The sequence below is a fragment of the Cuculus canorus genome, chromosome 12 (genome assembly GCF_017976375.1).
Source record: "Cuculus canorus isolate bCucCan1 chromosome 12, bCucCan1.pri, whole genome shotgun sequence".
Taxonomy (NCBI): domain Eukaryota; kingdom Metazoa; phylum Chordata; class Aves; order Cuculiformes; family Cuculidae; genus Cuculus; species Cuculus canorus.
In genome coordinates, this window is record NC_071412.1 from 17637232 (window position 1) to 17757016 (window position 119785).

The 119785-nt window shown below is 53.7% G+C and overlaps 5 protein-coding genes across 7 annotated transcripts; 1 reads left to right on the plus strand and 4 right to left on the minus strand.

Moving 5' to 3' along the window:
* Positions 1-2199: 2199 nt before the first annotated feature.
* On the minus strand, positions 2200-39342 carry SIN3A (SIN3 transcription regulator family member A). The gene is made up of 21 exons (XM_054077608.1): positions 39120-39342; positions 30624-30844; positions 28485-28661; positions 26979-27085; positions 26215-26497; positions 23706-23957; positions 23038-23190; positions 22559-22717; positions 21187-21276; positions 19400-19518; positions 16778-16988; positions 14591-14707; positions 13657-13895; positions 12279-12462; positions 11527-12100; positions 10626-10795; positions 9379-9552; positions 8465-8557; positions 8035-8129; positions 7421-7628; positions 2200-4694 (listed from the first exon to the last, which is right to left on the minus strand). Exons 2-21 carry the CDS (start codon positions 30810-30812, stop codon positions 4464-4466), a joined length of 3825 nt encoding a protein of 1274 aa, XP_053933583.1. The 5' UTR covers positions 30813-30844; positions 39120-39342; the 3' UTR covers positions 2200-4463.
* Positions 39343-43821: 4479 nt separating this feature from the next.
* Positions 43822-55996, minus strand: PTPN9 (protein tyrosine phosphatase non-receptor type 9). Of its 2 annotated transcripts, none has more exons than XM_009568880.2 (13): positions 55703-55996; positions 50896-51039; positions 50340-50429; positions 50110-50234; positions 49134-49239; positions 48397-48507; positions 46784-47112; positions 46311-46404; positions 46134-46203; positions 45497-45575; positions 45120-45270; positions 44803-45010; positions 43822-44529 (listed from the first exon to the last, which is right to left on the minus strand). In XM_009568880.2, the coding sequence occupies exons 1-13, from the start codon at positions 55733-55735 to the stop codon at positions 44303-44305; spliced, it is 1767 nt and encodes a 588-aa protein (XP_009567175.1). In that variant the 5' UTR covers positions 55736-55996; the 3' UTR covers positions 43822-44302. The 2 variants fall into 2 exon arrangements, with proteins under 2 accessions (XP_009567175.1, XP_053933375.1); XM_054077400.1 differs by lacking the exon at positions 55703-55996 and adding an exon at positions 53238-53378.
* A 3107-nt stretch (positions 55997-59103) lies between these two features.
* Positions 59104-70198, minus strand: SNUPN (snurportin 1). Of its 2 annotated transcripts, XR_008451825.1 has the most exons (9): positions 69993-70198; positions 69712-69859; positions 68651-68755; positions 68433-68529; positions 67782-67879; positions 66805-66882; positions 64774-64854; positions 60523-60940; positions 59104-59250 (listed from the first exon to the last, which is right to left on the minus strand). XR_008451825.1 is itself a non-coding variant. In XM_054077401.1 (8 exons), exons 1-8 carry the CDS (start codon positions 70142-70144, stop codon positions 60611-60613), a joined length of 1089 nt encoding a protein of 362 aa, XP_053933376.1. In that variant the 5' UTR covers positions 70145-70197; the 3' UTR covers positions 59321-60610. The 2 variants fall into 2 exon arrangements, 1 of the variants encoding a protein (XP_053933376.1); XM_054077401.1 differs by lacking the exon at positions 59104-59250 and having other exon boundaries at positions 59321-60940; positions 69993-70197.
* A 496-nt stretch (positions 70199-70694) lies between these two features.
* Positions 70695-76013, plus strand: SNX33 (sorting nexin 33). The gene is made up of 2 exons (XM_054078146.1): positions 70695-73190; positions 75121-76013. The coding sequence occupies exons 1-2, from the start codon at positions 71750-71752 to the stop codon at positions 75372-75374; spliced, it is 1695 nt and encodes a 564-aa protein (XP_053934121.1). The 5' UTR covers positions 70695-71749; the 3' UTR covers positions 75375-76013.
* A 7819-nt stretch (positions 76014-83832) lies between these two features.
* CSPG4 (chondroitin sulfate proteoglycan 4) lies at positions 83833-114579 on the minus strand. Its single transcript, XM_054077586.1, has 10 exons — positions 114419-114579; positions 99725-99888; positions 94992-98573; positions 94214-94693; positions 93609-93785; positions 88721-88919; positions 88388-88522; positions 88086-88240; positions 86914-87097; positions 83833-86564 (listed from the first exon to the last, which is right to left on the minus strand). The coding sequence occupies exons 1-10, from the start codon at positions 114513-114515 to the stop codon at positions 84625-84627; spliced, it is 7113 nt and encodes a 2370-aa protein (XP_053933561.1). The 5' UTR covers positions 114516-114579; the 3' UTR covers positions 83833-84624.
* Positions 114580-119785: the final 5206 nt, after the last annotated feature.

Below are 119785 nucleotides of genomic sequence, written 5' to 3' on the forward strand. Positions count from 1 at the left end.
GAGAAGAGGAGGCTCTGGGGGGACCTTAGAGCAGCCTCCCAGTATTGGAAAGCTGGGGATGGGCTCTTGATCAGGGAGTGCAGGGATAGGACGAGAGGAAATGGTTTTCAGCTGAGAGATTGGAGATTTGACATGAAATCTTAGGGAGAAATGTTTTGCTGTGAGGGTAGGGAGGCCTGATCAACCTGATCCAGTGGGAGGTGTCCCTGCCCATGGCATGGGGTTGGAACTATATGGGCTTTAAGGTCCCTTCCAACCCAAACCATTCTATGATTCTAAAGCACACTACCAAAAGCCTGTGAGGAGTCACACACATGAGTAACTCTGAGACAAGAGCTCCATCCCCATGGCACTCATGGCACCACCAGAGCTGGTACTCACGTGGGCCCGAAGGAATCTCCCACTTTAGCTGGTCTGAACTCCTGCCTGATGGCCTCATCGTAGGGAATGCGCCGCGGGGTCTGGAAGCAGGAGAGTGATGCCAGCGGGCAGTGATCTCCAAAGAGCCTGTGGTCAGAGATGGCTAGGACACGATTAACAAGCCAAGAGCAGCAGAAACCAGCCTGGCACTGGGGGACAGAGATCACCCTGCTACCACTTAACACTCTCACATCAACTGACATAGAGGAGGTTGGAGCTGGAGGAGGATGGGGACCTCGCATGGAGACCCTGGTGTTGGAGGACAGGAACCCCACATGGAGACCCTGGTGTCTGAGGACAGGAACCCCGCATGGAGACCCTGGTGTCGGAGGACAGGAACTCCACATGGAGACCCCGGTGTCTGAGGACAGGGACCCTGTATGGAGACCCCCGTGTTGGAGGACAGGAATCCCACATGGAGACCCCGGTGTTGGAGGACAGGAACCCCGCATGGAGACCCTGGTGTTGGAGGACAGGAACCCCGCATGGAGACCCTGGTGTTGGAGGACAGGGACCCTGCATGGAGACCCTGGTGTTGGAGTACAGGAACCCCACATGGAGCCCCCGGTGTCTGAGGGCAGGGACGGCACACGGAAACCCCAGTGTCCCAAAGGCAGGAACCCCTCAGGGAGACCCCGGAGTGGGAGGACAGGGACCCCGCACCGAGCCCCCGGTGCCCGAGGACAGGGACCCCGCAGGGAGCCGCCCCACCTGCCACGCAGGTTGCAGTCGGTGAAGTAGAGCTCGGAGAGGAACTTCTCGACCCTCTCGGCCGCCGAGCGGCGGTGCCCGGGCGCTGCCATGGGGCGGGAGAGGCCTCCGCGCAGCCTCAGTGCGAGCGGGACGGGCCCCGCCCTACCGGCGGCCCTGGGCAGAGGGCGGGAAACGCGGGGGGGGGGGGGGGTGCTTCGTGTGGGAAAGGGGGAGATTTAGATGAGAGATTAAGAAGAAATGTTTTGGTTTTGAGCTGAAAAAGGGGAGATGGAGATGAGATCTTAGGGAGAAATGTCTTCCTGTGAGGGTGGGGAGGCGCAGGTTGCCCAGAGCGGAGGTGTCTGCCTCATCCCTGGAGGTGTGGGGCTCAGAGCCCCTGATCCAGTTGGAGGTGTCCCTGCCCATGGCAGAGGGGTGAAACTGGATGGGTTTTAAGATCCCTTCCAACCCAAATCATTCCATGATTCTACAATTCTAAAGCACACAAGAGCCTGTGAGGAATCACACACACACAAGTAACTGAGACGCAAGCTCCAGCCCCACCATCCTCATGGCACCACCAAATCTGGTATCCGCATGGGCCGGAAGGAATCTCCCGCTTTAGCAGGTCTGAACTCCTGCCTGATGGCCTCATCTAAGGAATGCAACCTTTGAGCACCCTGATCTAATGGGAGGTGTCCCTGCCCATGGCAGGGCTTGGAACTGGATGGGCTTTAAGGTCCCTTCCAGCCCAAATCACTCCCTGATTCTACAAAACCCAAGCTGTCGCTCGTGTCTACATCTCAATCCTCTAGCCAAAGTGACTCCATGCCCACCTCTCATCCTCCCTGACCCTTTTTTTTCCCTCAGGAACACCCCAAACTTTCACTGCGTACAGTCAGGAAGGAAGAAGAATGCATAAGGCAAGACTTAGCCCTGATATTTTAATGGAAATACTGCACTACAGTCAAGTTTACAACATTCGGATAGAAATCACATGGGTTGTGGGCCAGGATCACATTACAGAATACAAAAAGCAAGTTCAAATAAAAAGAAAAAAAAACAAAAACCCAAACCCTCTGCTATTGTACAGGCGGGGAGTGGAGCTGGGATGGCAGAGGCCAAAGTCTCCGTGGCGTATCCCGGGATCGGCACCAGCCCCCGTGCGCTCAGTGACATGCAGGCACAGCTCCTGGGACAAGACACCCACCAAGCAGCAGCAGCTACTTTCAAGCTGGTCAAAAAGTCTAAATCACCCCAGATTTTTACTTCCAGATCACCTTGAGAATACAACAGGAAAAATAAAGGAGGGAAACAGAGAGCGGAGGAGCAGACGTGAGACCTATGAAGCGAAAGAGGACACGCAGCTCCCCGTCCTGCCTGATTACAGCAAAGGAGGAAAGGAGACGGGTGACTTATTGCTGGCAAACTGTGAGTATTCCCCACTGGGCTCTGCCCTCCCTTTCCCTCTCTCCATAGGAGGCTCCTGTTCAAGATCTGACTGCCAAGGAGTGCGAACTTCCACCCTGGCTCTCCTGGCTGCAGAAGGACCAGCGAGGTGCATATCCCTTTCCGAGCCCACTCCCAGCTCCCTGCCTGCAGAAGGGAGGGGAGCTCTGGTGCCAGGAGAGAACCTGCTGTCTTGGAAAAATAATAAATCCCTGGGAAAGGTTTAAGGAGCAGGAAAGCTCCCCTGCCAAGGACGACGGAAGCTGTTTTAGGTACTTAGGACTGGCAGCATGGGTTTGTGCAAGGAAAGCTGCCTCCTTTGAGGAGGAGAGACAGTGCAGTTGTGGCTGTCGTGGCTTATGAAGTCTGTGCTGACTTCTTTATTTTTAAAATCGGAAATTTCCCCTGTGTTTTAAATATCTGCCAGCGCTAAACTTCTCTACTTAAAAAAATATATATCCCATATGTGGATTTCACAAGTGAAATGCGCCGAGACCCGCCCCCACCCCTCGCCCTCTTCTCTCGCACGCACGCACCGCACACAAACACACACGCAGAGCAGCTCTGTCCAACACTGGTTTGGTAACTTCCGATGATGTTTTCTCCAATACTGAGAGGGAAAAAAAAGAAGACATCAGCACAATCAACCCCAGCTAAGTAGCTCAGCAACACTTCCCAAAAGCGAAGGTCCTTGGAGCTGGAAGACAAGGTGGATAAAAATTACCCACCAGGAAAAACAAAAATTAACAATTATATACTATATATTTATATATCTTAACTTGCTGCTTGTACCTCGGTCGCATCAACTGCAAAACACACACACGCTGCCTCCGCTTTTTCCTCTCAGATTGTGAAGCCAATCCTAAAAATGGTCGGATGCGCCCTGGCTCCCTCCCCAAAACTGCATGCTACACGGTGCCTTTCAGACCAGGAACAAGGCTGTGGGTGAGCAAGTGTCTTCCTCCAGTTAAGAACAAAGACATTGGTTTTTATTTACAAAAAAGGAGAAAAAAAGCTTCCACACAAAAGCACTACAATGATAACTCCCTTTGGTAAAAAGTGTAATAAATGTCTCCGTCGGTCTGTCTGTCGGTACTAATTCTCAAGCCACCTGGTACTATGGTACACAAGAAGCTAGTACAGTTATGCTAGCACATCAAGCATACTTCCTTTAATAAAAAACCCAAACAAAACAGGAAAAAGAAAAAAAAAACAAAAAAAAATTGACAATTTGTACATTTATTTACAAAAAAAGGAGGGGAACATGTTAAAATCGTGTTGTTCTGTTGTGTGTGTGTACGTACATGTGTGTGAAGAGCTGGTGCATGGCACTAGGAGAGACTAGTAAACAAGCAGGTACAAAAAAAAAAATGAAATCAACAGTTCCACTGGCACTAGAAAGGACAGACCGATCCGCACAGGGCAAGTCCAGCTTGGAAGGGAGGAGAGAGGAGCCCAGGGTCCGCTCCGTCAGCTGGCCACGGGCTGCCCCACCGCCCCACACAGCAGCCTGGTGAGGGAGGAGAATCCGGTCGCGACAGGCACCTGGGGATTTCAGGACACATCCAAGTGGTCCGGTGATCCTGCGGTTCTCTTCCCTTGCTGCTCAGGGCCTCAACACTGCTGGTGTGTACAAGCTCGTTGTGTTTCTCTGGGATGGCTCAGTTCAGAGAACGGTCCTTCCCACCCTCCGGGGACACGTGCCGATGTCAAAGGGCTGGCGGCGATCCGCGTCCCTGCAGGGAATCCCGCTGGTGACAGGCTGTACCAGCCACGCACTAGTCAAGTGGCCATGTTACAGCAATACACGGTGAGGGGAGAAAGGCGTCCTCCTCCTCCTCTCCTTGATGCGCGCACACACACACACATCGCCTGGGCTCTTCCCTCGCTCTGGGGCAGTTCTACGGCGTCTTGAATATCGTGCCATATTTGACGCGGTACTTGTTAATGCTGACAAAGTGCAGGGTCTCTGTGTCACAGGTGGTGGTGCAGGGCACCAAGCCCTCCAACCCTTCACCCATCAGCCACTTGGTTGTCTCAGCTGCCATTTCGCGGGGTACGTGCTCCTTGGTCCATTTGTCCACCCAAGCCTGGAACCGCTGGTGCAGCCGCTTGCTCACTCTTTCGTGGGACTACAGAAATAGAAAGAGGTGTTAGAAAAAAGTCAGCTTGGCCCACAAACTGCAGCATTACACAAAGTTGGCTGCTGGTCAACACGACTGAGGAGGTCAACAGCCAGAGGCGATTTGGAGGGCAGACACCGGCTCTTGCCGGTGATAAAGGACTGAGGGTCGTTTGGTTGGAAAATACCTTTGAGATGGAGTCCAACCATACCTGTCCACCATCGAACCATATCTCTGAGCACCTCATCTGCCCATTGTTTAAATGCCTCCATGGATGGTGACTCCACCACTGCCCTGGGCAGCCTCTGCCAGTGCCCGAGAACCCTTTCTGTGAGGAAATTTTTCCTCACATTCAATCTAAACCTCCCCTGGCACAACTTGAGGCCATTTTCTCATATTCCATCACTTGTTACCTGGGAGAAGAGACCAGCACCCACCTCACTGCAACCTCCTTTCAGGGAGCTGCAGAGAGCGATGAGGTCTCCCCTCAGCCTCCTCTTCTCCAGCAAAGGCAGCCCCCAGCTCACGCAAGCCTTGCCCTCCCCAGCCCTTGGGGTCTGCCTCCAGCCCACAATGGTGAGGCATGGTCCCAGGAGAAAGCAAGCTTCACACTCGTTACACATACCAGGAAAACACAGAACATCCATATGGAAAACAAAGAACTGGGTCAGGTCTAAAAGGTCTAAGAACTGCTGGCTTAACAGAAGCATCAGGAGAGGAAAAACCATGCATGTCCTGAGTGAGAGCATCTGCTTAAGGAATGCAAAATCCAGCGCAGATGGTTTAAAGCCACAGCTACAGCCATAATTGAAAACAGCAAATATAATTCAGCCTCCAGATGAAAACTTATGTATTTTATTATTTGTTTTGTTCTCCCGGCGACTGCTGCTCAGCATTCACTGTTAAATCCAATGGATCTGACATTCAGCGTGGCTTCTGCAGCTCTGTCAGTGTCTGCAGTTACTGAGGGGCTGTACTGCACGCTACGTACTTAATGGTTCAGGAATTTGACTCATGTTTGGGTTCTCTGTGATAAACTCTGGCACAGAGCATCCTGTCCAAGATAACTTTTCCTTGAGTGTTGTGCCAGCTGAATGGGATAGATGGAATTCAATCAGAATCCTCGGTACTGGCATTTCAGAGTCATCACTGAAATAAACCACTCCTCTGATGCGAATGAGAGTTTAACAACATTGAGTGCTAATGAAGGAAACCCATTAATTATATTTCATCAACAAGGCAGACGTGTTAAAGAGCTGGTTTATAAGTTCAACTACATGACCACAACAGAGCTGTAAGGATGATGTCCTAGGCAGGAAGCAGCGTGCACCTCTCCCATCCCCTCACAGAAGCATTAAACGGTTTGGGTTGGAAGGGACCTTAAAGCCCATCCAGTTCCAACCCCCAGGGAATTTTCTCAGTGGTCAGTAGCATCCTCAGAAAAGGAAGTCATTTCATACACTGGAAACAATCTCCGCAGCTGCAGAAAAGGATTCTGCTGACAGAGCCTCTCAGAACCTCTCTTCCAGTTGCTGAAGTCAGGAACTTTTGGCTGAATCTGGCAGGTTTCACTTTCTTTTGCATTCTGAACGATGGCATTCTGCTTAATGGTGTGTTTTAAATAGATTATACTTAAATTATAGTGAAGTATTTCAAGTCTCAAGCCTAAACAGCTGGACTAGAACTGGAGTTTGCTGTTAAAGCTCCCTGTTTTTTTCCTATTGGATTAGAAAAGTCACAAAGTGTCAGAGTGTCCAGAAGACCAAATCAGCTTTCTCCAACTGAATTCTCCTGCATTTGGCCCATCTCGGAGTCACAGGCTGTTTTCATCTTGAATAAAGCCCAACCTTTGCAGCTCAAGCACAGCTGGAGAACCAACACTTCCCTTCCTGTATCTCTGCCTCCCCACCTACCACCTATCCTCCTTCTTTCATCCCAGCAGTTACTTTTGGCACAGAGAAGCAAAAGCAAATTTGAGTAACTTCAAAAAGTCAAATTCCAATTTAAACTAGCACTCACAAGCACTGACTGCTAGATGCGAGGTGTCACAGACCCCTGCGTCCTGGACTCTCAAGCCCTGGAAAACCACTCATGGGGATTTTTCTGTGTGTCTGACCTCACTGCTCCCATCCTTGCCACAAAAATAGATTTTCCAGAGCTGCTGCTGCTGCATGTTAGCTGGGCTCTGCCATGTAGGAGTGACCTGACGACTTCCACTCTCTGCGACCATGGGGACAGGAGAGGAGGGGATGGCACCCAGAGGGATCCACAGGGACAGAAGGCATTTGATGCTCTGCAGTCTGAATGATTCCTCTTTGGGGAAGCCCTGGAAGAACAGGCACTCTCACATGCAACCACAAGAATAGGCAGAAAACAGATCTTCCCTAAAACGGGAGGACCACTGCCCGCAGGAAGCACTTCCTGAAGAAATGGAAGCACTTGCAGTCAAACGCACTGTCCTAGCATAATAAAACCCTCTGGAGAGACCAGAGGGGAGGCGAGAAGACAATTAGAGGTGGAAGAAAAAAATATCACACCTTCAGAACACTCAGGAGATCTTTAGTGCCTTGGGAAGAGGAAACAGCCCACCATCCTCCTGGCAACACAATAGCCACAAAGTGTTACCCGACAGGATCCCCAAAGTTGTTTCAGCTGACTCTCCCCAGCTGACCCGAGGGAACAAAGGGGCTCGGGAAACACCAGCTGCCCACCCCAGTCCTTCTGCTTGCTCCTACCTGCTGAGCTCGCAGCAGAGCAGTCCTTCTGTACATGTAATCCTCCGATTTGATCACGTACACCATCTTATAGGAGTTGAGTTTGAATTTACACTCCAGCTTGTCCAAGCTCTCCACGTTCTCCATGGACTTCTTACTGTTTCCCTCCTTCCCTTCCTTCTCCTGCTGCTCCCGACCACGTTGACACTTACGGATCCGCCTCAGATTCCTGCAAACCAGAGAACCCCTCTTGGAATTAGTGCTCACCCTCCGGCACTACCCAGCGGAATGTAGCTGGTGGATCTGTGCCGGCCCCTGGCAAACAGCTTGGAGCTCAGCTGCCTGTCAGAATTTTCAGGCTCAGACCCCTACAACAAGTCACTGGGTTTAGCTTATTTCTGAAATTACACCTATTGGGCAATCAACTTCCTGCTCAGAAAAAGCCTCAACATGTTGCTCACTGTTTCTTTACTGTCAGCCAAGGTGGGACTGGCAGACTTAAAACACAGAACAAGGCAGCATGAAAATACAGACGAGACTGACTGCCCAGCACAGTCACAGAGCGCAGATGCTCTGCTCCCTATGGCCAAATCCAGCCCATCGGGAAGGGTTCATGGCACAGCACAGCCACTCACCTTGGCAGGAAGACCGGTTTCTGGGCCAGGTGTTCCCGGAGCTCAGGGGAGGTAGAATCGGAGTTGACGTACCGCTCCACATAGTCCGACCAGCGCTGGAAATGAGCACAGAGCACAGATCAGCCCCTACCTTCCCACCAAACAAGAGGGGATGGTTACAGAAGCAAAGCTGGAAGTTATATGGATGAACACAAGGTCATTTTTGAAGGCTCCACACATCTTATCTCCAAAAAGGCAGGTACAGCATTTCTCTACATAGTTTTGAGGGTCTTCTAACACAAAACATACCAAGAAGGACTTGCCTGCTCACAGCACTGAAAGCTTTGCGGTGTATCCTTGATGTTTCTTTGGTGGGGCTAACAGATCACAACAGCAGTCAGCTGAACACCCTCAACCATCACATTCAGCTCTCTGGACAAGCTGCTCTTACCTCTGCTTCTACAGGGTCATCAGAGTTCTCTTCTTCAGTGTCCAGCAGTTCAATGGTTAACTGAACCTGACCTCTGCTCTGAATGAACATCAGCTACAAAGAAGAGGCAGAAGGGACTAGTAAGAGCTTGCAAACAGAAAAAACAACCTTCATTTCTCACTGGGACAAAGGAAGCAAGTTGTCATAGTCGTAAGGGAAAACACCACTTCCCACATGCCTGACAGCAGAGAGAAAACTCTACTCAATCTGCACAAACTGTGAGCAACAGAGAAATTGCAAAGCTTTTCTGAAATCTTTTTTGTTTTTGTTTTTGGAGCCACACGGGTCCTTCTTGAGCCCCCAGAGTAAGTTTGAGGGCAAGGGAATAGAGATCATACATGCAGGCTTTTATCCAAAGCACTACTCGCTCAGAAAGGGCCACTTCCTGCACCTTCAGCAAATGAAGCATGGATTTGATTAGCACAGTGCACCAGGTTTATTTAGCAACGCATGCAGTCGACAATGATTTAATGGCCAGTCAGTATTAGCAGATGTCCCCACAGTCAACAGAGGCTGAGGCACGAGAGAAATCCGGGAGTTTGAGCCATCGAATTAAAACTGGTGACAGCAAAGCAGTCAATGTGATACAACCCAAAGACACTGTAAAGCACAAGCAATATTTATCACTGCTGTTCCACAAAACGTATTTCTCCTTCATATCTCATTTTCAAGAGGCCCTTACAGAAGGGTCTATGTTGGCCTACGTGCCAAAAGCTGCCACCAAAACTTTCAAGTTTCAGAGCTACAGAAAGTCCGCAGGACTCTCTGGTGCCTAAACAAGGCTCCTTTTATAAAGAACTGGCGTCTCTCCCTTCTTACAAGGCAGCCCCCTTGCTGCCTGCTGCTCTTCCAGCACGGTTCACAGCCCAGTTTACCTTGAAACAGTTTTCATCTGACATGAGCTGCTCAGCTTTGCGCTGGTAGGCGGCCTCCAGGAGAGCACGAGATGACTGGGAAGCCAGAAGCCCTCCAGTTGCTCCGTTGTTGTTCTCTGACAGATAGAGGTCCGTTACCTGCACACAGATCTCGTCACTCACGATGTGCTGGAGCTGCAAAAAGGAGAATGCAGGGAAAGTGTTTGTCAGGGAGTCTGCTGCAGGCCCTTCAGCACAGAACAAAGAAACTAAGATGTAACCATGGGTTTAAGACCAAGCAAAAAAAAAAATACCAACAAAAAACCAAAGCATAAGTTTATGAAAAAGCATAAGTTTAAGGCCTTTTGAGTAACTTCCTTCCATTTGCTGCTCCGTATCTTTAAAATAATTAATAGGTGGCAAAGTACAGCTACTCAGAGAAAAAACAGGGCTAGGGAACATCCTGATCAGGAATAGGGAAGGAAGGGCTGGAGCACTGTGGCACAGTGTATCCCCTCCATGGCAAGTGTCTGCTGCTGCATCTGAGGAGAGGAGTGGGACAGTTGGTATCAAATCCTTGTTTTGAACAATTTTAAACATTGAAAGTACTCAGTTGACTTTTATATTCACTTAATCTGTGGACTGAAACACAGGGCTTCAGAAAAGCAGCTCAACCCTTCTGAAAGGGGAAAAGGTTTTTCAAGCCACTCCACTTCCAGCCACCCTTGTCTGATTTTGTTATTTAGGCTACAAAAAGGTGCAGGAAGAATTTTTCCCTTGGTCACACAGTCTTCCTACCAGTCCAATAGAAGGACTGGAGTTTAAAAGCCAAAGTGAGCTGCTCCAATAGCCAGAAAAGAGCAAAGCTCTTCCAAAAAGGCATGTGACACCAGCGAGAAAGAAATAATTTAAATGACATTCAATTCATTTTATAAACTTAAAGAAAGATTAGCTCTGGAGATGCTTTGAAATCGAATATTTATAACCTAGAACTTCAGGAAAACAAAGGGAGAACTCTATATGCAAAGCGATTTTGCACATATTATGAATAATTTAAATACACCAGAAATTATCTTTTATCAAGTGTCCTTACATCAGTTGTAAAGCTGGGTTAAAAACGCCCAGAATCAACCTGCTCACCCCTGAAATTTCCCATTTAGGCACACAACACACCCCCTCCAAATTGGGCTGGGGCTCTCACTGTAGCAAACACCCCAGCTACTTTCTCTACCCCGGAGCATCTACCCTCCAGTGTTGCCAGCAGTCACCTGTCGAACAATGCTCTGGATCAGCTTATCCATGGTAAAGGCAATATAGGCGTGAATGGTGAACATTTCGCGCAAGGAGTCCTCGTACTGCGACGAGTCCATGTTCCCATCCAGGAGGTTGCGCACCATGTCCAGGAAGGCCGGGTAATAATCTTCAACGTCGATGTCCACTGCAACAAGAGAGAATGGGAGAGATGAACACACCACTCTCAGGAGGGGTTGCTCTGAGGTTTGGCCCTCAGACCACCCGGTCAGGCTACAGAGCTCCTGAAACAGAGTTAAGTTTGTCTGTTATAGACTTTTAAGGACTAATCCCTTGTTTTCCAGTTTGAGCCTCCTCCATGAGGCCTTTATTTCAGAAAACTTTTTATAAGTAAAAGGCTTTTAGTTAGGGAACTCAAGGATACTTTAGATATGCAAGTATAAAACGGAAGCTCTTATGAAATAACTGCTATAATCCAAGCTATTCAAGCCCCATGTACCCCACACCTTTTCACCTCTTCTCTCAACCCACTGCTGCCCAGTGATAATCATAGAATTCTGGAATGGTTTGGGTTGGAAGAGACTTCAAAGCCCATCCAGTTCCAACCCCCTGCCCTGTCATGGGCAGGGACACCTCCCACTGGATCAGGTTGCTTCAAGCCCTATCCAACCTGGCCTTGGAAACTTCCAGGGGTGGGGCAGCCACAGCTTCTCTGGACAACCTGGGCCCTCACAGGAAAACATTTCTTTCTAAGATCTCATGTCAATCTCCCCTCTTGGAGCTGAAAATCACTCCCCCTCGTCCTATACTAGAGATTCCAGTTTTAAAGGGTCACCACTGTAACACAAACTAAGCCTCATCCACACACTACGAATAGAAGCATATTTCTTCCCCACCCTCCCACTCAAAGTCACTCACTAGGCTCCTTCAGCCGCAGCTGGATGGCAGGACTGTCGCTCTTGTCTCGCTTTATGCCCAGCACTTCCCTCTCCCACTCCCTTTCCCGCGTTTCCTCTTCGATCTGCCGCTCAGCTTGGGTGCAGATTCGCAGCAGCCGCAAGCACAGGATCTGGTGCAGCCGCATGAATATGTACCAGTTGCTGTTCACGTAGAAGAGATTGTAGACTTCATCCATGCCCCGCAGCTTCTGGGCCGTCGTGTTGTTGAACATCAGCTTGGTTTTGGGAGGACTGCCCCCAACGCCATTGTGCTTTTTTGCAGCCCCAGTAGCTTCGTCCACATCCATTTCCTCTTCTTCCTCCTCTTCCACATCCGAGAGTTCACCTCGCTGAGCAAACAGCAGGTCTGGAATGAAGTGATACATGATCTGCTTGATTTTGTACTTGTCCTCTTTCTGGATTCCCGTCTGACGCTTCACATGGTGGATGATGAGAGAGGCAGCATCTTCCAGGATCTGCTTGTCTTCGTAGGCTAGTGATAGGTGTGGGCCTGTGGGGACCCCAGCGTTGTCTTCTGAAGCCTGCTCTTGCCTCTACAAATGAGAAACACAGCACAAAAGTCAGTCCTGAACAACTCCACGCAAGAAAGCTTTCAGAAAGCTCTGCCAGTGGTGCAGACTCCTTCTCTTATTGAACAGTGAGGAACAGGAACCGAAACTGCATTTGAAGTACATGAACTCAAGGGAAGACAACTGTCGGTGACAGTCTTACCTCATCATAGATGCTTTCAATCTCATTGAGGAGACTCTTTGACCTCAGCACCTTGGTATCATTCTGCTTGAAGTTGATGCCCTGGTGGTCCAAGGATTTCAGGTAATACTTCTCATTCTGCTCTCGCCAGACTTTATTAAATCCTCTCTGCGCTTCTCGCCACTCTTCCTCTTTCATCTTTAACCTTGGATCAATAAAACAAGGGTGAGCTAAGAGACATAAGGGTCTCACTCTGAGCATGTAAGGAAAACTTAGGCCTGTGGTTCCTGGCCAGTGCTGAGAAGAGCCAAATACTTTATGAGACAGGTATAAACACCACCCCACAGAACGAAGCTTTACTGGAGGAGCACCTTGCACATGCCCTTCTGAATAACAACTCCCCCGTCCCAAGACTTCTCTCATGTCTAAGTTACATGGCTCAGGCACAGAGTAGCTTGGAGGTTTGTGCTTCTCCCTGCAGCATGCCAGGACAGCTAGTGGGTTTAGCACCATTCCAGCCCTGCTGTCCGCAGCAGGGAGAGGGGCTGACAGGCCAGGAGAGCCACAAGAGGTGGCCCAGCGCACTCAGAAAACTCCAGAATCTTGTGTAGCTCCAGCTGCTGAAACGAAGTAGCTTAGTCTGGATGATTAACAAGGTTATCACCTTGCAGCAACCTGAGCTTCCTGGGAATAGACTCCTAAACCTCAACTTGGTGTCTTAAGCAAAACACCCGATGCAGCTCGAGACCTGGCTCACAGGAAGAGGCATCTGGGTGGAGAAGTTATGACTTTGCAGGTATCCTGGGTGAAGCTGTTACCTCTGCTGGCAGAGCCCCGAGACACAGGAGTGACAGTCCCACAGCGATGGGAAGTGTTGGGGAAGAACATCTCCTGCTTACACATCTCTATGAGCTTCCCTCATGAGCTGCAGCACCCACTCCCTTTTCTTGACCAAGGAAGGGGAGGTTGACAACAGAAACTGGATTGGGAATCTGAGGGTAGCACAGCCACCACGATCCAAAGTCACAGTCACGTAGAGCTGTGAGATTTGGAAAGGGATCAAATTTAGCCCTGGATCAATGCACACACTACAGTTTCCTCATCTTACGCACGATGCTGACATCATGGAAGAAAAAAGGTTTGAGAGGAAACAAGAAAAGCTCTACCTTACTCCAGCTGAGTGTAAAGGTTTTGTTTCGGGGGGTAACTCCCTCTTTCTAGGTGATTATTGCGAAACACAGCAACTGATTGGAACATAAAATGCACTTCTTGAATTACAACCTTGTGGTGGTCACACCTTCCAGGGGCAGAAACGAGCTACTTTCACATAGATCTGGATGAGGAATGGTGCGTTATCCTTTGATAGAGCCCCCAGGACTGGTGCTAGAGCAGTCGGTACCTTTTCAGAACAATGGGAACAGCCACGGATGGGTTCTTCCGAAGTCCATCGATGATGTCGGCTGCTTTGTCTGCATATATCCTCTGGAGAGCCTTGCGGTGGATCACCTCCGAAGTGCCACCCAGAGTGTTGTCCAGCCGGAATTTAGCCTGCTCCTCAGCAGACAAGCGCGAGAGTTTCTTTTGGATTGCCTCGAGGACGCGGATCGTTGCCAGGTTGGTCTCCAAGACAACATCCAGCTGAAGCAAACGGAGCATTAGCCATCGTTGAATAGATAAAACATGATACTTCAGAGAGGCTAACATTTAAGTGACATGAAACAAGAAGCCGTGCATGTTTAACAAAGTGTTCCTCAGCAGCGGTTTCCATGTTCAGCTGCTCTCAAGTACTCCAATTATGTTTTATCTGCTACCTAGATGATACTGCATAAGAATTTAAAGGCTACAAGAATTATACTGTTAGGAAATTACGTTTTCCACCTAGGAACAGAACACACCGGACAGTTTCTCTACAAAAGGACACACTGAATCTGTGCATATGCAGGTAACTGTCAAGCTAACTTCCATTTCAAGTCACAATGTCAATTGTTAAACATCCTGAATGTATTCCTTTTCAGATTATTATGCATGTTCTCATGTGCTACGTAGGCAGTAAGGACAAAAGACACATCCGATTATATGCCGGTCACTGAACAATTCCATCTGGAGTGGTGTGAACAAAAAGTGAGGGGCAGGGATGGCAGCTTGGAGTAAGACGTGGTTATGCAGCTGCTGCTTCTTGCATTAAGAGAATGCAAACTTTTATGCAAAAGAACAGGTGACAGACACAATAAAAAAGTTTCTAAGAAGCGGCATTAAATGTGTAATTACATCAAGATCATTAACTGTTCACAAAACCCCAAGTTTTGAGACACGAATCAAGGAAAGCAATTTACCTCGAAACGCTCATCCTCACACCTGTAGATGTGCTCCTCATACTGTGTTTTCTTGGAGCTCACAAACGTGGAGTCTTCGGACCAGGACGGGAAGGAGACCCAGGTGTCATTCAAAACCTTTGAGGGGGAAAGGGAGGGACAAGCGTCAGAGCCAGCCTTCAAAGAGGGGATGCTTGGCTGCCTCCGAGCCCAGTCTTCCAACATGAGGATACAATTCCCCAGTTGTGTGTAGCCCTTCCAAAGCCTGGCATTCAGGAGACAACCCCAAACAACATTCAGGAGACAACCCCAAATTGAAAGATCCAGGCAGTCAGAAATTAATTCACTGGAGCAGTGAGAAAAAACTTGCAAGGAAAGAGAAAAATAAAGGCACAAGGAGCTTTTCCATTATTTTGGATTGAACTGCAACCAGTGGGTTCATGGTGTGCATGATTCACCATTGGCAATGCTGGGTGGTCAACATATCAGACACGACTGATGGTGTGTGCCTTCTGCCTCCAAATAAAGCTGATTGTGAGATTTGGAAAGGGATTAAATTTAGCCCTGGATCAATGCACATACTACAGTTTCTTCATCTTACACACGATGCTGACACCATGGAAGAGAAAAGATTTAAGAGGAGACAACAAAAGCTCTACATCCCTCCACCTGAGTGTAAAGGTTTTAGAGCAGCTCCTTTCCTGACATAGGAGCCGAGCATCTGTCGCTCTCAGGTTAGGCCTGGTTTTCACAAACCTGCAGCCTGAACAACTGAGTCCTTAGATTCTCTCATGAAGAAAAAGTCTGTAACAGGATCACACAACACACTTTTCAGAGACATGTCAGGACTTCAGACTAATAAACCTGCACTTGTCTCTGGCCCAGAATGTTTCCACTCTCCTGCCATCGCTTCAGCTGACACCTATCCCCTCTGCTAACTGCAGGACTCTGTCATCAACATTATTCCCCTTCATCTCTCACAAGAGCGTAAGGACACAAACCCCATCACATTTTCTAATGGCAATCTCGCTGTTTGCTGTGGGTGCCACTGCTGCTGGCAGTCACAAAGAAGCGGTTGCTGGGGCTCTTCCCTCCTCCTTCAGCAAGAGTCACCTCCAAAACAACACCAGTGAAGGAACAGGATTGGTCAGTACCGTTCCCACTTTGATCCAAGGGTCACTGTGACACATTAAAGGACTCAACGAGTACATCTGATCCTGCAGGATTTTGTTGGGAGACCAGCTTTCACTGCTGACCAGGAGGGCTGGTTCCCTGTAGGGAGCCCACTTCCGAAAGCAACGCACCATTTCTCAAGACAAGAGGTCTTAGCACTTCAGGTAGGAAGAAAGAAGCATGTGAAGGATATATGGGAGAATCTGTCCACAAAACACACTGTTTCCTTTAAAGGTTGGCTTAGAGAGGACTGACAGCGGAGTAGGTGGAAATTTGGGTAAAAAGGTAGCAATAAACTTGAATTACATACTGTTTTGTAAAAGATCCCTGAGGTCACATTATGCAGGAAACTCGTTCTGCCATTTCCTACTCAGAGTTTTTAAGTTTGTAATCATCTTTTCACAGGTTAGGCTATGTAGAACATTGTATGTATCTGATGCCCCTACATTTTATTTAAGTAGTTAAACTTCACAACTGTTTAGTGGGTTTTTTTCCAGCTGCTCCACAATGCTTCATGCAACCCTTTCACCAGCACCACTCGAGAAGAGCTCATGCCAAAGCCACACGGGGATCACATCTCCTAGTCAGCTTCCAGCATAACTCATTCCTAGACTGGTGCCTCGCCCTGTGGAACAGCTTCTGGACATGACCCAGATGTATGCAGGAGTGCCACGTGCTCACTCGCCACTAGGAACACCTCAGGGTGCACTCACCTTGGGCTCCAACACGTACCATGGTGATCCTGTGCCAGCATGGGATGCCCACACATGTGTGGGTGCAGGAGCAAAACAGATCAGTCTAAGCAGGCAGCTGCTTGGCCCCAGCTCCATGGCCAGCACCAGTTCCACGTTACAGACAGCTGCACAACTCAGCTGTAAACGTGCCCTGACATCCCCAGGAACCTTTTCAGCATAGCACAAGGATACCAAATAAATCCCCGATCCTGTTCCATTCCTCTTGTCCTTGCTCCATCCCTCCAAGAAGGCTGGGGGTAGCCTTCCTCTGTCACACAATTCCTATTCGAGAGCATCTTACCTCTTTACACAGCGGAGTCCGCCCCGTGCACTTGGGTTGCTGGTAGCTCTTGGGTAAGGCTCGGTAGCTGGAGCCCAGTCTTTTACAGGAGGCATAGTCTATCTCCATGGCGATCCCCTCAGTGGCCCGTTCCTTCGGATATGTCTCCATGTGAACAGATTCTTTGTATCCCAGGAAGTTTTTAAACCAAGTGAACAACTCTGGGAACTTCCTAAAAATAAAATGGAGGGGAAAACTGGGTAAGCAGAACTCAAACAGCACTGAGCTGCGATGCTGACTGCTACAGACAGGCAGCGCCCAAGAAGACCCTCTGAATCTCACGTGGTGACAGAGGACCCTCTCCACTCTGTCCTGCTTCCATGGAACCTAATTGAACGGGAAGCGAGTGCCTGTGTGTTATCAGGTGGTAGACTGTTCTCTGGGTGCATTAACGAGCTCTACTGTGATCCCCCTCATATCACCAAGGACAAACAGACAAGCACCGATGCATCTTCCATGTGCCCTGTGGCTACCGTCCTGTCCCCACGAGACAAGTGGCAAGGAAAAGCAGCCAGAGCTTCCACTGCAGGGTCACACCCACACCTCCCAAACCACCCTGGCAGCAAATTCAGCCCAGACTCCTAGTTGTTTGCCAGCGTCTTTATCCTTCAGCCAGACCCTTCCTTTCAAAAAGCAGCAAGACAAAACTGAGAAGCAACTCCTTAACTACACACTTCAAGCGGTGCTGTCTCCCCAGCACATATTGTGAAGAAGCTCTCATCTGCAAGGCCCAAGTTTGCCTGCTCACAGAGATGTCTTCTGAAGACTTTATTTAGGCTAAAATACTGCATCTGTTCCGCTCCTCTTATCTCAGGCGAAACACCAGCAATACAAGGAATCAAACCTGTTACTGAGGCTAATTAAATTACTGCCGATTTATTGCTTTTTTATTACATAACAGAAGATAAAGCCCAACTCCGGAATAAGACCTTTCCCAGTACCGATATTCACCGTTCTAGCTAGGAGCACAGATGGTAGATGGGAGCACTCCAAATTCTTTTGGCGAATACTTCACCTTTCCCAGCTACAGCTAGGATCCTGCTGACACCTGACTAATTCTGGTGGAGCTATGGAAGGAGAGTAAGCTCCTTGGGGCAGTTTCTTCGCACAGCAGCAGGTGTAATGGGGTCCTGAACCCAATTTCTGTTGCTATTGCCTTCTCCCTTGGAAGCAGGAACTCAATTCACAGGAAGAAGGAACATTAATCTTCCTGCCCAAAGTTGGTTTGAGCCGATTGATACGGAGTTGCTCTCTACACAACTGACAATTACAAAAGTTACAATTCCTATTTAAACTATAATATTCCTTATAATTTTTGGCTTCAGGACAGAATTCAGCTGCTTTTTGCTCTTTTGAAATTCTAGTGAGTTTGTATCAGCACTCTTTTTCAGGGGACATTTCCTACGTAATTAGTCAATCTTTTCTCAAGTGAAATAATCCACAATTTCACAGCAAGAGACCGCAATAACAGGTTGCTACATAATGACATTTGCTCTCCTGAAAAAGGAAGAAACACTGCAAACAGGACCGAAGCCACTCTCAAACACTGTTTGCCAGCCAACACATAACCAAGAATCACTCTCTCACCTCCTCTCAGACAAGGAATGGAAAAAGGCAGTGCAGGAAAGTATGCAATTGGAAAGAAAACTGAAGGAGGGGACTTACCGTCCTAGTTCAATAATCACAGAATGGTTTGGGATGGAAGGGACCTCTAAGTCCATTCAGTTCCAATCCCCTTGTCCAGTCAGGGACTCCTTCCACTGGATCAGGTTGCTCAAAGCCCCACCCAGCCTGGCCTTGAACGACTTCAGGGATGGGGCAGCCACAAGTCCTCTAGGAAACCTGGGCCAGGGCCTCTCCACCCTCATGAAGAATTTCTTTGTACCATCTAAATCTTCCTCCTTCCAATTTAAAGCCGTTTCCCCTCATCCTATCAGACTATGCCTTTGTAAAAAGTTCCTCTCCAGCTTTCCTGGAGCCCCTGTCAGTAATGTAAGGCTGCTCCAAGGTATCCCTGGAGCTTTCTCTTCTCCAGGCTGAACAAACCCAACTCTCTCAGCCTGTCCTTGTATGGGAGGTGCTCCAGGCATCCGATTACCTTCATAGTCCCCTCTGGACTCGCTCCAACAGATTCACATCCTTCCTGTGCTAAGAAGAAGTCTGAATGTCTAAAGCACATAGCACCTGCACAGTGTTGGCCACTAAAGGGCTTTCAAGAGCTAACAGTGTCTTCTTGCCCATACAGCAGCACCTGGCACCTTACCATGTACATTGCTGATACTCAAGCTGAGCTGGAAGGCATAGGAGATGTCAGAGGATGCATTGCCATAGAAGCAACTAACGCAACCGTTTACTGGACAGACAATTAAGCAATGGTGGCCTACCCAGATAAAAGCTGAGCCAACCAGCAGCAGAGGAAGTGGGCATTGCAGGGGGACTCCATCTCAGCCGTACTTTGTGGCCCAAGAAACCACCACCCAGCTCCCAGAGCAGTGTTCCTCCTGCTCTGGCCACTCAGCCACACATGATGTGAGTGAGTGGATTAGATGTCTCGCATTGTGTAAGGACACAGGCACCACTTACCCCAGGAACGGAGAAACGAGCTGCACGAGCTCAGCCCGAGAGATCACCTCCTGGTTGAAAATAACCAAACAGCGAAGGAAGTTTTCGTATGCTTCCGTGCTACGCAGAGCTTTGCGGACCTTAAGGAAAAGAGGAAAAGAGAAACCATTGCTGTCAGGTGAGATCTAGCTGCTTATGCTGTCACTGTCAGAGAGACCTGGACCTAACAGTGTGTTTCCCACAGATGCATGGAGATTATACATGGAATGAGAGTGTAAACCTTTGAATTGGACAGGGGTTAACTTGTCCCGTACACAGGGCCAGACGAACAGATACATATGTGAGCCGTCTCCGTGCTGGGTATGCCCTGCAACACCAGAACTCAGTGCATTACTGTGAAAAAGGAGTGGAAAGTGAATGAAATCCCTCAAAGAGCTCCTTAACAGCTAGAATACAAAATGCTGGAGAACGTCAGTTGTAGCTGCAGCACCACAAACTCATCCAGGTTGCCTTTAAACACCGGAGAATATTGCAAGTAGGGAGAAGAGGGACCTATGCCCTGGGTAATGCCACTCCAGTCTGTGCCTGTGTCACAGCTTGGGTTATCACGGATAAGCCAGCTTCTGTAACCCTTATCTTTAGAGTACAAGGAAACTGAACACTTAATCCCAACCTTTCCCACAAGAACAGTTAGCATCTCTGCATCAGACAGAGATCTAACATCATTAAGACATTCGTCGTTATGGTTATAATTCTACAGCAGGGATTTCTCGGTTTACTCATGTTAACACCTACGCATCCTCCGAGCAATAGATTGGTTCCCATTAGCTGGTCTATAGCGTGCTGCAAAATGCACCACATCATCAGGGAGCAACCAGGACTGCCATCCACACATGAATATTACTTAAAAGCCTTGTTTACATTCCATATATACTCCCCTCTGAGCCATAAGGGACTGTATAGAAAAAGAGGTAATGTTTTGAAGCTGAAAGGGGGGAGATTGAGATGAGATCTTAGGAAGAAATGTTTTCCTGTGAGGGTGGTTAGGCCCTGGCCCAGGTTGCCCAGAGCAGTGGTGGCTGCCCCATCCCTGGAGGTGTTTAAGGCCAGGTTGGATGGGGCTTGGAGCAACCTGATCCAGCGGGAGGTGTCCCTGCTCATGGCAGGGGGTTGGAACTGGATGGGCTTTAAGATCCCTTCCAATCCAAACCATTTTATGACCTTAGTGAAGACACCAAGGTACCACTTGGAAACATCCCATATATCCTTCATTTGTTCTGTGTGGTAAATCAGCACCAGCTAACAATGGTGCAATTAATTAGATTCATCTCTCAGAGGAAAAAAAAACAACAATGCTGACATGAATCAGCTGCTCTGTAAACTGAGCTCCCACGCTATGGGCAGCTGGTTGTGGATGTGTATGGCAACTGTGCCAACACAGCGCCACACGCCACACACATCAGCAGCTGTCCAGGGATTGCAGATAGGTGAAAAGAGATTTGGAGTGTGTGCTAATGGGAAAAAAATTCCCATTCCTGCAAATAAACTGCAGCAACAGTGGGTGAAAAGCTGGAGGATGACCTTTGGGGAAAAGACACAAACATCCATCTGAAAAAAAGGTCACCGGGCTTTTAAAAAATTCAATGGCTCTGACTTGGAGGTCATAGGGCACCACCTGAGGTCAGGCTCACAAAGGTTATCAGGGTGGCAGACACATCACAGACTTCTCTGTAATAAAAATCCAGAAGTATCCACGCTAAGAATAAACCAATGACAGGAGACAGCGCGGTCTGGATCTCGCTTCTCACCTTCTCAAAGAAGAGAGATTCTGTCCCCACACCATGTTTGCTGGCTTCTGCCAAAGACTGGTCTTTTAACCCCAGCAGCTTCGGTTTCTTCTGTTAACAACAGAAAAAGGAGAGGAAAAAAGAAAGGGCTGTTCAGTGGAGCAGGTTGCCATATTTTGATTATCTATCAAGAGTTTCAGTTCCCTGACCCCACCCCTTTGTTTTCAAACCAAAGAGAGGTGGCTTTACGGGAAGGAAGCTGGCATAGAAGTGTGTGCTACAAGTTAATCTATTGAAGGTTAATCAGTAGCATAGAACTCCATAGATTTCTAATACACTGTTGCAACCTTTGCTGTTACTGGTGGACTGAAACACTTGGTGTAGGCATCTCACTTGTCCAACTAGTCTGCAAAATTACCAAAATCAATCTGCTTTTTTCCTATCATTCTCCCAGTTCTTTAAGTCTCACACCTTTGTAAAATGAGTGTATTTAAATTTTCTCTCTTGCATTACACTGTAAGAGACTATTTTCCCCACATTACTGCACTCCACACCCTCAGAAGGGCTGAAAGCTGCCTCCAAGACATGTTTTATTTTGCCGTCCTTTATTTGAAGGGGAGGAGCAAGGGCAGAAGGGGAAGCAAATCCCTAGATTTGAACAACAGTTACATGTACTAATGCTTTTCATCACAGAGCAAGAGACGCCACCTTCAAATCAAACAGGCAAAGTTGTCCCTAATGCAATGCTGAACCACCTGGCCACGAGACCATTTTTGTTACTACAAAGCCTCATGCTCTCAAAACGTGTGTCATTTGAAAAGGGCAAACTCTGCTAAGAGAATAATAATCCACTGTAGTATAATAAGGTTTATGATAGTAAGAATGAGCAAACGCGATTCCACTGCGTCTCCTCCAAGTTCTACCACAAGGAGGCTTTTGGGCACACCTTTCTCCTTCCCTCACCTTATCTCACCCCTCGCCTTAGAAACACTGCTACAAGTTTTTGACACATTTACTTTGCGACTTTACTAAGACTTTTGTCTCCACACCACGCATCTCCCCCTCATCACCAAATACTTCTTTATTCGCCCATAAAACTAACCCCAGCATCCTAATAAAGTGGGAAAAGATCCATTTTCCCCAAGCTTGTGAAGTTAACTATTACCACCCTCAGCAATAGATAACCCCACCAGTTTGGGAATATTAGTGACAAAGCCTTCTGCTTAGGAACAAGGACTTCAGAAAGTTTCCTTTAACAGCAAGCCTTAAGTTTCTCTGTTCTCAAGCTGCAGCCTGTGCTGCAAAAATCACACAGCCTCCTAAAACGCATCCCACCGCCACAAGGTCCTGGGAAAAACAGGGCTTCAGTTAAATGAGCAGCACATGTTCTTACCTTCACTGGAGGGGTTGCTCCGGTTCCCGAGTGCCGTCGGATTTGACAGCCATTCTGGTTGGGTCTTTGCTGTTTGTTGTTGAGCTGTGGCTTCTTCACTGTGCCACCGTGATCATTTCTTACCGATTCCACTTTCTCTGCAGTTGTCTTACTCAACAGCTTATGTAGAGACAAACCCATAAGACCATTAGAGCAGAGTTCCACGCACCCAGGCAAAAAAAAGTCTGCTTCTCTAGATGACCAATGCATTTTACACAGTTACTGCAGTCTTAGAACACCACTTTTAGGCAAAGGGATTCTATTTATGACCAGAAAACACAGTCTATCACCCTGACCCCATTCCCACACTCAATAAAACACCACTCCAAAAAAAATCTCAAGAAACAAACAGTGAAAGCATGTTTTTCTGAACTCTGGCTACACACGGGACGGTTTCCCACTGGGTATTTCAGTTCCAGCCTATCTCCAAGAAGACTCACCACAGAGCTGTTGGCATCAGGCAGGAACTGCCCAAACTCTGAGAGCAGATCCTCCTGGTTCTTGAAGAGGCGAGCCACCTGCGCGTACACCTCCTGCTCCGTCAGAGCCGGCGTGTAGTTGCCTCCTGCCTCCTTGGCGTTACGCTGCTCCTTCTGCCATAGGAAAGAGAAGTGTCAGAAGAAAGGATGTGCTAACTATTTAAGTGACAGAGAAAAAGATCAGCTCCCCGGTGATATAAAAAGACTGAAATAGCAAAGGTTTCAGCATCTCACGCAAAGAATAATATGATATTAATAACATGGCTCTTATATGTACACTAAATATACTTATATATACTATAAACACAGACTAAATGTCCTGCTGGCCCTGGACGAGCAGGACACTGATCAAGGACGTGGTTTCCTTACTTTTAACATAGTTCTACGGCCATGTTGTCTATTCCTGAAGTGAAAAAATACCAAACATGATTCTAAAAGGCATTTCAGACACTTGCAAACACAGATGATGGACTGAAATCTACTATTTCATGCTGCTAATTATCCACTTTGCAAGAACTCTGCTTAGCTTGCTGGCCAATGCTAATCCCGAAGACCCAAATGCAAGTCTTGGACTTGCTCCCCCTGGCAAAGGAGAAAAAAACATACACGTACTCATTGTTATTGCTCACCTGATATGTGTGGAGGATCTCCAGGAAGGCTTTGTAGATATCTGGCTGTCCCTGGAAGCGATTCTTGATCTTGTTGACATAGTTGATGGCATGATTAAACTCAACGGGCTGATTGTTCTGCAGGGACGGTGTGGTTCCCAGAGAGATTGTCACGGGCGTATGAGGTTGGACCGGTGGTGAGCGTGGTGATGCATATGGTGGAATTGGGGGAGTTTGCTGGCTGGCAGGATTGTGTGCCTGCAACTGCGATGGCTGAGAAGAAAAGCAGCCATGTTAGACATTAACAGATTCCTTTATGTTTGGAATAAAGGCATTTCTATGCCACATATGGACCATATCCAGAGGAAAGAACCCGGCACATAACTGTATCTGATGCCAACTGGAACAATATGCGTTGAGCAGAGATACCTCTGAGCTGGAATAGCAGAGGACACAGCAGCTGGATGAAATCTCTTATTACCACATGCAAACAACCCCTTCCCAAATATTGGCCCTCAGTGACTTTTGCTGCACGTCCTTAGAAAAGTCTTTTTAAACCGCTACTAAACAGTTATTCCCTTCACAGGTCTAGAGAATTTTGACAATATGTTTCATAAACTGAAAACTTCCCTGTCTAAGCAGAAGCCGCTATTATGAGTCCAAATTAAGAAGCACCATTCCATTGTCAGAGTTTGGTTTTAAAGATTAGCAGAAGCACAAATACAGGTAGACTAAGGAGAAGAAAACTCTTACCCAAAGTCAGTAAATATTTAGTGGGCCAGCAGACTACGTTTCACCAGAAGGCAAAAAGTTCAGACCATTCAAGTTGTTAACAGTTGTTTTCCTTTGTACATAATCCCTCAAATCTTTAACAGGCATAGGCATGGCCTGCTCCAATCCAGCAACTTATTTTGCCCCTAGTGAAGAATTCTGGGGCGCATAAAGACAACAGCAAGGTAAACCTGGAACTTCTTTCAATATTGAGACAAAGAACAGACAGATAAGGTTCTCAGGGTAACTATTCCGAATACTGATAATAGACATCTAACAGCTACAGGAAAATTAAAGAGCAGTTTTGAAGTGGTTGCATCAGAAGAAACACGGCCTGCAGGGCAAGGGAGGCCATTCTACCCCTTTACTCCACTCTTGTGAGACACCTGGAGTCCTGTGACCAGTTCTGAGGCCCAACCATAAGAAGGATATGACTGTTGGAACAGGTCCAGAGGAGGCCACCAAGATGATCCAAGGGCTGGTACAAGGACAGGCTGAGGGAGTTGAGCTTGGTCAGCCTTGAGAAAAGAAGGCAGTCTCCCAGTACTGACAGGGGCTCCAGGAAAGCTGGGGAGAGACTTTTTACAAGGGCGTGGAGTGATAGGATGCGAAGGAATGGCTTTAAATTGGAAGGGGGAAGATTTAGATTAGACATTAGGAAGAAATTCTTTATGAGGGTGGTGTGCACTGGCACAGGTTGCCCCGAGAAGTTGTGGCTGCCCAAACCCTGGAGGTATTCAAGTCCACGTTGGATGGGGCTTTGAGCAATCTGATCCAGTGGAAGGACAGAGTAGATAACTGTCAAAGGACGTCCAGAAACATCCTAGTACGAGATCCTGCCTTGCTTACCTACAGCTCCACCTCCTTCATAAATCTCTCCTCAATACGCAGCATGGCCTCAGGTTCATTTTAAAGTTCCAGCAAGAATAGAGCAATGCTTTGCAGGATGCTGACACAGGGAGAAAGCCCACAGGGATGAGAAAGAGACTGCTACCTCCTCACTAACAGCACATACTGCTTCTTTGGAGAACAGCCTTGCAGTCTGGCACAGGTGAGTTAATTCCGCAATGCCTTAGCTTTGCAGTGTTCAGACTTGTAAACCTTTCAGCACATTTTGCTTTGCCATTTCTGAACAGGAGGTTGCAAATCCTGCCAATATTTGTCTAGAGATCATCTTATTGCTACATCTTAAGTCCTGCTGCTCTCTAACTGCATATTCCTTCCCCCCCGCCTTTTCCAGCCAGTTGTGGGCTAATTGTACAGTTTAGAGATTAACCCCTGAAACGTTGGGGTTTCTTTCCCTCCCTAAGGCTCTTGGATCTTTCCACATTCTGAGCCTGAAATACATAAATGTTTCATCTGGAGTAAGCTCTCTGAATGCCTCTGACATTATCTCACTCTGTTTTCAATCACATAAAATATATCTGTTGGATGGTAGCATCTGGATTATATCTAAAGCAAGGAGTCAAATTCCCTTTAATATTGAAAGAAATATTGAAATCTCAGTTCCAGGCACACAAACTGATACCTAAAGGCAGCATAATGGTCGTCTTGCCTGAACTCTTGCACTTTAGATCATGCCAACAACTCCTTTGCCCATCCAGTGGCTGAAATAGACTGCTGTATACAACAGATATCCAATATGGAAAGAAGACTTCAAGTGATGCAGAATCTAGCACATCACTAAGCAAGCTCTTCTAAGGTCCAGCTCCAGCTGGAGGCAGCAGGATCCCCATGAAAGTCATTCCGAGGCTCTTACCTTACTGAGTTTGGCAGGAGGTGGCTGCGGCGCCGGCTGTGCTGGTGTTGGGGTTGATTGAGCTGAAGGCTGTGACGGATGCTGCTGCTGGGGCTGCGGCTGGGGCTGCAAGCCGTGAGTAGGGATCTGGTGAACCTGCCCCGGTGTTGTCACATTCACCATGTCATTCGTCTGCACCTCAATCTTGTAACCAGGTGGCAGGAAGGTGTTGAAACCCATGATCAAGTCTGGGTGGCCCTTGAAGAGCTGTGATACGCGGCTGATCACTCCTGGAGTGTCAATACTGAAGGAGGAGCAAGATAAAAGCATTAGGATCCTCACAGGCCCTTTCCATGATAATCAAGGTCTCCACACAAGAATTTCCCTACAGATTTTTTACCTAATTGCCTCTAACCTATGAAACAACATAAAACTGATCCTATAAATCCACTGTTGAACTTAAGAACAACATTACAACTGTTGTATTAGTCCAGACAGCATTTTATATCTGAGATCCAGTCCCAAGTCTGACCATTATCAATGGGCAGACAACCAGACAGTCAGGTGAATCAGCTGGCAAGGCTGAACTTGTGAACTCCCACTCTAAGCAGAGATTTAGCATGAAAGGATGCATCTAACTTTCAGAAAATATAGCACACAACTGCTTTTACACTAGTGCTAGAGGTGTGCTGCACACAGACAGAATTCAGGTCCTGCCCTGTGCTCCTGTGTCCACCTGTGCTCTTTCTAACTTGGAAGGAAGAAGAAAAAAGCAGCATTGTTACCTTTGAGATTTAAATTCCTTCATAATATCCAAGAAGTCATTGTAGACCTGGGGCTGGCTACCGAACTGCAGCTTCACCTGGTCAAGATAAGACAATGCATCCTCCACCTGGGGACACAACAGACAGGTTATATCAGCAGAGAAGGTTTTATTTCACCTCCCATTGTTCTATAAAACACGCATTATTTCAAAACACAGCTGTTAGCCCTGAGCCTGGGCAGGGAATTAAAGAGCAAAAGATGATGAGCCTGGTTAGTTACTGTCAGCACCATTTGAAAGAGCGATACTCACTCCCCATTCCTGGCTCACAAGACAAAACTGTACCAAAAAGAAACAAAAAAGGAAAAAAAGCAACATAGATCAGCAGAATTACTCAGAAATAAAACCACACTCCAAATTTACCATCCCTGAAGTGACTGCTAGAATAAACAGCACTAGGCCGAGTATTTTTCCTGCATTCATATATGGAAATTATTATGGAAGTCTAAGAATAAGCAGAAAGTGGAAATGACATATTCAGTGTAGTAGATGTCTGCCAGGTACACGCACTTTTTTCTCCAAGCCAGACATTTCGATTCGACATAGAAGGATTTTGAAATGGCAGCTGTGGGCGGTAAATTGTTTTACATCTCAAACAGCAAGAAGTTTATGAACCATTCGTGTACCAACACCCAGCTTTCAGAGGTACCCTCTGACAGCCAGGCCGCATGCGGATCAGCTGCAGGAGTTAGAGATTAAGGACCTCTCTTCTGTCTGAAATTAAATGACAGCAAAGGAAGAAAGACTATTGTGTGTACAGCCCCAGTCTTGCATTAGTGAAGGATATGCCATCAATTTCAAAAGGAGAATGAATCACACATTTTGAAACCATTTTCAGAGCTCTCTAGAAATGAAGTGTCCTACGTTCCACAAAAGGCAAGGGCCTCTCACCCAACAGGGCAGTGGGTTCCTCAAAGCTGAGAGAGATTTGCAGTGTATTTGGAAGAGACTAAGAAATAGGGATCAATCTGTATGTATGTGCCTTCTCACTAGAGCCAAACCAAGTGTAGCTGCTTAAAGGGGCTATTTGTGGTGGAGTTTTCTCTTTATTTAATGATTTCACAGCACATAATCTGAGAATAGAGCCCTCCTTACTCCCAAATTACTCCCACAGAAACACCCACATATGCCATGTGTTCAGAAAAGCAACAAATGTTTTGGTAATTTAACCCATTCACAGGAATACTCTCAGCAGTACTTCTTCCTTTTCCTTCCTGCTCACTATCTTTTCCTAGCAAGTCCACTTTTTATGACTGTATTTGAAACAACAGGGTTTCAGCATGCAGAAAAGTCTCTTTCTGCACTCCATAGTCTTCCAAGCATCTAAGCTTTGTCAGAAAAGCTTTTAGGAGGTCACTGACTGGCTTTGCAGGGAGGCAACCCCTACACACCGCACAGATAAAGGCCCCCATTTCCTCAGGATTTAGGGAGCAGTTGGTTTACTCAATGTAGCGGTGCTCCACGTTACCTTGAGCCTCTGGAACTGCTGCTGGCCCTGCACGGGCACAGCTGGTGGGGTGGGGTGCGCGTGGCCTGGCACCACCTGGCTCCCATGGGGCTGCACCGGCGCGCCGTGGTGGTGGCCACTGTGGACGGCTGCGAGGGCCGGCCCGTGGCTGCCCGAACTCTGTGGCACCGCCGACACCTGGAAAGGCAAAGAGGACGTCACCTACGGCTTCGCAGGTCAGTCCTCCCAGACCCAGATAACTCAAATTTCAGGGAAGCAGAATGCAGTCTGTGTGACTTTTAACCATGGCTGCTAACAACGTTACTCAAAAAGTTCTCTTTTGTTTTCTTCAACAACAACCCAGAGAGACCTAAAACCGAAACAACACAACTCTCATACTACACTCCAAATCCAGGAGAGCCCTTCCCGCAAACAGGTTACAAGCGCAGGTTCTCTCCTGCCCACAAACTCAGCAGCTGTCTGGTCACTCACAAAGACCTGCAGAAGGGGCGTTACATGAGATTTTTACTCTTTGAAGGTTCTCTCTTTTTTTTAAAACGCACTTTATGTCATAACCAATAACTTGAGTGAATGAATCTTGAAGTGCTTCCACATTCTTGCTGTTCAGTTTGGGTACTGGAAGTCAAACTGTTGCTCTCTGGCCCCAGATGACTCAGAGGAAAACTCAAGCTTGGTATCTCCCCTAGAAAACTAGGGAAAGGGACAGCAGGCACACGCTTTTCAGGTCTCCTTCATACACTGAACCAGAAAAGTTTCAATTTGGACAATATAATAAAAGAGCCCTTAAAAAATAAAATATCAATAACTTTTCATTTTACACAAACACTGTTTTCTAGCCAAGCCTCTTTTAGATGGGATACACTTGTTTTAATCTTTCTCATGAATGAGAAGCGATTCGCATGCTGGCCCATCCAAGTTCTTTTCAGGAAGGACTGCCAGCATAAACACATCTCCTTCCAGTCCCTGCAAGTGCCTGCCTGCAGGCTCTTCAGCTCCGTGGCTGCTGCTATCAGCGTGAACATCCTTCTGCAGAAGGAAGAAAGAAGCTGTGTGTAAAATCAGGCACTAGATGGGGAGGGCAGCTCCCAAGCAACACAAGCGTGGAAGACACAACATGCCAGAAACACGGCAGACAGCAGTAAGACAGGAATATACTTTCCCTGGTCTTTCATGGGGAGGTCTCTCCAGTGCATCCTTAAAGTGCAGTTTTCCTCTCCCTAGCTGACAGCTCCTTGCCACATAATGACCCTGGAGTAACATTTCACTTTCCCTGAAAGTCTCTGATCTAAATGCTGATCCAGCCTGTTTGGCTTACAGTCACCCAAAACATCATACATCTGTGATGGAGCAACCATAAGAACAAACCTTTCCCTGGTGAGAAAAAGCCCTGCACACACTTGCCTCTCGGATTGAGAGAACATGATCTCAGAGAGTCATTAAAAGAATCATGTTCAAAAAGGCAAAGTCACACCGTGTTTGTTCAGGTGGCTCTGACTAGGAATGAAGCCGACAGTCTTAAATGAAGAGCTTAAAATGAGATGTATGATAAGCATATTGTCCAATCTTGGCTTTTCTTCAGGAAAACCTGTTTACCAAAATAAAACTTTTTTTTCAAATACGGAATTCTACTGTGAAACGACATGTTGCTGGCTGGTGATGCAACAGGACCATGAAGATGATCCAAGGGCTGAGAGAGTTGGGCTTGTTCAGCCTGGAGAAGAGAAGGCTCCGGGGAGAGCTTAGAGCAGCCTTTCAATACTGAAAGGGGCTACAGGAAAGCTGATCAGGGGCTCTTCATCAGGGAGTGCAGGGACACGATGAGGGGGAATGGTTTTGAGCTGAAAGAGGGGAGATTGAGATGAGATGTTAGGAAGAAATGTGTTCATATGCAGGTGGTGAGGGCCTGGCCCAGGTCACCCAGAGCAGTGGTGGCTGCCCCATCCCTGGAGGTGTTCAAGACCAGGTTGGATGGGACTTGGAGCAACCTGATGCAGTGGGAGGTGTCTGTGCCGTAGACAGGGGGTTGGAATTGGATGGGCCTTCAGGTCCCTTCCAACCCAAACCATTCTGTAACTCTATCCTATGATTGCAGGACTGCAGCTGATCCCCCCGTGAAGCAGTGACGGGCCAAGCACGCACCTGGTAGCTGGGGGTTACCGAGTACTGGATGCCTGTGGCAGACTGCATGGTCTCCGAAACTGCCTCATAGACCGGCGGGGCTGGGGCAAGCACGCGGTGCTGGTGCTGGAAAGCTTCTGTGCTGCTGGTGATACGTCTCTGCTGCGACGCATACACGGGTGACTCCTGCTCATCCAATCGCCGCTTCATTCTGAACTCATGCTCAGGAAGCACTACAAAACCTGTTGGAAACAGACTGATTAACCAATGCAATCGATTCATCACTCCCTGCCACCACTGTGGATGTTAGGATCACCCAGAGCAGGTAGGGCGAGTTTCTGCCTATTCATTTAGGTTACTGATATCTCGAGATAGGAAAAGGGAATTAAGATTCAGCTTTATGCATCAAATACACGTTCTACCACAAAAAACACAGCCTTGTTGGCAATAAAATATTCTGCTTACGAGTCAGTGATTTCTCCAGTCTTGCTTAGAGAACAGAACATTGGGCATCTGAAGCACATGCAGACCCTAAGCAACACAGAACTCACTGAAGGCAGTCCTGAAACTCAACAGACTCTGGGAAGGCACGTTACCTGCATACATACTCAACCAAGCTGCCTGCACTGAAAGCAGAAAACAACCCCTCCTGGACAGTCCAGGTGGGATGACAGCCATCTGTGAGAAATGCTTTAAAAATGTGGGTGGTAGGTCAAAGGAGGAGGCAAAAAGCAGGATGCATAGCCAGATACTGAAACCCCTTACGAAGTCCTGAAGGAATGTATTCTCCATTTAATACACATCACTTGCAGAACCTCAGTCAAACCCACAGCCCCCATACCACAGACTGAGCCAAGATCCTCCCAGCACCCTGGTCCCACTCACCAGCACCCAGCCAGAGAGCACAAAGCAGAGCAGTGCCAGCAGGCACAGCGGCTGGCATCCCGCATGCCTGCCAGGGATGCCAGCCAGCACAGAGCAGCAGCTCTCTGGTATTCTTCTCCAACACGCAGGCACATTCCTGCCCTACTCCAAGTTGTCTTTATGCACCTTCCTTCCACTTCAGGTGATGGATCATTTTGCCACTGTCTCGCTTCAAGAAGTGCCATGAACTCTTTGCTCTGACTGAACTGCTCACCAGCTTCTTTCTGCAAGTAATTCTAGTGTTGTTCCTATGCATCCTTGATACGTTATCTGCTGTTAGTCAGACCACTTGGTGTTCAAAAGCAGCTGATAAAGGCATTTGATGGCTGGATGAGGCTTTGAGCAACCTGATGCAGTGGGAGGTGTCCCTACCCCATGGCAGGGGGCTGGGAACTGGATGGGCTTTAAGGTGCCTTTGAATCCAAACCATTCTATGGTCAGAGAACAGAGGGAAATACACCCTCTTTATGCCTCTAATTCAGCAAGACTTCTCCAAAGCAACTCCTTTTCAGTTCCAGCACAGTCAAACACACACATTGCCAACATGGACACATAGATAGACAAGAGGGAATGAAGGATCCATCAGAATAATGGTACAACGGCCAACTAAGCCAGTCCTCATCTACCAAGTCAGGACAGCTCTTCACAGCCTAAATTCACCACCACCCAAGTAACACAAGGGTATCTACCAATATCTCAGTGCACAACAAGTATGTAAATAGGATTGGGCAGGATAGAGGTTCAGAACAGATTAAGGTGGGCTGCAAAATCCAGGTTCTGTGCAACATAGTCTCTTCTCCACTAGTCTCTCTTTTCACTTGGAGGGGGTAGGACAAGAAGAAAGATTACTTCATTTCTTTTTGAAGTTGCTCTTCAAGTTTAACCTCTCGGAACAGGCCCTTATCAGGTCCCCAAAGCACCTGGCAGGTGGGAGGCAACTGGCAGAGGCAGAAGAGGACTCCGCACCCCAAACAGAGGGGAAAGCTTGCTAACTGGATCTTATTTACAAGGCACAAATCCTAAGCAGGTCTGACCTCCAAAGCACACTCAGAGAGCGGGGAAGCACGCTCCAGGAGCTCCTTTTGCTAACGGTGCCTGCGTTGGTTGTCTCTTCATCCAGCTGAGCTCTGATGGCAAATAAAGAGGTTAACAGGGAGGTACTTCCCTCAAGCACAGCCTGCATTCAGCTTTCTAAAAACTTACAGGTTTATGCTAATAGAGCTGGGACTAAATTGAGCAAGGCCTGCAGATCTGGCTGCACATCACCATCCCGGAGCAGAGCCAGCCAGGATTTTGCATGACAATAGCTGACTGCACGAGTAAAGTCTGGGCAAAGCTTTGGTGGCATCTATTTATAACCCAATCACCACCGTGGATACCCTTCTGCTTTGGACACTAGCAACCCAGCCAGTCCTTCCGCTTTCTTCTCACCTCCCGTTTTGCCCCTTACTCTCTCAAGCTTTCCTTCCCTACAGAAGCAACCCAAACATGCTGGGTTGCAGACACGTCCCTGCAACGTCCCCAAAGCAGGAATGTGCTCAAAAAACATTCATGTGTGATTTGCTATAAAAGAGTGAAATGGTTCTAGCAGGCTTAACACACTGTCTGCGATGCAGGATGCATGTCTATAGATGTATGTATAGAGATAGAAAGACCATAAACCCACTGAAGGTGGTGGGGCGGCTGTTCAGCATCTCAGCCTTGTGTCTCACTTCCCAGAGCAACACGCCACGCTTGTCGCTTTGGATGGACTAATCAACCTTTAAAGCAGAGGCTGTTTGAGGACAGGAGATGCCTGGAAGATTCGTGTGCCCTTATGAGGATTAAAATGCCACCTTAGGCTGACAGAGAAGCCTTTTCCCCATGGAGCCAGCAAACATCTCAGCCCTGTGAGGTTGTGGGAATTGCGGTAGCACCGAGGATACATTATCATTTACACACCAGCGGCATGAACATCGGTTTTGGAAGTTTCTAATTCTTACAGACTAAGTGAGTAATCTTCCACAAACCCAGCTTGCTGTAAGGTTGACACTAAAGCCTCTGTTTGATGAAAATTCAAGCTGCTGCTGGTTTTTTTTTTCCCCTCAGAATTCTCCTCAGAGCTTGGACCCTGCTTCTGTCCAAGCCCTGTCCCTGTCTCAACTTTAAAATTTCATATCATATTCTATATATATATATAGAGAGAGAGAGCCAATAGCATTAGAAAACTTCCTAGATAACACCTTGCTAAATTCCTACTCAGGGTCTGCACTCTCTGCACAAGAGTGGCTCGCAGCGGACCACCACTTAACGAAGATTACTAATTCAGATGCTGTTTTAATCCTAGCAGAGAGATGCTCTCCTACCTGGGCGAAGACTGGTGACATTAAGCCTGTGCATCCACCACCATCAAAACTCTACAGAGAGTTGAAAGCACCAAAGGGCAAGCAAATCGTCACCAGTGCAGAAACTGGTCTGCACCTTGCAGAAGAAAATGGGATGCATTCATTTCCTCACTGAGGATCTGGCATGTCCAAAGGATCTCCTCCATCCAGAAGCTAAAGAGATCTGTTGTGCAGCAGGCCCCAGCCCTCCTAGCCTAAGCAGGGTAGGCTGTGGTGAAACCCAAGACCAGACGTGCCATATTTAACTGATCTAACTGAAGCCTGCTGTTCGAAGGGGCAGTTCCACCTGCTCCAGCCCCACTGACCCCTGATTTCTCTCAGCATCTTTGCTGATGGCAAAGCCCAGCTAATGTGAAAAGGTGTTTGAATATACAACCAGTAGTGTCAAAGACTTGTATCAGCCAGCCACCCTTCAGCACCAGCCACCGAGGTGCCCCTAAAAACATCTTATTTTGTCTTCTTAGACACGCAGCAGACATCTCTGGTATCCCCTTATGGACTTTGACTCTAGGACTTAGAAGTTGGAACCGATTCATCTGTAATCTTAACCTGTGGGTGGAAAAAAAAGCAACCCCAAAAATACTGAAAAAAACTGAAAGCAAGTCATGCACTTCAGGTACTTTATTTTGTTAAAAGCATTAACCTGAGGCACACAGGAGAGCTCAGCAATCCCGGAAGAGACCAAGTCCTACTCTCTGCAGTTCACAAAGAATCGCATCCCCTTCCTCCAGAATCGTTTCTACCCAAATTACCTTTTAGCTTCAGAGCACACTACATTCTGACTATAGGAGGATGAAAACTGTTTTATTTTTTCCTTTTCTGCGGTTTTTAGTGCTCCCTTTTGCAAGGAAAGGACATCACATAGGAACACACCTCAATCTCCCCACCTGTGAGACCTTCCAGCTCTCCAGCTTTGCTTAGTGCTACAGGTAGGGTGATCAAGCAGACAAACCGCAAACACAAACGGGATCTCTGGCTGACAAAGCAAGAACAAAACTTTTAAAAAGGCACATCTCATCTCGGTAACACTGGAATTATGGAATTCTAGCCCGTCAATCTCCTCAGAGAGTTTCCCTATCCATCTGCCTCATGTAAGCCAGTGGGACCGATAAGTGTAAGTGAAGCGCATCCCTTCAGCAGTGCCGACACAAAAAAGAGAAGGAACAAAGTGGGGACAGGGCTGGAAGGCTGAATTCAGCAGGTGGAGCACCACACAGCTCCCTTCTCCCTGATCGCTCCTCCGTGGGAGTGACAGAAGTGAGAGCCTGGACACCCTCCTCATTCCTCTCAAAACTCCCTCTCCTGTGGCAGCTCCACTTTCCAGCTTTTACCAAATAACATCTCAAAAATCTGCTTTTTTTATTTCAGGTATTCTGATGAGATAAGCAGGGTCCTCTGAAATCCACTGGGAAATAGGTGCCAGAATCAAAAGAAAAGGCAAATAGAGAATACGAACTAAATCAAGATGGTTTGTCCGCAGCCTCGGCACCTGTTGGAACCACAATGCACCTGGGGCTGAACACCATCTTCACCTACAGGCTGTGAAAGCGCACTGGAGAGGACCGTGGTCCCAGCAGCCCAGGGACCCTGAAGACAAAGGGCAGGGAAATCTCACGGCTGCAGATGACGGCTTTAACATGCATGGGGGCTTTTTAAAAGGTTCCCTTTCCAGTGAGGAAGTACTCAGGACTCAGAAGCAGCAAACGTAAATCTCTGCTACAGTTCCATACTTTGGAGGAGCAGCTCCGACCCTGGAGGCGTTGCAGATGTCCTGTGGGACAAGTTCCCGACCGGATTTTGACGCTGTATATCACGGCACCTGCTAGAAAGCAGCCGGCTCAGGTTCCGGCAGCACTGATGTCTGTGCTGCACGACATCCAGAACATGACCCAGCTTGTTCAGCACTTGCCAGTATATTTTTTGCACAGTGCCACACAGCCCGGACTCTGTCGCCTGTAAAATGGAAATAAGCCCCTGGTCCTGCTGCAGCAGGATGGGCAGATCCATCACTGGAGAGGCCTCGGCACTGCACAGTGAAATGAGAAGTATCCAGAATAAAAAAGACACCAGAAAAGCTTTCGTTATGAGTTTTTTCTGCAAGGTGACACGGTGCCAGCCTGCCAGCACCCACCATGAGGCAGACGAGACACAAATAAACCCACTTGTCTCCATCCAGAAGGATAACAAGTCAGAATGGCACTGATCCATGCTTTGCCAAAGCAGCAAACCGCCTGGGCATTAAACTCCACCTCAAAGAGACGATCCACACAGAGCTTTACACCCCATGCAGCAGCCAGTGTCATTCCGCCCAGTATCCCGAGCAGAGGGATTTATGAGAATAGTATTATTTACTTATTTATTAATAAAAGAGACAAGACCCCTAAGGGAGTTGGAAAAAAAGCAGCTCCCCCCCTACAAGCGCACCCCCTGCTGAAGTGACAGCTCTTACAGGACTGCCATTTCTGCTCCAGCTTCAAGGGCCCTAAAAGCTTTCCAGCACTGGAGAAGACCAGACCAGCAATCTGGACAGAAAACCGATTCATAAATCCTGGAAACATAAATGATCCGCCTGCCAATTCCGACACGATGCTCCCGGTTCCAAGACCCACATGTGCCAGGAGCCTGTGCAGAGGGCTCCCCCGGCAATCCAGGCTCAGAACGGGGAAGGACAGCATCCCGCTTCCCACTCTGCCTCCAAAAGCAGTCTAAATCACCTGGATTTGCCCAAACGTTACCAAATTACTCTCTGTTTATAAGGAGAACAACCACATTGAAGCTTTTTAAACAAATTCACATACTTTAACCAGAAAGGGAGGGATGAAGATGAGACTTTGAGGAGAGAAAGTGTGGCTGCCTTTTGTAAAGAGCCTGAAAAAAACACTAACTTCACCCAGGCAGGGAAGAAAAGACCCTAAAAAGCGGTTTTCTGTTTCTGGCGCTGCAGCACGAGCTGATACAAGGCTGCCAAGGCACTTTAATGTGAGAAAGGAATTTTACAGGTGCCTTAAAATTACTAAATTAAGGCAAGGTGCCATTTTATTACGTGGTATTAGCAACGCAACACTTTTGAGAGACATGTACCTCTCTGAAACTGTGTTTCTGCGTTTCTTAAATAAAATTCCAGGTTCGGAGCAGAAGACTTAAGTGCAGACAGAGCAATACGGAAATAAGTCAGGCATTTCCCGCTTGTTTACTGACCCCACACCCTTTAGCACAACCGATGGGTATAAAAGCAACAAGTTTGAAAAGAAACCCAAGGCATTAGGGCACAAAAGAGTGCACGAACCAGGTTTTGATTCCCCTGGACAGCGTGAGAGATTAAAAAACCCGGCACAACTTGTGGTGCCTTTGGTCCCTTGTTCCAGTGCTATTTTAGACAGGTTATTTGTGTCATTTTAGTGGTGCAAATAAATGGGATGGACCCACTGAATAGGCGTCATTTGCACTATAAAAACTCATTGTGGAGAAAATGCAGGAAAAGGAAGATTGAGCTACAGAGCCAGCAAGCACACTTGTATTTTTAAACCCATTTGAAGCTCACGGCCGGCCTCCCACAATCCCAGGCAAGCACTGAATGCCATGCTGATGGACAGGGAGTGATCCGGAGAATTAAAAACTAGAGCTGAGGTCTCAAGTGTGAGACTCTGGGAAGTTCAAGGCATGAAAAAAAGGATGGCAGCTTGCTATTAAAAGAAAAAAAATAACGCGTGGGAGAGGAGCTCCGTGGTTTCCATAGATCCATATATTAATCCAACAGGTCGTCGTGGATGGATGCAGAGTCGGGGTGAAAAACTGCAGCAAGGGCTGGGAGAGGGGACTCCTGGGAAAGACGGAGGGGGCTTCACCGGGCAGTTGAAAATGCTTTTAACGGCAACACCTCCGGTGAGTTGGGATGAGCGGCAGAGGCTGAGGAGGGGGACAGGAGACTGGGGCCGCGATCCTCCCCATCCTCATGGGGCGGGAAGTGGGGGACAGGGAACCCTCATCCCGGCGGGCAGGAAGGACACATCCTCCCCATGTCGTGCGGAGGCAGAAAAGGAGGATAGGGGACTGGGACCCCCCACCGCCGCGGGGAAGTGGGACAGGAGACCGGGGCCAAGACTCCCCCATCCCCATGGAGGGGAGCAGCAGAGGTGTAGGAAGGGGAATGGGGACAGGGGATCGGAGCTGGCCCCCCCCCTCCTTGCATCCATGGTGAGGCAGAGAGGTGGGATGGGGCACCAGGGCAGGGATCCCCTCATCCCCTTGGGGCAGGAGACAGGGATACCCCCATCCCGTAGGGGCGAGGTGAGAGGCAGGGAAGCCGGACAGGGGACCAGGACTCCCCTAATCCCTTCTGAGGTGGTGAAAGGGAACGAGGGACCGCAGCTGAGCCCCCCATATCTCCTTGGAGGGGCGGTGAGGGGGAAAAAGGGGTCGCGACTGAGGCACCCCCATCCCTCTGGGGGGTGGTGAGGGGGTAAAAGGGACCGCGGCTGGAATTCCCTGGAGGGTCGAGGAGGGGGAACATGGAACCCGGATCCCCAATGCCCCTGGGGGGCGGTGAGGGTGAGCAAGGAACGGCAGCTGAGACCCCCACCTATTCCGTGGGAGGATTGAGGAGGGGGGACATGGAACTGGGACCCCCCCAACCCCTTGAGGGGCGGTGAGGGACAGCAAGGGACCGCGGCTGAGCCCCCCCCATCCCCTTGGAAGATGCTGAGGGGGACCCCCCCCGTGCCCTCACGGGGCGGCGAGTGCGCACGAAGGACCGGAGCGGGGTCCCCCCCGATTCCGTCGGGGTCATACGGCTCCGGGCCGCCCCTCCGCTCGCCGGGGGGCCGCTCTGCGCGGTGCCGGTGCTCGCGGCGGCGCGGTCGGGGAGCGGCACCGGGCAGAGGGCGGCGGGAGGCGGGGCGCAGGGAGGAGGAGGCGGCACCGCCCGCCTCCCCGCCGCCGCCGCCGCACGCTCCGCCCGCCTCTCCCGCCATGCCGGGGCCGCGGCCGGGACACCCGCCCCCCCCTCCTTTCCCCCTTCACGCCCACCCCGTTTTCCCCCCCATTTCCCTCCCGCTGCGGCTCCCCCGGGGACACCCGCGGCTACCGGATCCCGCTCCCCGCCCGCCCCCGCCGCTTCGCCGTCCGGCCCCGCCCCCTACGGATCGGCGGCCTCGCCATCGCCCCCCTCTCTCCGCCGCGCCCCCCCCCTCGGTCCCGCCGCCTCCGTTACCTCAAAGCGGGGCCTGGCAACGGCCGGGGCTCCCTCGGGGCCGGGGGGGGGAGCGTCGAGGAGCGCGGAGGGGGCGTCCCCCGCGCCCCTCCTCCCGCAAAAGGAGGGAGGGAAGGCGGGGACGGCGACGGAGCCCCGTTGGAGGGGGCGAGGGGGGGTATAAGATGGAGTAACCGCCCGTGGGCCGCGGCGGCGGAGCGCTGCCCGCTTCTCTGTTCCCCGGGAAATCCCGCCCCTCCCCGCGCACGCCGAGGGAGGGGAGCCCCGCGCGCCCATTGGCCAGAAGGAGCGTCCGTCAGCGCCTCGGCCAATCAGCGCGCCGATCCCGCCCCCAGCGCCCGCCCCTATTGGCTGCGGCGCCCAGGAAGGGGATGCGGAGAGGAAAAGGGGGGGGGGCAGGAGGTGGGGGGAGCGAGCGCCGAAGAAAAATGTCCGTATAAGCAGCGCGCCCCGCCCACCGCGCCTTCCTATTGGCGGACTCGGAGAAGCGCCAGCCAATCGCAGCGCGGAATGCGCGAACGTCACGGGCGGGGAGCCCGCCCACGCGGCGAGGGGATTGGCCACGCCCCCACAGAGGCGAGACCACGCCCCCTCTCTGGGGAGCCCTTTTGTGGCGTGTTTACATCGCGGTCGGGCCGCCGCCGCCCCCCCGCACCGGGTCCCGTTGCCGACCCCCCTCTCCGCCACTCGGCAACGGGACCCGGTGCGGGGAAGCGGCTACGGAGCCTGGGGGGCGGCGCTGCTATTGTCCCCGACCCCTTCACTTCCGGGATGGCGGCTGGTCGGTTACACGTGGGGGGGGACACACACACACGCAGTGAGGGGGGGGGGGAAGCGCCCCGCGCGAGGTGGTGGGCGCGGCCACGGCGCCTCAGCCAATAGGTGTGAAGGGGCGTGTCCATTGATCATCAGCCAATAGTCTAAAGGGGCGTGGCCTCTGCCTCGCTCCCGCCCCGCCCGCCGTGGCGCGTTTGCCCCGAGTGCGATGGCGGGAAGCGCTTTCCCTGTCAGGAGGGAGGCGGGAAGCTTGTGTGGCTAAAGAGGAGGAAAAAGCAGCTGTTAACACCCCCTGAGTGCCCCAGCCCCTCCGCCGTGTCTACCGCAAGAGCTGAGAAGGCGGTCACGGAGTTCATTGGTTTAATTATTCCTTCTTATCCCCCGGAGTTTATAAAGTCGTGGCGGGAGTTGTTGGATTCCCCTCTGCCTGCCTGGGATCCATCCTGGCCTCGCTGTCCCAGGCCTTGCTGCTCCTCTGGTCACTCAAAGCATGTTCAGGAAGGGATAAAACACCCCCAACCCTCAATTTCATACTCCCATTCACCCCCATCCCCCAGAACACTCCCACTCACTCCAAAAAGCTGGATGTGCTGCCAGGTTGTGTATGCACATGGCAGAGAAAGATCATGGAATGGTTTGGGTCAGAAGGGATTTTAAAGCCCATTCAGTTCCAACCTCCTCTGCGTGAGTTGAGATGAGGGGGTTCAGTGACAGCAGGGTGATAAAACCACGCTGGGAGAGCGTGACGGTCTCTATCCCCCCGCCCCAGGATGCTTTTGAGGCACTTCCATGCTTCGGAAGAAGAAACTTGGGCTGTCTTCTTCCTTATCTTCACCAAAGCAGGGGTTTCTCCAGGTCAGCTCTCTCCCTGTGCTGTTCCCCCCAGGGTGAGCCCATGGGGTGCAGGCACCCGAGGAAGGCTGCTGTCTTCTGCTGTCATTTGCCTGCTGAAGGCCACCAGACTGGTTTTAAATTGAGGTTTGGGGATTTTTATGTCCAAAACCACTGACTGCTGATCTTAACACAAGAGGAGTTGAAAACATTTGAGAAGTTGAAAAAAGAAAAATTATGCTTAAAACAATTACACTAATGAGAACCTGAAGTCCTTTTTGATTAAGCACCCTGCCTGGTGTGCCCACGGTGCCACCGACAGACATCCAGGATATGGAGCTTCCTGCAAATAATTCAGTTCTCTGGCCCCACACTGTATGCAATTCAGCTGAAAGGTGCGGCTCCTTTTCCCCATGCCCCTGGCACAGGGCTCAGCTGGGATTTCACAGCCTGTGGAAGAGGGAGAGAGGCTGGGCACAGCCGTGGGGCCATGCTCAGCACCACCTGCACCCAACACCCTGCTGGATGCCCCAAGGAGAGCTGCTACAGACAGCGCAGGCTTGAAAACAAACCACAAACACCCCCTTTCCACACATGTGCCAGCAATAAAGCCTGGCTGGGGTGAAGAATGTTTACAGTGAGTAGGGAAGGCCCCAGAAGCCAGGAATGCAGGGTTCCCTTGGATGCTGGAACCCACCATGGGTGCAGGGAAGGAAAGGTGAGGCCAGCCTGAGCTGGAGGATCTGCTCTCCACCTCTGTAGGTCAGACTGTGGGCTGATGCCACTCAAGGAGCCCAGCAGGATGGAAAATGGTACCTAGAATAATGGGACACTCCAGCTGAAACAAACTGCCCCACGGGCAGGGAATGCACAGCTCCAGGGATGCCCAAAACGCCCACCTCTCACAGAGCCATGGCTGCTGGGGTACTCTCCCTTGGAGACGGATGCCCAGCTGCTTCCTGTTCTTTTCCAACCATCTCACTTATGTGTTTGGTCTCTGTTTGGCACAGCCAAGCCTTTCATGCCGCAAGTGCAGGGAAAAGCTTCTCCCTCTGCCAGCCCCAGAGAGAGGCACTGGTCTCCTTGGCTTTTTCAGACTCCAGCTGAGCAAACACAGGTGCTCCTCTTTCCACCCGCTGGTGGCTCCTCTTGCCTGGAAGCCTTGCCGGGGCTGGCTCTAGGGCTCGATTTGCACCAGTCGCCTCTTGTCTTCCTTTACCCCGAAGCCTCTCCGCTCTGAGACTGGCATTGCTTGCACCCAAAGGCGCTAGGTCTGCCTGTCAGCCCATGGGCAGCCCAGCTGTGTTTTGTGCCCTACAAACTTACTCAGAGCAGGCCTGGCAGCACAGAAGCAATGCCCTCACCCCCAAATCCAGCAGCAAAATGCCTTTCCTCAATACCACCATCATATTACAGGGGCAGTTTTGCAGAAAGCACCTAAACATGGGAAAACAGTGGATGCTCCCCAAACCATGGCTTTACCTGCCAGGGAAATAACCAGAAGTGCCCAACAACTCCATTCCTTTAATCTCCACTTCCATCCCTTGAACGTTACACATAGCAGCAACGGGATCAAGCGCATCGTGTTCAAATTAGCAGCAGTCCATTCTTTTGCTATTGACAGAGGCAAACCCAGCCATCCTGAAATCACCGTGCTCCATGAGGTGCTGGCAGCAGCAGGCAGATCCCACTTGCTCGGGCCCACAGCCAGAGCTCGGCGCTACCTCTCCAGCCTGGGCCCTGGAGGTTCCTTGCAGGCAGAGGTTTGGTTGCCTGGCCACGTCATCAGGGCAGCCAAGCACCCTGGGCACTTCCTAAATAATTATGAATAACAATTGATAGGAAGAAGGCACAGCCGGAGAAAGGGACTATGCAAAGAAGAGGAGGCTCTGTTGCTCGGAGCAGGACAAGGGATTGATGCTCTGAGGCTCAGCGAGGCCCTAGGAAAAGAGGCAGGAACGGGGTGGCTTATCCCCCTCCAGCTAACGGGGCTGCATACGGTACAGCCCATCTTCTCACCTTCCCTCCTGCTGTTATCCTGCCTGCCCAGGAAAGCTGCCTGCAGCCTAGTTATCTCTCACAGGGCTTATCCAGCAGTGGGCTGGTCAGCTCTTACAGCTGCTGCCACCAGCTCCAAGCAAGCCTGATCCCGCACTCCCCGGCACAGTCCTAAACTGCTCCTGACCAACCCCACCAGGAGAGCAAAGAGGACCGGTCATCGGTAGTATATTTGTATGTCGATACAAATAAAAACAAAACAACCCCAAAAAAGTAACAACAACAAAAATGTTTCTCTGAACGAGAGCAAAATAGGAAAATTTACAAATACTCTGGCTCTGGCTTGGATCAAGTTAATGTTAAATACAAAAAAACCCACCAAAATAAAACAAAACCAACCCTCCCCAAGATTATAAAAAAATAAGAATATACACATTCAAAGAGCTTATTACAGTATAAAGTTACGGAGGCCCAGGCACTGCTGGTCCCAGCCCCCGAGGCAGCACGGAGGGGCGGGGGTGTGGAGGGGTCAGGATCTCTGCTGCCCCACAGATTGGCTTGCTGCATCCCCAGGCTCTGGGCTTTTTTACTCAGCATTTTTCCAGCCCGTGACTCACTGCAGAGCTGGGTGCACGGGTTCCCAGTGCTGGCTTGGGAAAGCCGGGCAACCCGGAGAGCCGGTTGGTACCTGTCCCCATCACCTCGTACCTAGTGACTCCTGCGGTTGCACCCCGAGGGGCAGAGGATGCCAGTGAGCTTCTTGCCCTTGGCCAAAATCCTCCAGATCCTCCTCCTGGGAGCAGAGCTGCCCTCTCCCAGCAGGATATGAGGGTGGGGAAGACAAGACAAGCAAAGCAGGGGATACCACTGAGCATCCCTGTGCCTCACACAGGATGGGCCCAGGAGAGGTACCAGTTCCCAACGTTGCCCACAAGGAGCAGGGAGGGAAAAAAGGCAGGGGGGAAAAAAGACAAGACAGAGCCAGGCCCAAACTCACCACTCCAAGGATCACAGCAGTGAGATGGCAGGACAGCGGGGACCCCGGGAGCTGCTAAAATGGGTGCTTGTATCTATGGATCTCTGTAACAGCCGGGGCTGGGCACAGTGAGGATATATTATATACACACATACATACTGACACACAGACTTAGCGGCAGGTAAGACTGAAGTAGGCGCCTCTTCCTAAGCCCCAGGCCAGGGCAGGGCTGGAAACACATTTCCTAGGGCTTTACCAACCCCCTTCTCCAGACACATTTTTTTAGATGGTCCCAACAAAAAAACATAAAACAACAAAAAAACAGCTCAAAGAGAACGAAAACCACCTCCCCGAACAACCAAACCCCCAACAGAAATACCACGGCGAGGAGCGCGAGCCTCTTCCTGCGCTGTCCTCCACCGCAGTGAGCGGCAGCCATCGTTTGGTTTGAATAAGGCACAGTTCGATAGCACTGCTAATAGTTGAGGACGGGCAGCCGCCTCTGTGCTCCCGCACCAACAGCTCTGCCAAGTCCCAGCAGGCATGGCTCTGGCAGCCCTGGGAGGATGGGAAAGGGGGTTCTGCGGGGAGGTGGCGGGTCTCAGTGTCCTGGTGAGCTCTTCTCCTGGCCGGCCCGGCTGTGGTTGGTGAGCAGCAGGCCCTGGCGCTGGGCATGCTCGAGGATGGCAGTGTAACAGAAGTAATACTGCTCAGGGGTCTGGATGCTGAAGGCGCGTTGGGTCCGCATGCGCAAGACCGTCTGGTAGATGTTCAGGGTGCCCACGTCCTGCAGCTGGGACAGGCAGATGTCCAGTGCACAGAAGGTACCTAGGGACAACGATGGGGACAGTGTCAGACACCAAAGAGCCATCACTGCCCCTTGCGAGAACAAGAGTGGGGCAGCAGTGGCCCTCAACCTCTCTTCCAGCTTCCCACGTGGACCACAGGCATTAGAAGCGCCGCAGAGCCTTCCTCCAGGTCTGATGGCTGCAGAAAACCCTGGCGACGTGTGTTCCTCGTGAACCAGCTTGCAAGCATGGTCTTGCTGGTCTCGCCCCCCACCAACAAGACCCCCACCCAGGCACGGGGTTGCCCCATCACCTGTCCTGCCGATGCCAGCGCTGCAGTGCACCACGACTGGGGGCCCCCCGGGGTGACCTTTGAAGCGAGGTCCCAGGGCGCTGACTGCTACCCTCTGCTGCTGCTTCACGGCCCCCAGAAAGTCGATGAGAGTGGCTGCAGAGGAGGGGACGCCGTAATCTGGCCAGCTCAGGTACTGGAAGTGGGACACCAGCCGTCGTTCCCTGGTCTGGGAGACAGCACAGGGTTTAGACTGCCTCCCCTTCCCTGCCCCAGCCCATGGAAGACCCCCCTGGTGCCTCTGTGCCATCTCCCACCAGGCAGATGCACCCACACACCTCCGAGCTGTGGATCTCTAGGATGGTTTTCTTGTAATGGTTGAGGTTCTCCACGCCCAGGTTGGTGATGGTCAGGGCCCCGAAGCACATCCGGAAATCCTTCTCCAGGGGCCAGTACTGGCCGCACTTTCTCCTGCCTCCCTCCTCCAGCCTGTGAGCAGAAGGACAAGCTAGTGAGGACCTCCTTGCCCTGCTTAGGGACGTTTCCTGTGCCTCCTCCCATTAAGGATCCTGCACAGTCCACCCCTGATGTGGTGTCCCCACCTGGCAGGACTCTGGCTGGTCCCATGGCTGCAGGGGCACTGCAGAGAGCATAGCGCTGCTCATCCAACATTTCACACACAAAATCAGGGCCGTGCCCTGCCCAGAGCACTCACCGGGTCGTCATCACGATCACCAGCACATTTTGTTCCCACACCATGCGCCAGAAGTCACCGTAGGTGTTTTCCAGAGGTCCTGTGGGGACAGCCCACACCTCAGCCCAAAACCCGATGGTATTGGGCAAGCCCCTGTGCCCTGCAGCCTCCACTGACCCCCCTCATGCAGTCTCTTCCCAGTGGGATTGATCCCAATACGCATCCCCCTGCCCTGCCTGTGTCTGCCACTGGTTTGGTCCCTCAGCACCAAATCCCTATGCTCAGTACCGATCCCTCCTCTCTGATCTGCGCTGCTTCATCCGTGGGGCAAAGGCAGGGGCTGGGTTTAGGGGCAGGAGGAGGGGCTGCCACCACCGCTACTAGTAGGGATCTGCTCTCCCGTTTGTGAGAGGCAGTTGAAGGACAGAACCACTCAACCTCTCCCAGGAGAAACTGCTCCTTCCCAGATGAGGACCAGGAGAGGAGTAAATATACCCGAAGAGAAGTAAATACACCAGAAGAGGAGGGGGACTTGCTGGGCAGTGTGGTCCTCCCAGGCTGTCTCCACTGCAGCTGGTGGCTGATGCTGGGCAGGGAGGTGAAGCCCTCATGTGCAACAGGAGCAAAAGAACCCCCTTGGTGGCTTCTAGGGCCGTACCCTGAGTCCCAATGTAAGCGTTCCTCTGCTTGTAGCCGTCCATGAAGCTTGCGTTGATGTAGTCAGTCAGCTGCGGAGAGAAAAGCAAGCACAACCTGAGCCCTCCTCAGCCCCGTGGCCAGGATGGCTGCAGTGGCTCCAGATGGGACCTCAAGTTCCCATCCTGGGCTGGCTCACCTCCGGGCGGCTGTACGGCTTTGCCAGCTTGACACGGGTTTGGTCCAGGCAGGGCACGTCTCCATACCGGTTCTTCTCCTGGTTGTAGGGTGCCCTGGAAGGCAGGAGAGAGGGAAGCAGGGATGTTTCCAAGGAAAACCCAGCACCCTTCCCTCTGCACAAGCATCCAGGCGCCTACAGCCTGGGCTCTGCTGCCATCACCTGGCCAAAGCCTCGGGAAGCAGAGTCCCAGCCAGGTCCTAGTCCCCACTATGCCCTCTGCATCTCCCTCCTACTCCAGGAAGCCCCAAACCGGGCTCACAGCATCACTAGGCTGGGGTTCTCCACTCCTAGTCTAAAGCACTGCATCCCAAAGAGGTGGCTGGGCTCCCACTGAGCAGCAGCAGCAACTGGGGCGAGGCGGACCCAACTTTTTTGGAGCAAGAGAGGGACTCCCATGCTGACCCGCACCGGCTCCTTCCCCCTTGACTTACAAGGAGCAGATGAAAGTACCAGCTGGGCTTCTGCGACGAATATCTTCATACTCCTCATAGATGCCCCGTTTCTCCTTCTGGCTGACATGATCCAGCAGCTCCTGCAGGGTGAAGGACTTGGGCCCAGGGATGTGGACAGAGCCGTTGTCTTTGGGGGCCACCAGCGGCACCAGGATGAGCTCATCCAGGGGGTCAGGGTGCCCATTCTGCTGGGGCAGGAACCGGCAGTTCCAGCTCAGAGGGTCCAGCTTGAGGGATCCCCCGAGGTACTCAGGAAGGCACTCCCGGGGCAGGTGCTCCTTCAGCTCCGACATCTTCACCATCTGCACCTGTGGGAAGAAGAAGAAGAGCAAAGGTGACTCCCAGGAGGATGGAGAGGGTTTCACTGGGGATGGGAACAGGGATGTCAATGGTCTGACACAATCCCACTGCAGTCTGAAGATTTTCCCAATAGCATCAGGGTCTTCCAACTCCTCCCCAGCCCTAGAAGGGCACCCACGGGAACACCAGCCCCCCCATGTTCCCCAATGAACCCCACACTGACACCCAGCTCTGAATTTGCAAGTGGCTCTGAGCTTCTTCCAAAAGTAAACAGGCAAAGTCCAGCCCAGTGAGACACTGCGCTGAAAATGGGCTCTATCAGCAGCACTGCTGATGCTAAGGAGATTTTTTGAGGTACTTTTGGCTCGGGTCTTTAAGTTTCCCTGTTCTCCTGCATGCTCAGCAGATGTTTTCTTTCCTTTTAATCATTGACCATTGCCTCCAGTTGCTCTTACTGGCAGCCTCGCCACAGAGGAAGAATCATAGAATGGTTCGGGTTGGAAGGGACCTCAAAGCCCATCCAGCTCCAAACCCTCGATCAGGCTGCTCAAAGCCCCATCCAACCTGGCCTTGAACACCTGCAGGGATGGGGCAGCCACCACCTACATGGGCAACCTGGGCCAGGGCCTCCTCACCCTCATAGTGATGACTTTCTTTCTTAAATCTTCCCTCTTGCAATTTAAAGCCACTCCCTCTCATCCTATCACTTCATGCCCTTGCAAAAAGTCCCTCCCCACTTTTCTTGGAGTACTTTTCAGGTACCGAAAACTGCTCTAAGGTCTCCCTGAAGCATCCCCTTCTCCAGGCTGAACAACCTCAACTCTCTCAGCCTGTCCTCGGAGCAGAGGTGTTCCAGGCCTCAGATCATCTTCGTGGCCTCCTGTGGACCTGTTCCAACAGTTCCATATCCTTCTTATGTTGGGGATTCCAGAACTGGACACAGGACTCCAGGTGGGGTCTCACGAGAGCAGAGTAGATGGGGAGAATCACCTCATAGGTGATTTCAAAAAGGGTTCAAGATAATGATATTCCCTGCCCACGGCAGGGGCCAGTAATTAGATGGGCTTTAAGGGTCTCTTCCAACCCATTCTATGACTCTGAATTGCTGGAAATATAAGAAGTAGGTTGGCCCCTATGAAACAAGCTGATCCATTTCCCATGGATTTGGGCTCAGCAGCTCCCAGTGGACAAAGCCGAGGAGCGCAGGCTGCTTACACCACCCTGTACTGACAGGAAAACAACCCCAGCCCTCCCCGCCGAGGGTCCCGTGCTGGGGTGGGACTGATGCTCACCCGCTCCCGCAGCTTCTCCTTCAGCAGCAGGCTGATGATGGAGTAGGGCACGCGGAACCACATGGGCGCTCCCACGATGAAAACCTTCTTAAGCCGAGCCGGGAAGGCACCCTGCGGGCAGGAAGGGGTCAGACCCACACTAATGGAGAGGAACCACTCCCTCTCTGTGCTCTGCCACGGTGGTGGACGAATCCCAGCAGAGGTGACAGCCAGCAAAAGCATCCCAAGGTGGCAATGTCGCATCCAAAGCGTGCCTTGTGCACAGCCGGCAGCCCATGGCCCATGGCTTATTTTCATGCTCCGACAGACAAATTATTTTCTTGGAATTAGATAGGCAGAGGGTTTGGCTCTGCCTGGTAGAGGTGAAGCCTGGAAGCAGGGATTTTTGCGGAGAACACATCCCAGCCAATATTTACTGCTATTTCTTTTTTCCAGAAGAGGGAGGAGGCAAGAAATGCCAGCATGATTAAAAAATAATTTGCATCTGTTTTCCCAAAAGCGCTGCCAGCAGCTGCGCTAGGAATCCAGCATGGGGACAGCTGATCCCCTCCCACCCACCGGACACCACAGCCTGGGCCAGGTCCAAGCTGGCAGGCTCCCAGTACCTTCCTGAGGTCCTGTGGGTTGGAGCTGGCTGAGACGTGGTCATCATGGTCCGGCATGAAAATCTATGCCAAACCCACAGGATTTCCCACACTCAGTGTGCCAGTGGCCTGCATGACATCCCCAACTGTTACCTTCAGCAGGTTGAGGATCTTCTTGCTGAGCTCAAGCTCAAAGTTGGTGTATTGCGAGCCAGCCATGTCGTAGATGAACACCAACCCGTTCCTCTGTGTTTCAAAGCTGAGACAGGGAAGAGAACAACGTCAGCCCTGCAACATCCAACTGCTCGGCTCCTGGATTAGTGGATCTGTCCAGGGCAGTGGTGGAGTCTCCATCCCTGAAGGTGCTTAAAAGACAGGCAGACAATGTGCTCGAGGATCTGGTTTAGTAGTGGACAGGTACAGTTCAACTTGATGATCTCAAAGGTCCTTTCCAACCAAACAATTCCTATGATTCAACGTTAACCTCATCCTCTCTTTGCTGACCCCCCAAAATCCCCTCTTGCACTTCCAGAAGGACTCAAAGGTCACTCCTGCATTTCCCAGCTGCTCCACTGCCTCTCCTACAATCCCTGTTTCAGCCTGGCTCGTGTCTTAAGCCTATGATGGGCAAGTTCAAAACCAGAAAGAGCCCAGCAGGATGAATGGGACCTCCTGTCTTTGTATTTTTGGCAGGGCTCACGTTACGCCTCGCTGGCAGCAGGGCCGCCTCCTCCCTGGCTGAAGCCTGCAAGGAATCGGAGGTTTTGTTAAACTGAAACCTGGATGTGGGCAGGGAAAGGCTGTGAAGAGCTGGGGATTTTATTCCCCTGCTGAATGTCTCCATAGGGATGACTGGCTTGAGTTCAAACAGGGGGAAGACAGGGGATTTCAAGCCACAGAGAGCTGTGACCCCTTCTCTCTCCTTACTGTACCAGGAGGCATGCAGACTCAGCCACAATTTCCCCCTCAGTATTTCACACTCACTGCAGAGACGTCTCATCTTTTCTCTGTAAAGCCTTTTGGTGGGATTTCATCAAAAACTCAGCACGCATCAGCATCTCCCCTCATCCCTGGGGGAAAAAGGGGCTCCGGGCAATCTTACACCGTAGGACACTGTATCCTGGCTCACCTCTCCACCGCTCGGTCCAGCAGGTAGAAGAGAGCCTGGAGCACCACATGCTGCACGCTCTTGCTTGGGTGATGCAGCTTCGCTGTGAAGAGGGCAATGGAGGCTCCCGAGGGGTCCCGCACACTCTGGTGAGGAAACAGGGTCAGACTCCCACAGCACTCGGGGGTATTGAGAGGAGCCGGGATGAGCCGCTCAGCTGGGGCAACTCCAAGAGGAACACCCCCACCTACCAGAATGGTGAACTTCCCGCTGAGCAGCTCTGAGCGCAGTGGCTCCTCATGTGGCTTCAGCTTCACAATGCCCTCCTTCAGCCGCGTCTCCTGCAGTCAGGGAGCTGGTGTGACAGCCAGCATGGGCACCCCAGTACTCCACCCACCACCACGTCCTTGTGGGGCACCCAGCCCTCCAAGGGAAGCCCCAGCGGGGAAACCTCTGCTCCACAGCTCAATTTTCCAGCTGGGAACTGCAACTCCCAGCATGGGGAAAAGCATGGGATGGAAAAGTTATAAACGCACATACATCTTTTATATGTGGGAGATGCCCTGCCGGACAGGCAGGAGGGCACCCTGCAAGCATGCACACTGCTCTGAGCGAAGGGTGGAGATTGGGGTCAGTGAGATCTCCATGGTGACTCGCCTGGGCTGGAAAAGGATTCTCCAGCCAGCTAAAACCCATAAGAGAGGGTGGGCAAATCAAAAAAGCAAGGGGAAGGTCTTCCTTGGGACTAGAGATCTCTTGCATAACAAGAAGCCCGTGGGTGGGGGGAACCCAGCCCCGCGCACTTACCCGGTAGGAGTGAAAGAGTTCGATGGCTCGCAGGACATCGAACTTGCGAGCCATAAGGAACTTGACAGCCACATTCCAGGAGAGCGGGGACACATTGTACTGGCCTGTCCACTTGTTGATCTCCTCCAGGAACTGCTTGGTTGCCTGCGGGAGAGATGAGGGGCCTGTGGTGAAATGGGAAGAGTACCCAGGGAGCATCACTGGTCACCGTGGGAGTGGTGCAGTCCTTGGTGAGCAGGCAGATGCTGAGCACAGCTTGGCAAACCCAGCAGCTCCTCACGGGAAGCAGGGAGCTCTGCTGCAGCTACTGGGAAAGGTGAGGCTGGAGATGAAGGCAATGCCTGCATAGGGAACAGAGCAAGTGGTGGCAGTGCTGGCAGAGGACAAACAGCCTTGGGGCTGGGGGAGACTTGGGGAAGGGAGAAAGGGAGCGAAAGGAGGATTTACAGGTGGCAAACTCCAGTTCAGAGCAGCCCGGGTGCAGCAGGAACCCACCAGCCGGCAGCAGTCTCCCAGGGCTGCAGCTCCACCATGGAGCAGCAAACCTGGCTGTGTGGACATAGGTAATGAGCATGACCAGCACCACAGGCCAATGCTTCAATGTGCTACAGGACATGGCCCAGCTCGCCCAGTAAGGCGAGTTTCGCATGGCCACAGAAGGCCAGACAAGAAGGGCTTGGTCCAGGCAGGTCCCAGGATGCTCCTAGTGCTCCCCAAATTCCCCATGACAAGCCAGGGTCATCCTGCATGATCACACTCCCCTCCCAAAGCACCAGCACCGCTCACACCCAAAACTGTGAAAGAAAGTTTTCCAGCTCTGGAAACAGAGTCACAAAACGCAACCGCAACCTCCCGTGAGGCTTCAAGCCCTGAAAGCAAGCAAAATAACCCCAAACCGTATTATTTTGACAAGCTGGGTTTGCAAGGTAGGCTTGGGCTTCCTGAACTCATGGAAGCAGCTTTGCTTTCTGCTGCGGCTTGACCATGGGCAGGCGGTGGTGTTGGATGTCAAGCGGTGGCACGGAGTTACTGGGAGCTATTCAACCAGAAAAGCTCATCAGCATTAATGACTTCCGACGGGAGGAAGCGAAGGGCCAGGGTTTATCGGTGGCGTGAGGCGTGCTGGGGGCACTGAGCCACCCTCATGCGACGAGCTGAAGGAGTCTGGCTCGCCTGAGGGATCTCTCCACAGCCTGCCTGGCATTGCAGCAGGCGTTTGGGAAGGAATACCAGCTCACACGGCTATTGGAAGCCCAGACCCGCAGCACATCACAGCCAGATGCTCCCTAGCTCAGTATCAGTCCCACAGAACGGCCGGGCAAGCACCAGCCAGCAAGGAACTCATGGAATTACGCTGGATCTGCTGCCAACAGTGCCAGGAGGAATGTGAAAGCAGATTTCAATAGCCCAGCTCCGAGCCCTCGCAAAAATTCTCTTTAAGCATCGTGAGCCCTCCTGGCGCAGCAGTGTGCCACGGTCACCAGCCAGATGGGCAGTTGCTGGGAGCAAGGGACTAGAGGGGAGCAGGCAAAGGTGGGAGCAAAGAGCACAGGTTGTTACACATCCCATCTTATTCCCACCTCCCAGCAAGCAGGCAGTGAGAGGTTTTTCCTGGGAGCTGTGCTTACAGGACACCTTTATACCCACAGCTTCATCTCCAACAGCCTCTATTTTGCCAAAACAAAAGCAATTCTTCCTTGGCCCTAATTCCTAATGGTTTCTCCTCTATTGAACAGGGACAGGAAAATAAATGAGGCAGTACAGAAACCAAACTCATGTTAAGACAACACACACACACACATGCATACAGAAATGTATCCTATTCGTACAGTGAGACAGAGAAACTCTCCAGCCATTCTCTCTCTTTGCCGGGTAGTCCCTTGGGGCTTCCAGAGCTGGTCTGGGGCTGGGCTGGAAATGCAAACCCAGAACAGCAGAGTCGCCCCTTCAACAGCACATGCAGGATGGCACAGGGATGGGCGAGTGCCAGGCACACCCCCACTGCCCTCAGACGGAGACCAGAGCCAGCAGTACAACTTGAGCTGGGAAAGATGTCTTAAGATGATGGGAAGGATACCCCAAGATGACAAGAAAGACACCCAAGGGGCACAGTGACAGCAGGGAGAGGATGGAATGTGTGGTTCAGATCTCCTTCCTCAATATCTAACCCATCGCACTCCACGCGATCCCACTTCCAGCTCCCATCATGAGGGTTGCTGTGGTTTTCTGGCAAGGGAGAAGACTTGGGAGAACAAGCGCTGGCTTTGCTGGGCGGCTCAGCCATGAATTCCAGCATTCCCTTGCTTTCTCTGGGAGTAAAAAAAAAAAAATCCCAAACTTACCAGCGCTGATATTCAAAAGCAGGCGAGCCAGGAGTTACTGAGCTGAGCATCAATACTAGCTGCCGCTCTGCTCCCATCGCACACTCAACTGGATCTTATTCTCATTCCTGGACCCAGTCCTAAACGGATTTATACAGGTGTTGAGGTGAGTGAGGTAGGGATTACTCCACATGCTGGAAATGAAGCCCATGGACCCAAATCTGCAGCAAGAAACTCCGTTTCTGCAAGCGATCGCAGCGCTGTGAGCAAAACAGTCTGCAGCCGGGCGTTTAGAACAATGCCAGTCTTTGGAGCACTGGCGTCATCCAAGTCCCTGCTCTGCTGCGCCAGGGCAGGGTGGTGACAAAGCCATCGACGCAGGAACACGGTGGCTCTTCAAGCTGCACAAGCAGCAAATCCACCCCCAAAATAGGTCCTGTGAAAATTGCAGCTGGGCTGAAAACCCCCAAGGAAAATTGGTTTGGCTCCTCTGATCCCTCTGGGATGGGGTGGGGAGAGAAGTGTGGAGATCCGAAGGAGCAGATGTCCTGAAGCTGGCAGGGAGTGCAGAGGGGTGAAATCCCCCTGTGGCTTGCTGTCAGTAATGGGGGAGAGCGGAGCCAGTGGAGGAAGTCCTGATGCTCCAGAGGAGGCCAAAGAGATGACAGGAAGGGGATGTCCCAACCCCAACCATGGAAAGAGAGAAAATTCCACTATTTCAGCTTCCAAGCCATGGAGGGCAGCCCCGAGGGCAGGCTTCCCCCACCCCAGGCTGCAGATCCAAACGTGGAGCCACTACTGCAAATAGCCCTTCATCTTCTCCATCCAATATTCCCGCACAAACCAAACATCTCACGTCCCTCTCCGGGGATGCTGCTGGAATTGCCCAGCCACAGCTCTTGCTGCAAACCAGAGCAGGGTCTCCTAAAACCCCCTTTGCTGGAAGCTTTGCCCTCTCCAGGATGCAGGCGAAGTAGAAACCACAGGCACCTGCGGGGACATAGGGTGGTACAAACCGCCCCCTGCTCCAGGGATTTTATTACCCTGGAGACAGCAGTACCTCTCCCAGGAGCATCGCTGATAAGAGGGAGGAGTGGCAGAGGAGAAAGCCTGGGAATGCTGCATTTACCAAGCGTTGGTGCAGGATGGACCCCTCCAGCTCTGAGTGAACACTCCCTGCATGGCATAGGGGGTTTGGGAATGCGAGGTCTCTGTACTAACCCTCCTGAAACTCCCTGTAGCGATGAAGGATGTTTTATAAAAGGAAAGCAACGGAACAGATGGAAAACCGACTATCCAGTCCCTTTGGCCTTGGCAATGCAGCCCCAGAGGGAAGCAGGGTGGTGGATGTGATGCTCTCAGCCAGCCTGAGCATCACTATGGGAGTCTGGCTTCAAGGCAGCCTCCGGAATCCATCCAGTAGGGATGTGGAGCTGGGTGGGCATCCCTGGGGATGAGGATGAAGGAGGATACAGAGCTGGGTGGGCATTCCCAGGGATGAGGATGAAAGAGGATGCAGAGCCGGGTGGGCATCCTCAGGGATGAGCACGAAGCAGAGCTGGTGGGCATCCTCAGGGATGAGGATGAAGGAGGGGAGAGCCAGAGGTTGCTCTCGCCATTCAACGAGCCCTGGCTGGGTTATCAGCCTGTCTCCCTGAGCTGAGCAACATCCTCCCGTGGTGACGCAAGGCCAGCGGAGGAAGCCGGGACCTCACAGGAGGCCTGGGGCGTGGGAAGCGCATGCACAGGCATCCTCACGCCAGCCTGCCCACGGAGACGGGGGTGCTGTGAGGAGACGCTGATGGTACTGGGGGACATACGCTGGTTTGGGGCTGTGTGACCCCAACCCAACACTGCAGCACCTCCTCTTGCCCTGGCACCCGCCACAGAGGCACTGCCAGGGCTTTTGGGGTGCCTGCTGTGCCAAGCAGCCATGTGGAGATGGGGGGCTGTGGGGATGGGTGAGGATGGGGGCCTGTGGGGACTGGGGAGATGAGGGGCTCTGTGAGTGGGGTCTGTGGGGCTGCAGGGATTGAGGGCCGCAGGGATGGAGGGGACGTGGGGCTATGGGGGCCTGTGAAGATCGAGGGCTGTGTGGGTGGGGAGACGGCGGGATGTGTGGATGAGGGGCTGTGGCTATGAGGGTGCCGTGGGGATGGGCGGGATGTGAGGATGGAGGAGTCGCGGGGACGGAGAGGAGCTGCGGATGCAGAGGGGGATGTGAAGATGGAGGGGACCCGGGGATGGGGGGCTGTGGAGATGGAGAAGAGGTGCGGATTAGAGAGATGTGGGTATGGAGAGAAGATATTAATAAGGGGGAAGGTGCGGATGGAGGGGACTGTGGGGATGGGGTGAAGGTGGGGATCGGGAGGGAAGGTGGGGATCGAGGGGACGTGGAGATCGGGGGGATGTGAGGATGGGGGGGATGGAGGGGACGTGAGGATGGAGGAACGCGGGGATAGGTCGCGCCCAGCTCGGGGTCCTACCTGCTCCTCCTCGGCACTGAGCTCCGCGGCCATGCTGGGCGGGCCGGGCTGGTCCGTACTGGTCCGTACTGGTCCGTAGTGGGTCAGGCGGCCACCGCCCCCCCCGCGCCCATCCCCGGCCCCGGCGGGTACCGGGCCCTCCCGCGGCTCCGCGCCTTATAAAATATATGTATATATATATATGGAAATCTATTACAAAAGTAATAATAAAAAGCAGCCCAAGGCGCTGCCCCGCCGGCCCGGGCCCCGCTGCGATCGCTCAGCCCCGGCGGGGGCGGCGGAAGCCCCTGCGCTCCCGGGCGGGGCCGGGGAAGGGACCAGAGACCGCCCGCCCCGCCCCCTGCTCGGGCGGGGACACCCGGGCCTGGGCACCGCCGGCCGGGCCTGGGGAACTCCGACCGGGCCTGGGCACCGCCGGCCGGGCCTGGGGAACTCCGACCGGGCCTGGGCACCGCCGGCCGGGCCTGGGGAACTCCGACCGGGCCTGGAGCGCCCCCTGGGACGGGGCAGCCACCACTGCTCTGGGCAACCCGGTCCGGGGCCTCCCCACCCTCACAGGGAAATATTCTCCCTAAGATCTCATCTCAGTCTCCCCTCTTTGAAACCATCCTGCCTTGTCTTGCAGTCTCTGCCGAGTCCTGCACTTCATAGAATCATAGAATGGTTTGGGTTGGAAGGGATCTTAAAGCCCATCCAGTCCCATCCCCTGCCATGGGCACGGACACCTCCCAGTGGATCAGGGGCTCCAAGCCCCATCCAACCTGGCCTCGAACACCTCCAGGGATGGGGCAGCCACCACTGCTCTGGGCAACCTGGGCCAGGGCCTCCCCACCCTCATAGTGAAGAAATTCTTCCTAATGTCCAGTCTAAATCTCCCCCTCTCCAGTTTATACCCGTTCCCCCTCATCCTATCACCACCAGCCTTTGTGAATAGTCACGCTCCAGCTTTCTTGTAATCCCTTTCAGGTACTGGAAGGTCACTATAAGGTATCCTCTGACGCTTCTCTTCTCCAGGCTGTGCTCCACTTTGGGCACAACAACCCTGTGAAGCTACAGAATAGGGGAAGAGTGGCTGGAAAGCTGCCCGGAGGAGAAGGACCTGAGGGTGTTGGTTGACAGCAGCTGAACATGAGCCAGCAGTGGCCCAGGTGGCCAATGGCATCTTGGCTTGGATCAGAAACGGCGTAGCCAACAGGTCCAGGGAGGTGACTCTGCCCCTGTGCTCGGCACTGGTGAGGTCGCATCTCAAATACTGTGCTCAGTTCTGGGCCTCTCACTGTAAGAAAGACATTGAGGCTCTGGAGCGTGTCCAGAGAAGAGCAATGAAGCTGGTGAGGGGGCTGGAGAACAAGTCTTATGTGGAGCAGCTGAAGGACCTGGGGTTGTTTAGCCTGGAGAAAAGGAGGCTGAGGGGAGGCCTTATCGCTCCCTATAACTGCCTGAAAGATGGTTGTGGAGAGGAGGGAGCTGGGAGCTGGGCTCTTCTCCGGAGTGACAGGGGACAGGACAAAGGGGAATGGCCTCAAGCTGCACCAGGGGAGGTTCAGACTGGATATCAGAAAAAAAGAATTCACAGAAAGGTTCATCGGGCACCGGCAGAGGCTGCCCAGGGAGGGGGTGGAGTCACCAGTCCTAGAGGCATTTAAAAGATGGGTAGACAAGGTGCTCAGGGACATGGTGTAGTGGCAGATAGGAATGGTTCAACTCAGTGATCTAAGACGTCTTTTCCACCCTAGTGATTCTATGATTCCTGGAACCCCTTTCAGTGCCAGAAGCTGCTCTGTCTCCCCACAGCCTTCTCTTCTCCAGAGTGAGCAACCTGAACTCTCTCAGCCTGGCCTCATAGCAGAGGTGCTGCAGCCCTCAGATCATCTTCGTGGCGTCCTCTGGACTTGCTCCAACAGATCCATGTCTGTAACATGGAGGGAGAGGAGGGGACAGTGCTGGAAACGGGTGCCTGAAGCCTCCCCAGGCTCTGCCTTCCATCCAGGAACACTTTCACAAACAGGGACTTGGGAGGAACCCGAAGGATTCCACCACCCAGGGAAGCCCCCAACATCACCTGATTGAGTTGAAGATGTCCCTGCTCACAGCAGAGGGGTTGGAAGTGGATGATCTTCATGGTCCCTTCCAATGCAAACCCTTCTACGACTCTCAGTATTTCAGCCTCTGCCTTCCCGCTGGGAACACCTTCACAGCCAGGGAGGGACCTTGGAGGAACCCCAAAGGCTGCACCGTGTGTTGGTGTGAGTCCACCACCCAAGGAAGCTTCCAACATCAGTCCTGGTTTATTTAGGATGTGGGCTGCAACCCCTGAGTGCCATCCAGGACGGGAGCAGCCAGCCTGCCCCAAGGATTGGCTCCTCGCTCTCGCCGCCTTTCCTGGACTCGATGATCTAAGTCTTTTCCAACCTAATGATTCTATGATTCTCCCTCCCCGGTACTTCAGCCTCTGCCCCACAGCCTTCCCCGCCAGGAGCCTGGGATTTCCAGCCGTTTCTTTGCTCTCCCTCCTCTGCAATCCCTGAAGAGCATTCCCCAGCTGGGCACAGATGGATTAAAAACCCCAATGCTCCTCCAGAAAGGAGCGGGGATCCCGGGAAGCAGGGCCCTGTGCTGCACAGCAGCGACCTCACCGAAACACTGGGCTCTGGGACAGGGGGACATTTTGTTCAGCTGAGAAGGACTGTGTTGGCAACGTGCCCGCAGCCGGAGCCTTTGCACCTAACCCGGAGAAAATGGAAGGGCCGAGGGAAGCGGCTGAGCCCTGGGCTGGATGTCTGTCCATCCATCCATCAGCCACGTTTACAGGTTAAGCCGCCTGCTCAGCTCTCCTGCTCCAGACTAAAACCATGCCTCCAGGGGTTGAGCCCTCCTCAGTCACTGCTGAAGCTGCCGCCTGTTCCGGTTGGGAACAAGGAACAGCTGGGAGCGGGATCGCACCCAGCAAATAAAATAGTCACAGCAACAAACTGCGTTGGCTCCGGCAACTTCCGTTTGACACCCGCTCTCCAAACACAGCCTTTCGTTTCCAACAGGAATTGTAACGCAAATATTTATTTCTCCAGCCAGGCTCATGCTTTTAAAAGGGAAACTATGCGGCATCATCTGGAGCAGGCGGAAAGCGACAGTTGCTTCCCTCATGCTCTCCTCCGTGGATCAGAGCAAGCAGCTGAGGGCAGCCCCTCTTCAGCTGTGCCTTCCCTCCTGCTGCTCCCTTCTCGTGGATGGAGGACCTTGGAAAGTTGCTGGAGGGCAGCAGGAAGGCTGTAACCTGAGCCGCAGCTTTCTCTGCCCTAAGGGATGCACAAATCTTACATCCAGATGCCCACCTCCGGGTTTAATTGCCCGACGGAAGGAAAACTGCACTGACAGGAGACTGGATGCGGTCTCCTGGCCAGGGCTCTTCCTGTAGTCCTCTGCCAGCCGGGAAAGCCGAAGGGTAGGGGCGACCCGCAGTCGGAGCAGCCCAGAGCCTTAGAGAGACAGGGAGAACAAGGCAGTCCAGATGTTTGTCCTGGTCTCTCCCAGACCAGTTGCTTCACATGCTGAAAATAATAATAATAATGATGATGATAAATACATTAAAATAAGGAGCCATTTGATAAAGGCTGCAGCACGCTCGGCCGCATCTGAATGCAGGGGTTCTCCTTCCTCCCCTCCCACTGGCAGCTCCGGCTGCAGTTCCTGCTGCCCGCTGGTATAATCAATAGCGGCTGCACGGTCAGATGATTGCACGCAGCCTGCATGCTTGGCACAGAAATGAGTGGTTTTCTGGGAAAAATGGGGGGCGTGAGGGCAGGATTCAAGTGTCCCCAGTATTAGCAGGCAGCATTCCTGTCCTTGGTGTCTCCTCCTGGATACAGGCCCTTCTCCTGTGCATTTTCATAGATGGCTGAGAGCACACGCCCCAGCATTAGACTGATTCCATCTCCCAACTCCACAGTGAGAGTGGTCCTGCTCTGGGCTCTTTATCTCCCTTTGGAAAACAACCTTGGGATGGTGTGTACAATCCTTTCATCCCTGCTAAAACCACGGAAAGACAGCAGCCGGGGCTCTCAAAGTGGGCTTGGGATGGGATAAGAGCGGCACGGAGGGATCAAAGCACCTCAGCGTGCAAAGGAGAAAACCTACACAAGCACTTCCTCCGCTCCAGTGAGCGCCATATCCGATTTTCCAATCCCTGTTTGGGAGGCACAGCACGCACCCACCCTTAGGTAGCAGGAAGACACTCAAGAATTTGCTTTTCTGAGGAACATTTTATTTGGCACAATCAATGCAAGTGTTTTTCTGAACGAAACTATGCCTTCCTCCCCCTACTGAGAAAAGCCAGAGCGCAGGCTTCGGCTGCACTCACGCCGCACAAAGCTGCACGGCAATTCAATTCCTCTCAATAAGATGCGAATGTGGAAAGCCCAGCCTTTGGATTCACAGCAGTCTGCTGTGAACTTGTTACTAGAAGCAGACTGACCACAATGCTTTCCTTGATTAGGTCTCTGTAAACAGTGGGATCAAAGGCTGGAATGCCTCGCTTTCCCGAGTTCCGAGGAGCGGCTGCACCTCAGAAGTCTGAGCACTATTCCTATGCTGGAGCTGTGCCAGAGGCTTTAACAGAAGTTGGGTCAGGAGTTGAACTGGGAACCCTGCAGCATGGGACAGATAATTTCATTTCCCAATGCATGATAGCCTCGGCAAAGAACTAGAGAATCCTGTTACGGCTTCACAGAAGCCTTGGCAAAATAAAAATAATAATAATACAGTGGCACTTCGAGCAAGACATTCCACTTTCCTGCCCTTTGAACAAAACTTCCTATCATTACCTTTGCCTCCCTTTCAGGGAGCCTGAGCAACAGTGGGAGATGTGGAACCATTTGCTTCTTCCATACCCAACTGGTCCATCCCAGCAGCCTAATTCTCCATCTGGCTCACTGCTTCATCCTGGCCCTTAGGAGAATTTGCTGGCTGAGGGGTAGACAAGTGTTCCAGCTCATAATGTCCATTCCTCGCAGCCACTGTGCTGCTCAGGGCATCATTTCCCGCTGCCAGCTTTTTACTCTTCTTGCTCTCAATGATCTGCTGGAGCTGACGCCCAGCGTAGTCTGGTTTGGCAGTGAGCGCGGTAGCAGGCACGGCGAGGCCGAGGATCTCGGGTACCATGTAGGGCCGGAGCCAACCCACCAGCGGGGTGCTGCCGGGGGTGTAGTGGGTTTGCTTGTGGTAGAAGAGAAGCCCATCAACCTGTAAAAGAGAGAGAGAGTGAATGAAAGGCCGGAGCTGGCGGCTTTTGCAGGTGGATGACAGAGAGCCAGACGATGGCTCTCCATTTACCGGCCAAAACTACCAGCTGGATCGTTTTTCCTCAAGCAGTGCAATAAATAGTGGAAAGGAAAGGAGAAACCTGCAGAGCTCCTGTCCTGAAAGAGCAGTGCGAGTCCAATGACTGCCGGGTGGCTTTAAATCATCCAAGGCAAACAATTCCAGCTTGATGTGGGCACAGACTGGCGCTTTTCCTCTGGTTGCTATGATCCCACTGTGCAGAAAAGCCATCAGGTTTCTGAATAAGGCAGCATGCGGAAAAGCCACTTTACTGGATTAAGGTTATTTTAAATAATACATTTGGAGAGTAATTAGTCAGAGCGCGTGACGCCAAGGAGCCCGGATTCGTAACACAGCTACTGCTCTTTCAGCTGGCTTATGCAAAATAAATTCTTAATGTTTCCCAAGGGAGAACTTCTCCGGCAATCAATGACAGTTAAGGGCACTCAGGACTTCCAAGGTTTAGGCCCTAACTCTTGTGCTTCTATTTCCACTCTCTGCAATACTGCAGCCAGCTGACGTTTTCTCTGCTTCCCCAACATGCTGAGGGCTTTTCACCCCCCTCTTCCTGCACCTCCCAGGGTGCTCTGCAGGGTTACATCCTGACTAGCGCTGGAGCTCGTGCTCCTCTTAACTCAGCCTCGCAAGCTCTTAAAAGGCTGCTCACCTAGGAGTAAGAGTGGCTGAGCAGGCAGAAGAGATGAGGAAAAGCCCACCTCAGGCTGAACTGCTCTCAAGCCCCTCCTGAGCCTACAGGCCCCAGAATATGGCACAACGGCATCTGGATCAGCAGGGAGCTGAGGTGTGGGTGAACCAAGCAGATTGGGTGATTTCTGCTACCATACTGGAATGCAAGCCAGGCTGAGCAAAGAGTAGCATCTGTCCAACCTCTGCTTCATGGATGCAGAGAGTGTAGAGGTTCTTGCATTACTCTGTCTGCAGTTTTCAGTCACTGTTAAGATCTTGCAAAATAATCCCAGAAAAGGGAGATTCCTGTGCTAGGAAAACATGAAACCAGAACAGTAAACATCACAATGAGCTTGTGTAACCCTCTGGATATCTAAAGTGCAAAGCTTTTCCCTCCCCCTGCTTCCCAGACTCCACAGAGAGCCAGATTCCACAGCACTCCAGCACCCTTCCTGCACATCCAGCCCATTCCTGTGGGTACCCGGCACTTGATGAGCAACGGGGATTCTCCAGCACCCACAGGAATGTTTTACTAAAGATCAGAGCCTGGAAAAGCTTCTGCCTTTCAGACCGCTCCAAAGATCTTCCCCAAGCTGGAGAACTTTAAGGAGTTCAGCCTGGTACAGAGTTAGGTCACGCTCTTCCTTCCCCTGATTTCCCTTACTTCAACTCCCATACTCCTTCCAGTTTGTTTAACTGGCTGGCTGGGTCCCTACCCTGAGTCACCACTCTGACACCACAACAAGGGCTGACACTGTCCCCAAGTGACCAAACCCGGTGAGAAACAGGCCTGGCAGGATTCCACAGCCATGCTGCTCAGATTTTCAGTGCTTAGCACGCCCATTCCTTCACAGTGGGGTTCCTCAGAGACTTTGGCTCCTCCTACCTTGGTGGAAACCTGAATATTGTTTTACTCAGATCGGTGAGTAAGACAAAGGCTCTTACGCACTTCAAAAACCACTTCCAATTCAGTGCCAGTCAACTGATCCAAAGCCCACTGAATTCAGTGGACAGAACTTCTGCTGTGTAGAGTAAGGATCTGGTCCACTCTAAGGTTACAGATTAACCTTGGAGACGCAGGTCTGAAAGCACTGAACCCACTTGCATGAGATCCTTGTAAGGATGATAAAGGTCCAGGCATAAGGAGATATCTGTTATGCTGCACTATCCATAGCAAAGCAATGTTTTGACTTCTGCATAGTTCCTTTCTTTACATTCACAGGGATTTCTTGGGCTCCCTCTTGTGGCACAGCCCAGAGACCCACGGTTCCCTTCATTCCTGGAAGCAGCACCATGGTTTCCATGAGGTTACCGGCTGCTTTGAGGCAAATTAAACTACATTTCACTTGCTGGGCTGGCATCCCAAGGTATCCGTCAGAGAACCTGGGGGGTAAAGCACAGCTGGATTGCAAAGGAAAGTCTGGCCAACTCCATCTTGCTCCTCTAGCATTTCGCAACAGTTTCCTCTGCTGCAGTGGGGCAATACTCTTCAGCCTTTTCTCCTAGGAGCAGCTGCCTTGGGAAGGAACAAAGCTTTCCTCAGCAAAGATGGGAAGGATTGTTTCTGCAGATGCACTTGGAGCATTTGCAGTTGGGCAAGTCAGCTGTAGGAAACCTGGGATGTCTTCTCAGCATTCCCTGATCTGCACTCAGAGCAGGGTCTGGCAAGACCAGCAAGGGGCTGGGACTTTCCGACTCTAATGACCATCCTGGTGTTGACCAGCAGAAGGCAAAGTCAGCCCTCGCAGCCAAATTAGTGTCCCTTAAATTTAAATCTGCACTTAACATTAATTGCTAACGGGGGCCAGGAGAACAGAACACGCACCGTCAAATTGACGTGGCTTTTGGCGTAGCAGGACAAGCAGCCTCTGTGGAGGCTGTTCCTGATCGAGGGCTGAGACTGGGTACTCTGAAGGAACTGCTGCAACCACAGGAGGAGCTTCTGGCTCCCAGATGTTTGTCATTGACAATGCCACCACCTCCTCCATCCACTTTGGTGCCAAGTCAGCCAGGACAGCCTCTAAAAGCAGCCTGAGCTGTTTCCTGAGGGCCTCCGGCTCACTACTCACACCACAGCAGCTAAACTGGGTTGCCTGTCCTGTCCTTCTTCCATGGGTCAGCAGAGAGGGCTGAATGGCACCAACTTCTAAAGCTGCCGAAGGTGTCCTGTTCAGCTGCTGTTGGGGGCTGGGGTGGGGGGAGGAAAACGGCCACCTCAGAGCAAGCCAAGAGCAGCACAAGCCAAAGGCAGGAGGCTGCTGGTTCTGTACCAGCGCAAAGAGCAGAACTCACACCATCCCCTCCCACAAGATCCAGCAGGAGGACAGACTCATCTGAACCCCTCCCAGCCATTTCTGTTGCAGCCACCTGACTCCAGCTCCTATACGTCTCGAGTGCCCATCATCAACATCAGAACCCCTCAGAATCCACCAGGAGCTTACCACCCCCCTTCTCTGGCCTCCCCACAAGACAGAGGGCAGCTGAGCGCCGGGCACATACATAAGATAGGCAGCTGGAAGCAGCTGGGCTGAGGAAGACCAGCAAGGGGCTGGTCTCACTCTGCCTACCCCGCAGACCTCTCAAAAAACACCACATACACGGGAGCACAACGCAGATATCCTCATGCCTGTACCCAGGCCAGCCCACAGGGCAGCAGGTAGCACCAGCTTTGGCCCTAAATCAGTCAGCTGGCTGCCACGCTGCTCCATGAGTGGGAGCTGCGCTGCTTCCAGAGGCAGTCCAGGTAGAAGCATCAATCCCCTCCTCCCCAGGGCACTTTTGGATAAGCCAACAGCAGTAAACGCAACCCAAGCCCAGAGAATGCCACGGTTTAACTCTCGCTAATTTGGCTGGGCACAGCTTGTACCTGATGACAGGGTAACAAAGCAGCCACAAGCATAAGAGACATCCACCCTACAAGAAATAACAGCACAGCTCAGCCAGCCTCTCGCGGGCCTTGGGAGAGCACAGTTCCCAAGCGAAGCGGATGCAGCTCTCCAAGCACTGGCAGAGATGCCACAGGGCTGTCTCTAAGGCTGAGATCCAGGCCCCAACCTGTGTGTTCTCACCTCGAAGGGGAAGTCCATGGCCAGCACCTTACAGAGGCTCTCTGAGGTGCAGGGGAAGTTCTGCAGGCCCACAAACTTGAACTGGAAGAGTAAGAGAGGGTTAGAAAAGACAATAGCATGGCCTAAAGCAGAACAAGTCACGGAATTGAACACCAGTGTGGAGGCAGCTATGAAGGAAGGATTTCCCCCAGCACAAGATCCAGCATGGGAGAGGCAGGGTGAGGGACAGCTATCTGAGGAAGTGAACAGAGAGATGTCAAACAGAGAACACGTCATTAAAGCACGGCCCTTCCTGCCACAGGGAGTTGGGAACAAAATACAGATTAGACTGGCTCCTGAAAGGCAGGTGTGTCCCCCCGACCATTAACTCCGTGGTCTGGGTGCAGCTCCCGGCTGATGAAGACAGTGGGAACATGCCAGGTATCCCAAATTCCTTACTCTTCCCATATTGACCGGTCTCTGTGAATACGACAGGTCATTGGGACAGACAGATGTGATTCAGAACAGTAATTTCTAAGCAAACCCCAGATTCAAGGCCAGGTTGGACAGAGCTTTGAGCAACCTGATCCAGTGGAAGGGGTTCCTGCCCATGGCAGGGGGTTAGAACTGGATGATCTTTACTGTCCTTTCCAACCCAAAGCTTTCATGAGTCTATTATCTAGAGACAAACTGACAGGACCAAGCTATCCACCGGTGTTGGTCATTTCCCACTAAAGAAACTGGAACTGTCTGCAGGAAAACCTACAGAAATCACCCTGCCCACCAGGTGGGAAAAGCCCTTGGAGACCATTCCCGCCAACTCTCCAGCAGCGCTGGGTAAAGCACACACACACTGCTGCAGCTTTACCAATCTCACTGCAACAGGAGAAAATGACCTTTAAAAGAGCAGGGGATTGCCACTATGATGCCCAGACAGCACAAAATCCAGAGTGCCCAGAAAGACCTATTTCAGGTATTTTATCATCCAAATGACCACCTCTCATGCATTTAATGAGAGGTGTGGATGTAGGGGACTCAGCACACAGCTCCCACATTCTCCTAATGCCTTTTTTACAACCATCTAAGGCTGCAGGAAGGACTTTTCAGGAGAGCTGACCCTGAGAAGGTCTTTTAACCAAAATAGAAAATGATGGCCTCTGGGCAGGATGCAAAGCAGACAGACGCCTGCTCCAGGCTGCTGGCTCAGCCAAACAAATCTTTCCACCCAGGAAATGAAAGTTGAAACGATTCTCCCTTTCCTTAGGTAGCTGTCTTCTGGATATTCCTGATGGAGTCCAAACAGGATGTTCTTTAAATGCAGATACCTTCACTGCTAGCACAGGAGCAGTCATCTTCAGTTATGACCTATTGGCTGAACCTCCTGGAGAAGTGTCCGAGCACACGTAAGGGCCATGTAGTGATCAGATCCTGCTTTGCAAACTCTGCTCCATAAGCCAGGCTGCCAAATCTCTTCTGTCTGTCCCCAAAAAAACATTTTCCAAGCTGCTGCGGGTCCCAGGTCTGACCTCCATGCGTAAGTCTTCAAAGGAAGACTTTTTATCCATGCTCAGCAGGGACTGTGGGTGGCAATCCAGCATCCATCCCTACGTCAATGAACAGTTTAAAAGCAGGATGGAAGGCTAAAGCTTTACGAGCCTTTCCCCTTGCCTTGCGAGCCCACAAGACTATGCAAGAACAAACCCCATTGTAGTCAGGCTGCTGATTAACGCTGCCCCCTTAGAAACCGCACTGGTTTTCCATACAGTTTCAATGGAAAGCTAAAAACGGCATGGAAGTTAGCCGATACCCTGCAGTCTGATCTCCCTCAGCACTTTGGCTGGGAAAAAGAAAACCACACTCATTTACAATACTCAGAGGTTCTATTTACATCCTGAACACGGCATCCCATTTCATCAGAAGTACATTTTGAAGCCTGATCTGTGGGGGGGGGGGGGGGGGGGAGAAAAAAGCTTCCGCTTGTGAAAGAAAGTGCTGAAGCTGTTGAACAGGAGAGCTCACCCCTGACCCTCCTCCCAGCACAAAAGAACTTACCGGATTAATCCTGCTTTTCTCTCCCAGCCCTTCCTCCTCTTGGATCTTAGAGAAAAGCCAGAAGAATCTGAAGTCGGTCTGTGAAAGGAGGTAGGGATTTAATGAGTATTGCCCACACATCACCAATCAGCACCTGCCGAGCGCCTCCATTCCCTTGTGCTTCCCAGGAGATTTACAGACCCAACCTCACCCGCAGAACCAGCCAGCACCCTGAACTCTGCCATTTCCTCAGATACCCCCAAAAAATGCATCCAATTAGGTGAGGTCTCAAGAGAGCAGCCTAAATGGACGGGATTCTGCCCCTCTGCTCTGCTCTGGTGAGACCCCACCTGGATCCTTGTGTTCAATTCCGGAGTCCTCAGCACAGGAAGGACAACAATCTGTTACAGTGAGTCCAGAGGAGGCCACAGAGATGACTTGAATGATGGAGCACCTCCCTTACAAGGAGAGGCTAAGAGACCTAGGCACGTTCAGCCTGGAGAAGAGAAGGCTTCAGGGAGACCTTAGAGCAGCTTCCAGTAGTGAAAAGGTCTACAGAAAAGCTGGGGAGGGGCTCTTGATCAGGAAGTGTGGGGATAGGACAAGGGTTAACGGTTTTCAGCTGAAAGAGGAGAGACTAAGATGAGATCTTAGGAAGAAATGTTTTGCTGTGAGGGTAAGGAGGCCCTGGCCCAGGCTGCCCAGAGCAGTGGTGGCTGCCCCATTCCTGGAGGTGTTCCAGGCCAGGTTGGACGGGGCTTGGAGCAACCTGATCCAGTGAGAGGTGTCCTTGCCCATGGCAGTGGTTGGGACTGGGTGGGCCTTAAGGTCCCTTCCAACCCAAACCACTCCACAGTTCCAGCTGGCAGCAGCCCACAAGCTACAAAGACGAAATATCCATCCCGCTGCACAGCAGGATTTGCCCAGTGCTGTCTGAAAAGCAGCTCACAGTACAGGGAACAAAAGGGAGCGCAGGGCAGCAGTGGAAGGTTCAGTACCTGGCAGTCATACACAGGGTGTCCTCTCCAGCACATCACATCGAGGATATAGTATGTCTGCTTCACCTCGTTGTAGATGCAGTCCAAGATGGAGTACACTGCACACAAACACAGAAAGGTCTGGACACGCTTCAGAGACTTCCCAACCCAACAGAATAACACCAGACCACATCCCTCTTGCATTAACCCTGCCCTGATACAGGGCTGAGAGGTACAGAGGGATCTCCTGCTAACAGAAGCTGTGACCACTGAAAGCCTTCAGCCTGGAGTCTGGCGCGAAAGCAAAGAATGCTTCAGAGGGCAGTGTTTCTGCAGCAGTAACACCTCCTGAGGGCAAGCAAAGCAACTGCAAGAGGTATTATGAAAGACAGCACTGTAGGCAGCTCTGTCAGAAGACAGAGAGGATGGAGAGGTTTAAGAGTGTGAGTTAACCAGGCAGTTAATTAAAATATGTTCTTATCTAACATAAAAGTGCCTGAGGTTGTTCATATCTAGTTATACACAGAGGTGCAGTAACAGGACTGAAGGACCAGAAAAGGGCACACCTCCCAGGAGCTGGAAGAGCGGCACTGAGCTGCTGGCATGCACACACAGAGGGAGAAGTGGGTAGTTTCCCTCTCTCTATCCCAAACACCTCCCCACTGCCATTACCTTTCTCGCTCACTGAATTGTGCCGGTTCCCCCCCGGCAGCAGGGATGGGAATCTGTTGACGCAGTAGCCACTCTTGGTGTAAGCCGCTGTTGTGCCCTGTGTGGAAACCAGAGAGAAAGGAAAGTCAAGTCAGACATGTAGAACAGTCAGATGTTGGCTAGGAAACAGGCACGGGTCCTTTACCAAGTGGTGAGGCGTCATCACTGCTGCCCCTTACCCTGGATGCCACGACCAGTGCTCTTTTCCCAACGGGACACACCACCACAACCCATTCCTGCTCCAGATCCAAGGGCACATCAACCAGCCATTCAGACAGCATCAGCTAAGGAAAAATCCAGAAAAAAAAAGAGCAGTCATCAATAATTCTCTGGCAGTTATGGTAAAGTCACAGCAAGAAGGTTTCAACTCTGATTCTACAGCTACACTATGCGCTTTAGACCCTGAATTACAGCACCAACAGAGATCCTTTCTTTTCTCTATTCAGTCAGGAAAACAAATTCTCTCAATTCTTTCTCCCGCTTCCCAGGTGCTGGCTAAGCTTCCAACTACAGCCAAGGCTTAAGAAACCCATCAGCTGAGGCTTTCCCCTCTGTCCTGGTACCCCAGACACAGGGAGAGATGGAAGCCTTTAACTGCCTGCTGCACAATGGAATACAAACCTCCCAAAGTATATAGGCAACTCATCTCCAACTGTCCTCCATTGGAATGGAACAGGGGCAGAACTGTGGCACGGTTCCTAACTGAGCATCGAGACACATTATTCTCTACTCTGCTCTCATGAGACCCCACCTGGAGTCCTGTGTCCAGTTCTGGAATCCCCAACATAAGAAGGATATGGAACTGTTGGACAGGTCCAGAGGAGGCCATGGAGATGATCAGAGGTCTGGAGCACCTCAGCTATGAGGACAGGCTGAGAGAGTTGGAGTTGTTCAGCCTGGAGAAGAGAAGGCTCTGAGGAAACCTTATAGTGGCCTTCCAGTGCCTGAAGAAGGCCTAGAAAAAAGATGGTGAGGGACTTTTTACAAAGGAGTACAGAGTTAGGATGAGGGGGAAAGGCCAGGTTGGATGGGGCTTTGAGTAACCTGATCCAGTGGGAGGTGTTCCTGCCCATAGCAGGGGATTGGAACTGGATGGGCTTCGAAGTTCCTTCCAACCCAAACCATTCCATGATTCTACGACCACTGCAGCTGCTCATCACGCCCAGCCTCAACCATCCCACAACCCCCCCCCAGCCCTGCCTTCACATCCACGCCCCACGGTGTGCCGACAGCTCCCCACCTGGTTGGCGTAGCGCTTGGGCAGCTTCTTGCCAGCATCCACATCCATCTCCTCTTCCTCTGCATCTTCCTCCTCGTCCGTGCTCTCCACCCCTGCCCAGTCATCCTCCGCCAGCCTTCTGGCATGGTTCACGTAGTCCAGCCGCCTCCTGGGAGGGAAAGAAACAGCCTGGTTCGCTCTGCGCCGGGATACAGACCCCCTCGACCCTCCGATCCCAGACCCAGAGCGGCCTCCTCTCCCCAGCACCGCCACCCCACGCCATGCCCAGCTCTCCCGCTCACTCTCTCTGGAGGCGGAGGAGGCGCTGCCGGCGCTCGGCCTGCCCCGGGCCGCCTCGGGGCTTGTAGGCAGCCAGGCGGGGGTGCGGGGCCGCGGGGCTGTTGGGCGCTGCCAGGGCCACGCCGGCCGCCAGCGCCGCACTCAGCTCCTCCATGACAGCGCCCGCCGACGCCGCTTCCGCCCGCCGGAGAGAACCGCGAACGCTACTTCCGCCCGGCGGAGAAGCTACTTCCGCCCTAAGCTGAGCGCCCGCGCCGCCACTTCCGCCCTGAGGGGAGCACCGCCCGTGCCCCCCCGCGCCCCCTGCCGGCTCGGAGGACCCGCGTGTCTCCCCCTGCTGTGACTCGGTTTCCCTTCCAGGCGGGTGGGGGGACACCACGGGCACGGATGGAGGGGACACCTGGACAGGGGTGTAGCGGATATACCGGGCAGGGATGTAGCAGATACCCTGGGAAAGGATGGAGGGGACACCCTGGGCAGGGAGGGAGGGGACAGCTGGGCAGGGATGAGGGGACACCTGGGTAGGGATGGGGGCACAGCTGGGCAGGGATTGGGGGGACACAGCAGAGCAGGGATGGGGGGACAACCGGTGCCGGGGCGGGAGCAGCCGGTGTCGGGGGCGGGATCGGCGCCCCGGGCCGCTGCCTGCAGAGGGCGGCGTGTGACCCGCCGAGCCGGGAGCTCGGGGCGCCTCTGCGTCACGGGAGGCTGCGGCCAGCCCCGCACCGGCACCGGGACCCGCGGCGACACCGGCACCGGGGCCGGCACCGGCATCCGCACCGGGACTCGCACCGGCACGGGGATCCGCAGCGGCACCGGGACCCGCCGCCGAGACCGGGACCCGCACTGACACCGGCACCGGGACCCGATTGACACCGGCACCGGGACCGGGACCCGCCGCCGGCACCGAGACCCGCACTGACACCGGCACCGGGACCCGCGCGGGCACCGGGACCGGGACCCACCCCGGGACCCGCACCGGCATCGGGACCGACCCCGACCCCGGGCAGCATCCCGGCCGTCGTGCGGCGGGCACGGGGCCCCGATCAGCCCCGGTGCCCGGCCATGCGGTGAGGGGCGCCGTGCCCGGCCCCGGTACCGGCGGGGCGGGCTCCCTCCTCCCTGCAGCCCCTCCGTCCTGCGGGAGATTTGCGGCTTTCAGGGTCAAAAAGCCCTCAAAAACAACGCCCTCCCCCCAAATCCCAGGAAAGCCGGCCTGGAGAGGAATTGCCAAAGCCCCGGGAGCACCGGGAGCCTGGGCTGGGTTTGGGGTCAGTGATCGGCTTTTTCCCTGCGCCCACCGGGAATTCCCGGGGGGTTCGAGCCACAGGAACCCCGAGAAAACTCGCTGTGGATTTATTTCCTTGCTGGCAGCCGGATCTTTTCCTCCCGGGAAGGAAAACAGCCGGAGCGGCATCCCGGCGAGATAAAACCTGCGTGGCCATGGCAGAGCCAGGCTGTGGGGCCAGCCGGGCTCCGCGTCCCACCGGAGCGAGGGGAACACCGCTGCCTTGATTGGGGGATGTTGGTTTTATCCCGGGGATTGGGATCGCGGGGGGCCCTCGGCCGCACGGACTTTGGCGTCCCCTCGTAGGGGGTTTCTTCTCCAGGTTTTTTTTTTTTATTACTTCCCTGAGAAACCAGGCCAAGGTTTTTCCCACAGTTTTATCCCGGTCCTGAGCGACCTCGCGGTATCGCTGTGGGGTTTGTTTTGGGTTGGGTTAAGACGAGTCCCGCGCCCCCTGCTCCGAGGCCGGCCATGGCGTTGAAAGCCAGAGCGCTTTATAACTTCCAGAGTGAAAACAAAGAGGAGATCAGCATCCAGGAGAACGAGGAACTCGTCATCTTCAGCGAGAACTCCTTAGACGGGTGGTTACAGGGCCAAAACAGCCGTGGGGAGACCGGCCTCTTCCCTGCTTCCTACGTCGAGATCCTCCGCTCCCGCTCGGGCTCCAACTACACGGACTATTCCAGCAGCCCGGCCGGCTCTCCCAGGCACGACTCCTCCTTCTACACGGCTCCCCCCAACCCCGGCATCTCCTACCAGGGCAGTTTTGAGGATGATGATGATGATGATTGGGATGACTGGGATGATACTTCCACGGTGGTGGAGGAGCCGCAGAGCGCGCCGGGCACCAATGGGCACCCTTCACCCAGCCTGCAGTACCCAGCGGCCTACGGCCACCACCAGCACGCCGGTTACCGTCCCAAGCCGGCGCTGGAAAGGCAGGACAGCATGAGCTCCTCCAAGAGGGGCAGTGTGGTAGGGAGGAACCTCAACCGCTTCTCCTGCTTTGTCCGCTCAGGGGTGGAAGCCTTCATCCTTGGTGACGTGCCCTTGATGTCCAAGATCGCTGAGGTGTATTGCATCGAGATGGGCTCCAAAGGTCCCCAGTGGAGAGCAAACCCCCACCCCTTCATCTGCTCCGTGGAGGACCCAACCAAGCAAACCAAGTTCAAGGGTATCAAGAGCTACATCTCCTACAAGCTGACCCCCAGCAACATCAACTCCCCTGTCTACCGGCGGTACAAGCACTTTGACTGGCTCTACAACCGCCTCCTGCACAAGTTCACGGTCATCTCAGTGCCCCACCTGCCTGAGAAGCAGGCCACCGGGCGCTTCGAGGAGGACTTCATCGAGAAGCGCAAGCGGCGGCTGATCCTGTGGATGGACCATATGACCAGCCACCCCGTCCTCTCTCAGTACGAGGGCTTCCAGCACTTCCTCTGCTGCCGTGACGAGAAGCAGTGGAAGCTGGGCAAACGCCGGGCGGAGAAGGATGAGATGGTGGGTGCCAGTTTCCTCCTCACCATCCAGATCCCCACAGAGCACCAGGACCTGCAGGATGTGGAGGACCGCGTAGATGCCTTCAAGGCCTTCAGCAAGAAGATGGATGACAGTGTCCTGCAGCTGACCAATGTGGCCTCGGAGCTGGTGCGCAAGCACGTGGGGGGCTTCCGGAAGGAGTTCCAGAAGCTGGGCAATGCTTTCCAAGCCATCAGCCACTCTTTCCAGATGGACCCCCCATACAGCTTGGACGCCCTCAACAATGCCATCTCCCACACAGGCAAGACGTATGAGACTGTGGGGGAGATGTTTGCTGAGCAGCCCAAGAATGATCTGTTCCTCATGCTGGACACTCTCTCTTTGTACCAAGGGCTCCTCTCTAACTTCCCAGACATCATCCACCTCCAAAAAGGTAAGGGTGACTTCTTCTCCCCTGCTGATGATCCATGTGGGTGGGAGCGGCATGAGGAGCAGGATGGGAATTCAATGAGGAAAGTCTGTGATGTGCAGTGATGGGGATGAGGATGGGGCCCATTGCCCATGGCTCCCACGGAGTAACATGGTCCCTGCTGGCACGGCTTCCCGGTCATCCCAGCCCCAGGGAGGCTGCTGAGGCTGTTGGGTGTAGGATCAGGTTTTGCCTCAAGTGATGTTCTGGACTCCGTGGCTGCTGGCCACAGCGCTGGCCGGGGGATCAGCAGAGCCATTGCTCTCTCCAAGCCATGAGTGGGAGGTGGCACCATTGCTGTTGGCTCCTGGATGGCCTGCCCGGTGTCCTGTAAGTGAGGGGCTGCATCACACCCTCACCCACAACCACTCGTCCCTCCTCATCCTCCCTCCCGGGCCAAGGCAGCGTTGGGTCGCCAGCAGGGATGCTCGAGCTTGCTCCCCCAGGGCTGGGACATGACCTTGGGTCAGTTGGAGGGGCAGGGCAAGTGGGATGTGGACATGTCCCTTCTTCCCACCCCTCTCACTGCACTCCTCTGGCCATGGGGGACACACTGGACCTTCTGGAGACAACCAGGGTCAAACTCTTCAGGAGCACGTGCTTCTCTGAGGCGAGGAGGGGGTTAGCACCGCCAGGACATCGGGGCACCCCACATCCCCTTTGTCCCCTCGTGCTTGTGGGTCTCCTGGGAGTTTGGAGGGGTCAGGAAGGAGGAGGTGGGGTGAGAAGGGACTGCAGCCAGGGCTTGGTGTCCCTCTGCACCCGTGCGGCGGGGTGTGACGCAGGCGGGGAGCGGGGCCAAAGTCCACGCACTCCTCCCATCTCGCTGCCCGTAGCATGCCCCGGCATCCCTGGATTTTGGGGGACAGGGAGTTTTCCCCAGGGTGAAGCCAGGGCTCTCTGTGTTGGAGCATCCAGGGGTGTCCGTGCATCCCTGGGGCAGGCTGGGAAGGTGAAGAGGGAAGGATGTGATCCAGCCCTGGCTGCTTCCTCGCCTTTCCCTCTCTGTGTTGTTTGTGAAGAGAGCCTGGATCCCATCCGGAAGCGAGGCCGCGTGGGCAGAGCGGAAGGCAGGATTTGGCCTCCAACCTTTGCTTCTTCCTCCTCCTCTCTGCTGGGAGCAGGGCTGGTGCGGTGGGAGCACCGTAACCCCGGGTTCAGCGCTCCCAGAGAAGGGAAAAGAGCTCGGCGAGCTGCGGGCCAGATCCTGTTTTCAGGCAAACAGTCTCTCCGCTAATGAGGGGGGAGGAATGCAGGGCCTGAGCCAGGCAGGATTCTTTCGAAAGTGAGCTGTAAAAATACATGGAAGGAGGAGGAAAATGGTGTTAGAGCCTCTGGCAGGGGGAGATGCTTTCCCATCCGAGCTCCAGCTGGCACTGGTTGCTTCCTGCACCCCAATTCACTTCCTTTCAGGCTGGAGTCTCCCAGTGCTGCTCCTGACCCCCCTCCATGGAGCTGAGGTCTCCTGGCGCTGCTCCTGACCCCATCCATGGGGTGACATTGGCTGTGGAGCACTTGGCTATGATGGCACACACCGCACCGTGTTACCTTCCCACAGCAAGCCTTGAGTCACACTTCTCCGGCCCCCCCAAAGCTCTTTCTAAATATGAGTCTGACTACCCAGGAATGGGGTAGAAAAGGTGTTGGGGAGGTCAGGGTCCAGAGGGAAAAAGCTCCTGGTCTTTCTTTGCTTGGAGAAGAGGGATGGGGACTGATGGAAGTGACAGGCTGGAAGCACACAGACTTCTTCAAGTGGGGCAGCTCCGCACCTCTGGCCATGGGGCAGCAGCACAGAGGGTGATGGGACCTCCAGTGCCGGCCAGGGATGCCTGTGCCAGGGGATGGAGGGATGCATGGATCCATCAGCCTCTCACCCTTCCCCTTATCTCACCAGGCGCCTTCGCGAAGGTGAAGGAAAGCCAGCGGATGAGTGATGAGGGCCGAATGGACCAGGAGGAAGCGGACGGGATCCGCAAGCGCTGCCGCGTGGTGGGCTTCGCCCTGCAAGCCGAGATGACCCACTTCCATGAGCGGCGTGTGGCTGACTTCAAGAGGATGATGCAGTCTTACTTAAAACAGCAGATCATCTTCTACCAGCGCGTCAGCCAGCAGCTGGAGAAGACGTTACGCATGTACGACAACCTCTAACACCTCTGCTTGCCACCCACACACTTCTCTATCCGCAGCCTTGCAGACCTCCTCTGTTTGGGATGCTGGGAACGAATGGGAACTGATGACGCTAGTGACCAAATAACATCGGGCTTTCTTCTTCTTCCCCGGATGGGCAGGCTGTGATCCTGCAGGGAATGGTTTGCCCGCGGGCTGGCCGTGCCACCTCTTTCCCTGGGGATTTTCCACCCTGCTGCGGGTCTGGCAGGGGTGCAGGGGGGGTCACGAGAGAGACAGGCGTGGAAGGAATGATGCTGCTCTCTCTCCCAGTGATTTTAGCGTTCTCCATCCAGAGAGATGGGGGCATCCCAGCCCGCTGGGCGAAGAAATCAAAAGCAGTCGACATTTTGCACATAAAAAGCTTTCCTGATGGAAAAAAAAAAAAAAAAAAAGAGAAGACGAAGATCTTTATTTGGAAGGGAATTATTTTTTTTCTTTGTCACAAGATATTTTCAATATTTGCCATTTTTCGCCAACGTTTCTGCAGCATTTTTACTGATTCATTTTTAAACAGACGCACAGAGGCAAAGGGAAATCCTCTTTCTCTGGCATGGCTGTTGACTGGGGAAAGGGAGGAGGAAAAAAAGCCCCACAGCCTTTTCAATAAAATTACCCGTAGAAAACCACCCACCTCCTTTCCAGAGATGTCTGTGGAAAACAGAGCTGCTTTCCCAGGGAAGCTCTGCATCTGAGCATCCGCAGGCTCTCAGCCAGCTTCCGAAAATCCCCGTGCCGCAAGCAGCAGGGGGCTGAGTGCCTGGGGGGACCCGATCACCCTCCAAATAACCCACTGAGGGGCAAATCCTGCCCTGCTTTGCTTGGTGCTCAGCGTGCTGCTGCCTGGGGAGAGAGCGGGACTGGCACGGAGGCCTTGTTTATGAAGGGAAATGGCTGGGATAAATCACAGCAAGGAAAGTTAGGGCCGGCTTGGCCCTGCTCCAGGGTTAAAATTAGCCCCGGCATGTGGGCCAGCGGGGTATTGTTAAAATAACAGCGGCGCTGGGAATGCGTTGGGCTGCACTCCGTCCTCCCAGAGCCCTCCCCAGCCTGCAGGGACAAGCATGCTGAAATACAGCCGGAGGCATTGTGCAGCCTCCATCCAGGCAGGACGCATTTCCTTCTGCATCCCGTGGCTGAGGCGGCCCAATCCATCATGGTCCCATCCCACCCCGACCTCATCCCATCCCAACCCAGCTTCATTCTACCCTAGCTTCATCCTGCTCCAGCCCCATACTACTCTGGCCCCATCCCAACCCTATTCCAACCCAGCCTCATCCCACCCTGGCTTCATCCTACCTTGGCTCCTACCCCAGCCCCTTCTCACCCCATCTGCATCCCACCCCAGCCCCATCCTACCCTGGCTGCATCCTACCTTTGTCCCATCGCACCCTGTCCTCATCCCACCCTGGTCCCATCTCCCCTCACCCCCATCTCACCCTGGCCCCAGCCCCATTTCACCCTAAGTGTACCCCACCTTGGCCCCATCCCATCCCATCCACATCCCACCCTGGTCCCATCTCTGCCCAGGGAGGTGGTCGAGTCGCCTTCCCTGGAGGTGTTTAAGGAAAGGGTGGATGAAGTGCTGAGGGACATGGTTTAGGGAGTGTTAGGAATGGTTGGACTCGATCCAGTGGGTCCTTTCCAACCTGGTGATTCTGTGATTCTGTGATTCATCTCACCCCAACCCCACCCCTCCTCGGCCCCATCCCCAACCTCATTTCACCCTGGGCACATCCTACCTTGACCCCATCCACCATCCCACCCTGGCCCCATCCCAGCCCCTCCAGCAGCCGCAGCCCTGGGAACGGTGCAGTTAGCCCCGTGCAATCCCGCAGGGGTTAACGCCGGGCTCCGGCCTCGCTGGCCGTGGTTGCCTTGGCCCCATGTTGAGGCCAGATGCTGTGTGGGATGGTGTGTCCCTTCCCCCTGAGCCCGGGAGCACAATGGGCGCTGGCTGGGAGCCTGCCACCGCCTTCCCCGAGCGGGCAGCCAGCCTCGAGCAGCCTCCGGAGCTGTGCCGGCATCCTGCTGCGGCATCCCAGCTCCCTGAAACCCGGCTCGGTGGGAGGATGCCCCTGCCTGGGGACCCCCTTTGCAGGATGTCCTAGAAACTTGTGGCCATCAGCAGATTTTGGAGAGGGTGGATGTGGGGGACAAGGACCTGGGATAGTGGGAGAGGTAACAGTGGTGTTGGGAGGGTGGATGCAGCACAGGCGAAGGAGTTAATCCTCCTGGAGCCACCCTGATAAACGCCCGTGGATTTGGGCCCCAAAGCCAGGCTGATCACACCCTTGCGAAGGCTGAAGGCTGCAAAAAGCTGCCTCTGCTCGCAGGGAGTGTGACCGGAGCAGGGAGAAGTCCCAGCATCCTGGGAGCTCATCTCCTGCTCCAGCATCCCGGCACAGGGATGGAGGCAGGACAGGTTCCCTGTGGGCTGCATGCACCCCTTCTGAGCACAGGTCCACCTATGCTCTCTGTGGTCCTTTGGCACCACGCTTCCAGGGCTGGCTTGGCATGCCAGACCCGTCGGCTGGGAAACCTGCTTCCCATTAACATTCCTGCCTCTTTCCTCTTCCCCCTGGTAGCTGGGGCCTTCCCTGCCCAGGGCTGGGTATTTTGCTGTCCACCTCCATCGGTAGGGGGGTTTGAGCATCCTCCTGCTGCCCCCCGCATCTCTGATGACATCCTGCAAAAGCGCTGAGGTTCGGAGGGTCAAAGAAGCTCTGGGCATCCCGATGGCTGCCCCAGGGCTGCCACCCCATCGCTGAGCCCCCTCGCCCAGCAGCTGCTGGGTGGGCACCCTGCGCTGCAGGGATGCAGCGTGCGACTGGGTGGGTGCAGGCAGTGGTTTCGGTCGCTGCCGTTGTCTGGGATACAGGCTGTTCCCGGCTCCTGCTCAGGGTCACGGCAAAGAGGAAAAAAAACCCAGAGTGTATGGGGTTGAGAGGAAACGCTGGGAACACGGGGCAGGTCCACTTCCTCCTCCTGCTTCCCAAGGCTGCTCTTGTTTGGGAAAGCCAAGTGCAAGGCACAGCCACAAGCCCTGCTCGCACGACGGCTGAGTGGGGAGTTGGCAGCATCAGCGGGGTGCATCCTCCCCCAGGAGCGCCGCAGCCAGCACGGGAGGACCTGTTGCTGGCTCTGCTCGTGCAGGTTGCTTCCAGGAGCTCTTGTCTTGCTCCGCGTCTTTGGGCTTCTCCCCATTGTGGAAAGAAAATCCAGAATTCTTGGATTGAACTCTGGAAGACCAGGATTTATATGCAGGCTGGGCCAGCAGACAGGAAGGAAAACTGGATCCAACCCATCCTTAGGTATCTCCAGACCAGAATGGCTCAGCTCGGTGGGATGAGCCACCTCCACCGCCAAAACAATCCTCCACTGCCCCATGAAGGTATTCCACCTCCATGATGGCCCCTGGCTCTTCTCCTAGACTCTGCCCAGGTTATGGGGTAGGAGAACCTCTTCTTGGATGCAGAAGTAGCTGGGGTCCCTCAGGGACCAGCTGAGCATCTGGAAGCTGGGAATTTGCTGGGTGCCTCCTGCCTCTGCAGCAGAGTCGCTGATGTGAGGCTCATCAGCCGCACATACTCCGCCAGCCCAAAGTGCTCCACAATTCGGGATCAGACATCAAAGCAACCCAGCAGCCCAAGCCGGCTCCTCCCCGTGGCAAAGGGGAGCGCGAGGTGCAGCTCCTGGCAGGATCAGGCCTGCCACATAGCAAGCGTGTTCAGAGAGGCACGGCTGGCAACGGGGAGCAGGGAGCAGAGTCATGCCGGCTCATCAAGGCTGGCAGCAGCTCCGGGGCTGCTCGTGCTGGGGATGGAGCCGATTTCACTGCCTGAAACAGCTGCGAGGTCTCATCCAGCCCCATCCCTGCTGCGCTTGGAGATGGACGAGCATGTCTGTGTGGAGGAGCAAGACCAGGCAGATGCATGCGGGAGGGCAACGATGCAGGGTGGCAGCGAACCAGGGACAGAGGGAGAGAGCTCAGACTGCCAGCTGAAATCTTTTAATCACTGCACCGCTCAAATATTTCCGAAGCGTGACCCTGACTGGGCTCCTCCAGGCGAGGCAACAAGCCCCAGCTGGTTCCCCTGGCTGCTGCTATAAATGCTCCCTCCTGCTCCCAGCCCAGGGCAATTATGGGGGGTGGTCAGCAGTGCCTCTGCCTGGGAAATGAGCTTAGAGCCCCCCTTTAATTGCAGCTGGCGTTTATCAGTTTTCCGGAATGCTGCAGCCCTGATGCTTTGCAAAGGGCTGGTCCCCCTCTCCTGTCAGAATGGGGGTGATGCTCAGGGCAGAGGCTGTCCCAGCTCTCTGGATAATTTCTCCTCTCCCCGAGAAGGTGCTGAGCCCAGGGAGGTAGATCCTGTGCTGCTGTGGAGATGTGTCTCTGGGTGTGTTGTGTTTTGCAGGAGGGGTGGAGAGCCCAGGCTCTGGGATGTGGTTATCCCTCTGTCATTGTCTGTCTGCCTTGGAGTTGCTGGGTGTGGAAATAGAAGTTAGGCTCAATCTGGCTTGAATTTAAACTGGCAGCCAGGCTGGAGAGCCATGGAGACAGCAGCTGCCTGGGGGATTAATTTCTGGTGTCCATGTCCTCCTGTTTCCATCCTTTCCTCTGCTTGCCAGCACCTGGGGAGCCTTATCTCAGGTGGGCAAGGTGGTGTGGGCATATCGACTCCTGGGGACAGTGCTGTCCTTGCATGGACTTGTCCCCACCTTCGGTGAGGTGCTCCAAGGGTGATGTGCCTGCAGCCTGCTCTTCCCCGCAGGCTCTGTCCTGTCCTGCTGGGCTTGCTGCCAGCTGAGCCTGTTCTGCAGGCTGTGGGCATGCACGTAGCAGGGAGGGAAGGCTCCTGGCATCCCAGGGTGCTGTGCTTGGCGTGGAGCCCAGTGGAGACCTGAGCCTTGGTCACACCGCGCAGCAGCCAGCCTGAGGTCTGGCTCCCAGTTCCCCACGAGTTTTCTTCTCCGAATTTCCCTGACCACCCAGGTCAAGCCCTTTACCTGCCTTGGGAGGAGGAGGTGTCTCCTCCTGCCTTCCCAGGCAGAGTCTCATGGAGACCTCTCCTCACCTCCTGCCATCAGGGAGCACAACCTAAGCCCCCTGAGGGACCCTACTATGCTCCTCCTGGCTCACAGCAAAATCCGCATCATCTCCTGGGGCTGGCAAGAGCTGCCAGGGAAGTTTTCAGATGGAGACAGGGAAGCAGGAGCCCTGGGATCGTTCTTTGCCTCCCCAAAACTGAGGGGGGCTGCCTGTGTGAGCTCAGGACGTTCTTGTGCTTGCTCTGCCCTGTCCCCAGGAGCGATGTGGACAACGCTGTCACAGGGTGCTGCAGCCTGTGGTGGCTCACAGCAGCGGAGGAGTTTGGAGGCTTGGGGGAATGTGATATTGGTGTGGGTCCCATGCTTGTGTGCGGGGCTCAGATGTACTGGCCTGAGCCCGGCTGGGAGTCGAGTCCCTCCTTTGTTGAAGGCCTGCATTTGCATGGGCAAAGCTTGCAGGGAGGGTTTCGAAGCCAAACGATCCTACCTGCCCTGGGTGGGTGCTGAATGAAACCTGTTCAGCCTTCTATTTATTTGCATTTGAATGGATGCCTGGAAACTGGTTCACCAAAGCTGTGATAGAGTCTCCTCCTGATGCGTTTCCATCCTCACCTTCGGGTCCTCGTGGCTCTGACTCCTCCTGAGTGCTCCCTGATGGTACCAGAATGCTGCTGTCATCATTAACCCAGGAGAGGTGCTGGACGACCAGGGGAGCTGCCTTGTCCCTGAGCTGTGCAACAGAGCTGCCGCATCTCTGTCTGCTGATCGGAGCTCAAATCGGGACGTTAACCCCAGCACTGAGGCTGAGACCCCAGCAGGGCTGCAGAGACTTCCCAACCGATCCCACCTGGGATCCAGCTGTAGGGACTTCCCAGCAGAGGAGGAGAAATTCCCTGCTTTTGGGGCTTATAGGAGGAAAGGATGACTTATTAATTAAGAACAAAATAGAAGTGAAACTCATTGACATCTTTGCCACTTGTGAGCAATGTGTGACTGCTCAGGTACTGTGGTGGTCGGGCACTGAGATGCTTTTTACCCATGTTGTCTCCTTGGACTGTCTGGAGATGGCACAGAGGACATGGGACTTCAGCTGTTGAGTCCTCCTTGCACCTCCTGGGTGGCTTGACTCAGTGATGTCCTTGCTTTTGATACGCCTCTTCCTACTATTTTGGAGGTGGTGGTGGGTCTGTCACCTCCATCCTGTCACACCTCTGTGAGTCACCATGACTTGCTTGCTGTCCTTTTTTTTTCTACCTGGATGTCTTCTGTCTCCTACCCTGCTTTCTGCTACTCCATGCTTTCTCTTCATGGCTTGAGACTTTGTTTTAGCCTGGTTCTCTTCTTGGTCTGCCTCTTGTCCCCTGTCCTGGCAGTCCTGAGATGTATGGAGGTTCTCGACCTGTTGATCCATCACCTCAGCCCCTCATCTCCACTTGCTGGTACTCCCACGCCTGATGTCCCGACTCATTTTTCCCTCCACCCCAACTCTGGGTAGCTTTTCTTGCTTTAAAGCCATGGGTAGAAGGTGGAGAAGGGATGTAGGTGTTATTCCCAGGGAAACACCTCGCTGTAGGAGCAGTAGGAGGTGTGTGGAGGTGACGAGAGACCTGGCAGCAGCTCGCTGGGAATAGGGCATTTGAGTTCATGGGCAGGGCTGGTGCTTGTCACCCAGCTGTGCACATCTGGCCTGCTTTGAGGGGGGGAAGAAACAGCACATCTGGCAGAGCAGCTGTGAGCATTTTCCCTAAATGTCTGCAAGCTTTATAAAAAGTGCGGTAGAGAAGGGGGCAACCCAGCCCCTATCGCCCCCAAATCCTCCTGGATTAGAGTGGTTCTGTCCCAAACTGGGGTGGGGGTGGGAGGTCACACTGCTCTGTGAGCAGGCGGCTCCAGGCAGGAGCCTCACAGCCTCATCCCTGACCGGCAATGGACTACATGGAGGCTGGGCCTGATCCTGCCCCAGCTATCCTGCTGCAAACCCCCAACAGCCCAAGCAGATCCAGCAGCTTTGTTCAGGATGTAAACCCTGCCAGCAGAGCTGGGCTCCGGAGAACCACAAACTCCACTGGCATTTTCCAGGTCTGTCCTCCCCTGACCCTGGGAAGTGGATATTTCCCAGCAGTGGGAATACAGCTGTAAAGCCTTAAAAATAACCTGCTTTGCTTTCAATGCTCTTCACAAAATAGGCCACGTTCCTTCTATTTAATCCCTGGGCATGAGATGAAACTCTTGCTAAAGGAAAACAGCGGAGGCTTCCAAGAGGGCCCTCGGTGGGTGCCACCAGCTTCCCTGCAAACCTCCCTTCCTTGCTGGGGGCTCCATAATTAGCAAAAATAACAGTAAATGTGCTTGTCTGAGTGTAAAGGGGAAGGCAGAGAGCTGGGGTTAATCTGGAAGAGGGAGGGAGGTGATGGCACTCCCTCTGCTCTGCTGGGAGAGGTTGTCTCGACCTCTTGGAGCAGCTCCGCTCCAGCAAGCTCTGAGCTGTGGTGTTGGCAGCCTGCTTGCCCTGCCCCTGTTTTAGGGGGGGAGAGGACACGATTTGCCTCTGAGCAGCAGGAAACAGTTTTTTTTTGGGGGGGATGGAGCAGGAGGAGGATTTTGGAGGCGGGGAGGTTGTGGCAGGGGAGGAGGTGGCAATGCTGAAGCTTGGCACCCATTGGCACAGGTTTCTTTGGGCCAAGAGGGCTCGGAGGCGCTGGGGCTGCCCTCACTGCGCCCCATTGCACCCACGCCGTGGGGCAGGTCGGGGCTGGGGCACACGGGAGGGATGGGGCTGCCTGCCTGCACCCCGGTGGCTGTGGGTGCCTGGTAGGATGTGCCAGCACCCACCAGCTGGAGCAGGGCAGGTGCGATTTACTGCTCGGCAAACACTTGGCAGCATAACCGCAGCCAGGAAAACTGCCAGCGTGGTCCAAGCAAACATCCTGGCTGTGCCGGAGCCTTGGAATGGGACTGCCTCGGCGTGCTGGTTTGGAGAGGGATTATGCAGTGACACCAGGGATGGATTTCACTCAGGATGAGAGGGGTGTGAGCTTGACACATTCTCTGTGGGGGCTCAATTCAGCTTCCCATCGGTGTTGTGAGAGTGCGATGTGCCCTCTGATGAGCTTCCCAGCTGGGAGCAATGCAGGGTATTATTGTTGGGTCCCATCCTGAGCTCAGCACTCAGTTTTTCCTCTGCTCTTCCTCAGATCATTTTTATTTAAGTTTTTAGGACTTCTGAGCTCTTGCTCAAATTTTCCCCAGCCTGAATTTGGTCCATTACCTCCAAATGTCGCTCGGCAGCTTGCTGGGCTTAAAACAGCCCTGGCAAAGAGCAGCGACCCGAGGGACATGGCTTACAAAAACCATGATGCACATCGGAAAAGGCACTTTATTCTGTTTACTTCTGCCGTACTGGAGTATACAGTGGAAACCTGCGCTGGCTCCTGTTCTCCGCTCTCCTCTCCGGTTTCACGCTGCCCAGGTGAGTGCCTGCCATCCCTCCCCACTGAGGGCATCCTACCTGTTGTGCAACCCCCCCTGGGGCTTGGTGCAATCTGCTTTATGAAACACACAGCAAGCACGCAGAGAAAGAGCAAGGCGGGGTGTGTTGTTTTGGGTTTTTTTTTCCAAGTGGGTGGGGACTCTTAAATTCCCCTGGCATTGGCCACAGAGTTTTTTCCAAGCCTCTGTTCCAGTGTCTCAGCCCGCCTGGCCCTGGGGGATTTGGGCAGCTTCATCCCCAGCCTGACTCAGCACAAGACGCTCTTCATCCTCCCTCTTGCTCCAAGAGCTGTGGCAAACATCCCTGTAGCAGCCGGTGTTGTCCATGGAAGTAACACCGGATCTGTCGGGGTGGCTTGGTGAGGACCAGAGCCATCAGGTCCTTTCCAGCACGGTAGCCACTCTTGGGTGGCCCAAATGCGCACCTGAAGTCAGCATTCCTCAGGGATGCTCAGGCTTTTTTGCCTGCCCCCACTTGCTTATGCAGTGCCCCCCTCCCCTGCCCAAAGCCACCTGGAGAGTTGAGGCTCCCAGGTGAGCCAGACCAGCAGCCCCCATATCCCCAGGGCCCTCCTGCATCTGTGGGATGCCAGCTCCCAGGGAGGAGGAGGAGAGCCAGGAGGAGGTGGCCAGCAGTGCTCCAGGAGGTTCCAGACCTCCAGGTGAGGTCATGTCCCCATGCCTCAGCCCTTCACACCCAGTACTGGTTGTTTTTCAAGGGAGGGTTGGAAGTCCGGCAGTACTGGAGAAGCTCGGGGTCCGGTGGTGCCCCAGGACCTGTGCCCTGCGGTGGGGGGGCCGTGCCCTTGCCCTCCAGGATGTTGACAGTAGTTAGGGGGATGCCTTGGTTGGGGTCCGTTCTCCGGAACGTCTCTTGGTCTGGTACAGCCCCATTCTTGGCCTTGGAGGAGGGAGTGCCCTGGACGTGGTGCTTCCCTGTCTTGTTGCGCTTGTGCAGGTAGAAAAGCAGGGGCAGGATAAGGGCCAGCAGGAGAAAGATGAGGCAGATGGGGATGATGATGCTGAACATGTTGGCCTCGATGAAGCTGAGGAGGTTGCCTCCCTCCACGGGGCTGGGGCTGGTGGTGGCACCGGCTCCTGGCCAGGTAGTGGGAGGCATCCCCAGCTCGCTGGCATTCAGGCTGTTCCGCACTGTGCCCTGGGGCTGGGGTGCTGAGGGTGACAAGGGGGCCATGAGTAGGGTGACACCATAGGCTTTCGAGGCGTTGTAGGGCTCAATGCTGTATCCCAGGGATGCTAATGCTGGTGGCACGCCGGCAGCTGCCAGCTCAAAGATGAAGCTGTCACTCTGCAGGGGCTGGTCAGTCTCCCCAGCATCCAGCACCTGCAGCCCAACCAGCCCTTGCTCCAGCTCGCTCTGGCTGAAGGTCTCAATTGGGGTGGTGGGTTGTCCTGGGTTCCTAGAGACCCTCAAGAGACGGCTGCCATGGGGTGCCCTGCGGATCTTGAAGACTGGGATGCTCTTGGTGCGGTTGGCCAGCTCGCTGGCATCAAGGATGCTGGTGTCCAGAAGGGCTGTGGTGCCCCTGGGCCACACAGTGCCTGGCCTAGACTTCACCAAGGCACGGACAGTCACATTCACCACCCCAGTCCTGTTGGCTGCTCGTGACATAGCAAGGAACTGGAAGCTGTCCTCTGGAGATGTGAGGTCAGTGAAGGTGAAAATCACCTCCCCACGGTCCATCTGCTTCTGTGAGAATCCCCGCACTGGCTTTTGGTTGACCTGCACTTGGCCAAACCTTGGGTCCTTGGTGATCCTGTACAAGGTACCGCCTGCCCTGAGCTGTGCAGCTCCCATGAGGTGATGGCGGGAGATGGAGGCCCTGTTCAGGTCTTGGGGCACCTCCAGGAGCACCGGGCTGGCAGCAGTGCTCACTGTAGGCAGCACCGGGCTGGCAGCAGTGCTCACTGTAGGCAGCACCTTGATCTCCAGTGAGGTCAAAGTGGGTGGGTGGTGGCCATCGGAGAGGCTCAGTGCTAAGGACCCTGGAGCATGGCTCCCAGTGGCAACAAATACCACATAGCCTGCGTTGACATCCGCTTGGGTGAAGCGGTTGATGGGCTCCTGTGGGTTGTGTGTGTTGGCCAGGTGGCCAGTGAGGGGTCTCTGGAGGATACTGTACACCATCTCCTCTGGGGAACCTGATGGGTCCGCCACATCCAGGTACTCTCGGGACAAAGTCGCTATGGATCCTGGCAGGACCTGCAGTACTTCTTGCCGCCTCACCACTTGCGGTGGCTTGCTGCTGCTGCTGGTCACTGTTAGATTGAAAGCTTCAGAGATGACCACCCCTTCCTGTGGAGGATGGATGGACTGCTGCACCTGCGGCTGGAGCCAAGCCTTGAACCTGAAATAGTCTTCAGAGATACTGTCTCCACCATGGACATAAACCAGGCGTCCTCTGGCCAGGTCTGACTGCAGGAAGAATGCCCGTGATGGCTGCAGGGGCGCACCAGCCACCAAGAGCTGCCCATGAGCTGGCAGCTCTGTCACTAGGAAGACGACGTCATGTGCAGCCCTCTCGAGGTCTGGGATTTGACTTAGGAGGTTGGAGGCATCCAGCACTGAAGTGTTAATCTCAGCCTGTTGAGCCCTTGCAAGCTGAAGACCTGGAGGGAAAAGGGAAAAACCCAAGAGTCTTTTATACCTGGAATGAGCCAGGATCTGCTGGAGATGAGAGCAGACCCAGGCAAGAGCAGAAAAAGGATTGCAGAGGGATGGAGAGAGATGAGAAGTTGACTGGGACTTAGTTTGGTAAGCTGATGAAGGAAGGACCTGCACAGAGAGCCAGCAAAAGGATGGATGCAAATTTAGATGTTGTGTGGCCATGAGAAATTGCACAGTGGTGTCTTCTTCAGAGAAACGGGCCCTCATGAAGTTTGCACAATCCCCCTCCCCAGGGATTGTGCAAACTTCAGGAGGGCTCATTTGTCCCTTGGTTCTCCCTTTCTCCTTTACCTTCATTTCTCCACAGCTGAGTTGAGCGCTGGGGACACCTGGTCTCAAAGGAGATCAGCACGAGAAGGATGAAAGAATCTGAGATGGTTGTGGGAGCGACCACGCGGAAGCGGATGGCATCTTGGGTGAGCCAGAAGGGCTTTTCTGGCATCTCGTGCTGGTAGAAAATCAACCCGCTGTCCACCTAAAATACAAAAAAGAAAGATCAATGAACTCTGCTAAATGTTACAAAAAATACCTGGGGTAGGTGATGCCATGTGGGACGTGGGTGCCTCTTTCCCAATTCTGGTGGGATGGGCACTGAAGCACCAGGGGGGATGGTGGTGATGCTGTTTAAGAGTCAGTATGTGTACCCTGAGCTCTTGTCTTGAATGTAGGAAGGAGCAGCCAAGCCCTAATTATGTAAAGAAATGGAGGTCATCACCAGCCATGGCATGGTAGCCACTATTGAGAGCTCATGGTGCCTTTCTGGCAGGGTGGGTAAGACAAGAGGAAATGGCCTCAAGTTGCACCGGGGCAGGTTTAGGTTGGATATTAGGAAAACATTTATTTACTGAAGGAGTGGTGAAGAACAGGCAGACGCTGCCCAGGGCAGTGGTGGAGTCTCCATTGCTGGACTCCAAAAAACATGGCGTTTTTGGGTTCAAAAAACATGTAGACATAGCACTTTGGGACATGGTTTATTATGGTTGGGCTTATGGCTGGACTCGATAAGCTTAGAACCCGAATGCTTCTGAGTGATGGTTCAAAATAGGCCTTTTGCCATGCTCTGCAAAAGCCTGACCCTGTGGGAGAAGTGTGGTAGCAAGGCTTTGCTCAGAGTAGGGGTGAAAGCATCATGCTTGGGCCTTGCCATGGGCAGCAGCCCTGGTGTCTGGGTCTGCAGCAGGGAGGTAGCCTAAGAAAAGGGGATTATGACTCCCTGAGCCTCCTCTAGCAGTAAATCCAATGCTGGTGGCTGTGGTAAAGCTGGTGCTGGGGCGGCAGCTCCTAATCCCTCTTAGCAGCTGTTGGCAGGGCTGGGAAAGTCACAGTGTGACTCTGCCTAGTTCTGCCTCCTGCCAAGGATGAGGCTCCACCACCTGTGGAGACGGTGGGCTTGGGCTGGGACCCCAGGGCTGATGGAGGGCTGTGCCTTGAGATCCTGGGGTGCTGGGGAGGTAGAAGCTTACCTGAGCTTGGGTGAAGTTCCTGATTTCCTCCCCCTGGGAGGTGCTCAGTCTACCCAGGCGCGGGGCTTGCTCGATGCTGTAGTACAGGGCAGTAGAGCCGACTGGGCTGTTGCTCACTGCCTGCAAGTTCTGACTGGTGATGGGCTGCAGGGCACCTGAAGAACACATTGAGTATTGACTTCAACCCACCTGCAGCCTCTGCATCTCTTGACAGCACCCAGGCTCAGGCAGGGGGTGGTGGAAAAGTCCAAGGGTCCTGCTTGCCATTGAACTGGGAGGATGGGGAATGTGCCTGTACACACCTGGGCAGACAGTAAGGCTCTGCTTCTTGGCCAGGCTGATGCGGGGCTCTCTCTGGGCCCTGACGTGGAAGAAGTGCCCAGGAGACAGGTTCTCACCATCCCACAGGTCGAAGGCGAAGCCACCATCCAGGGGTCCTGTGGAAAGCAGAGAGCCGGGCATGTACAGAGTGCAGGGGGGCTGCAGCCCCCCATTAACATGGCACAGTTTGGACCAGGTTACCACGCGATGGAGTTAGCGTGAGTCTTGGTGGCACAGTGTTCCCCTCCTGTGGTATCTCCATGCTTAGGCTGAGGTTGACACCAGGGGACCGGGGCACCTCAGCTCTGCCCTACCTTGGTGCACGAAGAGGATGAGGCCATTGTTTATCTGAGCTTGGGTGAACCGTCGGACCTCGGCGCTGGGCGCTGACCTCAGCACAACCTTCCCGTTGGCTGGGGGCTGGATGGAGTAGGTCACCTCCTCCGCCGGAGAGTCCTTGTCCTCAGTGCTCAGGATGTGGGGGCTGATGACAGCTGTGGCACCTTCCCGCAGCTGGGGGACAGAGAGAGGAGGCTGTAATCCCCTTCGGTATACCCCGAGCACCTCTCCCCTCTTCCTCAGTCTGTTCTGCACCCTGTCCCTGTTCAGACTGCTTTGCTGGGTGCCTGAGCACGTCCCAGCCCAACAAGGGTGCCTTGTCCTTGTGCTGGGTGATGCCCCATCATCTGGCCTCTTCCCAGCCCTGCGTCACCATGCACCTGCACCGCTGCTGTGTTTCCCAGCACGTGCAGGGCCCATCTATCTGCAAGGCTTGTGCAAGAGGGCAGAGGTGAGGTCTCATCCCTCCATGCCTCGATTTCCCCAGGCTGGAAATGGAAGAAGGCATGGTGCTGGGGCAGCCTGTGGGACTGGAATGGAGGCTGTGCCTTTGACACATCTCTCCCCATTGTTCTGCAGAGGAAAGGCTTTTTGTGCACTCTTCAAGCCGTGAACTTGCTCCCTGAGGTGCCGTGTATGTGATGACCGCAGCCCTGTCTCTCCTGGCTGCGTGTTTCTGTTAGCTCGTGCTCCCGGCAGATCTCTCATCCCACCGCCCCCTCACAAGGCTGCAGGGAGGCCACCAGCCGCCCCAACAAACCCTCCAGGAATGACAAGTATGTGATTGAGCTTAGGGCCACCCCACAGTTTCCCAGGGCTGCTTCTTCCCCATCCAGCAGTGCCCACCCATCCCCAGGGATGCTGCCAGCCCGGAGCCCTGGCATCTCCCCTCTCCAGCTGGAGGCAACAATTTTCCCTGCTCCTAACCCTGTGCTGTATCTCAGTCTCGGTAGACCACGGGGATGAATCCTGCGCTGCCAGACAAGTTCTGCCCACACTCCCCAGAATCTCCTTTCACCCTCAGGATGCCCCAAAATCGCAGGGCACGTGGACTGAGCCTTCCCGCAGGGTGGAGGGGGAGGATGTGCTGCATCCTACGGCATTGCAAGCCTGGCCTGCATCCTGCAAGCCCGCAAGACAACACCCGGGTGTTGGAGGAGCTGCTCTGCTGGGTTCAATGAGGTTTTTTTTCTGCTCTTTTCAGCTGGCCTAACCCAAAACATTTCTTGAGTGGGTGTGGGTGCCGGCAGTGAAATGAAATCCCTCGGCAGTCCCTATGGGATGGTGGGAGGCAGGCTTGAAAACATAGCTTTGGAGAGATGGGATGGGGGAAGCGCTGCTGAACACTCAGGAGCTGAAGCCGTGGCAGAGAGAGCTGCTCTGCTGTGCGTGTACTGAGAAGTTTGAGCTGCTCACCCACAGCCAGGTCACTTCAGTACCTGCTGAAACTGCAATCACACCCAGGGCTTGATGCTAAGGAAAACTCTGTGGTCAAAGCCTGGAGAGGTGTTTGTAGGAGGGTGGGGGTGGCTGCCCACTGGGGACGGGCACAGGCTGCAGCTGGAGTGGCTTTGCTTGTGACTGAGACCCTGTGCTGCCAGAGCTGACCCGTTTCGCCACGCTCCCCGTCCTCTCTAAATTATTAAAGCCTTCTGCCTGGTTCCTGCTCTCACTTACTTGGCTTATTATGTTTGTTCAGCCTCCGCGTCGCCTCTGCTCTCCTGGAGAGCACGCAGACAGGCAGCAAAATAACACTGGGAGCGTGGCCGTGTGTTTTGGTGCAGCAGTGGAAGTCTCTCTTGGCAGCATCCAGCCATCCTTTCTCCTGATGTAACCCAAAAAGCTGCTTGGGGCAGATCTGCCTGGTCCTTTCCAAGGGACTCTACTTTGAAGACAGAACCCTGCCTGCTGCCTCCTCAGCCCTTCGTGGACTTTGCGCTGTGGGGCTGGCAGGCAGGCAGCAGAGTAAGGCTTTGTGCAATCTCTCTCCTAGACCCGGCTTGACCTTTAAACGCTGAAGTCATCTCTCTCGCCAGAGCACAAACACAGCAGGGCCGGGCCACTCCTGAGCACTGGGTTGCTAAAGCACTGATCCTGCTGGGAGCAGGGAGCCTTTCCCAGCTCCAAAGCCCCTCCTGTGGGCAGCTGAGCGGCTGTGGCTGCTGTTCCCAGGGCCAGCAGGGGATCCCAATGGAAAGGCGGATGGATCTCTGCCTCAGAGTTTATTTTCGGAGCTTCTTTCTTTCTTTCTTTTCATCCCCTTTTTTTAGCATGGTGTCTGGGAGGGAAGGATGTGCTTCTCCAAGTGCCTTGCAGTCGTTGGGCTAATGGACTGGCTAAAAATAAGGCAGGGAAGGAGCCTCCTCCCTGTGCGCAGGGCTGGCTCTGTGTGTCTGCTCGCGCCCCGGGGAAGGATGTGTGGCACTGGGGACAGAACTGAGTCCCCTGCTTTGGTCCCATCCTGCCCAGAGCCGCCCTTTTGGGATGCGTTCAGACTCAGCGAGCAGAGAGGGACTTCTGTGGCTCTGGAATGGGAATGAGGGGCTGCCCAGCAGCAAAGGAGTTAACCTTTCTCTGTGGGAAGTGCAGGATTTTGGCGCAGCTGGGGCAGATGTGGGGCCACCACTTACTGCACTAGAAAAGGGATTTGCTGGGAGGGGGCTGGGCTGGGGGTACCTGAAGCAGGGCTGGTTGTGGATGGGGGCACCTCCAAACTTTGTGTCCCTGGCCCCTATCCCTGCCTCTGGAGGTGGGGGTGCCTGGCCCTGGGCAGGGCAGCCCATCCTCTTCTCTTTGGGCATCTCCTCCAGAGCCCAGGTTCCCAGACACCTTCCCAAAGCCATCCTGGCATTTTGGTGCTGATAGAAAGAGTTGCTTTCTATGCTGCCAACCTGGGAAATCCTGGGATGCGTGAGGATAGCCTGGTGGATGACGGGGAATGATCCTGCTGGAGGGATGCTCCTACGTGTTTTCTAATAATTTCTTTGCCACAGTTTCACGTTAATGATCCTTAATGGGTCGGGGAAGCATCTGAAACAGTAGGTGGGACTTCCAGCAGCAGGTGAGGCTTGACATGCTTCTGTTCTGAGCTGGGGGTAAGGGGAGGCACGAAGGCTGCCTGAACGGGGAGAGGCTCCTGGTGAGGGAGCGCAGGGATAGGATGAGAGGGGACTGTTTTCAGCTGAAAGAAGGGAGATTGAGATAAGATTTTAGGAAGAAATGTTTTCCTGCCGGGGTGGGGAGGCACTGGCCTGCGTTGTGGCCCAGACAGTCTCAGCTGCCCCATCCCTGGAGGTGTTCCAGGCCAGGCGGGATGGGGCTCTGAGTGGGGGGCTGTCCATCCAGTTGGAACTGGATGGGCTTTGAGGTCTCTTCCTACCCAAACCATTCCGTGATTCTGCCATTCTAGGACTCTGCGACTCTGAGGCTCTGGAGCGTGTCCAGAGAAGAGCAACGAAGCTGGTGAGGGGCTGGAGAACAATCTTATGAGGAGCGGCTGAGAGAGCTGGGGTTGTTTAGCCTGGAGAAGAGGAGGCTGAGGGGAGACCTTAGTGCTCTCTACAACTACCTAAAAGGAGGTTGTGGAGAGGAGGGAGCTGGGCTCTTCTACCAAGGGACAGGGGACAGGACAAGAGGGAATGGCCTCAAGCTCCGCCAGGGGAGATTCAGGTTGGATATCAGAAAAAAATTCTTCACGAAAGAGTCATCAGGCACTGGAACAGCTGCCCAGGGAGGGGGGGAGTCACCTTCTCTGGAGGTGTTTAAGGAACGGGTGGATGACGTGCTGAGGGACATGGTTTAGGGAGTGTTAGGAATGGTTGGACTCGATGATCCAGTGGGTCCTTTCCAACCTGGTGATTCTGTGTGATTCTGTATTTCCCATCTGCGCTGACGGACCGCGCTCCCGCCGCCCCGGTGCCCGGCGGGGAATGGCGAGCGGCGCTGCCGCGGGGCGATGCTGCCCCCTGGCGGCCGGTCCCGGCGGCGGGAGGGGCGCACAGCGCCGTCTCCACCTCCCGCAGGGCCTCACCCCACCGGGAAACCACCCCCCTTGGCTCGGAGCCCGTAGAACCGTGGAATGGGTTGGGTTGGGAGGGAGCTTGAAGCCCATCCAGTTCCAACCCCCCTGCCGTGGGCAGGGACACCTCCCACTGGATCAGGCTGCTCCAAGCCCCATCCAACCTTGAACCCCTCCAGGGATGGGGCAGCCACCACTGCTCTGGGCAACCTGGGCCAGGGCCTCCCCACCCTCACGGTGAAGAATTTCCTCCTAATGTCTGGTCTATCTAGTCTAAATCTTCCCCTCTCCCACTCAAAGCCATTGCCCCAACTCCTATCACCACAAGTCTTTGTAAAATGCCCTTCCCACCCTTCTTGTAGCCCCTTCAGGTACTGGAAAGCTGCTCTAAGGTCTCCTTGGAGCCTTATCTTCTCCAGGCTGAACAACCCCAACTCTCAGCCTATTCTCATGTGGGAGGTGCTCCAGCCCCTGGATCATCTTTGTAGCCCTCCTCCGTACACCTCCCACAGAATCAGGTTGTCCAAAGCCCCATCCAACCTGGCCTTGAACACCTCCAGGGATGGGGCACCCACCACTTCTCTGGGCAACCTGGGCCAGCATCTCCCCACCCTCACCATGAAGAATTTCTTCCTAATGTCTCATCTAAATCGTACCCTTCCAACTTAAAACCAACACCTGCCACTGGTCTTCACCCCGGCTCTGCTGTCCCCACATTCCCAGGGAAGTATGGACCAGGCTGGGAGTGGGTCCCATGGGGTCCTCACACTGGGCTGGCCAGCCCCAGGGTGTCCTGGCTCTGTCTGCTGGGGTGGCTGCCCATCACCGTGGCATCCTGCTCTTACCTGCAGCCCAGCGTTGACCCGCAGCTGCGGCCCCGTGGAGCTGCGGGGCAGGATGGTGACGAAGAGGGTCCTGGGCTGGCTCTGCCGGGCCATCTCGGAGGCGTTGGCCAAGAGGGTGAAGCTGTCGGCCTGGGCCCAAGGGCCATCCTGCTGGTACTGGATCTGCTGGTTTTCCACCTGCAGGGCAGGAGCTGGGTGACCCTCCTGGGAGGACGTGGGCCACCAAGCCTGCTGGAGAGGGGTGATGGGGGGGGTCCTGTGCACCAGCCCGGGAGGAAGGAAGGATGCCTGCCACTTGCTCTGGGGCATCCAGGGATGGATCCAGCACAAAGACAGGGAGCGGGATCCCCATGGGAAGCAGCCCAGGGTAGATGCTTTGCCTGCATCCCCACCCTGGCATTTAAACACACCGTGGGGGTTGATGCATGACCTGTCCACGGGCCAAACCCACCACCCCAAATGTATCCAAGGGAAAATATCTCTGGAGCCTTGGAACTCTTCCCAGCCTCTCAGTGCCACCGGGGGCTGGAACTCACCCCTGGGCTCTTCCCAAACCTCCTTGTAAAGCAAAATGTTGGGCAAGCGGTCATCCTTGGCTGCTATACCTCGCTCCAGGTGAAGCCGTGCAGCTCGCCATCCTCAGGCCGCGCACTGTTCAGGAGGGTGCCAAATCGGGGAGGCTCAACCACCTTGAACTCCACGTCGAGGGCCCTGTAGTAGGTGTTGGGGATGTTGAGGATGCCCGTGGAGAGGGTAGCAGAACCACCTCCCATCACTGTGATGTTGTGGACATCCAGGGGGACAGTGATGGGGAGCACGGCCAGGCTCACCACCACCCTCTCTAGCAGGTCTGCATTGCCAGCTGTGATGTCCACGACAAACTGGTCATGTTCCTCCTCAGGCCTGGAGTGGAGGTAGAGGACTCTGTCGTTGTTGATGTCCTCCTGGGTGAAGGACTGGATGGGGTCCAGGCTGGGCTGCTCATTTGAGTCTTGGCCGTCCTGAAGCATTGCCAGGAAGCCGGAGGCCGGGGGACTGCTCACCAGGTAGACTATGTCTTGGGGAGGGATCTCTTCGTGGGTCACCTGGGAGAGTGGGGAGACAAGGTGTGAGTGAGGGGCTGGTGCCTACAAGGCTGGGTTGCCCACAGCCCACTCTGTGCTGTCCCCCAAGGATTTGCTCTGAGATGAGCTGCAAGAGTCACCTTCTTGCTGAGGCCAAGCCTGAACCCCTCCCTCTGCCCCTGGGCAAAGCCTGACATGGGCACAAGTCCTTCCCTGTGGGCAAATGGGAGTAAAATGGAGTTGCATCAGTGGCTGTCCTGGTTTGGTGACCAGGGGAGTGGTGTGGGCTTGGGGAATGACTGGAGAAAGGGTTACTCACCAGTAAGTACTCCTCCTTGATCCCAGCCGCTTCCCCCTGGAAGACGTGGATCTCCCTGTGGTTGACTATGTGCAGGGGGCTGGGATGAGTGTCCAAGAACACACTGATGGCCAGCGTGTCCTCCACCACCACCTCGTTTGCTTCTACAGTGAATTGGAATTCATCCCGGGTGTTCCTGCTCCCATTATGGCGGTAGGAGATCTCTCCTCCTAATAGGTCCCTCTGGGAAAAGGCCATGACCGGCTGCTCCCCTCTCAGCACAGTTCCCCATCTTGGGGGAGTCGTTATGAGGAACCGTATTTCTTCATCTGACCTGATGTCCATGTTGGTCTCTAGGCTGAGAACAGAGGAGTCAATGCTACCTCGGCTGCCTTGGTGGATAACTAGACCAGTGTTGTTGACTATTTTGATGTAGGGGTCTGATGCCTGTACCTCCAGGAGGGCAGTGGTTTGGTGGAGGCCATCTGAGATCTGTAGCTGGATCCAGCCCCGGTCAGCTCCTGAATGGACAAAGAGGATCTTCTTCTTCCTCAAGTCATCCTGAGTGAACCGATAGACCTGGTGGCTTCTGTCATCGATGGACACGATGCTGCCAAACAAAATGTCCTTCCTTGCCAGCACCAGCTGCACGTCGGAGAAGCCAGAGTCCTTGTCGGTGAAGGCGATGTCATCTGTTGTCAGCAAGTGCTGCCCATTGCGCACCACGTTGAAGACCTTGTTCACTACCTGGACAGGGGGGTGGTCATTGACAGGTTGGATGGAGACCCTGAAAACACCTCTCACCTCCTCCTCGTCGTGCTCAGCGCTGCCCTCACCCTGCCTAATTGCTACAAACGGGATGTCATCCTCCAGTGTTTCGGAGTCATCATGCTGGTACAGCAGACGACGGTGGAGGATGTCATCGTTGGTGAACTCTGTGATCTCCTCTCTGGAGGCCCAGCCATGGGATGCCGCCCAGGCCAGCCTCCCATGTGCTGGTCCCTCAATCACTTCGTAGAGGTAGTCCATGCTGTTCATGCTTTGTACAAACAGGTGGTCCTTGGTGATGACAGCTTGCCCCCCCTCCAGCACAGTCAGGAGGACATTGGTCAGGACTGGTGCATCAGGGTCCCCACCAATGCTGATAGTGTAGGTGTAGACAGGAGAGTGCCGCTCACCAGCACGGACGCGAAATTGGAAGGTGTCCTCGGCTTGCTGAGAGTTCCTGATGGTTGCACTGTAGCTCAGGTGGTTTCTTTGCAGGTCATCTTGGGTAAATCCAAAGCCTTCGGTCAACCTGTTTCCAAGCAGCTCCAGGTTTCCCTTTTTGGGAGCCTGAATTATCACATAGTGGAAGGGAACTGGGGTAGAGTTTGGATCTTCCAACATCGCCTCCAGCTCCTTACTGGTGATATTTCTGTGCCGCTTGTTTTTCATCTGGAGGGGGACCATGGTCCTCATCTTAATGGTAGCTCTTTTGATCCTTATGAGAAAGGTGTTGTTTTGCAAGACCTTCTGCCCCACCTGGACTTCAAATCTCAGATTTTCCACAACATCTTCCAGATGGTGCTCTGAGTCTGTGCTAAAATACTGGATGCGCCCTTGCTCCAGGTCTTGCTGGTGGAAGGACTCGACTTTTTTCCATTCTCCTCCCATGCTGCCTTGCCTCTGGACCTCACCATACCTTAGGGGCTCCGTAAGGACATAAAGGATGGCAACACGTTGTTTCACTGCATTTGTCTCCACTGATAGGTTGGCTGTGGTAATGTGTGCAGCTTCTCCTTGGGAGATGGAGAGGCCGGTGTTGTTGCGCAAGTGGATGTCAGGGTCAATGGCGAGGATCCTCAGAGTAGCAATGGGGCTTGGGACTGTGCCGTCACTCACCTGCAAGGCGAGTTGTGAGTTTGTACTGCCCCGGTGCACGTAGACTATGTTGCCTGCTTCCAGGTCCCTGCAGGAGAACTCTTCAATTGGCACTCCAGGGTGGAAATCATACTCCACATAACCCTCATCCATCTGCTGGCCACCATGCAGCTGGAATTCGAGGTCATCACAGGATGAGTCATCATCAAGGACCTGCAGGATGTCCGTGGTCAGGTGCTTCCGTGTGTGTTTCAGGATTGTCATGTGGTTCCCATGGGGAAAGATCACCTGTGGGGCATCGTTGATGGGGTTGATCATGATGGGCAGCAGGTACATCTGACCCTGCCGCAAGCACTCGGGGACCCCTTGCTGGGCAGTTACTGTCACCTCCAGCATCAGCTGGTCCATGGGCCCCTCAGAGCCATCATGGACATACCTGACTTTCCGATTCACAATGTCCAACAAGGTGAACTTCCTTCTGCTCCTGGACCCAGGAATGTCCAGCTCCAGCTGGCCATGTCTAGGGTCATTGGTGATGCTAAAGAGGATTTGGGACTGCCGGATGTTTGCAAGACTCAAGTCTACTGTAGGCTGGGCGTGTTTCCACTCCACATAGGCCGTGCCCCCTTCAGAGACAATGAGGGGGCTGACGTGCAGCAGCCTGCTGATGTTGGCAAAGGCAGGTGGGAAGCTGTTGTCTGGATGGCACGGTTCTGCTATCAGACCTGGTGCTCCCGACCAGACATCTGGAGGTGGGGAGGTGGGTGCCTCATCCTGCTCATACGCCTCATCATAGTCCCAGTAGTGGTCCTGCTTTCCACAGCCTGATGTGATGTCCTTCGTGATCACAGCATCTTGCAGACTCCTCCTCTGTAGGTTTATCCGCAGGTCCTCCAAGCAACCAACAAACGAATTGTTGGTCATGGTCCACACAGAGATGAAAGCAAGATGATGCTCCCTCAGCCTTTGCAAAGCTTTTTCATCCATACCTCCGATGAAGAGGTTTCCCTGAAGGTCAAGGTAGTTGTTGATGCCCCGGTTGGATGTGGATGAGGCATAGTAATCGATCAGGATCTCAAACTTGTGGATGTCTATGTGGACTTTGACATAGTGCTGCTGCTCATCGCTGATGAAGACGTTGTTGTGTAGGACAATGATGCCATTCCCTTTCTCAACAAACCCTCTCAAACGCCCATTGGAGATCTCCAGGTAGAAGAAATCATTCTCCAGCCCTGCATGGTATATGAGGGGTGCCTGGATGATGCTCGTTGTTATCACAAACTCTATGGTTGCTTCCTCCCTTGCATCCCATGTGGAAAATGCTATGTAGGAGTGTGGCCCCAGGAACCCAAAGGGGTCCTCAGGCTCTGCAGAGAACTGTGTGCTGCACCCTTCCTGAACTCGGTGGAAGATCTTGGAGCTGCCATCAGAGGACAGAGGGGAAAGGACATCCAGACCATTGAATGTCACTAAATGGAGACAACCTCTGAAGGGTGAGCTGGCCTCGGTGAGGTATGGTAGGTCAAGGCTTCCTGTCCCACCAGCATAAAGGCCATATTGGATGTCCAGCTCCCGTATGGGCCCTGTGATGTCAACAGAGCTGTTAAAGAGGCTGTCGATAGTCAGTGTCATTCTGCCATCTTCCACCAGCAGCTCCACATTGTGTACTGCCAGGTTATTGAGCTGCAGCTCTGCTGGGGACTGCAGCATCACCTTCTCTGAGCCCAGCTGTAGCCTGGCCTGCAAGAAAGGACATGGAAAGTGCTCAGCTCAAGCCTGGTATTATCTGCAGCATAGGAGACACCTCTCCACCTACCAGAAATACCTGCTGAAGTGTGGAGCCATCCCTGGGGACTCACAAGTGTTTTGGTCTCTTAGTTTACTGCTGTTCATCCTGACCTCTACGTGCCTGCTCCTCCCTCATGCCACTGTGGACATGCCCTCTCTGTGCTGTGCTCTGAATTTCTCTCCTTTTCCACTCTTTCTCGGCAAGCTTCAGGCTCAGAACCACTTCCCTAGGGTCCTGCATCTCCCAGTCCTACTGCCCCACTACTGGGCTTTCCCTCTCCCCTATGGAGGAGCCCTGCTAGCTGCTGGCTCCTCTTTCGCTACTCCATCCTGCCCACTGCCCTCCATCCCTGCAGCCTGAGCTGTTCCAGCCCTTGCCTGGGAACTGTCAGGGGAAATAGCAGGGTTTGGTTGCACAGGCAGCAGCCTGGAGCCTGCCTAAGTAGAGGATTTGCTGATGGAACCTGAGACACATGGTCTGCATTAGAGAGACCTCCGGCCAGCTGCTCACTTGCTCGCCTGCTTTGGTTTAGATGTGGTTGGTGGTCCAGCCCAGGCTGCAGGAGAGGCGGGGTGTGTGCTTCTGATGCTTCCTGCTCTTTTCCTTCTCGATGGATGCCAATGCCCTAACCACAAGACACAATTTTATTCTTCCAATCTCTTCCCACGCCCTAGTTGGGCTTGGCCTGTGGTGGGATACTGGAGTCTTCTGATGGAGCCCTCTCCTTTCTTTGGACCCTCGCAACTCATTCCTTCTCTTCACTAACCCCTCACACCATGAGGGTGCTGTGCACCACGTCTGACCATGCAATGTACACGGGGTGCCAGTGTCTGGGCATCTCAATGATGCTCCCTAACATCACCCCAGGTGGTGGGTGTGGAGCTTCCCCAGCTGCAGCCTGTTTCTCTGTATTTAACTGATTCTCCCAAGACTGTGTCCGCTCTCCTCTTGAGCTCTTAACTTCACTGGGTAGGGATCTTGGCAGCTGAGCTGGCTGTGCTTGTGTCTGGCCCCATGGTTGCTGCTTTCTGGTGCTGCCCCTCCATCCTTGCACTGGATGAAGCCCTGGCCCATAGAGCCCAGCCTGTGTGAGGGTGCTGACCTGCAGGACGCCAGCTCGCAGCTGGAGCAGGAGGTGGTCGGGCTGGCCGGCAGCCAGGAAGAGCAGCCCGTTCCCCTGGCTGGTGTACAGCTGCAGGTGGAGCCGCACTGTGCGCGAGGCGTCCGCCAGTGGCATCTCGACGAAGCTGTCCCCGAAGAAAGAGGCTGGGGAGAAAAAGGAGAGCGTCAGGCAGTGAAGGACACCCCCCACAAACCCTTTCTCTGTGAGTGCTGGGAGCCTGGAGTCCCCCGAATGTCTGTCTGTCCTTCCCCTCCTGGGCTCCCTCTTTGCTTTGTGACAGGGTGCTGGAGCTTGGCAGACTGCAAACATCTTCAGGGGAGTCTATTTTCTCATTTTCCTAGGTGAAGGGCTTTCTAGGGGCTGGGTGTGTGGAGACAGAGGTTGTGTTCCTGCTTGCCCATGCAGTATATATGCACCTAGAGTATTGTGTCCAGTTCTGGAATCCTCATCATAAGAAGGATGTGGAACTGTTGGATGGGTGCAGAGAAGGGCTACAAAGATGGTCTGATGCCTGGAGCACCTCCCGTGTGAGGACAGGCTGAGAGAGTTGGGGTTGTTCAGCCTGGAGAAGGTAAGGCTCTAACGAGACCTTATAGTGACCTGTGCATCTGATTCTATGGCTGTGCCTACATATGGACTGAAGACATGCATGTTCACTCCCATCTCTGACATTTCCTCCGTAAATATTTAAAACTTCCAGGCCTTCCGAGTGTTTACGCTTCACACTGCAAAGGCAGAGTTAATTTGGCTGTGGGTTGCTCTGAAGCTCATCAGGCGGGGCAGCAGCACATCCAAGGCACACACATTTAACATGTGTGCAATGCACATGCATGCACTGAGCCAGCAGAAATATATAAGAGCTCTAAAATTAAGCCTTGCCACTCCCTGTGCTTTTAATTCTGCCCTCTCCCGCCTATGCCCTGTGACACAGTCTTTCATCTCATGACCGCATGCCATTGTGCTGAGTCCCTCCGAGGCTGATGTATACCGGGCGTTGAACGGGTTCCAGGAGCAGCTTCGGGGACACTGTTTGAGCTGAGGTTTCTGCATGGTCTCACATCCACATATGGATCACAGGCACAGGCGTTTATCCCTCCAGCGCTGACGGAGCAGCCACCTTCAGGGTGAACGCCCATAGTGTTTGGATGATATAGAGAGCGATGTAAAATAGGGAGAAGAGCAGAGCACAGTGTTGTCTGACCCAGTGGCATCCCCAGGGCTCCCACGCGGTATCTCTCTGTTTGGCAGCAACTGGCACTGGCCAGGGAGTCCAGCCAAGGCCCGACAAAGCCACCGCTGGAACGGCTTGTATTCCTCCAAAGGGGCACATGGCAGAAGTGGGAAAGACTCATTAGGATAATGGCTCCTAATGGTTGGGAACTTGGCCTGATAACAGGCACCACAACATCTGCCCTGGCCACGTAATGAGGGGGAAGGGTCCTCTAAATAGAATCATAGAATGGTTTGGGTTGGAAGGGACCTTAAAGCCCATCCAGTTCCAATTCCTCTGCCATGGCCAGGGACGCCTCCAACTGGATCAGGGGCTCCAAGCCCCATCCAACCTAGCCTTGAACATCTCCAGGGATGGGACATCCATGACTTCTCTGGGCAACCTGGGCCAGGGCCTCCCCACCCTCATTATGAAGAATTTCCTCCTACTGCCTAGTCTAAATCTGTCCCTCTTTCACTTAAAGCCATTCCCCCTAGGCCTATCGCTACAAGCCTTTGCAGAAACTCCCTCCCCAGCTTTCCTGGAGCCCCTTTCAGTACTGGAAGCTGCTCTAAGGTCTCCCTGAAGCCTTCTCTTCTTCAGGCTGAACAACTCCAACTCTCCCAGCCTGTCCTTGTATGGGAGGTGCTCCAGACCTCGGATCATCTTCATGGCCTCCTCTGCACTCACTCCAACAGCTTCATGTCCTTCCTTTGCTGAGGACTCCAGAACTGAACACAGGACTCCAGGTGAGGTCTCACCAGGGCAGAATAGAGGGGCAGATTCTCTCCTGTCACCCTGCTGCTCTCACTGCTTTGGATGCAGCCCACGATGTGGTTGGCATTCTGGGCCGCAAGTACACATCACCGGCTGAGTCAGTAAAACCTGCTATGCTTGAGTTTATATGTGCGGAGCTTTCTTCCTGTACTTCACTGTTGCATTTTCTGTCATCAGATCCACTCGTGGGTTCAGGGTCCCACATGCAGTTTGTGGTGAAATGAACAAAGAGGATGAAACTCTGGCTTCTTCCAGGGTCCCTGCCTGGCCCCTGCTCTCATTTGGAGGAGGTGAAGGTGAATGTTGGGTACAGGGGTGAAAACAGCCTCGGCATTGTTGAGGTCTGGATGGAAACACCCATATGTGCTCTTATAGCTGCTTCCCCAGTTGCCTTTTCATTGCAGCTGAGCCCCGGTTTCTGTAGGGCTGACTGGGGTGGGAACAGGCAGGAATCGTGTGCTGGCAGGCAGCTTTGCTCATGGGGTGGTGCAGCGAGTGAAAGCCCAACACAAAACCAAGCAGCCACAGTCACAGAGTGTTTGAAACAAGCCCATCGTTAAAGGTTAGAGGTGATGGTGAGGGTTTGCCTGACGTGGGCAGAGTTGGAACGCTCTGCTTTGGCTTATTGCATTTTCTTCTGAGCTGGGCTCTGCCCTCTATAGCGGATGCTCTTCTGGGCCCTTCAGGGATGGACAGACCTCCATGTCCAGACCCTGGGAAAAAGAATTTCCTCCCCTGGCAACAGAGAAAATGCCTTGGCTTTCTCCTGGGGTCTAGGCGAGTAGCGTGGGTGTTGCAAGGACCATCACTGCACCCACTCTGGGCAGGGAAGAAATGGCAGCACGGAAATATCTAGTGCTTGCTTTAATACCAAGCCCTTTGCTCAGCCCCGGGCAGGGCTGCCAGCGCGCCTTACTCAAGCCTGCTCATTTCCTGGCCCTCGTGCCTGCTGTTGGCATGGGGCACTTAGGCTTCCTTGTCCTCGTCAGTCCAGCTAGTGACTCACAGGAGCTTTGCTATTCTTTGCAGGCCCATCAAGAACTCTGTTCTCTCCTGACCTTCTCCCTCCTTCCACTGGTCCTTGCAGAACCAGCCAGCCCCAGCGTGCCTTGCTCAGTGGCCAAGGGTGGTGGGTGCTGCGCGGGGCACTGCTTGGGGCTCTCAGCACCACTTTATCCTGGTGTTTGGTGAGCAGGAGCAACGCAGCACATTGCAAAATGAAATTTTCCTCTTCCTCCTTGCACACATGCAGCTGCCCTTGGGCGCCAGTGGGTTGTGCACACATGCATGCAATATATTTCACTCCTTGGAGACATCGCGTGCGTATTATGTGCTTCCCCTGTTGGGTTCCCCCATGTGTGTGCACGTTTCGTATTCCAGACCACACTGGGATTTTGCTCCATTTCAGTTTTGTGGCTTCCCCTCATCCCAAAAACATGCTTTTCAGATGGGTACCGAGCGGCTGCTCTCACGGGGTAGGAAAGCTTTGCTGGGGCTGGGCTCTCCTGTGCCTCTGCTGGCACCAAACCCACCACAGCTCCTCTGCCAGCCCAGAAGCCAGGTAGCATCTCCCATGGGTGCTGGGGATCATGTTTTGGGGGTAGAGGAGACGATCAGGCACAACCAACTTGTTTTTCAGTGTGGTAAGGGGCAGCAGCTCCTGCAGCCAGCACATTTTGTCCTGCCTTGGTTCTTCTAAAGCTGCCAAAGATGCTTTTCTTCTCTTTCTCTCATAAAACACTACTAATAAAACATTACCAAAAGCATGGATGCCCAGGGGAGCAGTGCTGCTGGCTGGGGGAGGGAGGAGGGACCCTTGCCTGGCTCCAGGAGTCCCTGGGATTTTTCTCCGGCAGCAGAGCATTGTAAATTACTGCTGTTTGTCTTCCCAAATTCCTGCTTTATTTCAGGGCCTCCCTCCTCCTCTGCACTGTAGCCCCACCAGGAGGCAAACACTGCTCGACCTGTGGCATTCCTCTTTCACAAGAGACTTGCAGCTTTTCACCTCCTTCTCCCCTCTTCCTTGCCCTCCAAGTTGCAAAAGATGCAGGAAATATGGCTTGCTGGATTTTTTTGGGGTGGGGTTCAAATGTGTTTTGCCTTGGAGGATCCTCAGCGTGTACCACCCTGATGGTGGCTTCTATTCGGGCAGGCAACCTCCCAGGTACCCAGCGATGTCTGTGGGCTGGCTGTGACTGAGCATCCATGGATCATGAAGATGCACTCCTGTGACCCAAAAGCACCTTTTCCAGGTGATTCAAGGGTGCTGTGATCACACCGTGGACACATTGTGCCTTTAGCCAAGTCTTATCCCTGAGTGGGGATGCCCAAGCTGGCCCTTCCTCCTTCATCATAGGGAGGAGCAGGTCTCCACATCCTGGCCATAGGTTGGGGTGGGCACCCTGGCTGTCTCACTCACCCTGGCTAAACATAATTGACGTTCTCAACTCACCGTGTCCCACAGGAAATCGCTGCCCTTGCCTTGCCAGACTGCTGGAAAGGCATTGATGAGGCGAGAGGGGCCTCTGTCACAGTTTCCGAGCAGCCGGCCAGCAGATTATAGGCTACACTGTCATTTGGGTTCTGCGATTTTTTATTTTTTTTTTTTTTTGCATTGAAAAAAACAAGGAGATGAGCCAAAAGCTCTGAGCAAGGGGCTGGGAGTAAGGTCCCAGGCGTGCTTGGCTCCTCCTGGGGCTGGCGAACAAGCGAGGGCTCTGTGCAAGACAGCGCTGCCCCAGCACCCGCCCCAGCCGTCGGCCACGCGCCGGGTCCAGGACGCCTTGGCCCTCACCCCCTGCTCCTCCAGTTGAAAACACAGAGGATTTAGCCTCTCCAATTGCTGTTTATTTGGTGTTCAGGGAGTTCTTTGGCACCACAGGCCCAGAACCAGCCAAGTCCGGCAGAGCCCAGTGCTGGGAAGCACCAAGGAGAGGAAGGGGATCCCTGTCCACACTGAGGGGCTCCAGGCTTGGGGACTCCTGGGGCTATTCTGGGGCACAACGCTGTCAGTTTGGGCTGTTCTCCATGTTATAACATCTCTGTACACAAACTTCTCCCACCTCCTTCCCAGCACGTAGGAGGGAAGAGGAGCCAATTCCCAGCCCAGGCGAGGGAAAGCGCTCACAAGCCTTCACACAGGGATTCACAGAGTGAACTGGCACTGGATGTGAGTTTTTTTTCAGAGCAGGGAGATGTCTCCAGGGTGTGCAGAGGGAAATGCGAGCTGGTGGCTGGATTCCTTCCCCATCCGTAGGCTCCTATGCCAGCTTTGGGCACCCCCAGCCTGCTCACGGGATTGCTGGATGTGTTTCGGGATGTGCATGAGGAGGTGCATCAGTGCACGGGGGATGCAAGCAAGTCCCCAAGGGTCTGAAGGGATCCCTGTCGGTCTGCCCGGAGGAGGATGCTGAGGCTGAGGAGAAAGGAGTGGAGCAAAGGGGCTCGGTGTTGGGGAGGAACTGGCTGCTCAACAAGGCTTCATTCAGGCTGTGGTGAGGGGCAGGTGGGGGCCAGGGCTGGTGGCCCGTGTGTGTTTGCAGGGAGGGGGCTGGAATTCATTAAAGCAGCTCTTTAATTACTGGAGTGGGTGCCAGGTGAGCCCTGTGCATACACACATGTCCCCCCCCTGAAAAGCACTCTGTGTTCACAGCCACTTCCGTCCCTGACCACACCGGTTTTCTAACGGTGGAAAAATAGCTGGGGAGTGAAGGCTCCTTGTTGCCCAAACAGCCCTGGGCTTGTGCGGCTGCTGGTGCAGCCCAGCCCAGCGGCTACTCTCCTTCCTGCCCGCTGGGCCATGCCAACAAGTGGCCTTTTTGTCGGTGGCGCGCCCAATGCTTCTGGGGCCCCATCACATGGAGTGCTGCTGGGGTGCCCATGGCCAGCCTGGGGCATTCCTCCTCTGCAGCATCAGGAGCTTGTTTTGAGGCCCTCTGAGCTGTTTGGGGTTGCTTCTTTTATTTTATTGACTTTATAAGGTAAAGAGCTTGCCCATTGCCAGCTGTGCTGTGCTGCTCAGCACACACTGGAGGGGTTGGAGGGGATGCAAATACTGGAGGGATTGGGGGTGCAGCCACCCAGCCCTGAGGATGCTGCTCAGCAGTTAGAACCCATTCTGGTCCCCCCACAATGTGTGCCTGAGCTCCCATCCCTGCTCCTAGCACAGGCAGGGTGGGCAGGACTAGCCCTCCTGCCTCCGCTGTGGGTGGCCCTGGGCTTTACCTCCCTAATCCTCAGCCTGGCTGTGCGATGCTGGATGTGTCCTGCAGCCCCTCGCGCTCTGGATGCATCCTGGGTGGTGATGGGGCTGGGCTGTGTCCCTGTCCCCGTGTAGGGGGGGGAGCAGGGATCAGATGGGCTTTCTGAGAAAGCTTTCATTATGTTACACATTCCCCTTGTTTTACAGCGTGGTTTTATTTATGGCTGGGGAAGGAAATGAGCAGCTTGCGAGGCAGGCTAAGGCAAACACAGCCGTCGTGGAGCGGCCCTCGGATTTGGCTGGAGTTATGCTGGGTGGAGAAGGTGCCTGGAAACCTGATGGGGGAAGACTGGGGGGCTGCTGCCTTCAGGGGTGCTCAGAGACCCAAGGGGTGCCTGGCTGCAGCAGGAGGGCTGAGCAACCATCCAGGTCTCCGCAGCAAGGAAATCCCAGTGCGGTAGAGATGGGTCACAAGTGAGTTTTGGGCTGCAGCAACAGCATCCAAGCCCAGTAGAGACCTTGGGGGTGTCCCATGGTCTCCCTTGTGCTGGCAGACCCTCCTCCATGGGCAGTGGGGCTGCCTCCAGGATGGGCTCAGGCATTTAGGATGGGGCACAGCCGGCCCAACAAACAGCCCCTATGCTGGGTACAGCCTCTCCCTGCTTTCTTGACCCTGGGGTTCAGCCTCAATCTTTACAGGGTGAGGGGACATTGGCATGGATCCATCCCTGCTGTGATAACTCCTGGTGCAGAGGAGGGCTTTTTCACTTTATCTCTGCTTCCAGGTTTTATCCTCTGTGACCCCAGCCAGCAATTGAAGCTCCCACACCCCAGGGCTGTGTGTACTTCTCAAATTCCGGCAGTGGGAATGAGAACTCTGGTTCTTGCCTCCCACCCTCCACCTGGCCCTCCCTCGCAGTGGAGCTCCCTGAGGCTGGGGCCGGCACTTTCCAGGAGTGTTGGCCAGTGGAGATTGCTGGAAAGCAACACCCGGGAAACCGACACCAAAGCCACAGCTGATCTCCCTCAAGTCTGCCAACCACCAAGGGCTCACCAGAAGTGACCATCACCCTCATTTTGGGCGTGGAAGAGGAGCCCCTGGGCTGGAATGCTCTGCTTTGCCCCCATCCCTCCCAAAGCACATCATCTGTCCCTACCTCTGGCTGCACTGTGCCTCTTTGAAAACCTCTGCCTGTGTTTATTAATTCAGTTCCCCTCTCCGTTCCCCGGCCAGCTGCTCTCCTGCTCCCCTTCCCTGGCTCCTGCCTGACAGCTTCAGGATAAAAAATGCCTTTTAGCAGCCCACGGACTTTGGGGTCAGAGGAAAACATGCCCCCTGCTAATTCTGTGCTGGCTGGGAACGGGGAGGTGGGGGGCTGCTGGATCATCCCATGTTCTCCCAGCCTTCAACCCCCCTGCCCCAATGCGTGTGCTTGCTCCTGCCTGCCTCCCCCAACCCTACAAAGACTTGCTGTAGCCGGAGGCTGTAAGGGGTCCAGGAGGCTTGGCTGGAGTTCTGGAGCTCCAGCCCTCGCTTATCCAGCATGGTTTTACGATGATTCAAGCAGCCCTAAAGCTGATGGTATTTCCTGCACTCTCCTGCTCAGCCAGAAGAAGAGCCACACAGGGGAAGGCAAGGACCTGGCACCACACATCACCTCCATCCCCCTTACAAAGGCCATGGTGCTCTTAGGAATTGCTGGCGGGAGGTATCCCCAGGGCAAGCACCCCCAAAGCCTGGCATGAGCAGGAGCAGGGATGAAGAGCTTTTAAAGACACGTAGCTAAATGACTCTGGAGGGGCCTGAGCTGGAAGCAGTGGTTGGAGTTTTTGCCCTGGGAAGCAAAGTGGGGGGGGGGAACAAGTGGGAGGATTTGGGGAAGTGGGAGACTCAATGGGGCTTTTGTGCCGTCCCCTGCAGCGTGACTCAAGCTCACTCAGGCTCCCGCTGCCAGGAGAACTTGGCCTGGAAATGTTGTATCACCCTCAGAGGACGTGGTTTCCAAACCATCCCAAGTCGGGTTTTGTTCTATTTTTTTCCCTTCTCTTTCTTTTTTCTCCCAAGCCATCTCCCCCTCTCGCTGGCTGGCAGGTTTTCCAGCTCCACCCTGCACATCCCAGCTCACGCTTCCACAGCTTTCCCTACTCTAGCTCTGTGCTGCTTCTTCATACCCAGTGAGGGAAGGGCTTGCAGAGCTGCAGGAGGGCACGTGGTGGCATATGAGGGGACAATCCCAACCTGCCCAGCACTGTAAGAGCAGGGAGACCTTGGGGATAGCTTGGACTGGAGGCTAGGTTATGGGGCAGCGGGACACCCAGGATGCACATCCCACCTTACAGATCCCCAAATCCTGTCCAGCACAGCTGGTGCCTGTTCACAAGTTGATCCTCAGTCCCAATGTGTGTACCTTCCTGAGAGATAGTGGGGGGAGCAGCAGAGCCCAGCTGGGGGATGCTCACAGGCATCCTTGGAACGGCTGGACGTTACCGGAGAGATCCTCGCCTGCCGTCAACAAACAGCACAGCCGCCGCTGGAGAGGGGCCTGTTTCCAGCTGCCTGGGCTCAGACGATTCCCAGCCTCACTTGTATGAAACAGCTCTTGAAAGGCCAAAATGGGGGGATGGTTATTGGCCAAAGTCGGGGTGAGGCAGGGAAGGATGGGCACAAGAGGATTGTGCAGCCCAGCACATGTAGGGAGATGCTAAAGCTCTGCAGGAGCTATCTGCCAGCTTTAGTGTCAGCATCCAGTGCTGTACTCGGAGGCAGGGAAGGAGTTTTAAAAGATACTGCTCAGGGGGATTTGGCTGTATTCGTGCTGACAGGGCAGCACCCGCAGCACCCACAGAACACTATGCCCTGTGGGGCTACGATGGCCATGGCCAAGGTGGGCTTTTGGCGATAATGGGTGCCTTCAGGGGCAGAGAAAAGTGTCTCCATGGACAAAAGGGGGTGTTTGCAGTGTGGATAGGGAAAGAGGGGATATTTTTTGTTCATCTAAGGGTGACATGCTAAATTGCCTGTCTTGCAGTTCTGACTGCAAAGAAAAGGATTATTTTCTTTATTTTTTTTTCCTTTCTAGAGCTGATATCTCTTCTCTTCTCTTCTCTTCTCTTCTCTTCTCTTCTCTTCTCTTCTCTTCTCTTCTCTTCTCTTCTCTTCTCTTCTCTTCTCTTGCTTTTGGAGGTTCCCTCTCCCCACCCCACTTCTCCCTCCTCACCCCTGTTATCCCTCCCGGGCTTTTCCATCTATGAGAAACAAGCGACAGGGTGATGTTTATAGAGAAAATAAAGGCCTGCTCTATTTCTAGCACAGGGAGAATGTATAGCTGGCCGCGTGGGGCTGTGGGGGTGTGGAAGCGGGCGCTCACATCCCCTCCCAGGGCTGCGCAGCAAGGCAGGAGGCTTTTCTCAGCCACATCTACCTCAGGCCAAAACTTCCTTCTCTCGTCCCTGGCTCCCAGAGGAAATGACCCTGGTGGGCCCAGAAATTTTTGTGGGATCAGAGGCAGAAGTCCGGCTAAAGCCCAACCCAGCTGGGAAAAGGAACGGGAAATTCCTCCCGTCCCACCTCGCTTTCTGCCTGGGCACTGGGGAGCACTGAGGGAGCTTATGGCATGATAACAGATGGGAAGCATCCATGAACGTGCTTGGAGATGGCAGTGAAAGCAGCCAGGGGTTCTGACCTCAAACCCTTCTCCCTTGCCCACCTCTCCCCTTGCCTGCCTGCAGCAGGGTGAAAAACAACCACCAGAAAGCCAAGATTTGGGCAAAAGACGCAGCAGGGATCCACAGGGGCTGTCCCAAACTGACTCACAGCCCTATGAAGTCTTTTTGAACAGCCAGTGAGTCACCGTGACGGATGAATGTTACTTTTCTCTTTCCTTGGCTCGGAGGCACGTGATGAGACTGGCCACCTCCAAACCATGCTGTTTGCCCCATGACGCTCCCGTCAGTTTTTGGCAGCACCCTCCCCTCCCTGGGATGCTTTCTGTCTGCTACTGGCTGGCTGTCGGGCTGTCAGGCAGCCAAGAGCAGCCGTTGGGCGCAGGGCAGCTCCCAGAGGTATTGCCCAGGGCGACGCACAACTGGCGCAGGCGACACACCCGGCGAGAAGCATGGAAAATGGGAATTTATCATCCTTACGGATCCAGGGCATGGAGCATAAACATCTTTTGCCCCACCTTGTTGCTGGCTCGCAGTAGGATGCTCGGAGGCCCTATTTGGTCTGTCTTGAGGATGAGTGGCAGCTAACGAGTGACAAAATGGGCAGCAAAGTTGCATCCTCCCCATCCCAGGATTGGGAAGAGCTGCAGCAGCCCCACTCCTCTGATTTAAAGCCCAGCTTTGCAGAATTCAAGCTTTGCAACGAGGCAAAGTGTGTTCTCCAGTTGTGGCACATTAACAAAAAGCCTTAAGTCCATTTGCAAACCTCACAAGTAAAATGAGCATCATGCAGGCACATCTACTCCCACTGCAGCAGCTCAGGGAGAAAGATGGTAAAACATTCCTCCTGACATTAGCTTTTCCGTAACATTTCCCATAGGAACTCTACAGGGCATCCCGTCCAGTGTGGTAATGTGCAGCCAAGGACTAGGCACATTGGAGAAGCTTTGGTTTGGGAATGGGCCACCCTTCTTGCTCCATGTCTCCAGGTTTGGAGATGTGGGTTGTGAAGGGGCTGGAGTGAATTGTGAACAAGGAACTTGCCTGGGATTCCCAGGCAAGGCCTGGAAAATGTACAAATATGAGCCAAGGAGTTTCTAGGACTTTCCCAGATGAAGGCTGCGGGTGATGCTAACACTCAGGGAGGCTGGATTCCCAACAAGGAGACAAGTTGGAGCCCGGCTCCTCCAGGCACCTGGAAAGGGATGAGGGAGCGGCCCTTGGGAGCTGAGTCTGGGCTGAGCCAACGCCTGTTGCGAACAGTCTGTGCTTTGAGCTTTATTTAGGCACACAGACAGCATTAGGCTACCGCCTCTGAAGTCCTGTTACTGTCCAGCCTTCAACCTGACGTGAGTTCCTCTGGGTGAGCTTAACCCTGTCCTGCGATCTTAGAGGAATGCGCTTGTTATATATTTGCCCGGAGCCCTCTGTTGCTAAATATAAGAGTGAGACAAGAATATTCCTCCCTGATTCCCACGATACCAGTTTGCATTCTCCCCCCTTTTCAGCCTTTCTCCTGTTCTTTCCCATCAGCTGGAAACTTTTCCAGCTGCTTGGAGCTATGACCTCAAAACATGTGGCGCATTCACAAAAAAGAAAGATTGAATCAAATGGCTGGATTTCCAAAAGTGGAGGAGAGGAGTAGGCGAGACAGCTCCCTCGAGCCGATAACCCTGGATAAGGCAGGAGGGGTCCCGACTGGTACGATGGGGCAGACACAATTCCTGCCCATGAGCAGATTCCCTGCATGGAGCAGTGATGGACAAGCTCTTACCTTCCCGGGACCCCAATCTCTGCTGCTGGGAGTCATAGAATGGTTTGGGTCGGAAGAGACCTTAAAGCCCATCCAGTTCCAACCCCCTGCCATGGGCAGGGACACCTCTCACTGGATCAGGTTGCTCCAAGCCCCATCCAGCCTGACCTTGAACACCTCCAGGGAAGGGGCAGCCACCGCTTCTCTGGGCAGCCTTGGACAGTGTCTCCTCACCTTCACAGGCAAAACATTTCTTCCTAAGATCTCATCTCCATCTCCCCTCTTTCAGCTGAAAATCATTCCCCCTCATGCTATCCCTGCACTCCCTGATCAAGAGCCCCTCTCCAGCTTTCCTGGAGCCCCTTTCAGTACAAGAAGGCTGCTATAAGGGGTCCAGCTGAGACCTGGGGTGTCAGAGTTTTGGTACCCCCTTACTGGAAGCTTGGGGTGAATGCTGCTCCCAGGGATCCTATGCATCAGCTTCATTCTTACCCCCAGAGCCATCCTCATTGCAAACCCTCAGTGAGAAGGTTTTTGGGGAAGGGGGAGCTCAGCCTGCATCAGATCTCACTGGGAACCGGAAAGCCAGGCTGTCTAAAAACAGTTTACTAAAGCTTCACACTCCAATGTCAAGAGGAGAAGTTTGATGAGTGTTTATTCTTTTTGATATAATCTTGTGTTTGGTGATGTGCATGATGGCTCTTTCCATTTAGACTGGGCAGAACGCCCGAGGCCCTGAAGCTGTGCTTGGAGGCAACGCAAAACACAAGCTTCACCCCCAATAATGAGCCTCTCTCCAGCCCTGTGCCCACCACACTACTTGTGGCTGGGTTGGCTCTCCCTGATGGGGATGGAGGGATCATAGAATTATGGAATGGTTTGGGTTGGAAGGGCCCTTAAAACCCAGCCAGTTCCAAGCCCCCTGCCTTGGGTAGGGATACCTCCCACTAAATAAGGTTGCTCAAAGCCCCATCCGTCCGGCCTTGAGCACCTGGATGTCCCAGGACAGGCAGCCCGTGGGAAAAGCCACCTGGCACTGATGCTGGTGGTCTCAGAAGGGATGGCGCTCATGAGAGACTGATGCCTAAACCTGGGGTCGCTGCTGGCACCTTTGCTTCAATTGGATGCAGAAACAGTCCCCAGCATCAGAAGACGGGTGTAAAACTCCTTTCCATTCCCATCTCCTTGAGTCCATGCCAGGCAGATATCTATTGATCCCCGGAGCTGTGCCCTGGCTGTGGATGGTGTTACCTGAGGGGAATCTGGGGGTCTTTGCTGATGCCAGGGAAAGCCACGTGCTGTTTTTTGGAGTTGCTCCAGCCCATTCACCACGAAAGAACTCAGGAGTGCCAGGGCAGCCCCAGGAGCCATCCTGGACACCCAAGTGGTCAATGGCTCTGCTTGCTGAAATCCCTGGCCAGGACGGAAAGGTCAGGGTTGAAAGGAAGAAGACCAATTTGTTCATTAACAAAAGGGATTTTTTTCCACTTGGCTTGCCAGGCATCCTCATATTTTGGCGCATGGAAAAAAAAGAGGCGGAAGGGAAGAAGAGAATCAGAGGCCACCTGCTTGCTGGGGGAACAATGGGGACAACGAGGGATCTTGCAGGTCCTGTGTGCCACAGGCATGGCCCTTGGGGTCATCCTCCTCTTCGCATTGACACAGGCTCGGACACAGAAGATGATTGGGGAGCAAAAGGCAAGAGGTGGTCAGGAACTCAAACTGCTTGGACAAAGCAAGCTCCTACCCATCGCTGAGGGGAAGAGAAGCTGCTTGTGAGACGTTATATTATTTTCGGAGTGAGTTAGGGGAAAAAAAAAGTGATTTTTACATTGCCTTCACTTCTGAAGCTGTGGATGCCACTAAAGCAGTGCAAATGATCAATAAGACGCCAAGTGCAGCTTGGAGGGGCAGGCTTAGGCACAGAGCTGTCTTGAGCAGGGCAAGACCTATGTCCAGACCCCACAGAACCTGCTGAGGTTTGGGCCATTGAAGATACAAGCATCCTGGAACAGGGGAAAGTCCAAGAGGCAGGAGAAGGTGCAGGGTGGGACCAGGGCTACAGGATGGCCGATGGGATGCTGAGGTAGGGCTCATTGCTGTGCCAAGAGCCGTGTGGTCAAACCTGGCCACTTCTTGGGGAAAACCAGATATAAATCATCTGCTCTGCTTCCTGCCCAGCCCATGTCCAGCAGTAACTGCTCTGCCCTGTGCAGCAGGCAGCGTCCCCTGCCCTCTCTGCTGCTGGGGGCAGCTCGTCCTGCGGCACCTTGGCTCCTTCTCCTGGGGGGGACCCTTAGCCCCAGACAGACCCTGGTGCCCATCACCCGTGACCTGACCCTGCACCCCTCTGGGGCTGTGCTGGCAGGAGAATCGAGCTCTTCACCCCGCACAGCCAGCCACCCCGGGCGCACAGGACAGACAGAGCAGAACCGGAGACAACACACGCCCTGGCAAACGCTACCCAGCTTCTTCCTTCCCACGGGCACCATCCAAGCCTCTCAGTAGCTGAGAGGGGCTGCTTTTGCAGGCAGCTACTGTGCAAGGCCAAACATGGGCAGGGATGGCTGGCTGTCCCTACTGGAGCTGCGGGACATGCCCGTGCTCCATCCCCGTGGCACAGGGCTTCAGCAGAGCAGGGAAGGTGCCTTTCTCCCATGGGAGACCAAAGCCCTGTGGCTCCTACATGGGTGGAGGGAGTGAGCCTCATCCTGCCCAGCACCACTTTTGTGTGTGCCTCTGGAGAAAGTGTTGGACGCAGCTGGGACACGCTGCACCCTGAGAGCCACAGAGGGCGAGCACCCCTGCTCCTTCCCATGACTTTTCCTGCCGGACAACCTGGCCCGGACACCCTTCCCAAAACCACTCAGTTGCCTCTCCTTGCTCCTGTCAGCTTGGCGACAGTGTCCTTGCACCTTGGGGAGGGATAGCCTGCACCCACGGGTGCTCGCATGGCTCCTCGCTGGGTTCCCATCCCTCCCAGCCCACCCTGCACACGCAAAGCTGAACATTTCTCCCTGGGTTTCACACCACTCCGTCCTTCGGGTGAGTTGGCAGGATGGGACTTACCTCCAGCCGGGGGTCCTGCGCCGAGGGGCAGTGGCTGGCAGGCCAGCAGCAGCAGCAGCAGCAGCACCTGCATGGCGATGCCACTTTGGGCACCCATGGTGTTGCCCAGGGCTGGAGCAGCGGCTCGGGCTCCGGGCACAGCACAGCCTCCGCCAGCGCCTGCTTCCAGGCGAGGGTTGCTGCTACTACTATATTTAATAAAGCGGAGTGAGGGAGGGACCTGTAACTTCTCCCGCCTGTCAGAAAGGAGGAATTCGCTCAGATTACAAAGTCAATTTTCTCTCTTAAAGGGCTAGAGGCCCCCGCCCGCTGCCCACCCACCGCTCAAAGCGCCCTTGTTCGGGCTGGGGCGAGGCGAGAGAGGAGTGGCTGCCGCTGCCAAGGGGGAAAGAAGCCCGACATGGGTGCGATGGGTGGCTCTGGAGGCGCCGCCTGCTCCAGGAGAAGCGGAGCATCCAGCATCCACAGCTCTTCCCGTTACCGGGCATTTTTGGGGTAGCAAAACCAGCTCCTGGTGTCTGCGCAGAACCAGATGAGTGGCTCAGTCCCAAAGCTGTGTTCCACATCCCTGGCTCTGTTCCCCAGCAAGTCAGCCTGCCTGCCTCTGTGCCAGCTTCCCTGCCACCTGCCAAAGTGGTTTTCCAAACCTCACACCTCTCTCAGCAGGACTAAAGGCAATCAGGATGATCCTCAGCCCTTAGGGCTCCTGATGGTCCAGCCATGCTAGCCCAGCGCTGGGAAAAGGGTTTCCCAGCTCCTGCCCTGGCACAAGCCAATTCTTTGTAAGTTAAGGACAAGGCAACCACATTTTGGAGATGTAGCATCCCACCCTGCTTGGGGCCCCACTCCTCACTCACACCACCCTGGTGGATTTTAGGCTTCTCCTTGCTCACAGTGTAGCTCACCTCCCATCTCTCCATCCCCTTCCAACCTGTTCCCAGCCTCTCACTTGGCTCTTGCACAGTGCACATCTCCTTCCTCTTGGATTTCTATATTTCAGGTCCCTTTTCCCCCGTGCCATGTTTCACTCATAGATTATGTGCATCTTGTTTCCTGCTGGCTTATTTCTAACCTCTTTAGGGCCCTTGGTGTGACTTTGCCGTCATTGGCAGCGTTTGCAACACCTTCCAGCTTACAGTCATCTGCAAACATAATTAATTTGTTGTTTACTCTTGCTTTCAGATCATTAATAAAGACATTAAATAAACCTGGGATGTGCTGTTTTCTCAGTAACTTTTTATGAGCAATTGTCAGGGGCTCAGTAAGTTCATTAGCTAATTCTATTTAGTCTGGGGGTTACATATTATCCAGACTTGCTGATTTGTTCAGATTCAATTTTGCCAAATATTCCCTTTCCTGCTCTTTATCTCAAGGTCTACTGAGGACCTCGGCATCGCTGTGCTTTCTCTCTGGTTCCTCTGTCTTTGCCTTGTTAAGGGCTGATTGAGGGACAGAGGTGACCAGGGCTGGGCTCTTTGGGTGGATGGTTGATCTCAACTGTCTCCATCATTCTTGGGTCCCGTCCCTTCCTGCCTGCTTGACATGGGGGAGTCTGACTCCCTTCTCTGGAAGGACTCACCTCCAACCCATCAGGACTACCTCCAAACCTACCAGGACCACCTCCAAACCACCAGCAAGCATCCCCGAGTTTGCTCCTGGCTCCCCATCCCCAGGTTTTCTCTATTTTCTGTGGCACCAGAGATATCACCATTGGCCTCAGGCAAGGGCAGTAGGTACAGCCTGAGCAAGAAGACGGCTTCACGCACCCTGAGCATCCTCCACCGTGGGGATGCTGGCTGGCCTGCTCCTGCCTCTGCAGATGGGATTCTCTCTGCTCAAGCAGCAGGACTTATAGGGGCCTTCCAGTACTGAAAGGGTCTACAGAAAAGCTGGGGAAAGGTTCTTGATCAGGGATTGCAGGGATAGGATGAGAAGGAATGGTTTTAAGCTGAAAGAAGGGAGGTTTAGTTGAGATCTCAGCAAGAAATATTTTCCTGTGGTGGTGATGAGGCCCGGAGAAGTGGTAGCTGCTCCACCTCTGGAGGTGTTCAAGGCCAGGTTGGATGGGGCTTGGAGCAACCTGATCCAGAGGGAGATGTCCCTGCCCATGGAAGGGGTGTGTGAACTGGATGGGCTTCAATGTCAATTCCAACCCAAACCATACCACGATTCTATGACTTCCCAGCTGCGCTGGCTTCAGTGTCATCTGGCACTGACCCGGAGGATGCTGGTGAGAAAATATCAGAGACAAACCTGACCATGATGAGGACAAAATAAAACCTTTACTGCTTTTAAAATAATTATTATTATTATTTCACCCTCAATAAGGAATTCACAACCTCAGATGGAAACCTCATATGTTATCCAGAGAAGCATCCCCACCAAGTCCCCGCAGCAGGCCAGGTGCTGCTGCCGCAGGCTGTTTGAGCCACCCCCCCTTGCTGGAGCCCCTCGCGCAGCCCTGTGCCCCACGTCTGGCCAGCACATTTGCTATCCCTCAGCCAGGCCCTGGCGGCAGTTGGGGCTTTAGTTTTCCCTTTCCGAGCCAACATCTGGCTGAGCAGCGGAGGGGCAGAGCCGGCGTGGAGCAGTGCCTTCGCTCTCCGGGAGCTCAGACAGGGCTGGCGGCCTGGCTCTGCGATGAAATCCGCTCTGGTGCTGGTGCTGCTGGGGAGGGAGCCGCACGTTCTGCCCCAGCTGCCATGGGGAGCTGATGCTTGGGTGCCTCCACCTCCGTTTGCAAGCAGCGGAGAGCTGCCCTCGCCCTTTGGTGAGTGCCCACTGTGGGGAAACCTGACTGCTGGGGTGGATGGGAGCCTGCTGGAGGGGGGGGCTTTGAGCCCAGATGGGGGGGAAAAATAAGGAAACTTAAACTTTTTCCTTCCCCTGCAGCCCAGGGGAGGGTGTTTGAAGAGGCTACAGTGTCTGTCCCTCCAGGTGCAGGCCTGCTCCCTGCCTCCTGTCCATGCTGGCTGGCCTGCCGGCCTCCGGATGCATTTATTTATCCAAGCGCAGCTTTTATTTAGGATGTGTTTCCAGGGTAGCCGGTGTGGAGGGCTGCTGGGGAACTCCACAGCCACTGATCCAAAGCCCATAGGGCACCCTGTTCGTGCAGGCACCTCTTAGCCACTGCATCTCTCATGGGAACCCTGCTTCATCCACTGCATCTGAGCCCAGCATGGGCTAGCCAAGCCGGGAGCCCTTTCCCTGGATAGCGATGCACCCTATTTACCTGTCATAAGCAAACTCAACTTTGTGGCATTTATTTCATGCCTGCTTTTTGCTGTCTCCTGCAGCCTCTGTTCAAAGAACCCGGGAGGAGATAAATCTCTGGAGAACCCTTCCAACCCCACTGCTTACTCTGTTTCAGACTCAGTGCTTCAGAGCAGCTGGATGCTGGCATCCACCTGCGGGGAAGAGACACCCAATGCACCCTTTAAGAAGCAGAGCTCAGCTACAGTTTAAGGCTTTCCCCCCAAAAAAAACAATGTCCTTTAGTCTGGCTGGGGTTTGCACCAACCCCCAGCTCCCACCACTGCTGGAAGAGGAGGGGGTCAGCTGCCAAGGAACAAGGATGGGGGTTCCCGATGGCTGTGAGGGGCTGCAGCTGGGGAAGCAAGTCCGTCCGAGGGAGGAGAGGAGCAAGCGTGCTTGGAGCGCGCCGCAAGTGTCTGGAAGGAATATCCCATCCGGTGCTGGCAGAAGGAAGCGCATTCATGAATGCTGCTGGGAGTTAGTTTCTCAGCATCTGCCTTCCCAAGTGCTGGAGGGATTTTAATAAGAAACAAAACAAAGCTTTTGGATCAGACCTGGCCAAAGCAATGCCCCGGCTGGAGGTACAGGGTGGATCTGGCCTGGGGTGGTGGGTCCTCAGCCTTGGCCACACACGCATTGCACCAGGAGCGGGGACGTTGGCTGGGTCCTGCTTTTAATCAGACTGGAGCTTCTCCTGCCTCCACACATAGGTGCCGTGCTGACAGCTGTCACCTGCAGGAGGTTTTCTCTCTACTTACTCAAGGAGGAAGTGATGCGAACCTTGTGACTGTGGTTTGAAACAGCTGGGCAGATGTGCAATATCTCTGCAGTTGGGCTCACTCAAGGAAGTAGGGAGGGATGTTGTAGGGTTTGTTCAGTATATCCAACATGCCCTGTCTCAGGGTGAGGGAACAAGCTCAAGAAGGAAGAGGATGCTGTGGGGAGTTCAGGTTTCTGCCTACTGCATTAGGCAGGAGAAGTGCAGCACTATGTCCTCCCAAGCTTTGCTCTTGTCTCTTTGCAACCATCAACAAAACAGTCTTTGTCTGGCAGGGACTTGTGATGCTGCTAACTTAAGGAGACAAACAGTTCTTTGCAGAGTTTCCAGGCTCTGAGTGCTAATTGCCCTGACAAGCCCCATCTGGGCTCCCACCCACACCCTCCCACCCCGGAAATCAGGCTACATTTAAGCTCAGGTGGCGTTCAGCCCTTGTTTCCTTTTACCCAGGCTGTGCTGTGGTGCTGGTTTGTTGCTGGGTGCTGTTGCTGCCCCTGCTTGTGCCCCTTATACAGGTGCCTGCCTTGCCCAGTATGAGGGCTCCCCTTGACTTGCTGCTTGAGGACCACGATGAGCATCAGGATGTGTCCTGAACATGGTGAGCAAACATCTCTGCTCTATTGACTTCAGACTTTTCTGACCTGGGTGCATCGCAAGCAGCCTCTGCATAAGGATGGGGTTTTAAGTCCCCAAGAAGCCACCTGCTGGGGGACTGCCTTTGTGCTGACGCCTTGCAGCAGCACTGGACCACAGGACAACCCCTGTGAGCCAGACCCACAGCTCTCCTGCTGCTTTCCCCATGCCTTGTGCAAGGGGCTTGCTGTGAGATGGGCTTTATTTGCTCCCCTTGGGGGGCTCAGAGTGCTGGGACTGCACTTCTGGGTGACTAACATGCTTTGCTCTTCCTTGAGCACTGAACACATCGCTCCCCAGTGTTAGCTTAGAGAAGGAAATCAATAAGGCCCATTTATTTTTAGACTGGATTTAGGGTGTTTTGGAAGAGGAGCTGAGCTGTGATTTGGAACCAGCTGGCTCACCGGCTTCTACAGGGCTTATCAGGCAGAAGGACAGGCTTTTAACACCAGGTAAATATTGACCGATGTGTTTTCAAGGAAAAAATTCCCTGCTGCGAGCAGAGAACCCTCTGTGGTTGTGGGAGGGCTGCTGCAAACTTGGGGCCACATGGTGAGCTGTGCTGGGTCCTTAGGCTGACTTTAGGTGTCCAGCATGGTCTTGGGATCTAACTGGGCTCTGATGATCCTGGGCTTGCTCTTGGGGAGTTTGTGAGACTCTACCTGGAAGACTGTGTCTAGTTCTGGAACACCCAGCATAAG

Excerpts from the sequence above, each read along its gene's own strand:
- SIN3A (XM_054077608.1), bottom strand. The coding sequence starts at position 30,812 with ATGAAGCGGCGATTGGATGAGCAGGAGTCACCCGTGTATGCGTCGCAG. Across the intron at positions 8,558-9,378 it reads CAGATGAAAACTGTTTCAAG|CTGATGTTCATTCAGAGCAG; the intron begins GTAAACTGGGCT and ends TCTTCTTTGTAG. Across the intron at positions 4,695-7,420 it reads CTCTGCTGCGAGCTCAGCAG|TCCCACGAAAGAGTGAGCAA; the intron begins GTAGGAGCAAGC and ends CTATTTCTGTAG.
- PTPN9 (XM_009568880.2), bottom strand. The coding sequence starts at position 55,735 with ATGGCCGCGGAGCTCAGTGCCGAGGAGGAGCAG. Across the intron at positions 50,235-50,339 it reads GCGGGAAGTTCACCATTCTG|AGTGTGCGGGACCCCTCGGG; the intron begins GTAGGTGGGGGT and ends TTTCCTCACCAG. Across the intron at positions 46,405-46,783 it reads GGTACTTTCATCTGCTCCTT|GGCACCCTACAACCAGGAGA; the intron begins GTAAGTCAAGGG and ends CCTGCCTTCCAG.
- SNX33 (XM_054078146.1), top strand. The coding sequence starts at position 71,750 with ATGGCGTTGAAAGCCAGAGCGCTTTATAACTTCCAGAGTGAAAACAAA. Across the intron at positions 73,191-75,120 it reads CATCATCCACCTCCAAAAAG|GCGCCTTCGCGAAGGTGAAG; the intron begins GTAAGGGTGACT and ends TTATCTCACCAG.
- CSPG4 (XM_054077586.1), bottom strand. The coding sequence starts at position 114,515 with ATGGGTGCCCAAAGTGGCATCGCCATGCAGGTGCTGCTGCTGCTGCTG. Across the intron at positions 88,523-88,720 it reads CATCCTCTTCGTGCACCAAG|GACCCCTGGATGGTGGCTTC; the intron begins GTAGGGCAGAGC and ends TGCTTTCCACAG. Across the intron at positions 87,098-88,085 it reads GGAACTTCACCCAAGCTCAG|GTGGACAGCGGGTTGATTTT; the intron begins GTAAGCTTCTAC and ends TTTGTATTTTAG.
- SNUPN (XM_054077401.1), bottom strand. The coding sequence starts at position 70,144 with ATGGAGGAGCTGAGTGCGGCGCTGGCGGCCGGCGTGGCCCTGGCAGCG. Across the intron at positions 68,756-69,711 it reads CCAAGCGCTACGCCAACCAG|CTGATGCTGTCTGAATGGCT; the intron begins GTGGGGAGCTGT and ends ATTTTTCCTTAG. Across the intron at positions 64,855-66,804 it reads AGAAAAGCAGGATTAATCCG|TTCAAGTTTGTGGGCCTGCA; the intron begins GTAAGTTCTTTT and ends TTACTCTTCCAG.